General features: G+C 40.1%; 1 protein-coding gene across 1 annotated transcript; it reads right to left on the minus strand.

Annotated features, from left to right (window-relative positions):
- Nucleotides 1–37,939: 37,939 nt before the first annotated feature.
- Nucleotides 37,940–95,766, minus strand: TPPP (tubulin polymerization promoting protein). The gene is made up of 4 exons (XM_074575690.1): nt 95,614–95,766; nt 83,513–83,827; nt 52,548–52,701; nt 37,940–38,373 (listed from the first exon to the last, which is right to left on the minus strand). The coding sequence occupies exons 2-4, from the start codon at nt 83,821–83,823 to the stop codon at nt 38,179–38,181; spliced, it is 660 nt and encodes a 219-aa protein (XP_074431791.1). The 5' UTR covers nt 83,824–83,827; nt 95,614–95,766; the 3' UTR covers nt 37,940–38,178.
- Between the last annotated feature and the right edge of the window lie 33,585 nt (nt 95,767–129,351).

The raw sequence follows: 129,351 nt of genomic DNA on the forward strand, positions 1-129,351 counted from the left end.
TAAAGAAAAGAACACCATCTGCTGAGTAACCATCACTCCTTGCTAGAACATTTAAGGATATTTGGAGATTTCCTCACAACTTCATTATTCTGATAAACACCAGAAACACCATAAGGTCAAATACAATGGTATGAAATTATTTCATGTCATTTCATTTGAAAAACAAAAGACATTGAACACAGCATGCCCGTTAGTGTTCAGATTACAGATTTAATGATAGTTTATCTATACTTGTTATGAGTGACAATTCAAATGACATTACCGTAAAAAGCAGATCAGTTACTACTTTCCCCCCTTTTTGTTCAGTAAGTATGAAAAAAGTGGAGTGCAGTTTCTTATGTTTTCAAACAAAGTTGAAAATTAGCATGTTCACAAGTAATTATTTTAGGGCAGAACTATTACGTGATAAATATTAACAGGTAACCTCAAGGAAAAGTTAATTGCTATACAAAAGTTAATAATGTAATAGCTCCAAGAGTTGAGTTATGCATTATTACATGAACAAGTTTTAAAATAAATTCTGTTTCTTGTATATACGTATATGCATAGCAGTGTACCACATCTATGCATAACTACTTTGCTTATCAGCACTTTCTATAAAGAATAAATAGTAGATAAAAAAAATCAAATTGAGGTATTTGAAAATCAGTTTCTATACTGACTTTCCCTGACTGTACCAAAATATCAAAATACTGCAACTGAACTTTGATTTTGAAAGTATACTAGAGAAGATGCTCTAAAAATATAAGTTGACATTTTTCTTTATTTATTTTAATAACTAATTCTGTGAACATGATCTTCAGTTCTCTCAGCAAAAAGATCAGAGTAAAGGCTTCTTTCTTTACACGTGGCATAAAGGACTGGCATTTCTAAATTTCTCTCTCCAGTGAACTCTTCTGTGTATTTTGTGAGGATAATCATATACTACAACTTAGCATGTATCTTACCTGCATGCTCGACTGAAAATATATTAATAAATATGGAGGACTTTGTCTCCATACAAAGCAGTCTCATATGCCTTAAAATCATTCTATACAACCAGTTGTAATCTGGGCACTGCAGAGCACGCTATTTTTTCCAGTAAGCATTCCACATAATGGAGGGATATATAGAATGCTGCCTGTTCCTTGCAGGAGTTCCATAAGAATACTCACAGCAAAATTTTAGCATGCACAAGGAATCTGTTCCAAAAGAAAAATGACAAAAGTCAGACCACAACATCCCTTGACAAGATTCGTAGCTGTCAGTATTCAGGGTCCCTTACCGGTATTCCGCAGCTTCAGCTTTCACAGCTTCACCTTTCACAGCTTCACCTTCACAGAGTATCTTGCAGCCACCTGCTATTTCAGGGACTTCCTTTTAGAGAAAACTGAACATATGCTGGAGAAGGAAATTCCAATGGAGGTCCTTTAGTGGATTGTGGACAATGAGGTCTGAAATTCTAAACCGATTCTTTGCCGTACTGACACAGGCAGCTGAAGACAGGTGTTAATCAGCTTCTTCCTTTCTGTAACATTTTGAAAATGAAAGAAAAAGTAGTCGGGATTCTTTGGAGTCCCAAACCCTCACCTGCGTTACAGCCACTTTGCTGTGTTGTATTAGAAAGAGCAGCCTTAGCAGCTAAAATTACAAGATGATCACTGCTGGATCGTCCTAGCTTGAACAGTGCAGTCTGGAGCACTCTGTCTCACCGTAAACTACTTTCTTTTCCTGCAGCACTGGGCTAAAATGCATGAATATAAATGGACATGAATTAGAGATGACAGCACTGTAACTTCCCTGAATGTAGACAGTGTTATCATGGGGCAACTGCTCCCACCATACCTAAATGATTCAAAACCCTGAAGATTATCTTTTCTGCGGGTTGAGAAATGTATCATGTACCTGATGGAATTAGTTCCTAATCTGAGTTTCTGCTAAAAAATTATCATAATATCATTGACCTAGAAACTAAAAGTGTATTGCAGCCAAAATCAACAGTAATACACTTGATTTGTATGTGCTATATTTGTTTTTCTAAAAAGTCTTAAGTAAAATACATATTTCTCTTTTAGTGCACATATATTTTAGACTCGATCATTCTTAGATTTCATAACAACATACATGTGAAGAAGCATATCAGAGTCCATTAAAACATCCTTTTAAAAACCATGTTTTTAATTACTAATCGATAAAGAAACATACCCAAATCACAAAAAAAATAATTATGTCATACCCTGCTGTTTGCTGAGGATGCGTTCCTGAAAAGTACAATGGTTAACAGTTTGTCATTTTTCCCACTAGTTTGAATGTAAGGGGGATGTGTACATTTCTTAATTTTCTATACAATGTAAATACACAGGGACAGTGCATGACATGGAGGATGGACCACTAGGAGCATCAACTGGAGAAGATGCTGAATTTCAGCAGCTGGCTTTTTGGAACAGGCTGGTATTCGAAAAGAACTCACCCGCTTCATCTACAAAACTGAACACTTGTAAAACATTTAGTTCTTGCTGATTAATTAAAGCCAATCAAGTCAATAAAAGGTCAAGGGCAGAAAAACATGGTAATGATGACAGTCGCTGGAGCATGGTATTAAATGATTGATGATGGAACTCTAAAATGATAACCAAAAAAACTATAGATAGCAAAGCTGTATATTTGTATTTCATTTTACTGTGACAATAATTTAAATAAATTTCATCTAGATAGCTGTTGGACACAAGAAAAGTTCTAATTGCTTACATTTCTGCAAAATTATAATGAAAATCAATGTATTTTCATTAGTTCTTAGAGAAAAACTCTGCTATTAACGGGAAATCTCTTTGCTGCAGAACAAAACTGGATTAATTCAAATGAGATACAGTAAACTTCATCTGGTGATTCTAATTCTCAGGAAATTGAGATTTTAACAGTGATCAGAACAAATTCATCAGTATCTTCAAGAGTCACACGCTGAATTTTGAAAAGTAAAAAAATGGAAAAACGGAAAAATATATTATTTCAACAACCAGTTTAGGATCAATTTTCAATTCAGTTTCAAAGATGTTTTCTGGTGCTGTAATAATTTTATTTTCTCGTTAGCCTGTAATGAAGCATAACATCCTTAACATTAAAAGGCACACTTCTCAATCTCTGAACTGGCATGTCATTCAACACATTCAGCTCATCAGGTTAATTTTGCTGGCTGCTGTGCATCAGCAAACCACTTGCCACGTTCCAAACAAAAAATCCTCAGGAAAGCTTGTATCTCAGAATGGTATTTGAAGAAACAAGTCAGAACAGCCTACATGAAGCTCATTTTTGTATGGCAAACAGTTGGTTACTTCCCTTTTATTACATTATGCTTTAGAGAAGTTCAGGAACCAAGCACACCACGCTCATTATCACTCCAAAGAGGTCCATTATTATTATGCGTAGGCAAGAAACAGCAGATTACACAGATCTGTCACATGTAGATGTTTCCACTGGGTTTGCTTCTACACAGGCATTGTAACGGAATATAAAATCCAGTGTAGAGCACACTTCACCATGAAAGACGCACAATGAGTCATGGAGAGAAAAGGAGTTGTTCACTGGCTACTCAAGTACAAGAGAGAACACCAGGACTAGCAAAAAGATACTTGCTCATTTTGATTAGACAGTCATGTCGTGGAAACAGAGGAAAAGCAAGTTTTCAATTCAGGAGAAGATTAAATCTTGAACTCTAGGAGTATTTTAAAGAAAAAACTGAGTATAAGGGTTAACATGTTGCACTCAGAATCTGGACATCCCTTGACTAAGGTGCCACACGTTAATGTAGGGAAAACTGGACGTCAGGCAAGTGCAAAGGCAGAAACCCGTGACAGTTCATGGATGAAAGAGAAAGAAAGAGACTCTTTCCATTTTAATCTTACGCTTTGGCTTATCTGGATGAAATACAGAGGTCTAATTCCTCATTCTCCTCCTACACAGTCACACACACATTTATGTACTACCTGTTGTCAGCACCGGGGCTCATCTGACTTCTTGGAGAGCCGATTCAGTTTACTACACTTGCAGAAATATGATACATTTCTGAGAAGATAGATTATTCTAAAATGCGTAAATTGATATCATGCCAAATATGCAACAACTGACTCAAACAATGTTTCACACAGGCTACAAATAATCTTTCAATGTCATAAGAAAGTATATTTGAAATACCAAATAAGCACCTAATGGCTCGCTTACCCAGCCGAGATCCAAGAGCCACTAGGATCCAGAAAGAAATGAGATGGGGTACGTGAACATCGTATCAACTGAGAGCAAGTATGTTTAATTTGTGTTTAATATTACCTCTGTTACTTCTGTTTCATGCCTCTGGCAATTTAACCTTGTCTTGGAATGCTTCAAACCCCATAACTGAAGTGCTGAGGGGAAAATGCCTTCATTTATTTCCCCAGACTGCACAAAAGTAAGGCCGGCAGCACAGATGGCAGAGTTTAAACTTCCTTGCCTTTGTGGTCAACAATTCTGCTATAGATGTCTTTGACTTGATTTTGGACTTTACTTCCCAGTTATCCTTGTTCTGCCCAATAATAAGCTTTTGCTCAATATGACTAAACTTTACTTTCAGTTATCTTGATCCCGCCTTTAAAAAAAAAAACAAACAAACATTCTGCTTTTAAAAATTAAATTTAGATATTTGATATTTAGAGTTATGGACTGTTTCTTTGGCTGAACTGGACTGTTTTTTTTTTTTTCTCTAAATTCCTTAACAGTCTAGCCCCAAGTTTTTGTTTCTTGATGCAGTGCTGGAAGTAAGAATTTTAACCCAGACTTATTCTACTCTTTTTTCTTACCACTGGGTTTTTACCTCCTTTGAGGAGAGAGAGATGCCTTTTTTTATATGTCAATTTATCAGAATGGGAGGGGTTTACTTACATCTATCACTATATCCCATTACAGTATCTTATCTGCAAATAGTTATGATTAAAATACTTCCTCTTACGCATAAACCTTTTGACACGAATTAAGTAGGAAAGATAAATTATAATAACCTATTGTTGTTCACAATAATTTTAATGCCATAACATTTCAGGGACTGATACAATCAGAAACTTGCTACAGAATTTGTCCACGTTAGAATTATCCAATATTGAATTTTGTATTCTATGAAAAATATAAAAGTAAATAAGAATTATTCAATATACCCTATTCTCAGACCTATCCAAATGACATTATGGGTTCTTCTTCCTTATCTTCTATACATTAATAATTATTTACTACACTGGTAAAGCTAGGAGTCACCCATGAAACTATAACATTAAAGTTGTGTTTTGTCCCAGAACATCACTCAGTAGGGACCCTAGTGAGGAGCTGTGAGACAAAAAAAAGACATTTTGCATCACGACATAGTAAATGTGGCAGAACCACACTGATCCACACACCACACCATCTATTCGTTTGCAAAATAGTGTACTGAGAATGCAGTCCTTGTCCCAGGCGACTGAATCCAGGACAAAGATTTATGTGGCTACAGTACTGAAATGATCTCGTCATCTACCTTTGCACAGCCACAGTGGTCTAGAAAAAAAAATGTCCTCAGACTGAACTCACACAAGACAAACTCAGGAGACTGAGATCTAAAGGCTTACCACCGGTGAACAGCTGTCTTGCTCCTGCCGTACATTCAGCAGTACTTAGGTCACCCTAGCTCTAGACAGCCTTGTGCTACATTAGTAAGTTGAATCAATCACAGAAAGGTCCAGCAAACAATAAAGCTGGTACAAAGGAGTGCGTGGAAATGTGTAGATGGAAGCAGAACAAGGAGGAAGGAAACCCCTTTCCAGAAGTTACTGTTACTAGGTTGTCTTTTAACTTCTCCATAACAGATTGATCTGAATTTTAAAAAACTATATTTTTTTTCTCCATACTTATTCTGAAAATACATTAATGAAGCAGTCACTGACATTTATAGAAACAAGTAAACAATAAATGCAATTCCTTCCCCTCTGGTGTCTTTGGTTCTATGCCAATCAAGAATTTTATCAATTAAATATTTTTTTCTGGCCTTTGGATGATTTATTAGGAGCTCATTTTACACAGGCAAATCAGTCACCAGCTGGTGACTGATCAGTCACCAACAGGATGACCATGAGGCAGCAATGTGCCCTTGTGGCCAAAAAGGCCAATGGCAACCTGGGATGCATGAAGTTCATAATTCAGTCTTGCTTCTGTTTTAACTTTATACTCATCTAAAGTAAAATATTATTCTTTTGTAAAGTATGTAAAGGTAGGCTTTGTTCACCAAATACCTTTATTAGGACAACAGATATCCAGTCAGGTCGGTTTCTCTTCTCACAATTCTCCTCACCTTCTAAAGAAACAGCACCCTCCCCAAGCCATTTTATATGAAGATCTAAACCTTACACAGTAGGAAGATTGAGCATGTTGGTTCTGTCTTTTAATATAGACTAATAGTTGTCAGAGATTTTGTTTATATGTTTTGCAGGAGGAGATTTAACTCAGTGTGTCCATCAGAACATGGACAATATTAGCATCCATTTTACCTAGAAGATGCTACTGACTCATGCCATGTGGCAAAAACTTTCAGTTTCTAGCTTCCTGGTTTATTGAAGCCGTGTACAAGTGTTAACTTGGTTTGTTTTCTGTCTATTAAGATGGTATTCAGCATCCATGTTCTTTAGAAAACTCAGTCTCTACTACAACCACATTTCATATCTATCAGAGGTGTTTAGACTTCATAGCTTACTGCACTCCAAGGTCTGGACCTGCATTTGAATTAACATGTAAAAAAAATCTGATTATTGCATTTTCATACTGCTCATGCTTCCAAGCCTTCGACAAGGCTGTTAAGGGCATTGTAATAGAATCATAGAATAGTTAGAGTTGGAAGGGTCCTTAAAGATCATCTAGTTCCAGCCCCTCTGCCATGAGAAGGGACACCTCCTACTTAACCAGGCTGCTCAAAGCCCCGTCCAACCTGGTCCTGAATACTTCCAAGGATGGGCCATCCACAGCTTCTCTGGACAGCCTGTTCCAGTGTCTCACCACCCTCACAGTAAAGAATTTCCTCTTAATACCTAATCTGAATCTCCCCTCTTTCGGTTTAAAACCATTACCCCTCATCCTATCACTACATGTCCTTGGAAAAAGTCCCTCCCCATCTTTCCTGTATGCCCCGTCTAGGTGCTGGAAGACCACTATACTGTCTCCCTGTAGCCTTCTCTTCTCCAGGCTGAACAGCCCCAACTCTCTCAGCCTGTCTTCATAGCAGAGGTGTTCCAGCCCTCTGATCATCTTTGTGGCCCTCCTCTGGACTCACTCCGACAGGTCCATGTCCTTCTGGTGTTGGGGGCTCCAGACATGGATGCAATACTCCAGGTGGGTCTCACAGGAGCAGAGTAGAGGGGTAGAATCACCTCCCTTGACCTGCTGGCCACACTTCTTTTGATGCAACCCAGGATGCAGGTGGCTTTCTGGGCTGCGAGCGCACATTGCTGGCTCACGTTGAGCTTCTCCTCCACCAACTCCCTCAAGTCCTTCTCCTCAGGGCTGCTCTCAATCCATTCTCCACCCAACCTGTATTTGTGTCTGGGGTTGCTGTGACCCAGATGCAGGACCTTGCACTTGGCCTTGCTGAACTGCATGAGGTTTGCATGGGCCCACCTCTCAGGACTGTCAGGGTCCCTCTGGATGTCATCCCTTTCCTCCAGCGTGTCAACTGCACCACACAGCTTGGTGTCATCATCAAACTTGCTGAGGGTGCACTCAATCCCACTGTCCATGTTGCCAACAAGGATGTTAAACAGCACTGGTCCCAGTACTGACCCCTGAGGAACACCACTCGTCACTGGTTTCCATGTGGACATTGAGCCATTGACTGCAACTCTTGAGTGCTACCATCCAGGCAATTCCTTATCCACTGAATTGTCCATCATTCAAATCCATGTCTCTCCAATTTTGAGAAAAGGATGTCGTGCGGGACAGTGTGAAATGCTTTGCACAAGTCCAGGTAGATGACATCAGTTGCTCTTCCCTTATTCACTAGTTCTGTAATGCTGTTGTAGGTCACCAAAATTTGTCAGGTGTGATTTGCCCTTAGTTTCCAGCCAGCAGGAACTTCACCAGACTGCCACAGCTTCTCAAATATGATGGATAGAGGCTTGGCAACTTCATCCGCTGGTTCCCTCAGGACCTGCAGATGAAACTCATCAGGTCCCATGGACTTGAGCACCTTCAGATTCCTTAGATGGTCTGGAAACTGGTCTTCTCCTACAGTGGGCGGTTCCTCATTCTCCTTATCCCTGCCTTTTCCTTCTGTGACTTGGGCAGTGTAACTAGAGCTCTTGCTAGTGAAGAATGAGGCAAAAAAATCGTTGCGTACCTCAGCTTTGTCCATATCCCAGGTGACCAGGTCTCCCATTTCCTTCCAGAGAGGGCTGACATTTTCCCTAGTCTTTCTTTTATCACTGACATACCTATAGAAGATTTTCTTGTTGCCCTTTATGCCCCCAGAGAGATTTAATCTTATCAGGGCTTTAGCTTTCCTAACCTGATCCCTGGCTGCTCAGACAATTTCTCTATATTCCTCCCAGGCTACCTGTCCTTGCTTCCATCCTTTTTAGGCTTCCTTTTTGAGTCTTGAGTTTCTTCTGGAGTTCCTTGTTCATCCATGCAGGCCATGCATTGTCCAAATGCCTCTCCAACACTGACAGGCTCTGAGCATCGACCACCTCTCTAGGAAGCCTGTTCCAGGGTGTGGCCACCCTGTCAGTAAAGAAATGTTGCCTCATGTCAATTCCGAACCTCCCCTGATGGATGCAGCTTCGAGCCATTCCCATGCGTCCTGGCACTGGATCCCAGGGAAAAGAGATCGGCACCTCCCTCTCCACCTCACCTCCGCAGGAAGCCGAGAGCAATGAGGTCACCCCTCAGCCTTCTTCTCTCCAAACTAGACAAACCCAGAGTCCTCAGTTGCTATTCCATTTATAACATGACTTCAAAGTCACATCTTTACAGGGATGCCTTTCAAGCAAAATCACTAGCATGGTGTGTATAAAGGAGTATGTCAGTCAGCGTTGTGGCTTGTTAGCTTACTGTAGCAGAAATGTAAATAATGAAAGCTGAAGAAAGCAATCGACAAACTCCCTTAATCTAATTATTTCAAGTACTTGCTACCACTTCTAAGTAAAATGAGATTGTTCAAAAAAACCCATCAATGGGTGACCTTGAAGTTGCAAGGATGTATACTTTCAAGGTTAGATTATAAATGTGTTCAGCTTTGGTATAAATCCCGTTCTTGTTTTGGGGAGACTACACTGGCTTCTCTAAAACATCAGATTCCATTAATTCTGTCAGTTTGGACTGTATTTTGGAAATACAAAATTAGTTCAGAATAAAGTTGTTTTGAAACATGGATTGAGGTAAAACCCAGGGAATACAAAACAATACTATATTTTGCGCTTAAGCTTTTATATTACTGTCCTATGAGGATATGACTTTATTAAATTCACGGGTGTGTACACACTTCATTTACAGATTTATTGTACCTACAAATGTTTTGATAAGATAGATTATTTCCTTTTTCTTTGCATTTGTCCCTTTGAAATGTCTTGATCTCGTGCTTATGGCTTATCTTGTGCTCACAGTAACACAAGGGAAGACAACTAGATTCTGTTTTCCTCTGGGAAGCTGTGCTGTTTTTTCTTTTCTGTGGAGCTACAAAACAAATTGCTATATTATTTCTTTGTGAATTTTGATCTTCCACCCATATTGTAGTTTATTGCTTTCTCATTGATATCAAAGGCCACAGAAAGTGAAGATAGCTACTTCTGTTAGTAGTTACTAGTACAACTAGTACTACTGACTCACTAAACACTATAGCAAATGTATATTTTTAAGTGGATGTTAACTGTGAGGCCTTCCTATGTTTTCTGTGACTTTCTTAGAGTTCCTTCTGTACTATTTTTTGCATGTGAAGGCTGTTTGTTCAATTTTTCCTTCCTACCAAATTTCAAGAGCTCCACAGCAGACAGTTTGCATATTTACCTTTGTATGAATAAAATCACATTATTTCAGGTGTAAGACTAAGTTAAAGTATAATCATGCTCAAATGAAGCATTCAGAAGCTTTCCGATTTCCATATGAAGCCCCAATGCTACTGACATTAGTCATCACTTTTGGCCACTGATTCTATTGCCAAAAATTCTGATTGTACAGTGCCAGCCTAAATTTTCTACATGCCTATCTCTCGCCAAAGTTCGATATTTGTCACATCCCCTTTGTATTCCTCAGTAACATAAAAGTATCATTAACATAAAGTCAGCAAGTTTGTTCCTATTGCTTCCTTTATAGCTCTAACACGTGCTATCAATGGGAGATGAATTGCAGCAACTGCTGTAATATAATGGATTTTTTTGAAATGACAGTCAAGAAGTAACCTTTTCCTGACATCTGAATTTAAAAAATAATAAAAAAAAAAATCCCTTTTTCTCTGTCGAATGGTTTGTTTTACAAGATTTATCAAGATTTTGTCTACAGTTGCTACGTTAGTATGGATTTCATGTCCTATATGGTGGTCTTGAGTGTACTTTTTTTTTTCCTATTAACATTTTTTACTTACCTCAGTATTGACACACAACGTTAGATTGGTAAACTGTCTTTTAATTCAATAATCTCGAACATTTAGTGGTAATGCTCTAACAACCTGGCTTAAACACTTGTGAAAATCCTAACATAATCAATTCCTTTTTGGTAACTTTAGATGATTGTCCAGTGAGTGATAGTGAATGAGGTGCATCTTGCATTTTACTACAGATCATTCATTTAAATTAAGTCTTCCTCAGCAACAGAATAAAATAGATGAAAATAAATGTACAAAAGCACCAAAACAGTGATATTGAAATGCAGTCTCATAAGTTAGAGCTTCATTCAAAAAAGTGAATAGTATAATTAGGTGAGGTCAGAAAAATCACAGTGAAGTCTGGAAACGCTTAGAAAATCTGCAAGACTTTACTCACCAATTGAATTTTTCTCAAGTATTTTGCAAAGAGAATTACACGTAACTATAGCACTACTGCCTCGGTGTGGTGAACTGGTTTACACACAGCTTCATGTGTCAGTGGCTGGAATGTTTCTGGTACATCACGTGTCTCATTTAAAAATAGCTGTCTGGTAGTACGCTCAGCAGCATAGATATGACCACAGATACATCTAATAAGTCTTGTCAGTTTCTTGTGCATTAATTTACTTTTGGTGGCGCCTTTTCTGTTGGCATCATGTGTCTCCATGTGGTCTCTTGATATTTATTTATCATTTGTGAACTTATTAAAACATTAATTTTCAACACCAGCCCCCTACGTTCATGCTAGCTTGTTTCTAAACCTGGAATTGGTTTGTAAGCATTTTGGGAAACGAATACCACTGGTTAGCATAGGGGAGAAAGGATTTCTGATGTATTCAGAATGGTTTTGATGTTTTGAAATACCTGGTTTGAGTGTAGTTCAGTTGCATTTAAATTTCCATTGTGTTGGCTCTTCGTATTTACGTAACTGTATATTGTGCCTTCAGGCACCCCTCTGGCAATAAAAACAATTTTATATTATGTTTTGAATGTCGGCTTTGGTGCTATCATTTTGTTATATCAAGATACAGGACTAGATTATAGCAATTACAATTTTTATAACTATATGTGTGCTCACATAAAAACAAGCATACTGCAATTGTTAACTTGCCTGGTGTTTTTCAGTTTAGCAGTGTTTCATTGTCTCCTTCTTACCTAACATGTTGTTGCAGCTTTCAGAGCTGTTCTCAGGTGGACTATCCTGCCATTAATAGCCTAAATTAGTAGACTTATTTTAGCCATCTGATTTTAATTGTGGAGGTGGCTAACTTATCAGGTTTTTAGTCTTACATTTTTAAAGTTGTCTCACAATGAATTGTAAATAAAATAAAGGCTTTGTGTTTCCTTTCTACCAGTCCGGTGACTGTCTGAAAGACTTTCATCAGGCTCCATTTTTTAAAGCTACGGGGAGCATATAGAAAGTTTAGTAACATAACCCTTCCAAAAAGAAGTTCTGTTGTCTAGTTTCTGTTCAGCTGAAATTACTCTTCAGCATGTGTTCTATGTAGAACTCGCTCACGTAGAGAATCCATAGAGACCCTAATATGTCTGCTCTTCTTGCTCCTCTTAAGATCTTGTTTTTCTGGACAGGCAGTCAGAAAACTGTGGAAGAAGAAAAAATCATTTAAGATTACTGTCATTTAGTGTGCATTTACTTCAATTCCTCAGCATGTTCAAACTTAGGTATCTAAAGCAGACCTAAGTCTGTTTAGGGCTTTCACCTTCATTTGTAACTGCTTTTTCACTTGCTCATGTGATTCTATAGATATCTTTAAAAAGGTGAGTTAACGAAGCAAGTTATTCTGAATAAATGTATTCTGGGTAAACTTACATTACTTTTCCTATTCCCATCCCAAAGCAACAAAATAATTTCTAGATAACAAGTAATCGGTATTTACAACTGGATAGGAAAGAACAGACTGCACTTGGTTGGCTGACATCATTAAGTTATACGATCACAGAATCACAGAATGGTTTCGGTTGGAAGGGACCTCAGAAAGGGACCTCAAAGATCATCTAGTTCCAACCCCCCCCTGCCACAGGCAGGGACACCTCCCACTTGACCAGGTTGCTTCAAGCCCCATCCAACCTGGCCTTCAGTACTTCAAGCGATGGGGCCTCAACAGCTTCTCTGGGCAGCCTGTTCCAGTGTCTCACCACCCTCATAGTGAAAAATTTCCTCCTAATATCTAATCTAAATCAAGCCTCTTCCAGTTTGAAGCCATTATCCCTCATCCTATCACTACATGCCCTTGTAAAAAGTCCCTCTCCAGCTTTCTTGTAGGCCCTCTTCAGATACTAGAAGGCTGCCGTAATGTCTCCCTGGAGCCTTCTCTTCTCCAGGCTGAACAGCCCCAACTCTCTCAGCCTGTCCTCATAGCAGAGGTGTTCCAGCCCTCTGATCATCTTCGTGGCCTTCCTCTGGACCTGCTCCAACAGGTCCATGTCCATCTCAGCAAAGACAAATGCAAAGTCCTGTACCTTGGGCAGAATAACCCCCTGCAACAAGTACTGAACCTGGCTGGTGAGGTACCAGCTCTGCAGATGTCCTAGCTTGGGGCAGAGCAGAGCCAACCTTCTGTTCAGTAAGAGAGACTCTACCTCTTACTTCTTGTTGTGGCAACCAGGGTCAGCTGACTTGGCTGTTTACCCTGTGGAGGGGTTGCGCCTGTGGGGAGGAGTGGACAGGTCAGGTGACCCAAACTGACCAATTGGGTATTCCATCCCATCTGCCACGCTCAGTATAAAAGCTGAGGGACCAAAGTGTCACCTGTTTCTCAATGGCTGGTTTCTTCAGCGGCTCCTTTTCTGCAATGAGTGAGGTTTGAGGAAGACCCTGTCTGCTTTTGATCCCAATCAGTGTGTTCTGGAATCTAGTTCCTGTTTGTCCTTCAGTCCAGACTGGAACTTCCCCGGTGCCTGCTGGTGACAACTCCCTGGGAGCTTGATACAGTTTTGTATACATTGTATCTGTTTCATTATTTCCTTTTTTTATTTTATTATTAATATTTCATGAAAGTAGTTTAGTTTTTTTTAAACTCATAAATCTCTTTATCTCGGTTCCTCTCCTTACAGCGAGAGGTGGGGAGAGCATCTGTTGTCTCGTCATGGGTCAACCCAGCCCAAACTGCGACAGCAGAAAATTTGGGCTCTTGTTGGATGATGAGCTGAATATGAGTGCAATACTTGTTTGGCTTCATTAACAAGAGCAGATTGAGGGAGGCAATTATTCCCCTCTACTCAGCAGTTACGAGACAACATCTGGAACGGTGTGTTCCGCTTTGGGATTCCCCAGTAAAAGACAGGTTGTACAACTGGAGAGAGTCCAGAAGAGGGCCTCTACTTTGGTATGGGTCTGGAACATATGACATACAAGGAATAGGCTGAGGCATCTGAGTTCGTTTACCCTGGAGAAGAGTTGGGGGAAGGGAAAGGAGGAGAATCTAATTGCTGTATTCCACTACTTAACGGGGACATACAGAGAAGCTGAAACCAGACTTTTCACAAATATATGCAGTAAAAGGGCAAGAGGCAGCTAGCGTTTCCGTGGCAATAAAAGACAGTTCCAGCTTGGTGTAAGGGAAGGATTTTTTCCACTGGTCAAGCACCCAGGGAGGACTTTCAAAATATGACTGAACAGAACACTGTGCAGCTTTGTCTGATGTTGAAGTTAGAGCTTGCTCGAGCAGAAGCTTGGAGAGTGGAGAACATGCAGAGGTCCCTTATAGCCTGAGTTATTTTATGATTATAATTAAGGTACAAGCTAGTTACATAAAACTTAGTATTCTAATATTGATTTTTCCTCTCAAAATGGTGTTGGAAAATTTTGGAATACGTTATTGCCTTTCATTTAAACCCTCTTCTAAAGTTGTAATGTGGATTAGTGGAGTCACATGCAGAACTGTGGTGAAAAATGACACAGACAATAAGTAGGAGAGGACAATTATTGACCTCCCCATTTTATAAAACGGGAGTTGGAACACAGGGGAGGTAAATAGACCAAGAACACACAAAGAAATTTCTGACAGACCTCTAATTAAAACTAAATTGTTCCTGACATAAATGCAAGAATATCCTACTGCAATCCAGTGAACAAAGCTTGTGTGGCACACCCTTTGCTAGAAGCTTGGAAAAATCCTGTGAAGTAACCAAAACCATAAAGGCCCTGCTGCAAAAGTATGTATATAGATATTTTAATATTTTCCTCTAAACTTCTATTAGAATCTGAAGGATAGCCATAATGCAAACTTAGGCCTAGCCTTACATGTCAGACAGGAAACTACTTTTCCTTTGAATTTTTTCCTTTGAATTTTTGTTTTGATACAAATTGGGTTTGGACCCAGTAGAAGTACAGGAATTTGCTGGTATTTCAGGTTCCAAGGACGCCACCGCTTTCTCATTGCTGCTGCAACTGCCTTTCCCCTTGTTGGTTACAGCAGGGTTCTTCTGTGCTTTAAGAGAGCAGTGTTCCGGCTGCTGCGTTCTAGCGAGAGACCCTTGCAGAGAAAAAGGGGAATGAGCTCTAGTGACGTGGTCATCAGGTTGCCAGCAAAAATCTCGTTGATCTGACGGAGATCAGCAGTCTTTCATGTTAATTCTGCCTTGTGTAACCTGATCTTTGCACTCGGGAAGGTGAAATATAATTAGCTGTGGTAAAAATATTTTGTGAAATCTCCAGGAAGAAACCCAAAAGCTTGGTAAATAAAGTTGTGGATAAGGAGAAGATAGTATCAGTTCTCTGGCTTTTGTGAGACTCAGATTCATGCAGATCTTAAAGTCCTGTATAGGGGTTAACATGTCAGTTAAGTTTGGGATTTGTATAGTTTTACTTTCAAGTGATGAAGGCAGCTGCTGATTATACAGTTGAGACATAATTTTAAGACATGCGTGTTTGGTTCTTGTCAATTTATTTTTATGTTTTTTAATTTTAAAATGGTATTTCCTTGGTATCTTTAAGTTGATGGCATAAACGTTAAAGAACAAGAAGTCTGAGACTCAACCCACCTCTCAAGTATGGAAGCAACATGGTAATAAATAAGTAAGCTTCTATTGCCAATAACTGTTTGGTACCCGTAGCTGTTTTGTTACCACAGATTTCATGAAAAACACCTGCACGTGTATAGGTATAGGCTTATAGAAATGGTTATAGATGAAATGACCTTAAATGTCTGAATTTCTTTCTGGGATGTTCACCTTTGTTCTGTTGTCAGCCTGGCATTTGCTCAAAAGTGGGAGCATTTCAGGTTACAACTGAGGTACATTGTGCTATTGTTGGAATAATCTTGCCTTGGGTTATTCATTTTGCTTTGTCCACACCTTTTTTATCTCTTTCCTTATTGCCTTGGTTTTATTTTTGGTGTCTGGGCATAAAGGTTATCCCACTGCTAATGGTAGCTACAATGGTATTGACAAAGCTGGGCTCTGCTGAATTGATGACGTCTCTCCTGGCTTTTGCAAGTTTAGCTTGTAACTTAAGGCATAATTGAAATGAACAGCCTGACACTAACTGCTTTGCCAAAACTAATCCCCAAAATAGACACTTCTTTCAAATGCTTCTTTCGAGGTGAACCTTTCTTTTACTTGTCAAACCCGTATAGGATTTTTTTGGTATTGCTTGAAAGTCAGCAGCTTCATATTATTTGGGATCAAAGTGTTTCTACCACAAGTTCTTTCTGTAACATTTTAGATAGCAGGACTGACATTTCCATTGTTAATAAATGAAGTAGAATTGCATGGAAAAGGAGACTAGTGCAGGAAGTGCTTCACAGTTGGCATAACACGGTCTTCTTATATATCTGCTTTACCAGCTAACTGTAAGTTCAAGATGATGGAGTCCTGAATTTTTAGCAGTTCTCATGATTTTTTCCCAATAGAGTCGTCATATCTCTGTAAGGAGAGAGATCGAGGTTTCATTGCAAGAGGTGACGGACCTGAAGACTGTGCTGCTCTCTGTGCTTTTTTGGGTAGAGATAGAGTAAGTTTGTATACTGGCTTTGGAGAGCAAAAAGCAAAAGTCTGAGAGAAAAAAGTCTTTGAAAGCAAAAGTCTGAGAGAAGAGATTGCAAGAGCACTTAAAGGTTCTTATTAGTCTGTGATAAATATCAAAGATAGAGTGAAAATATCTGTGGTCTTGAGGAAACTTTCTTATAGAATTTATTTCCTAACATTTTATATCACTTCATCAGCAAAAGGGTAGCCTGCTGAACACGTGTCCTGATAGTTACAGTATCTAAGATGGAGTACTGCAAAAATGCTGGTGTCTTCAGAATTTTATAATTTTCCTTTGAAAAAAAAAAAAAGGGGGGGAGAGGGGATGAGAGAAGAATCATTAGCAAGCATGTTTTTAACAAGCATGTTTTGAAATACAGTTTGCTAGATATACCTAGATACCTTTGTAATAGGAAGTTCAGGTAATGCTAGGAAAAGATCAATTCTCATAACGCTTCCTATGCAAGTGTAAATACTAGGATCTTGATTCCTTAAAGAATGTAAGTGTTTAGCTTCAGGCGAGTAAAATGATATACCTTATAAAAATAAAGATGGCATAAGCATTTGTGTTATATTTAATCACCTATATTTGGAACTTGTTTGAAATTTTTCATTAAATCCCTATGCCTAGAGTATGACATTTCAGTGTAGTGGAAATTGCTGAAGATGATATTCGGGTTTTGCGGGCAACCATGGGTTTGGTGCACTTACGCTTTGAATCAACAGAAAGCAGTAGTGCTTTAGTGCAGCAGTGCTAACACTACATCCTATAAGAAAATAGTGCAGCATACTGTGCCATCAATCTATGGACAAAGCAAAAATACAGTGTAGCATAAAATCAGAAAAATATCCATCTTTTATCACCTAGTTTTCTTATAATACCAAACAGTAAGTGTGGAGCACCTGGTCAGTGGCTCAATTTTGAAAAGCTGTATTTCAATTCTGTTCAAAAAAGCACCACATTGTATTTTGTCGTGCTTGGAAAATGAGGATTGTCTAGGGGATCCATTAGCACTCTTTTCTCTTGCATGTTCTGGTGTATATCCATATATTAAATTATCTGTAGTTATTTGATAGCAAACCTAAATTTCTTTTATTTCTTTGCTACAGTATAAATATTTGTGTAATGATTCACCAGCTAAACATGCCAACAGTACACAAGGACCTGAAAAAGAACTAGCAAAGTTACATTTTCAGAAAGTAACACTAAGGATTTGTCTAAAAAAGGCCCAAATCTAAACCTTCAAGATGAAGTTTATGATAAAATTATAGTCTGGGCTAACTTTACAACCCATCCAGGTATCAATTTTAGCACTTAAATTCTTTTTCTTGCTTTGTTCAAGGTGTTGATTACCATGGTGCAAATTATTACTATATCTTCTCTATAAGAAGTATGTGTCTATGGCTGTTTGTGGTTGCTTTCTACTTGTTAAGATTGCTAAATCTCTTCTACCCCACAATCCTCAGAGACATAATGGACACACATCTTGGGGTAGAAATGACACAGAACCGATGCGCAAGTCCCTGTGCTTCCTTCCTCCTGTGTGATAGGAGAAATGGATGTGACCTTTGGATTTCAGCTCAATGTCATACGTTAGATGTTTGGAAGTTCATGCTCTCCCTGTTCTTCTCTAGCAACAACATATAGTGTAGGCTTTAGGAGGAAAATCTTTGTCTATTTAGCAGCTTCTTTTTTCCTACAGATGTAGTCAGTGAATGTGCATATAAGTGAACTTGCATTGCCAAAGTGAGGTGAAATTTGCTTGTACCCTGGACTTTTCACTGAGGTTTGCCATCAATAATCTTAACCTTAGATTACGGGGTTTCTTTTAGTTCTTTGTGATGACTGTTTTAAAAATTGAAAACAATTTCTAGGTGGGAGGTAAGTCTCCAGACTGTTGCCTGTCTCCTCTATGCCTTGTGCACCACCTAGTGGGTTCTTTTAATTTCCCTCCAAAGATCCATCCTTTTACAGGTCCACGAAATGCAGTATTTGCTTGTTTCCACAAAGATAACTCACACACCAGTTACTTCGTCTAGTAACAAAATACGTCTTAATTCATACCTTTCTGTTTAACTTCCAGTTGTGTTTAGCAACATGATAAAGAGTTCTTAGTTTAACATATGGAATCAATAATTATTAGTGGCAATCTAGTTTAACTTTAGCCTTCACCAATTTAGAGTGCTTTCAAAAGTCCTAAGTCCAGTTTGCATGAAACCATGTGAAAAGAACCCACTAGGACTTGGCAGTGAAGGTGTTTTTCTTAGTTTCAACTAAGTCATGATGGCGGCAATGTGCTGGACCCCTGAGGCCTTCCCTTTCTCCTGAAGCCGTAGTGCTGGCAGCGTCCTCCTTCTCCCCCCAACTTTATATGCTGAGCATGACATCACATGGCATGGAATATCCCTTTGGTATGTTGGGGTCAGCTGTCCTGGCTGTGTCTCCGCACTCCCAGCCTACTCGCTGGCAGGGTGGTGTGAGGAGAAGAAAAGGCCTTGATTGCTTAGCAACAACCAAATACACCAGTGTCCTGTCAACACCACTCCCATCCATCCCATCCATTATTAATGTATTAGAAACCATGCCTCTATCTTCCCTTGTTCCTTAATTAGTGAGCTGTAAAAGCAAGTCTTCTGGACTTCATAAACCGCTGGTAGTCAATTCCGTAAGTGAAAATAAGTCAGCATATAGACATGCTGACAAGAAGACCTTCTCTGCTGGGTAAGAAATAAAGAATTTGTATTATTAAAAGTACTATTTTTTATCATTTTATAATTAATTGCTTCTATTTAATATACTTATTTGCATATAATAATATATAATTCAGGTAAGATTTTATTTATACCTATTATTTCTATATTGTTAATTAAAAATGAAATATTTAAATATTATAAATTAAATACGATTTTGAACAAATGTTTTTATAAAGTGAAAGTAGTTGGAAATACCACTTAGTATTTAATGAATGAAAATACATGCGATTCCCTGTAATGGCTGCTGAAGCTCACTGGGTTTACATCACTGCTGCAAAACATGAAACAACGAAGCAGCGGTCTTTAAGAGTGCGTGCCTGTGTGGGTTTTATACAAAATCATTCACACAGCTGCAGATGAAGAAGAAAATGATCACATTTACTTACATGGTATAGTTCTGTGATTCAGTGGGGATGCTGAACTCTGTTGGAAACACTCACTAACTTTAATTATTTTGCTTAATTTATTTCTAAATATCCTCAGACCGCTTTAAAAATAGCAGCTGGATCAATTTCTGGAAGAGAATACCAGTTTGAAGTCTTTTAAATATGAAAGTGAGCACAGATATTTATAGCTTAACAGCAAGTTTTAAAGATCCTTCCTCAGTAGTATTATCTGAAGCAAATCTCAAACATTTTATGGTAGGTGTAATTCATATAGGGTGGCCCGACTGTGATGCTTTTATTCCCATCGTAACTGTAGACAGCAGTCAAAATGTATTTAACTGTTGACCGTGACCTCTCACCCAAGTAAGCATATTTAAATACGCTAGCTTTTACCTGATGCTTGCTTATTTAGTGAAGTTTTGTACATAAGTAATTTAGATTTGCTCAGTACCAATTGAGGGTATTAGAATGAGAAAACACAAATCTGCTGACTGTAAATTTAGGAATAAATTGTGTGGAGAAGTAAGCTGTGTATCATACTGTGCTTTTTTAAGCCTGGCGATCTAGGTAACTGAGTAAAACAAGCAATAAGTTTAGTTTACCTGACTGCATCTATCCACTTCCCTATTTGTCTCGTGTCATTGTATCATGAAAATGGGGAAAGCCTGGAATGTCTGCATAAATAGTACATTTTGCTATGATAGTTTCATCCCTGTCTGTATTCTGGAGTCAAGCTAGGATCACAGTAAATCCATACCAGCTGCTGAGGCATTATTCTATAATGGTAATGGCTAATACATCTCATCAGACATTGGAAACAAGAGATGCACTTGCTAATGAGTGTGTACAAGGGGAACTCTTGTGTAAACTCAAAGTGCCTGTTTAGTATCCAGTCAATCTGCTTTCATTCTTCTATTTTTCTCAGAAAAATCGGGTTTCTCCTTCTCTTGTGGATATAAAAATAAAAAATTGTGAACAAATGTTGTTATAAAGTAAATTAAAGGACTTGGAAATACCACTTAATATTTAATTAAGCACTGTTTGCTAACTCAATTATAACCTTGTGACATGAAAAATGCCTTAAGCAATTGTGTACGCTACTGCTAATGTCATTATAAACATCAGTGATGGGAATCACGCTCATTTTTTAATCTCCTAATTTTGGATATAGAAAAAATTTGAATTTGCTATCTTGTATAAGTATTTTCCAACAAAGGTAGTAACTGTTGTACTTTGGATACTTTTACTCTAGTTGGCTTTTGTATTAAAGAATAGGATACATGCCTTTGGTTTTTCCTATGAAATAGTGTTTAGATTGTTTTCACACGGCGGAAGGCTTCAGTGCAGTCCACCTAATAAAAATGTCTGAATGGAAATTCTAATGACACTTTTTCCTTCAGGAAGACTCCTTTTTTGGATTGTGGCTAATGGTTTTCAATGTTTGGAACAACCAGTAGTGGAATATCAAGCGTTCTTCAAAAATCTAACTACTTTTTACCTCAGAAAAGACTGAGCTTTTGGGGAAGAAGTTGAAGAAATATAAATTTATCTTATATTCTAGCCTCCCCCTTGGACAAGACTTTGACTTTTTTGGAAAACAAAGTTGTGCAATAAATTATCATCCTCACATCTAGATGCAAGTGTGATGTGACATAGTTCTCTCTGTGTGTGTGATATATGGTCTGTGTATTGTTCTAGTCAAGCCTGTGCCTCCAAATCAGAAGACAGTTTATGAAACTGATTGGTTAAAAGAAGTTATACAGATTCCAGTCTATAGGGCCTTGAAGTGTTTTACAAACTAAGCTAAATACTTCTCAGATGCATCACTTCAGTAAATGGCAACTGCCCATTCTAGCAACAGAGCTGCGATAAGAAAATAGCTTTAAAATAGAAAAATTGAATTTGATTGACAATTAGTATTGCCAGGAGAAGACTGAAGATAAGAGTACGTTTTACTATATTGAAATTTAATTTAAATACTCTATAGTTGTATGGTTGGTGGAAATGTATGAAGTATTTGGTTATGATCAAGAAAAATGTTACAGAATCTTTTGGCATGAAATTCCAAGAATTTCTCTATGATTCATCCAGAAAATGGATGTTTGAATATCGTAGGAAATGATCTAGTTCTTTCAGAACTGCGAAATCACCAACAGATAACAAATGAAAATATTAGCTTGAAGGAATGGCTTCAACGCTGTGATAAACTTGAGGAGCCTTTAAAAACATGGCAGTCACAGGTACACTTTAAGTTTTAAGCATAAATGAAACAGACAAATAAGAAGCATACTTTTTCTTCTCAGCAGCCATGTTTGACTGTTTGAAAAATTTAAGTTTGTCCGGTGTTGTGACACAGCGGTGACTTACTTTCTCTTCCAGTTCTATTCAGTACTATGAAGCTGTGTGTCGCTCTGCATCTCTCGGTGTGTATTCACGTTGCTGACAAGACCCCTGCAGTGTTAGAATGACTTGGGGACAAAAGGCATACTTGTTTACTCTGGCTAAAGATGTGCCTAATGTTGTGAAAACCAATTTGTTCTATCTCTCAGTAGGTAGGTAAGTGGTAGAATGATTAGAGACAGCCAGGGCTGTCGTATGAAAAGTTGGAAATATTGAGGTGAGAGAGTGGGACAGAGAGGCTTTGGGGAGGAAGAGGACAGATTTTTAGCAAAGCTTTAGCAAAGCTGTTGGCTTTAAAAGGGACAAGAATGCACACTCAGCATTCAGAAAGATGTGCTATCAGTGTTGTTACCAACATTTTTCTCTGCTTTATTCTGCAAATAAGTGACAAGGAAGCATGGGTGGGATTCTGGGGAAGAATAGCTCGCCCCAGAAGCTGGCACTGGAGCCTGGGGTAGGCATTTAGGCACGGCAGCTGTCAGAAGCGGGCAGCGGACTGTATTTTGGGACTGTGGCTGGAGACCCAGAGACGCACCAGCTCTTGGCATCTTTACAGAGGTTCTAAAAAGGATATCCAACAGGTGATTCATCCGTCAGATCTTTCAAAGTGTCGGCTTTGAAACAGAAGGTTTGCTTCCTCCATAACTTTCTTACATCCCTGCTACACCTTTGTTCACTGAGTTGATTACGGGGCTTTTCTTGGCTAGCTGGAATCTTACTCAACATCTGTCTCTGCAGGTGTTCTGCTGTTGGTTTGTGCATGGTGAAACCGTCCTCTGCTCTGGTAGGATGAGGAGAGGGGACACGGGGGCAGAAACTTCCTGCTCTGCTTCATGGCCTCTCCTTAGGCCAGAAGGTGGGAATAAAGTAAGCTGTAACAACCAGAGGAGACCACAGCCTTGTTTACTGCAGCATTGTTTCTAGATTTAAACCTGTGTAAAGACAGTATTTTAAGGCCAAGTATAATCCCTGTAGTTCTGGGATAGATCAAATCTAAAGAAACAGGATTTTTCCATGGAAGGTAGGTACTTTCTAAACTCATGTGAAGTGATTCTTGGAGGGTTTTTCCCAATAGAGACTTCTGTCAAGGAGATTGTAGATCGTGTTTTGCAAAACAAATCAGCACAAATTCTTACTGTGTTTCGTATTTCAGCTGGAAATAGGTTCTCCTTTTGTATCCGCCTGTTGACGATCAACAGGCCAACTAGAATTGGGCTGTGTGCTGCAGCAGTATAGCTAATCAGGTGCTGCGTATGCCTGTCAACAACATGAGATTGATGTCCTCATTGAGATGTGAATGATCCAGACCTATGCATTTATTTTGAAAGCAGTGGTTAGAGGGGACAGTGTTGTACTGCTCAGTAGAAACACATCCTGCAGTAGAGGATTTGTATAAACCTCTCCCCCTCCCCCATATTTTTGTTTAGCAGTAGCAGATAAGGACATGGGGGCTGCCGCTGGGTCCTGCAGCGGGGAGGGAGGCCAGGCCAGGCCGAGCAGGTGGGCTGCCAAGCAAAGTGTGCGGAGGAGGTGTCTGATGCTGCTGACTGACTTGTTGACGTTGTGAAAGAGTATGGATGTACTCCAAAATACTCAAATAAGTATAAAGTCAGTTTTTTCTCAGATTTTAAAAGAAAGCTGGTTCAATCAGAGCAAAATCTTTTCAGTACTCCGATTACCTACATAAAAAGTAGAGATAACCTGGTAGCGTGCGTAGGCAAAGCTTCCACTGACATTTTGTAACAGCTCTCACAGGACTGTGCAGCTAATTTGATAAAGTAAATACCATTCTCCCATGTGCCAGCACATCTGTCCTTGTGATTTAAAAAAAAACAAACCCCTTAACTCTCTAATTGTTTGTACATTTCCATTCTCACTGATGCATCCAGCAGTAGTTACAAATTATCCAATTCTTGTGTTGCAGGAGTTCTGTCTTTTCAGAAAAACTAGTGTGTTTTGTATGTTAGACAAGCTCTTAAGCCTCTTACGCTTTCTAGCCTTTCAGCAACTTTATGCTGATTCAAACCAGTAACAGACACTTTTTGTGACAAGTTTGTAAGTTCTTATTGAAACATCTCACTTTATTCCATCAAAAGGTTAACTTCAGGCACCTACAGATGGTCTTTCTCTGTTAAGTTCATAGTCCTCAGACTGCTTCTTTTCTAACTTCACTGTGAGTGTCTTTTTCTGCTCCCCTTTTCTCTGAAGTTTCCACTACTTGGCATATTTTTGTTTTGGTTCTTGTCCTCCTACCCCTTATTTACTCCATTCAAACTAATCACAACTTTCTATAAGTACATCACATTTACCAATCCAGGAGTAAAGCACAATAGGAATATAGCATTTAGCTTTTGGCATCTGCCTTAGTCTCACCAGGAGTGAAAATGTGATGATTGAATGAATGGTCCGCTGCAGTCAATAAATATCACAGCTTTACATTGGAATAGCTTTGGATGAGGCTTTAGCAAAGCTCTACAGAACGCATCTAGCCTTCTCTCTCATTGATGGTAGTTACACAGAATCTGTTTAAGTCAGGTCAATACTTACCTCTCAGCTTCTGGGATAAAAAAGCCCCAAACACCCAAAACCTAAGCCAGTTAACCCATACAAGCATTAGGCCTCTTTCAACACTTCAGTAACTTGGCTTCTCCAAATGCCACAGGAATCTGCCCCTCAAAACTGTGGTTCTAGGACAGGGACCTTGCACAAAGCCAAGCAGTTCTTCTGCATCTGTGCAGTACTCGATACTGCAAAATACTGCTTATTATCTGACAACACAAACATTGCTTCCTATCTTGCCTCTTAAAGGCTGTTAGTCCCTGCTCATACCCTGCTCTAGCCACTTGTGAAACCAGAAGGAACTCCAGGCTTATCTTCACTGTAAAGGCTTGTAGTCAGCATCTCCTGCAGGAGTAATGACAATTTGTTCAACTTCTAATGGCAAGGCTGGTATACGATGAGCTTTGATAGGTACCTACCAAGATCTGTGACGCTCATCTAGCATTTAGAAGGGTGTAGCATTCTTGTAACTACTCTGCAGAGCTGAGGCTAATTCACTACAAAGAGGTAGTGAAGCTATGTAGGGAAAAAATCAGGAGGGCCAAAGCCCAGCTAGAACTAAACCTGGCTTCTGTTGTCAAGGACAACAAAAAAAGTTTCTATAAATATATTAGCAATAAGAAGAGGACTAATCTCTGTCCTCTAGTAGATGGGGCCGGCAACATAGTGACCAAGGATGAGGAAAAGGCTGAGGTACTTAATGCCGTCTTTGCCTCAGTCTTCAGCAGTAGGACCAATTGTTCCCTGAGCACCCAGACCCCTGAACTAGAAGACAGGGATGGGGAGCAGAATGAAGCCCCCGTAATCCAAAGGGAAACGGTGAGGGACCTGCTTCAGCACCTGGAGGTGCACAGATCTATGGGGCCGGATGGGATCCATCCAAGGGTATTGAAAGAGCTGGCGGAGGTGCTCGCCAGGCCACTTGGTATCATTTATGAGCAGTCCTGGACAACTGGGGAGGTCCCAGATGACTGGAGGTTAGCAAATGTGACACCCATCCACAAGAAGGGCCGGAAGGAGGATCCAGGGAACTACAGGCCAGTCAGTCTGACCTCGGTGCCTGGGAAGGTCATGGAACAGATCCTCCTCAGTGCCATTACATGGCACATGCAGGAGAACAGGGTGATCAGGCCCAGTCAGCATGGGTTCGTGAAGGGCAGGTCATGCCTATCAAACCTAATATCCTTCTATGATAAGGTGACCCACTTAGTGGATGAGGGAAAAGCTGTGGATGTTATCTACTTGGATTTTTGCAAAGCTTTCGACACTGTTTCCCACAGCATTCTCCTGGAGAAACTGGCTGCTCTTGGCCTGGACAGGTGTACTCTTTGCTGGGTAAAAAACTGGCTGGATGGCCGTGCCCAGAGAGTGGTGGTGAATGGAGTTAAGTCCAGTTGGTGTCCGGTCACAAGTGGTGTCCCCCAGGGCTCAGTGCTAGGGCTGGTTCTCTTTAATGTCTTTATCAATGATCTGGATGAAGGGATCGAATGCACCCTCAGTAAGTTCGCAGATGACACTAAGCTGGGCGGGCGTGTTGATCTGCTTGAGGGTAGGTTGGCTCTGCAGAGGGATCTGGACAGGCTGGACCGATGGGCTGAGACCAATGGTATGAGGTTCAACAAGGCCAAGTGCCGGATCCTGCACTTGGGTCACAACAACCCCATGCAGCGCTACAGGATTGGGGCAGAGTGGCTGGAAAGCTGCCCAGCAGAAATGGACCTGGGGGTGCTGGTCGACAGCCGGCTGAATATGAGCCAGCAGCGTGCCCAGGTGGCCAAGAAGGCCAACAGCGTCCTGGCCTGTATCAGGAATAGTGTGGCCAGCAGGAGTAGGGAAGTGATCATCCCCCTGTACTCGGCACTGGTGAGGCCCCACCTCGAGTACTGCGTTCAGTTTTGGGCCCCTCGCTACAAGAGGGACATTGAGGTGTTGGAGCGTGTTCAGAGAAGGGCTACAAAGCTGGTGAGGGGTCTGGAGGACAAACCTTATGAAGAACGACTGAGGGAGCTGGGGTTGTTTAGCCTGGAGAAGAGGAGGCTGAGGGGGAACCTTATCACCCTCTACAGCTACCTGAAAGGAGGTTGTAGAGAGATGGGGGCTGACCTCTTCTCCCTGGTGACAAGTGATAGGACGAGAGGGAACGGGTTCAAGTTACGTCAGGGGAGGTTTAGATTGGATATTAGGAAACATTTTTTCACTGAAAGGGTTATTAAACATTGGAATAGGCTGCCCAGGGAGGTGGTGGATTCACCATCCCTGGAGGTGTTTAAAAAAAGGGTAGATGGGGCACTTAGGGACATGGTTTAGAAGTGGCTTTTGTCAGGGTAGGTTAAAGGTTGGACTCAATGATCTTAAAGGTCCCTTCCAACCTCAGCAATTCTATGATTCTATGATTCTGTGTTCAAAGTTCAAGTTCCTTTGCTGTTTCTTCAATATTCCCTCTGTAGGGAGGTGCAAGACAAATAGCAAAAGATTCTGCAGGCAGCCATGTCACTAATCCATATGGCCTAAAAATCTCCGCTGTGCCAGAAAAGAGACTGCACAGTTTAGTATGTTCAGTACTTAATACTTGTCTAATTCTACTGCTGCACATGAAATCCAACAGAGGGGATATTAACCTGCATTACAAAGATTCTTGGCAATGACTTGGGATATCTCCCTGAACTTCTTTGTACAATTCATTATGCAAGTAGTGGAAAAACAACCTTTATGTCTCATCTAATTTCTAAGGTAAATAAAAATAAAATCAATGTAAAATTCTCTGTGAAACCTGCTCCTAAAATAAGGATCTGTGCCCATCTATGTACTTTGCATTTTCCTTCTGGTTGCAAAAGAGAACGAAGAGGCCCTACTTCTGATTGCCCCATGAACTAAGAACAGAAGGGAAGTGAAGGAGGAATCACAGACATCTGGGATGACAATGGCTGATCTTTCTTGAAAAGACAGAACAATTCCCTTCATGCAATAGAAGAATTCTTCAAAATGTCAAAAACTGTTGTACATTTACTCCTTTATAAGCCTATCCTGAAGGCTCTGGATTATGACTTCCAAGATGAAATTCTTGTTCTGTAATGAAGGAAAAGGTTACTTTTCAGATGCGTGTCTGAAAACAAATGCTTCTCTTCTAACATGTGCTGTTCCCCTTCATATCTCCATTAAGGAAGAAGAGATCTAGGTTTTCTGCAGGAACTAAAAATTCTTCATATACCTTTCAGGCTGATGTATCAGGGATTGTCACAGAGAAAACTGTCTTGTTGCCATAGTAATGATATAACAGATGGTGACGACATTTTTTTGCTATCATTCCAATGAGGGTGTAAAACCGATGCTTCAGTTGACTAGCTTACCCGCTTTGAAGCGGGAAGACACTCTTGCACTAGCTGGTAGCAAGGTCTTTAGCCCCAGTTGGCTATTTTTTCCTACTATCGCTGCCACTCCTTATATTCCTGCATTCACTCCTGAAAAACCCTGCAGGCCTTGAGCCCTTAAGTGACCCATGGGTGGTTGTGTAATCTTTTGAATTCACAGCTTTGGAAATAAAGTGATGTAGACCTGGAATGAACTTCTGGTTGGAATATGAACCAGAGCAGCAATTTTCAATGAGCCTGGGCTAGTTTACATTATTAATAAGCAGTGGCAGTGAGTTAAATAGGAACTGAAAAAAGGCTAACTAGATGACCAGGGTTTATGAGTCCCCTGAAGATTAGATTTGGCAGAGGTAGCTTTTTTTTTGGAATTTCCCTCCACCCCACCTTTCTCCATGCAGTCCTTGGTGTGGTAGAACACCTGGTAGAACAGGGAGAGATCAGCATTTGGTATATGGACATGACGGCAGGAGACCTGACGCTGATGTGAGTGGTCAGTTCTGAAAGCTTGGAACAGAAAGCCGGCAAGGGTTAGGTGGCACTCTGTCAGTCCCATCTCAATAGGACTACCTCTACGAGTACAATCCGCGTGTAGTTATTGCAACAGTAGCTACACATAGAGAAAAGCTAGCCCAAATAATTATATTCATGGAATAAACAGAACACATTCTGGCAGATGTTTTTGTTATTTTTTATTTTATGCATAAGTGCAGTGTAGGGTTGAGTGGGCATTTCTAAGACTCTACAGGAAAACAATAAAAAATCCTCAACTCTTTTGAAAATACAGATCTTAGTGTCTTCTATTCTCATAGGGCAGAAGGGTACTATCTCCCCTTCCTTAAGGGCTTTTTGAATGGAAAAAAATGTTGATTTTTCCTTTAGTAATCCCTAAAGGTCTTGCTTCATTAGGTTTTTTTACAGTTTCGGTAACCATACATGCTCAGAGATAAAGGGAGCTTTATCTGGCAGTCACACTACAAACAGTATATGGTCCCTATGCAGGAAGAAAAGTTATCTTGGGATACAACTGTAGTAGATTTCACTTAAAAGGCATTTCTAAAGAAGGTTGTCCAGTGTGTGAACACAGAGACCACCATGTCCAGTTCGAGAGCATCTGGAGAAGACACAGTGTCGCTGTAAACTGTTTAGTTATGTTTCCTTGTAGCTGCTAATCCAGTACCTCTACATTTCTAGAGCAGCACTGTGCCCGGGTTATTGTCACATTATTCATTATGTTATTATGATGTTAGTTGGATTAAATAACTTCAGTCTTCTGTTTCTTGAATAATCGTGGTATTATTGCTACTGGAAACTGAAGAATATTGTTATTTATAAATAAAAGGTCCATATTTGCTTTTGAATGTAACGTCCTTCGAACAGTGTTCGGTGTAGCAAATGACTTTCCTTGCAAGTATAAAACATTTGCAACACCACTCAGAAAAGGTGAGAGAAGTAACGTAGGCTTTTGAGACTGAGGACCTATCCACGTTAAGTAGCTAGTTAGGAAGAAATCGTTTCATCCCTGACAGATCTCATTTGGTGGATCACACTAGAGTTCGCAAAATGTTAATTGTCAGGTTTAATTATTATTAAAACTAGGAAAATAAATGGTAAAGAAGAAATATATTCTGCCCAGAACCAGAGAGCTTGTTGTTTAGAGAGTATTTTGACATAATTTATACGTTCACTAGTAATTTGCTTAACATCTAAATGGTAAAATAACGGTTGGTAACAAAGTTTATCAGCAAATACCATTTACTTCAAGAAATCCAGGAACTGATGTAGTAACACATTTATTGATCACTTTACCAACTAAAGATACAATTTTATACAGTCAGTCAACAGCAGAAACGTACTTTATGAGAAGCTATCCTTTAAAAAATGGTGTTTACAATATGGATTTCACTACAACTTTTCAAGCCAAGCTTTTACAGTGCTAATCAAACAACTGCTGTACTTGAACTTTTTCCCTAAAACATCAACAATAATGTTGTAGACAAAGTAGCTTTTCCATTGTTACTGTGGGTTTAGAATTTAACAAGACAACTTTAAAAGGTTTAAAATATCCATAACATTGTCATTACTTTAACATTCACACTGATAAAGTGATACATTTAATACTTTCTAGCATTAATAAACAGTGTAAAAATATATTGCATATATATATATATATAAATTTGTTTCCTTTTCCTGAAAAAACCTAGTACAAACTAGTAGTATATGATCCCCCCTTCAAGTTTCTTTACTTATTTTAAAGATTGAATAGTAGTAGTTTTAAATTAACAGAAATAAAGATATGGAAATAGAGAATCACTGTTGTGCTCCCCCATAACCTCTTCACATGGTTACTAAGCATATTAACCCCTTAGTAATGGTGATTTCATTTTTGCGAACATCAGTTAGAATTTTGGCACTGACTGCAGTGGGGATAAGATTTTGCCAAGTGTGCTTTGCACTAGATGGTGCCTGTCCCCCTTCATCAAGTGGTTAAAAATCTTTGCTTAGGATATGTTTATCTATTATAGCTAAGATTAAGAAACGCTATGCTCAAGTTGTTCATTTGCAATAATGAAAAAAAATGTTCAGTGTTAAATTAGTGAGGAAAAAAAGTAAACTTGTAAGGTTAAATGATCATGTAAAATTTTTACCATGTTGAAAATTTCACAGTGAACACAGTAGGCTAGTACAGCTGAACGTTAAAGTTTGCAATGCCCGCAATTATAAATATTGCAGGTAATTATTAGCACACAGCAGCTTCCTGGTTTTCTGGACCAAGACGAAAGACAAATGAAAATAAGAACAAGAAACAGTAAGATTCACTGAAAGTTTTTATCATGCTGTACAGTGCTCCAAGGAAGACTATGTCAAGACCTATCTCCATGTCATAACTATTTAATGATTAAATTTTTATTAGTGCTCTAGGTAACCAAAGACAAAATAGTTTTGCCTCTACACTTTCCGATCAGGTCCTGACAGCGTGCACATCCAGATTTGTGCAAATAAAGAATCAAAGCATCTAAACCAAATTAGAAATGGATGTCGGAACAGCATGGACAGATAAATAAGCTAACAAAGGAATAAAGCATAATGTGGATAAATAAATGGTTCATGACTGAAGAAAATCAACCTCAAACATTCAAAAATTATACTTCTGTATAAATATATATTTCTCCCGTAATATTTAAATATGCGAAACTCAAAACCTTGCTAAGAATAAACTTCAATATACTTATCCAATATTGACCATTTCTTTGCTTTACAGAATGTAAAGACAAATTACTTTGTATTATAAGCATTATACAAAACATTTTCCCTGCTGCAATAGTTTGCCAAAGCGGATATATTCTGAACCCAGCACAAAGATAAACACAAACACACTTTTGTTGCATCCTATAACTTGTTTTGTCTATGGCCTTGCCCTTTCGTATACTACAGTGCTAATAAAAGCAGTTTTCCAACAGGATTTTATATGGGACATCAGAGTTTGTAGGGTAACTGACCTCATACAAAGCCTTTGTAAAGAGCTAGTATGTATTTAGCATGACTATTACAGACATACAGCATTTCCGTTGCGGTACTATAACCCTATTTAACAGAGCCCAGGCTGCATTATTTCACATTATTTGATTACTTTGTTTAAAAATAGCATTTGAGCAAATGCAAGCATACAGAAACTCATCTGATGTAAACTGGAGCTTAAAATAATCACCACTGTGGGGATACAGATCGCCATCTTTTTTCTAATTTTGTTGGCCATCTATAATATAGCTCCTGATCAAAATGTAAAGATAGATGAAGTATGAATGTATTTTTAGGGCTATATTTTTAATGAACCTGAATGTAACTTTATTCACGTTTGTGATCTGTTCTGAAAAATGTGCAAATAATAGAAAAATCTTTAATAAGGTAGCTGAAGGTAAGGGCAAATTATTATGAGCATTATCTTTAAGACCTTTACAAATGTTTAAAACAAAACTTGCTTTGTACAGTTCCATAAGCTTTTCAGTAACTCACAAAAAGAGATGCTATATAACTGTATTTGAAAATTAATTTATTGGCTGTTTACCTGCAATGGAATATGGTAGGTGCTTAACATTTTTCCAAATCACGTTAGCCAGTTGGGCATTTCAATGTCAATTTCCAAATGTAAGGTATTAAAAAAAAAAAAAGGTCGCTTCTATAGTCTTGCCACTCATATATATCTATCTGCTCCAAAGTAGTGGGCATATATGCCCCAAGGTAATATACTGAAAAACATGAAAAAGTACCAAATATATTACAGTTATTTCTCCCTGCAAAAACAAATTACTTGGACAATTAAGATGCGGAGGTTCTATCTGCAATATTCTTTAGCTTCCTGAAGCACCATTCTTAGGTGGAACATCTTTCAAAGCATTGTGTTTGATTTTAATGAGCCAGCATGAATGCAATTAAAGGTCTCTCACTGGTTTTATGATTCTGAAGATTTAAAACAAACATCCCAGTCCACCATTTTCAGCTTATACTAGGTAAGCCAAATGGGCACTTGGGTGCACAAAATGCGTAACTGAATGTCTAAATGCTATTTTATGGGCAAATACTCCCAATACAGGACATACACATGTATCAAGTTGAGGCACTCCAGACTGTGAGAATTTCACACAAGTTTGTCATTGTGCTGCAGGTATTTAATTTTATAAAGGTCTATGCACGACTCAAGTCCATGGGCACTGTACGACAGTCCTATTTCCTGTTCCCACCTCAATATATCATGACTTTGTACTTACTAACTGATGACGAAAACTGCATGTATACATAGTGAGTGTCAACTTGCTTCACAAAGTTGGGGCAAAGAAAAATGCAGGAATATAGAAAATTATGCCCATGCAGGGCATAATTTTAAATGGTCTCTTGAGAGCACTCAGAGGAAATCTTGCTTTCACCTTGACCCTCTCTCTGCTACTTCCTCACTACAGAGAAACTCTTCTTGTCACACCAAGTCTACGTTAGAATCACTGAAGAGTGATTTCCCCCAGAAACAGGAAAAGGATAGTTGTGTAAAAACATAAAAGCCTCCTTAGATCTTTACCCTCATGCTATGGAGGGAGAATGGCAGTGTCACCAACTGGCCAAGCTGAACAGCATTGGCTGCAGGACTAGAGTTTGTCCCTAATAAGATTGAAGGTTTGGATTAACATTTATATGGTTTAATTACTTAGCTGGATCCAAAGAGTATGTATACGCACACACAAACCTGTACAAGTCTTGTGTATTACATTACTTATTACCAACTAATAGCCAAGAACATAATATTCACACTACAAACAATGTACACAAAGGTGTAGCTATTCTGGCACACACGCAAGGCTAACAGTCAGTTAGGAGGACACACACTAGTGCAACACATTACATTTGCTCTATCATGAAGGTAAAAGGTTTGTTTCTTGGCCAGTGCAAACAGAGAATTCTCATCATGGATGACAGGCACATGCCTCCAGAATACATGCATCACTGAACGGCAGGGTTATGTTTTGAATATCATACATGCAGCCACAAAGAATTAAAATTTATTTTATAACTATGACAAGCCTTAAGGAAAAAACCTATCAATTACAAGTTTAAACTCTTGGTTTTGGAAAAAGGTACACAAGGATTTTCTCTACAGATGGCTGGGATACCTATCACTTGCAAGCCAAACCCAGAGCAGTCATTTGCCTTTTAACTCTGGCTATTTCCAGCTACCATAAAAAGTATTAATTGAGCCAACCAAGGGAAAATATGGGAGACCGAAATGCTACTTCATGAGCAAAGTTTTCTATAATGCAAAAAGTTGTCAGAAGAATTTTTAATTTAGGGAAGGTCAGTAAAATACATGGAAAATATTGTACTTCAATCCAAAATATCTTTGAAGGACAATCTCTATGCTGATGAAGAACACAAGTTGTGACATGTGAGTAGTTCTGAAATCTCCCTTTCCCTTCCCTAAAGTGAAAAAGAGATAAGAAATATTGTAGGTTTAAAAAAAGGAAAAAGTGGCTAGATCTTGGCCATTTCCTTTGGGATTCCAAATATTTGATTACAATTACTGACAACTGTTCACATAGGACTGTTGAAAGAATGTATGTTTTTTAATGTCTGCTTCTCAGTAACACTATTGTGATAGCTTTGATAGCCGCAAAAAGCAGGACAATAATTTTTTGTTTCTGATATTTCCATATTGATAAGATTGTTGCAAAATTCTCAACAAGTAACTGAAGCACAGGGAGTGACTAGAGGGAATTAGTAAGCAATCACTAATAAGAAAACCCATTTGACTTCTGGGTATTTTATTTAAAAACTAGGTTACCTTTAGAAAATTAGTTGTAAAGACTACTCTTTTGCCTCAGTGAGGATTTTTATTTCTTGTCCTCAATCTTGCAAAGCCTTTGATGGTCAGGTTAAGCCTCAGTGGAGATACAGGTAAGACTGTGTACTGCCATAGTATTTAAGGATTTAATTGTAAATGAACAGTGTAATTTGCGTTTGTTCTTTAAGGTTTTTATTGCTAAAAGCTACCTAAACTTTCTGATCACATTTCTTTTGGTAGCATGTTCAGTAGTTATGAAAGCGAAGATAATTAGGAACAACAGGTTATTATAGAAGACGTCACACAGAAGAGTGCTGCATGGTATAGGATGCTGAAAATTAGACGGGAAAGTTAGATGGAATGAGTTGAGATGCCCCAGAAAAGGAGATGAGTGTAAACCCTATTAGGTACCCATGTACTTACTTCAGACGTGACATTTAGTTACAGTCAGGAGTATGGTACACAGGAAAAACATATGTTCTACAACACTTCAAGAGCTGAAAATGGGTCACATCCTGCACCTCCTGAGCTACCTCTTCCCCTCATCTCTGAGGTATCAGCTGTACGTGCTGTCCTGAGAGTTGAGGGAATGGCAGATGAATGAGAAAATGTACTTTGCCTCATTCCTAAGCAGGCCTGGAACTTATGGCTAACATTCAAGCTAGTATTTAGGCTTTTGACTTCCTACATATATTAGTGGAAAAGTAAGAGCTTAAGGAGGTGTCTGAACCCCTAATACAAAGCTGGATGTGGTGGTTTTATTCCTCTTATAGCTCTTATCTTCCACATTAAGTGCAGTAAAAGGGAAAAATCTTTCCAAAGTACTATCTTTCCAGCTACAACTTCCCTTTGTCACTATGATATCAGAGTGACTTCTTTTCATGCATCTGTTTGATTGAATTTTAAAACTATCCAACTGTAGAAATGAAGAATAAACAAAGTGTGTTCCTCAAAATAAAATACTGCTATCTGAAGCATCTCCTCAGGTCCTGATCCAAAGCTTACCATGCAACTGAAAGTATTTAAAAAAACTTTCCATCAGGTCCATATAAAGTGGTTTGGTTCGTGATAAGGATTTTATAATGTACAAGTAATGCAAAGTAAACTCTGTCAGAATCCCAGCTATTTCCATCAGCCTCTTCTAAGCAGAGAGAGTAGCTCAATTTCTAGCCAGCGTCAGCTTGGATCTGTCACATTCTCCATTCCTTTGCATGCCTTCTATCTTATGAGCATGCTGGTCTCTCTCACACTGTAAACTAACAACTTAAAACCTAGTTATACCTTAAAATCTTCCTAACCAATCACTCCTCCTGCGTAGCAACAGCCTGGCATTACTGACACTCAGTATTTGGGTACTTCAGAAAACCTGGCACTTACGCACCTCAGGTTAAGTACCACCTGATGTGCCAGACAAGGCAGCCAGCTAGTGACAAACAGCCACATCAATAGTGTGCTGAAAGGGTTCTGCAGTTGACTGGACTTCATCCTTCATTCGGGCTGATCCAGACCTTTTCAGTTACCAGTGAGTTATGAGTCAAGTCTTAAAGTCAATGGGAAGAAGAGGGACGCTGGTTTTGTCTGTAACTTAACTGAAGGACTTACCAAGGGTTAGAGGCTTAACCTTTTTATTCATAAAAACCAGGACTATCTTGGAGCTTTCTTCAGGTGCACAGGTACCAGTGATGTAGAATAAGGTTCTCTACATTTAGTTCACTACTATGCTGGAATAATTTAGCCATTGTTGGTATCACAGTATGCTCTTTTCTGCCTCAGAGTGCGACAGGTCACCAGTGCAACACAGGAGTGGGTAATCCTTCATTCCATGGAAATTTTTCTTCAAGAACAATGGGTAACTCTTGGAAAGGCTTTACAAAGCTGGATGCTTCTCATCCTGAGCATCCTTACATACATCAAAAATCTTCCCAGGTAACCAGAGCCAACCATTTAAGTCTTTACAAGAACACGTGCTGAGTTTTGGCAAAATTCCCTCCCTCTTCAAAACAAAAGACAAAATAAATTATAAACAAAGAAAAAAACCTCTGAGTCCACAAGGAAGTCCTTGCCTTTGTTTGCTATTGTTTTGGTTTCAGGCTGATGTATGGGCTCAAAGGGTCATTGGTGGCAAAGTTACAAGAAAGGCTTGTATTCAATGTTAGAAAGAGAAAACATCAACAGTTTAAGGGCTGAAAACTAGTGCTCTGTTACCGGACATTGGACTAATACAGACTGTTGACCTGCATGGCACATGACGGCACACACTGCTCATTAAATTTTGTGTACTCTGAGGGGGGTGCTGATATGGGTTGGGTGAGAGCAATACATTTATTAACCTTTATTCAGAGTTGAACATGAAAATCAGTGCATGAGCTCTTTTTGAAAGCAAGCAAAGGAAAACTGCTAGGGGCTGGTTTTGAATCCTGAAAATCTTATTTTTCAAAATTTTAGAGAAGCAGAGTAATACATTAGGTTACTTCTTCAGTTCTTGTGGAAAATTGGACCAGCCTTTTCTCTGCCTTTTAACCAATATAAAAAATGGGTTATTTTTATTCCTATTAAGCTGTTTTGGCACTCTGGGTCCCAGGCAGGTCACACTCAGCTGCCTGTACCTTAAGCCTGTGGAATTGGTTCTCCTTCTACAGCAAGGAAAGCCATGCCCAACAATACTATTGCTCCCAAGTTGGGCAGCAAAAGCGAACAGAGAATCAAATCCCTTGGCTTCAACCAAATCTAACATAAAATGTAGCCCAGCTATAATAGTATATTTTTGTGGGCAAATTGCACCTAATTACATGGATATTAATTGTAAATGTCCTTATTCCGAGGGGTCATAAACTTTCCTGACATATGTTATAGCTTAAAAAGAGTATGTGCCAATGTACGTGCATAATAACATTCACTTCATAGCAATCTGATTGGCAGTGTTTAGTCGTAACATTTTAAAGCATTATTAGCTTAATGCCCCCTTCATTTCAAATGTGAGGCAGTGCAAACTTGAAAACAGACTGCAAAAAGCTTTAATAGACTTAGTAATGACTTGTTCCTCACCTCTCAGGTTAGTACAATAGCTCCATCCAAATCTAGCCAGTAAGAACCATGCTACAGTACACACAGTAACAAGCACAAAGTTTAGACAGGAGGAAAGTAAGGGCTGGTATTTTCCACCTCTTTCTGTTGGTGTAAAATAGTTTAGAACCTATATTGTCCTAGAAATAGCTTTTTTTCAGTTTTTCATGAGTGGTGCGTGACATTTACAGGCTAGCACCTTGTATATTACAACCACTTACTCCCCAATAGTATATTGTTGAATGTTTTGAGTGCCAGATCCTGTATAAGACATTTTAAAAAAGCCCCAAAATAGTAGTCCAATCAGGCTGTGTAAATAATGGGATATTCTTCAGAAAGACTGCTATGAAAGACCCTCTTTTAAAGAGGTTCTCTTCAACATCCTCAGGGCAACTGGACATTTAGGAATGTTTGAGACCTTTTGCTTGAATTGACAAAGTGTAGTATAACTGCTCTTGACTTTGTTGGTTTGGGTTTTTTTTGTCGAAAGCTCAACAAAATGATGTAATTTTTGTACCAATATATTTATTTTTGCCAATATACGCATGAGGAATGTAACGAAGTGGTGTTGTGCTGCAGGTAGCTCAGCAGATGTTGAAATCAGTTCCAGTTCCTGAAAACAACTTCTTGACAACATAGTCTTAGCGTTCACAATGACCAAAACCTGTGGGATTCATCTACATCATTCTGACAAAATATACTCTCTTTCCCCCTCTCTTTCTCCCTCTATGTTGTAAACTCTCAGCCTTACTTGCTTCCTTGTACTTTATGATCGTATGTGCCTGCATGCTTATAGCCAGATACATATCCTGAAGCATCCACCAGATCTTCTCGGCCAGCTTTGCCTTTTCCTTTCCCACTGGGATCAAACCTCTCTTTGTGAGAACCCGTGAATTTTGATGTATCTGTAAGGCGTGATACAGTTGGAGATGAAATGGCTTTCTATTGGAAGAGAGAAAAACAAAAAAAACACATCAGAAATAAATTACTCTTAATACAGATATTTGTACTTGCTGTCAACATCTAAATCTTTACTAATGATGGAGACTATGTAAATATCTACTCCCAGCAAAATGACGCAAAAAATGTTTGTTTCCTGCCATTACATACAATGACAACAATCATAGCCAAGAAGAAAATCGTGCAAGTTATGTCAAAAACTTCTGGAACAGTCTTTCAATATGAGGATACTTCTGAGTAATAATCAAGTTCTAAGCACCAAAGATATGAAGAAGTCATAGGGAACAGCCATGTTCAAAATCCATTACATCAAAATCCATGCATAAAAGTCTGGTTCTACCAATACAGAAAAAACAAACCAATACAGATAGGATTAACTGCTTCAAGAGACAAATTTATTCTAAACTCTAGGATTCATGACAAAAGTAACAAACTAGAAGGACTGAAAGTTATTTTCAATGTTGGCAAATTAGCAGTCTATGAAATGGGATTGAGCAAAGACTTTCCTCTACATTGCTTCCACTGAGTCGTATCAGGCTATTTAACAATCAAAGTTTTGCTGTCAATGAGACTAAGAAAATTTGCCTACACTAACAGAAAGAAAAAGAGATTTTGCAGAACAATACAGGCACATGCTAACCTGTGTGCTTGGACTGGGAGCAGTCCCTTTGATCCTTAAGTTTACATTTTAAAACCAGAAGAGAAAGGGCACTAAAGGTGAAGGGAAAACACAAAAGATTTTTGCGGAGTAGTGGAAATGGAGCTAAGATAAACAAAGACTGATAAAATTTGTGTATCTTTCTTGTGTGCACTACCCTGTTAGGGTGCATTTTAGAGACAAAAGTGACATGGGCTTTACTGCAGTGAAGTAAATGCTCTGGGAAACTTAGATTTCATCAAAAACCTCATTCTCCCTCTACCCATCCTCAGCCCAAATAAATGCTCATTAATGAGAACTAACAAACAGGCTCTTCCATAGGATGACATATGTCGAGTATCTTTTAATGCTGAACATTAAAAGATCAGAGACTTGTAAAAGATGCTCAAATCTGTACCAATAGGAACAGGATACTTGGATTCAGTTAGACTGGGAATGAATGCTAATAACGTGTACAGCATGGAAGCCACACATCCTCCACACCATTTAAATAAAAACTGTTTTGAGGGAATTTGTCCGCATACATAACTACTTAATGAGAATCTCAGGTTGCAAACTTACTGCTTTTCTCCCTCCAAACATACCCGATATGTGAGACGCACAATATCGCACTGCTCTACAGTGTTACTTTCACATAAGGCCCTGAGGGGAAAGATGGTGTGGAGGTGTGAGTTCTGTCACTATCTGAAAGAAAATGACAACTGGAGCATTCATTTCTCAACACAGTATTGCTGAATGACATCTAGGGACTTTTGCCTTGCAGTCTCAGAGTATTAATTGCAGAAGTGCTTATTTTTCTACATTGAAAAACGGAAATTAAGACATCGCTTAGGAAGAAGTATTGCTTCTTAATACATACAGTTTTCTTGTCCACATTGGCCTGCTAGCACCTTATAACCAGGAAACCTGCATTCACAGTAGAGCTAATTAAAAAAAACAAACCCTGTGATCAGTAATTGTATTAGCAGCCCAGCTAGACAAAATGAAAATGCAATAGAAATGTATAAGCTGAGACATCAAAAGCAGCAAAAAAAAAAACTCCTGGCCTGGTGTCCATTTGAGAATTTATTCTTTCTGTTCCTCAGGGTGTTTGTGTACAACCTGTTCGATTTACTGAATAACGCAACAGAACCAAAGGACTGTCTGCTCACCGGAAATTACTCTGACAACTCAGGGAAAACACAGAAACACACTTCTGTAAGATTGTACAACCTGCTAGCTTCACCCTGGCCAGAGGCACTAGGAATTCTGTGCTATTTTAAGCCTTATACTTGCGAACCACTGTTTTGTTTGGTAAGTGAAGGGAAACACAGGGGCTTGTACCTTGAACAAAAATCCTGGCACAAACCATCAGGAATAAGCTTTTATATGGTGCAGTGTTTCCTGTTATGCAGTGTTCACGAGTAAGGACCCAGCCACCACTTGAAGACAAACTGACAGACTGCTTGACTGAATAAAGTCTTCCACCAACCACCATTTTGAACCGTGAAGCATCTAGATTAGGGGGCAGTACCTGTGTCTCGCCTAACTCGTATAAATACTTGGGGTCCCCATTTCATTTTAAACCCCTCACAGGTCATAACAGCTGCAGAAGCAAACTAATAAAGACTGACTGTAGGATAGAATACATGTGGGCAAGTTTCTTATGCATGTTTAAGTTATTACTAGATCATTCTCCCTCCAAAAGAACATATGATGCTTCTTACTAAAGTCATTTTCTTAACTATTAACACACTTCTTGTGTGCTCTTAACAAACTTACTAAAAAAATGAAGAAAAATCTGTGACTCTCCCCATGTAAGCCAGCAAGGAAAAAAGTTAGGGCACGATTCTTGCCAAAGGATCTTTCATCGTTCCTAACACCAGAAGAAGTTGTTGTAGAAGATGCAAGACAGTTTATCATATAATCAAAGGACTAAACTTTGCTCTGTGTTTACTTATATAACACTATTGCTAAACGCCACAGGATGGTATCAGTGATAAACGTGTTTGTACTGTAAATATGGCAACACTCTAAATGCAAGACAGGGGCAATATTCAGTATAAAGTTAATCCAACTTAACATGTATTTACTTTCCTTGTATCTAATCACCACTGCTTTACAGAAAAGCAGTGTTCTCTAAATGTGCATACACTCCACATTCTCACATGAAGTCTCAGAAACTTGAGGAACGTGTTGTTTACATCAAGACAGTATGCACTCTGATAAGACCACAACACAGATGACTTACCAGAAAAAAAATCAGGTGCATCCTAACAAGATGGTAGAAACAAGGTTGCAGTGTGATACATGAACCTTTTGTTTTCCTGTTAGTCTACTGGGAAAACAGCGACACATTTCACAGAATCACAGAATCATAGAATCGAAGTTGGAAGGGATCTTAAAGATCATCTAGTTCCAACCCCCTGCCACGGGCAGGGACACATCCCACATTTCAAACCAACAAAGAAAACAGAGGATGAGCAACATTGCAGGAAGCTTTCTTATCCATCCTGGGTTGAAAGAGCACAGGATGTTGGATCACTGTTGTTCTTGCTCTGGATTTGTGATGTTCATTGTGCTGGGGCTTTAGGTTGGGCTGAACTGTTTTTCAGGACAAAAAGACTGGATGGCCTACAATTCATGGAGGCTGAAGTAAGATCCTGAAGCAAAGGACCAGTCTGTAATTACTATTGTCTCTTAAAGGTCATGAAACATCTATCCAAAACCTAGTTTGTCATTGTCAATCATGAAGAACCCAGGAGACATACTGATATCTCAGCAGTGAGCATCCCTTGTCCTCTGTGTCCCACACACACAGGGGACGCAACGTGTGTGCCAAAACGTGACTGATTTGGCGCATGCATCTTTGTGCTTGACTGTGAGAGTGTGAGTGAATGAAAACTATTAGAAAATAGGTATATATGAATGAGAACCAGCTTAGTAGAGACTTTGCAAATAAATTTTACTTTCACCTTCTGTAGGATTTTGCACTGAGTGGAGTTTTTGGGTTTTGTTTGTTTTTCCCCATTAATTTCCCTTGATACTTCTCTATTTGGAGCTTACCAGTCATCTGTCTACAGATTTCCCATCCCCTACTTCCAGCTGGTGTCTCTTTCATAACGCTGTTACGTCCTCTGGTGAAGATTTGTACTAGGACTAACATGAAAACTTTCTTTTATAACTCATTCTTCATCTGCTAGAGCCAAGTGTGTTCCAAGTGCAATGGCAATATAGCAAATGGTTGAAATACAAAAAATAGCTCTATGTTTTAGCACCCTTTTCACATTTCTCGAAAAAAAATAAATATCACACTTATTTAGTAAATGACTTGGGACAGTGATTCAGACCTTTGGTTTTCCTATCTATTAATTGAAAGTTGATACGTGTATGTTCAGGGAGAAAGAAACATCAACATTCAAAGTAAAGGTAAGTTAACACCAGAGATTAAAAAACCAGTCTTTTTGTCCTGAAAAACAGTTCAGCCCAACCTAAAGCCCCAGCACAATGAACATCACAAATCCAGAGCAAGAACAACAGTGATCCAACATCCTGTGCTCTTTCAACCCAGGATGGATAAGAAAGCTTCCTGCATCGCAGGAGTCACAGTATGTAAAATGACCATAAAGGCAGTAGCTGCAAGGCAAACATTCTTTCTCCGAAGTTTTTTTAACTGAACAAGAACTGCAGTCTTATCCTAAGTTGCATGTGAAGTCACTGGTGCACCCCTTCCGACATGTGACAGAACATTACAATTGAAAGATGGCAACCCCTGTTAGTTTCCTGCTGGCACAATTTCTATGAAATGGGAGGCTCAACAGTACAAAATTCAAGCAATTTTAATTCCTTGTATATTATGCTCTCACTCCCTGAACTGATTCATCCACATAAAAGACCAGAGATAATGAGATGCCTGATAATGTTTGGTTATGCAGAACACCCCATTTCTCCTTTTATGTTTCTTATGACAAATGCATATCCATTAAAAAGAAAATACTACTTCCTCTTTAAGGTCACGTGAACATTACATAGAAGGGCTGGGGCAATTTAAGCATCCTGCTAAGATGCCTTCTTTTAAAAAAGCCTTTGTAAATACAGACTAGAATACACAAGGTCTTCACATTTGTCTTGGACTCCTCCTCAACCAGAAGCCGCTAGTGGTACTATATATCATAGAATCATATAAAGGTTGAGGTTGGAAGAGACCTCTGGAGGTCAACTGCTCCAAACACCCACTCCTTCATCTACAGCCAGTTCCCCAGGATCATGTCCAGATGGTTTCTGAATATCTCCAAGGATGGAGCCACAACAACCTGCCTAGGTAACCATGACAGTGTTTGGTCACCCTCACAGTGAAAAAGTGTTTCCTGATGTTCAGAGGAAACCTCACACGTTTCATTTTGTGCCCGCTGCCTTTTGTCCTATCACTGGGCACCACTGAAAAGAGCCTGGCTCCATCTTCTTTCATCCTCCCTTCCGGTATGAGATTCCCCCTTGAGCCTTCTCTTCTCCAGAATAAACAGTCCCAGCTCTCTCAGCCTTTCTGCATAGGAGAGATGCTACAGTCCCTTAATCATCTTCATGGCTCTTCACTGGACTCTGTCCAGTAGCTCTATATCAGTCTTCTACTGGGGAGCCCAGAGGTGAGCGCAGCACTCCAGATGTGACCTCACCAGTGCTGAGCAGAGGGGAAGGAGCACCTCCCTTGGTCCGCTTGGCAATACCTTGCCTAATGTGGCCCAGGATACCAGCAGCCTTCCATGTGGCAAGGGCATGTTGCATGCTCATGTTCAACTTGGTGTCCACCAGGATCCCCAGGTCCTTTTCTGACAAACTCCCTTCCAGCTGGGTGGCCCCCAACATAAACAGGTGCACGGGGCTGTTCCTAGCCAGGTGCAGGACTTTGCACTTCTCCTTTGCTGAACTTCCTGAGGTTCCTGTCAGCCCATTTCTCCAGTCTATGAAGGTCCCTCTGGATGGCAGCATCTGGATGATGTACCAGCCATTCCTCCCAACTTTGTGTCATGAGCAAAGTTGCTGACAGGACACTCTGCCCCACCGTGCAGATCACTAATGAAGATGTTAAACAGGACTAGACCAAGTACGCCCCCTCCGAGGTACACCACTAGTTACTGGTCTCCAACCAAGCATGTCCCTTCCGAGGTACACTGCTAGTTACTGGCCTCCAAATAGACTTTGTACCATGAATCACCACTCTCAGAGCCAGGCCATTCAGCCAGTTTTCCATCCACCTCGCTGAATTGAAACTCCACACCACTGTCTGCTCATCCAGCCCCTACAGCAACAGCTTGAGGGGCTACGAGACTCTTATGAAAGACCATGTCAAAGGCCTGACTGAAGACCAGGTAGACACTATCCACTGCTCTTCCCCCATCTACCAGGCCAGTCACTTCATCGTATAAGTTTATCAAGTTGGTCAAGCATGACTTCGCCTTGGTGACGCCACGATGACTACTACTGATAACTTTCGTGTGTCTGGAAATGATTTCTAGGATTAGCTGTTCCATCACTTTCAGCGTCCTAAGGTGACAAGTTTATTCCTAAAAGATTCCTTTATGTGCTGAAGCCTTATTTTTAGTGAACTGCCTTTATGAACCAAATGTGCACCCAACTTGTTTACATCAAAATGCTGTTTCTGGTTATGAACAACAAAACCAATTATGGAGACTAAATTGCAATTGAGCAAAGGGCAAGAATAATTAACAGGGTAGTTGGGAGCTCATCCTTCCGTGCAACCCAGCTGTTCATTACTAATTGCATGTAAGCAGTGGGAGGCAAATAAAAAAAAGGGAGGGCTGGGGGAGCTGACCATCCCTCATCAGTGAGGGAAAATGTAGGAAGAAATATAGTGAACAGCACAAAGGGCTAGATGAGGACAATTTTCATCTTGGCAAGTCAACACTCTCCCTTCTTTTTCACAATGAATCACAGACAAATGATTCTGTCTTGTCATATAGCAATTCTGCTTGAACTGTTACTACCTACATTAAGTTATATAATTTCTCTAGTTCCATTTTTTTAAAGGCAATAAACTACTGGGGGTCAACCTCCTCGTTTCCTTTCTGTGAGCCCACAGAAGCCTCCATTTTCCTTCTCTTACTTGCATATACAGTTAAGCACATAGTTTGCATATCACAGAAGATACACATAACATTTTTGGTTTTTTTAAAAAAACTTTCTCTTTCAGAGAAAAGTTTTACTTAGCACAACAGAATCAAACATAATCCATGTATAAACTCATTTTGGAACACCAAAGGTACTTTCCAAAAATATCAAGACTTCTGCTCTCCAAGACTGACCATTCTTCCCTTCACTCACTTGTTTCCATTAACACACGCCAGCAGCTATAATTTCAGCGTCTTTGCCTCTACCAAAAGAAGAGATCACTGACAAAGACCTGTTCAAGCTTGTATTTTTGCTGATATTTTGCTGGACCATCGTGCTCCCCCTAATGATAAAAAAAATCTTTTAAGAATGGCTGTTGCTCCTTCACTGTCAGTTTCCAACCAAAGATGTGGTTACATGACCTCCAAGTTCAAGGGAACATCTCAGATGAGGCAGGAAAGGTATGTATGCCTCCCGCCTCTTTCAACTGAAACTCCTCTCACACCAAAACCTCACTGAGAAGACCAGAACAGGCCACAGTCTCAGAAGCAGTTAGGGGAAATAAAAAGAATTTTTATTTAGAACAGTAGATTTGCTAATTTAAAGCAATCGTGCATTTTTTGTTAGCAATTCAGTATTTTTCCCCGCTTTGCACAGAAGCTTCTCCAGTCAAGTCCTGAACCCTCCAAACATGGAGGGCTCCACAGCGTCTTTGGGCAACTTGTTGCAGTGTTTGATCACACCCGGGGTAAAAAACAAAACGTAACAAAAAAATCCAACATCTCATTCAAATTACAAATTACCCATGTTCCAACTTCTATCTGTCTGAAACAGCCCTCGTACCACAGACAGGAAAATGAAAGCTGTAGAGTCTTTTTAAACCCTGACACCCTTAACAACAGTGCCACATGCCTTCCTGCTCCTTTCTTATAAAAATACCTCTGCAAACTCGGGCAGATTTTGCCCTCTGTTTCAAGATAAATCAAAGAGCAGTTTGCAGAGCAACTGAAACATTCCATTTCATCAGTTTTGAGAATAAGTTTCAGAAATGTACTATCAATCTTTAGGGATCCTACAGTAAAAAGGAAATGCGAGCACAGAAATCTAGCTAGTACATTCTGTCAACACTACTGCAGAAGAATATAGCAGTTTGCTGAAGAAAAATACATCCACTGAAAGCTACGCTGTTGCACTGGCTTACCCTGTTTGCAGCAGAGAAACTGCACCGATGCAGTTCAGTCAGCATAAATTTTATTAACTCAACAGGACTTCTATCGGAACTTTGGCATCAAAGGCTTAGAAGCATGCTATGAAGCTTGTGCCATAACCCTGAAAATAGGGCAACAGTGTAAGACTAAAAGATTACCCACGCTTTCAGGACGCTTCCTTCCAGAACAAAGCTGAGGCAAAGAAGAAGGAAGACAATTCAATGCTGCTAGGGCTGTGTTCTTCATTTTCTGCCAGCACTCATTACCATCCTTTTCACAAAGCGCTCAGGTTAAAACACCAAGCCAATGCCAGGAAAGCTGGCGCATTCGCCTGGCACGATGCGAGAGGCTGGACAACGCGGTGAGTGCAGCAGCACACAGCTGCGGCTGCACCGCTTCCACTTCTGCAGCGAGCACAGCCTGTGGCAAGCTCCCCTTAGCTGGGCGCCACGCGGCTTTGCACAGGACGTGGCACCATTCCCAAGAAGGATCTCCAGAGCCAATTAGCGGGAAGTCAACGCAGCAAGAAAAGCTGCTGGACTTCAGGAGTATCAGACATTCAAAACAGACGTGAAGCGCAGAGGTTTTCACCACGCACTCCTCTCTCCACTGAAACAGCTTGCCTGAAGATGTTGTCCGCTGCTTGCCATCACTGAGAAAGACTCACGTTTGACTTAAAGCTGTTCTACAGCTTAAGCAGAAACTTCCTGGCTTGACACAAAACACTGCAGTAAGGTTTTCTGGGTTGTTTTTGCCTGAATTACCAATGTCCAGATAGTGCAGAAACATTCCCTTCCTGCCTTAGGTACTGTGTCTTTTTAGTAACCGGTGGATCAAAGGAAGTCTTGGAGGCAAACACCACCTGACAAAATGGCAGGCTGCAAGCATTTCCCAACTCACACGCTACATCATTAAATCAACGATATTAACACTCTGACGGGAGCGCTGCAAAAATTGGTGCCGGCCGTTCAGGACACAACGCTGCTCTTCAAAACAAGCAGCAGCCCAGTAACAGTACTTGCGCGCAGCAAAGCAGCGGGGCGCTGGGAGCGCCTGCACTGCCGAAAATGCTGGCAACGGGCAGCAGGTGAGGTGTCAATATTACTCCTTACCAGAACGGTACATGTTTTAGCCGTGCTCTTCCTGGCTACACTCTGTGAACTGCAATCATCCTTCTGAGTTCCTCACTGAAACTGGGTGGCTTTCTGTATTTGCTCCTTCAACCATAAAATTTCAGTATCTAATCTTGCATTTCTTCCTAGCAAAGGCTGCCACAGAGATCTGTTTATGTAATTAACATGTTCAGGGAGCCTTCAGAATCAGCACCAACATTAGCAATCTTATCAAGGTTTTCAAAATTATGTATTACCTGGTAACACCCAGACCCTTTGTAAAGGGCGAGAACCTAAAACTGTCTACAAAATGTGAAAAAAAAAAAATTCTAAAGGAAAGTTTTTCAACTTTCAAGTGATCAAGTTTCAAAGAACAATTTGGAATTCATTTGTATACCCACTGCTTATGACACCTAGTACAGCAATGTTGCCAGGGCTTGTTGACACCCATTATGGAACAGGGAAGCATAACTGCACGTGAGATATTCTGGATGGCAAAAGCTGTGATCCCCTGGTGGTCAGGGATGCCTCCTGTGACTGTTCACTCAAGTCTTGCTCCTATTTTGGCTAACATGCAGCCCATGCCAACCGCGGCCTGATCTACGCTGGGTGCGGCACCATTAGGTCAAAGCAAGGGCAAGACATCCGAGGAACACAATGGACAGGAGGAGATAAAGATCATTATGCAGCCATTATCACCTGCAGCTTGCTGTCTCCTGCAGCTAGAATCCCTGCATACTGATTGTCTGGTAGTCTCTTCATAATCCACTAATTTATGGAAATTGTATAGGCCAAGCCCCCAAACTGAGAGGTATAAATAGATCAGTTTATGCGAAAGATTTTTAATCTGATCCATGAGCAGAAAGACTTCAAGGCTTTCAGGCTTCCTGGTGTGATATAGGGGACACTTTCACCGTTAACAGAAGAGAAAAGGAGGAGCACCCTCACTGTAGACTAGAGTACCGTGACACCCCCTCCATCGTTATTATTCTTCCGAGCATTCAGTGAATGATTCATGTACCTTTTAAAGTCAGAGTCCAGATTACGATTATTTTATTGCGCGATGATTATTAAGAATTTGACCTGATCTGCAGAGGGTCCAGGTGACTGAAAAATATAGGTAACTGCAATTTCCGGTAATAGGAAAGCTATCCTAATTGATAGGAATTCAGTGTAACAGTAAGCTACACTAATTGCTAAAATCTTTCTATAATAATAAAGCTCTAATTATAACTACAAACCTGTGGCTTGTTCTCATTCTACCAAGGATCCTTAAAAGAACCTGCATGTCCCCATAGCATCAAGGTAGTGTTGGGTGACATTATCAATGACTTTTTCCCTTTTGTGTGGACATGAAGTTCAGGTTTAGCTGATTCTGATGGGTCTTGTTGATCCTCACCAGCACCCAGAGTACGATATCTATTCTGAAATTGGAGATCTGTAGGTGGAACACATCTGTGACTTCTTGTTGCTAGAAGTCACAAGCTCCCAGCCTTCTCCATCTTCATAGTCTCCATCCACTTGGTCTCCAGCCATTGCCCCTTCCTCACCTTGTGTATCTTGCGTTTTCCACAAATATCATGTCAGTCTCCTCTTCATCTTCCCCCTTAATCTGGAATCTCAGGGCCTTGAGCACAGCACATGTCCCACAGGAAAGGCCACCACTGCCCAGACCTCCAGGGAGAGACAGGAGCACTCTGCAGCATAGGACCTGGATAGAGGGCTCCTCCCTCTGGAGCCAAGGACTCTGATGTGCTAATGGTAGTCCTGTGGACTACTACTACTACATCTTAATAGATGTCCATGTGCTGGACAGTATGTCTTCCAGCATGTTGAGACCACCACTGTACAGTCTTCAAGCAGACTCACATAGTCTTTAGTGGAATTTCTGGGTCTCTTCTCCCAAGTAACAGGCGACAGGACAAGAGGAAACAGCCTCAAGTTGCACCAGGGGAGGTTTAGACTGGGTATTAGGAAACATTTTTACACTGAAAGGGTTATTAAGCATCGGAACAGGATGCCCAGAGAAGCGGTTGAGGCACCATCCCTGGAGGTATTTAAAAGATGGGTAGACATAGGGCTTCGACATACGGCTAATGATGGCTTTTGTCAAGTTAGGTTGATGGTTGGACTAGATGACCTGAAAGGTCCCTTCCAATGCAGGCAATTCCATGATTCTAACTGCTATGTCTCATTTGCTGCGCTCTGTGGGCCGCACTCTGGCTTCCTTGCTCTTTCCCTCACAGGTCCCTTTTTGTGAGAATACAATCCTGTCCCACATCACCATCACCCTGAGCACCCATCATCCAGTTGTTAAAGTGTTGTTGTTGCTGTGCTGCCCCGCCACCCACACCACCCTCACAGCAAATTTGACTGGACTGGGCCCTGAGCCACCTGATCTAGCTTTGAAGTTAACCCTCCTGTGGGCAGAAGATTGAATGAGATCATCCCATTGGGAATTTCATTCCCAATTGAAATTATTCTACAGGGGCAGGTCAGGGACTCTCTTGAATATACACTGAGGTTGAACTGGTTTCATTTTAAGAGCCAGCAACGATCAAAACAAGTATCTGTTCCACAGATGTAGAAATGCATTCAACATAAGCTACAGCACACAGCTTTTGGCACAAAAGAAAGAACCTCAGTCTTGCTCTTTTATAGGAGTGAGGGCAACTAAAAGGCCCTAGACTTCATTTACATGTCTGATTGTAAACTGTCAAAGATATATGATATGCACTGTATATTCTATTGCCGAATCACTACCAAGCGAGCTAATAAAGCTATGGCCTAATTAACCCCTATCACTTGCCTGTTGGTTTTCTTCCTGTGTGACCAAGCCAACCATACACCTTCCATTGCAGTTTAGAAAGCGGCCCAAAATTTCACTCAGTTTCACTGTCTGTCTGCTGAGCTTTCTCAAGCACAAGCAGGGATTTTCGTAATTCTACAACATTCTGAAGGAGAAGAAAAAATAAACAGAAAAAGAAAAAAAAATCTTCTATCACAACATACACCAAAATCCTTATTGTCTGATGTGAAAGTGAACTTCCCAGCCATCCTGTTGAAGCAGTGGTTTCCCCACGCTGCCATTCAGTACAGACATATTTGCCGTGCTGCCCACCCCCTCCAAACAGAGGGCACAAACCATGAGAAGTTAAGACACAAAAATCTCCTCCTGAAGTATATTTATCCACATGCCTCACTCAATCATGCTTTCAACTCCCTCCCTAATACGTTTAGACTAATGTGCCCACAGTCACACTAAAGTTTTCTGTCTGAAACCTGAAACAAATCTACGTGACCTACGGCAAAGCTGACCAGAGCAGGGCACACACTACATGGCATGACTGAGTTACGCTACAACAGTTTAAGAAAAGCTTCATACAACTCTGTCTAACCACACAGCAAGCAGTCCAACATAAAATTTCCAGAACATGGGCTTCCCAAAGTAAACAAAGCATTACAATGCTTGTATATAGATTTCAGACCTGCGTTCCCAGGTTGCTGGGTGGGAGAGTGGCTGTGTGTTTATTTATTTTAATACCTTTAATATCCAAGTGCCTGGGTCATTTTTACCACCTGGGAACTAAATTTGCATGACACAACAAACGTAAAATTTGGGGGTTTTCCCCCCACACACACTCCCAGCCTGTAACGTCCCTCCCTCCCTTTAAACTCTGCTTCCCGTTCCTTACTTTGCCAGCAAGCGAGAGAGAATATTGTGATATCCCCGCTCTCCCGTTATTTCTTCACTTCTTCTGCAACCCTCCCCAGGACCGCAGATACAACAGCAGTACAGGCAAGCCTCACACTGCTGGCTCATGCTCCCCCTCCATTCCTGTCCCCCTGCTGCTGGCACATTCATGCAGCTCTGCAGCACCTCCGTGACACTGCCCTGCATCTGCAAAGCTCTCTCGTCACCCTGTCGTCCACGGGGAAAGAGGCTGTCCCCTTATTAGCAGCCGCTGATCATTTTAATATCTGACTGCTGAAGTATTGAAAAAAGAATCAGGAGTGAGGCCTAGAAGAACGTGCATAATTCCAAGGGAGAATCCCTGGATAGATGAACAGGTTATTCCAACTCACTAAAATGAGCGGAGGACGAAATAAAAGTTCATTATTTTAAGTCTGTATCAAAACTACCACTTGTTTCAAATGAGAGTACAAGAGTAATAAAATAAAATCTTGTAAAAATCTGATAAATTGTACAACTCAAAAGAGATCTCTCCACTTGACATTTCCACTGTTCATTTGTGCAGAACCATTTTCCAGAAAGATTATTTACAATTAGATTTTCATTCACAGCTCTACAGCCAAAATTCAGGAGGATCACGAATTTTAATCACATGAACTAAATTGACTGAATTTTCCTACTCAAGTTGATGGTAAACACTCCAGTATCTCTGATACTCCAAGGTAAAAGCTTGCCTAAAAACTTGAACATTTAAAAGGACAGACAAACTTATGTAACACTAGGCTTTATAAGTTCCTTTATCATATTTAAAGCTTAACGCCAATATTTAAAAAAGAAAAAAAAAAAAAGAAAAAGAAAGAACACTATAGTTCTGACAGACTTGGAACAAACAAAAACCAAAGTCCAGATCACATGATAATTATTCCCAGATTCACGTGGTGTATTAAATGTATTTTAAGACGTCTTTGCTTTAGGTTTTTTGGTATTTCACACAGCGCCCAATAACTGTTTAATGAGGTTCTAAATTGATTCCCCTTCTACTCTCTTTGATTCGGATACACCACTCTTCATGAATGCCTCTACGTTCTAACCACACGCGGGAGCTCTTCCTGGATGTTCCTGACCACGCTGCTAGCTGGTACTGCAATTCCTAGCAGAAGCAATGACAGTGCCCCACAAGAACACACAGCAGTCAACTGCTGCCTCTCAGCTGTCACAGGATCTTTGCTCCCACTCCGCTCAGCACAGTCGTCGCCTCCAGGCCCACAGAGGCATGCTTTTTGGATTTGGGGATCGTAAAGGGAAGCAGGTGAATATAACAAGACTGCAGCAGAACAAAGGACGGCTAGAGCAGTCCATCCATTAGATCAGTAACATACCGTTACTCCAGATATAATCGGGGCTTTTCCTTCAATTAGTTTATATATTTCTTGAACTGCTTCCTCATCACTCTTGTCTTTAAATCGCTTCTTGGAGAGTTCTTGAAGAGCTTCCTTAAACTGCTCAAAAGTGATAGTTCTGGAAGACTTTCCCCTGTTGAAACACACAAGAATTGGAAGAAATTACAAAAGAGTACAACAGGCATTCCAAGAATAGCAGGACGGTTTCAGTTTACCACAATGAACAACAGAAAACTGCAAGAACAGGAAGAGCCATGCAGCCCATCTATGGTGACAAATAAAATATATCCCAGGAACTTCACTTTCTTTTTTTTGTGTACATTGGTAAGATAGCACTTTAGAAACTTCCCTGGATGAATGTTCAGAAATTCAGAAATAAAGAGGAAACAAAGGGACCTGGCCTGCTGTCAGAACGCCTGCAGCTCATCAAATCAAATATAGTCTCTTTTGGTGATCACATGTAAAGCTTGCATGCACAAAAGACAAGAACTGAAGCATTTTAGGTGAGTTTTGCTTTCTAATATTTTTTATTCCTCTTTGAATAACTGGTTATGACATATTATTCATAGGTCACTATTCATATACTCACAAGTAAATTAAGAGTGATACTTTGTGTAACGCAAACTATTGAAAAGCATTTAAAAACTTGAAATTCCTCCTCTATTAAAGACTGACAAATGTTCAAGTGATGAATGTGAATTCAATACCTGTTTTCCTGCTTCATAAAACATTCACAAGTTCATGGAAAACACAATATAGTAGTCTGATGAACTCATAAACCCGCCAGAAATTCAGAGCTGAAGACTTGCTGTTGTTTTCACTAAGAGGAAGATCGTATTTCCACACTGGTAAGTTACTTGCTTAGGCTTACTTTAAGTAGAGACAACCTTGCTATCGCAGTGTACAGTGCAATATCTGACAAGTAGAGTGGAAAATTCATGCTTTACAAACATCTACTTATACAGTCACTCCTGCAGATCTTTTACAGGCCAAAGAGTTCAATTGATAAAACTCTCAGAAAGAAACACAGCATTCACTACAGAGCTGTGTTTAACCAAAAGGCGATTCATGCAAGTCTGTTTTCTAGCATTTTAAAACATTCGGTTTAGGCAGGAGATAATGTAGTGGAGTACGCGCTGTTCCTCTCTTTTCCCTAATATGAAACTATTTTTAGCGTTCCTCATTTTAAAATTCAGTAGCGTTCCTCATTTTAGAATTCCTCATTTTAAAAATGGTACGAGGCCACAGCATTAAAACACAAATAAAATTTTTCTCTGCTATGAATTCTACCACACAAAAAAGCACACCTTTTGCTGCATTAATAAGTTACAGATTCCCTGATCTTTAGAACAAGAATTTACACACCACAGTTTAGCCATACGTTTTAAGCTAAAACATAACAGATCAAATAGAAATATTTTCAAAAAGATGTTATAATTCTGACGGTGATGTAACCTTAAATAGTACCATCTTTAATAGAAGACGATATTTTCAATTGCTTACAACATTATGAAACCCTCAAAGTCAAAGAAATATTTGAGAGTCCATGTTGCTGGGAAACATGCTACTACACGAGTTTTGCTTCCACTTAAGCCACTTCTTTTAATACTTCTTTTAGAGAGCATTTCAAGCAAATCAGAAAAGAAACAAAGCAAAAAACCCAACAAAAACCACACCACACAACCCAGACCAGTCCTTTCAACAGTGACAGCTGTTTATACAGGAATAAATGATCGATGCAAGGATAGAGAAAGGGTACACTGGCAATCGAAATCTCAGGCTAGAAAAACTATGCATAGAAATCTAATTTTAATTCAAATGCCACAAAGAGCCACTGCAAAGAGCAATTAATCTATCTCTTTATCATTGATTTGTCTTTGATATTCTCTCAGACACCTTCAGAGGTCAAATCCCCCTCAGTTGGAGGGTGCCTGCACTAATGAAAGGGAGAAGTGAGATTTCTCAGTTTTAGATACCAACAGTTAGGAATTGACTGCTACTTAAATTAAACACAAAATGAAATTTTACTCCAGGCTTTTAAAACAAGGAGAAACTCGTTATTCACAACAAAATTCAACTCTAATGCAACCCTTTAACATACCACTCATTACTAGTATCCTTTATTTCCTGTATTTATCCTTTATTTCCTTTAATCCCTACATCCTTCACACTCCCTATTTTAGCCAGAAATAAACTTTACATGTTTTTTGACCAGACTTTGCTGTTTGCAACTACTCGTCTGCTTTAGATGAAGCATATGCTTGAGTACCTCATGGAATTAGCTAGTAAAAGAACATCATGACAGTGGAAACGAAGACTATAATCCAGTATTTCATTAATCAGAAAGACACATTGAATAAACTGCAATTCACTACTTGGAATTTGTCCAGGATTCTCATTAATAGGATTAACGGCTCTCTTCTGACAAAACATGCCCAAGAACTTTTAACTACCTCAAGAGGTCAGGACTTCATTTTGGTTTGCTTCTCATTTAGAAAAACATGGCATTGGCAATCAGTACACAGCTTCAGCATAACACCATATGAGAAGGCCTGTGTTTATTACAGATTCACAGCCAAGTCTAACATACAGACCTTTCAAATGCAATCTTCTGTAGCACATACATTACCTGGAAGTCTCCAATCAGGACTGCCACAGTTTAGCCAGGATCATCACAACGGGAATGACCACTTTCAGCAAAAGCTGTTGAAGTTCATGTTGACTTCTTTTATTTTTATTAACACATGCAAATTTTTGGTTCTGCACTTATCAAATAGGAGAGGAAGACTTTTCTTTTTTTGGTATTAAAAGGAAAAATACATAAATAAGAGTGCCGAAAGGAACAAGACATGGTCAAGTCAATGGTAGCCATTCCTACCTTTCACATTTGGTCTTTTCCCTGTCTCACTAACATGGGGAAAGGAAATGAGGTTTTTTTCCCCTCCAATTTAAGGTGTCACCAGTAATTGGATACGTACATGAGCAATGTAGTATTGCTGCTGGACCCAAAAGAAAAAGGAATGTGCATTATGACAGATATTCTTTACCAGCAAAAAATATTAAATTGGAGTGACACTAAAAATGGGACTGGGAGTAAAGGAATTTTTGGAACTATATCCCAAGTAAAAGTTTCCTAAATAAAACAGCTTTCATTTTGAAATTCGTTATCTTTTCTACACTCCAAAAACATACTCTCTCCCTCTCACATCTATTACAGTATTATCAAATCAATTTGAAAAGCATCATAATTGACTGAAAAATTCTACAGTTGCAAGGTACGCCAAGTCTGGTGGAAAACCCTAAGAACATAACTCTTGATTAACTCACAATATGTGGCACTTTTGGTACGCTATGTACCATAGCATCTAAATTACCAAGTAGCAATGCTACAAGCCCTCCTGTCTCTAGACGCAGGTCTCAAAGAACTCTGAGCAGCTGCTGTCATCGTTACTCAGCAGAACAGCATGCTCCTACCCTCTCTTCTATCTGTACAGTCATGGGTTGAATGCAGAGGAGAAAACAAACTGAGCAGGTAGAAATGACAGAGGCAAAGTCTCTCAACAAACCTACGTAGCTCTTGACTTACAAAACTCTGAAGCCACAGGACCAGCCCGCTCCAGGTCCACAAAAACACCCTGTGAAAAAGGACTTGGGGGTACTAGTGGATGAAAAATTGGACATGAGCCAACAATGTGCGCTCGCAGCCCAAAAAGCCAACTGCATCCTCCTGGGCTGCAGCAGCAGAAGTGTGTCCAGCAGGTCGAGAGAGGTGACTCTGCGAGACCTCACCTCTAGTCCAGCTCTGGGGCCCTTGGCACAACAAGGATGTGGACCTGTTGGAGCCAAGTCCAGAGGAGGGCCACGAAGATGATCAGAGGGCTGGAGCACCTCTGCTATGAAGACAGGCTGAGAGAGTTGGGGGTTGTTCAGCTTGGAGAAGAAAAGGCTCCAGGGAGAACTTATAGCAGCCTTCCAGTACTTAAAGGGGGCTTAAAAGAAAGATGGGGACAAACTTTTTAACAGGACCTGTAGCAATAGGACAAGGGGTAATGGTTGTAAACTAAAAGAGTGTAGATTTAGACTAGATATAAGGAAGAAATTTTTTTATGATGAGGGTGGTGAGACACTGGAACAGGTTGCCCAGAGAGGCAGGAGATGCTCCATCCCTGGAAACATTCCAGGTCAGGTTGGACGGGGGTCTCAGCAACCTGATCTAGTTGAAGATGTCCCTGCTCTTTGCCGGGGGGGAGTGGGGGGAGGCGGCGGGCAGGTTTGACCAGATGACCTTTAAAGGTCCCTTCCAACCCAAACCATTCTATGATTCTATGAAAAATGATAATACTATGATCACTGCATGACACACAAGGCACTCTTACCCTCAGTTTATTTCCACCATTTTTAGTGCTCTGTTCACATTCAGGAAGCTGCTTCCTGACACCAGCTTTCCAGAGGTCATGAAGTTAAACTGAAAAAAAACAACTAAAAAACCACAAACAAACCAGTTTGTTTCTATTAAGCAATTGCTACAAAGAATCAGCTTCTTTGTGTATATTTGTAACTTGTTTTTAGAAGCTCATTATAAATATCTCGTTTCCATGGGAGTAGCAAAACAAATAGATTAACTTTCATTTTCCAAGTGTTACAAGTTCAAACAATTTGCCTACAATTAAGTATGCCAAGGGTGAGCTCTCAGCTATTAACACTCTTCTCTTAGGTTTAGCACTCTGTAGAGTTAATAGAGACGTAGAAAAACGACAAAATACTGTACATTAAAAAAGGGGAAAAAAAGATTAACGGAATAGAAGGAATGTGTGAATACCTACGGAAATATGATATAATCAGACACTAGAAATGCAAATTAAAATTATTGACCAGAAAATGAGACAAAATGGAAAACAGTAACGATAGAGGGAAGGTGGGGAAAAAAGGGCTTTTACGAAAACAGATGTCGTAAGTTTGGCCACATTCATGAAAAGAACAAAATATATATGAGAGACATTAATAATGTAAAATTTTTTAATCCCTGTACTTTATTATGGCACAAATAAACCTTTATATTTAGGAAGGACACGTTCTTTCATGCTATTCTATTTTAAGCTCTGCTTCTTACAAAAAAACTTCTCCAATGTCCTTCAGTGGAGGAAACAGTGTATTTATGGTACACTCATGAAAGTTGCTTGTATCTATGCCCACAGACTGAACATAGTCAGAAGAAGTTTAGGAAGCTTCTCATCACTTCCCCTTCCTTGATGGGTCTCTTCACATGTAACTACTACAAACAGGGAGATTCCGAACTAAAGCTTGAATTCCTCCGTTTGCTCTTGGGAGCCTAAATTCATACACGTAAAAGCATCGGTTCTGAGCCTGGGTATCAGCATAGTGAACATCAAGTGTAAAAGCCTAAACATTGGCTCAAAGTAGATTTCAAGAGCAAGTGTTGCAGTTTTCATTTGTAAATATTACTACTAACAGTGTCCCGTGTTCATAAGATTAGAACAATACAGTGTGAAAACGTAATGTTGCAAATTAATACTTCTGTGTTATCTGGATTTGAATACTCTTTGGATTAACAGTTGTCTACAATTTTAGCTGAAAAGACCCCACATATCCAATACACAAAATTCTTGACCGATATTAGAAATCTTTAACTTCATAGTACCATTATAGTTCAGCATTAATACAGCCAAGTCTTCAATTTAATAGCGCTCTGTCTTAATCTCTTGAGCTACTGAAAGTAATCCCATACCCCCATCCCAAAACGTCACTTTAACTTTCAATTTGCTTAGACTGAAGAGGGTAAAGAAGATGTAAAAATACTCAGAGAAGCTTCTATTCTTGCTAGACTGCCAGAGAGGATTACAGCAGGTTACACTAACCAGGGCTGCTTTGCTGTGGAAGTTGTCATCTACCCACAAAGGTCTAAGGAGCAAAGAAAGTCTGACAAGGGCCTGAAGACAGCGTAACTAGAGGTGGGAGCCCAACAAATGTTTTTGCATAAACAAGGACTTTTGTCTGTAAGGTTTATTTAGCTTAAATTCACCATGGACTTGGGTGTCTCAGTCAACCGAGCGGTCAAGTAAAACTCAGCAAGTTTAATCTCTTGTAAATCAGAACAAACAGGATTTTGGCCACTCCCTATATTTACTCCCTTCCCAAGGCAGTCTCATTCATTCAGAAGGCAGAATGAAGGATTGCACTGGCAACAGAATGCCCGAGTGGCTTACTTGTCACAGTTTCTGACTCTCTGGCACAATAGGTTTAATCAGGCAATTTCTGATTTGCCACGACTACTCCCACATCCATGTAGGTAACTGCTAACTAAGTAATAATAAACACTTTTCAATTATCAGAATCAATAATTTAAATTATTCAATTTAATCATATAAAGGTGCGATGATAACATTTAGATCAGAACATAAGACAGATTTTTAATCCCAAATCCTAACAAAGGCATATTTCCTAATGACGTTCAGACCAGACTTTGAACTTTAAGCCATTTCTACTTTACCCGAACAAACAAACAAAAAAAGGGAAATGAGAAAGTGTTTCTTCTAAAAGATGTTTGATTTTTTCTTTTTTTTTTTTTTAAGTTAGGAGAAATAATAGGTGGATCTTGCTCAACTTGTCCAGAATTTTTTACTTTTTTTTCAAGAGCAGTCTGCAATACTAAAAACTCAGTACAGCTGAAACTCCCTGATTTTCATACAAATAGATTTTTCTAATTTACCATTTTACAGCAGCAACTTTATGATTATTGCTGTGGTATTTCCCAAAGCATTCACTCCTGTTTGCTTAGCAGACCTGACATTTATTTTTTTTTTCTTGCTACTTGTGATAACACACCAACCTTTTTGATGTAGTCTGTAAACATAATGTACATTAATATCAATGGTTAGTAGTACTTGTACTGTATGCGTTGACAGTAAAAAGGTATCACAGACAAACTCCTTGAAGCAAAAAAAGATTTGTACTGGTCTCTGCAAAATACATCACTCATCTAAAATATGTATTCTTTTTTCCAAGAATGTCACCAGCAAAAAGTCCAAAGCTAATCTGTTTAACCAAGAAGCAGATTACGCTATAGGGCTGGTAGTTTCTTGTTTTCCTTTTGTAGTTTACGATGTTCACTTTCTGCTCTCTTTGGGCTATAAGGCTCATAATTTTTACTGACTATCAGCCCCACAATTCGCAGCCAAAAAACCCCAACCCAAACCAAAGATAGGTCCCTAGGCAGGCTAACCAGGCTGCTAGAACAGTACAATCTAATGGAGTATTTAACACACCCTGTGAAGATCTGTTTCTCGCTACATATCAGTCAAGAACAAAAATTACAAAATTTAGATATACAATGCAAAAAATTTACAAATGAAAAAGAGAACACAGTTTCTTGGATAAAACTGAACAGTGTGTATGACTAACCCAGGCTTGTGTAAAAACTTGACAAATATAGCTGAATGGAGAAGGAGGGGGGGAAGAAGGAAAGATACTGTAATACAATTCTATCAGGTTCTTTGAGCTGCACTACCTAATAGATCTAAAGAAAGGCAGTTGTAAAAGAGACAAATAAGAAAACAAAACCTGAGGTATCATCTTGCATCAGAGACTTCTGCCCAATTAATGGGTAAAACTGTGAGACTGAAATTAGGCATCTGGATGTTGATGCAAGCAAGTGCAAATTGGCAAATTGTTAGGAAAGAAGATACCCTTCCAGAAAATATCCTCAGAAAAATGTTCCTAGGAAGAAGATAGAACAGAGATCTTCAGCTAAGGCAGTGGTCAATTCTGGAATGCAGGCATCTTTGAGTGCATGGCTATTTACCAGAAGTGGATTCTCTTGAGGAAAAGATTAGGACTGACAAAGAACACGTCCAGGTGACCTTCACAATTACTGTATAGATATAACTTCTAGCATCTTGGCAGATATAAGGAGTTTAACTGAATGACTTTGTATACCCCACAATCAAAAGGTGATCCCATCATCAGTCGTCTTCTCATCGTTCCAGTAGAGCAAAGCAACAAGACAGGCACAATGCAAAGTACAGTGCAAAATGCCCTCTCTATATCACAGCAATAGTCATGAACTGCAGAAACCTCTCTGGAGGCAGGGAGTGGGAAGCAAGGGCAGAAGAACACACATCATTCGCTCAGGAAATAAACCTGGAAGCGCCACGTGCTTTTTGTCTCATCACTGAACAAAAGTAAAGCAGAGTGCATCTAGTTCGTTCTAAGTATCTGAAACTGTGACGGCTTGTGAACTGCCATGAAGTTGCATCTGAAGCAAGAGGACGTCCGCAGCTCACTAAACCAGCAGTTGATACCTTTATCAGGCTTCATTTTAACCTAAACATTTAGGCTTCTCTCATGAAAACTCTCTTCTTCTATATTTGAAGTTAACCTTTTCCTCCTGTTAGCTTTATTTTTGTTGCACTTCCTTCCCATGCGCTATACTCACAGTGAAAATTTGTTTTCATTAAAATAAAATCTGAAGTTTAAAAAAAAGGGGGGGGGACCCAAAAGCTATAAGCCTATCAGATAAACCAGTATTAGGAAGGGAATGAAGGGGGGAACTAGAGAAAGAAAATGACTTGGCAAAAACATGCAGTAGGTAAAAGCTTCCAAAGGAAAGCAAATCCCAGAGTTAAAGGGGTTAAAGAGATTAACAGGACTTAAGGAGGATGAGGAAAAGAAAAAGTCCAAGCAGAAAATAGGTCTGAGGGTTATATAGGGTTTAGAGGAATAGATCAAATGAGCTTAAAAGAATAGCAGAATCCGATTGTTTGGGGTTTGTTTGTTGGGTTTTTTTCAGTTTAAGGGAACAAAAATAATATTGTATCTGGACATTTAAGAATAAAGATCCATGTAGTGGTTAGCTACTGATAAAAAGCTGCAAAGGAAGTATCTGCAAAACTATAGATGTTTCACGCTGAGGTGGTAACTTTACTTGTGCACTTGATCAACAGCAGCTAAAGCTTATTTTCCTGTAGCTATTCAAAGTATGCTTTAGAAAGCATGTACGGATTTAGGCTACTTCAAAATGAGCAGCCACAGCAAGCAAACCTTTGGCAGTAGTTTGAGTGAAACAGATGTAGAGCTTGGGTAAGCGTTTCAAACTTTGAAGTTTGTCTTTCACAAAGACTATATTGCACTGGTGGCTGAGTATGCAGAAGAACATATTCCCTCTGCATGTTGAATTGACAACACGTGGAGGAACTTCTTGTTAACAGCGACTGATTTCACAACAACCCCTCAAACGTTGCAAATCACAGAACTCTCAGTAGCATGTGGGGATCCCAGGTGCTTATGGGGATCTTAAGTAGCTGCTTGTGTTTTGGAGTTATCTAAGTTACTTGAGAATTTTTATTGAAAAATGGCATCAGTATATTCAGCAATTATTACTTTTAAGGTTTTTCTGACTCCAGTGAGATAGCAATTAAGTCCATGAATTGATATTGAGCAGTAGTATTGCTAAAACAAATGTCTGTTCTGCTTCCTGCCCCTGCCACAGGCACCAATGGCTCAGTGCTGAAATAAATCTAAAAAAAAGAAATACTAGAACACCAAAAAATACCCCAGGTATCTTTCAACTGGATCAGCTTTCCAGTTTGATTTACTGTGGTGGTGCAACATCTGACCTAATGAAGAAACATTGCTAATTTTCATTCTACTTTTTACGGCTTTTTCCACTAGTAATGCAAAAATAAAATCACTATTTTTTTCCTAGTTTGTAACAATCAAGTTATTTTCAAGAAAAAACAGAGTGAAAGGAATAGCTCGTTCCTGTATCTTCCTTCTCTGTTCCCTTCTTGTACCTCAGGGTCCTCGCTCCCTCATCCATGGCTCCTGGCCATATAGTCCTGCACATTCCCTTGCCTTCTCTCTGGCACTCATCAGACAATTCTGTGAGTCAGTTCAATTCATTAACCTAGCAGAGAAGACAGTCCTCTTTTTCCTGGTAGAGTTGTTTTCTGGCAAATTGACATGTTGCATGAGCTCACAGAGGAATCCAGAGAACACAAGAGTTTGTGCAAGGTAAAAAGTACACGCAACTTCTGACTGGAAGCATGGAGAGTGGAAAACAGGGGAAAAGTATCGTCAGCTTCCTCTCTTTCAGGGTCTGAGCTGCCAACACCCCCAAGTCCTTCTCCTCGGGGCAGCTTTCAATCCATTCTCTGCCCAGCCTGCATTTGTGCTTGGGATTGCTGTGACCCAGGTGCAGGACCCTGCACCTGGCCTGGTTGAACTTCATGAGGTTTGCATGGGCACACCTCTCAAGCCTGTCAAGGTCCCTCTGGATGGTATCTCTCCCCTCCGGTGTGTTGACTGTGCCACACAGCTTGGTGTTGTCGGCGAACTTGCTGAGGGTGCACTCAATCCCACGGTCCATCTTGCCAACAAAGATGTTAAACAGCATGGTCACAATAGTGACCCCTGAGAAATGCCACTCGTCATCAGTTTACACACTTGGACATCAGGCTGACGACCGCAACTCTTTGAGTGTGACCATCCAGCCAGTTCCTTATCCACTGAATTGTCCATCCATCAAATCCATGTCTCTCCAATTTAGAGACAAGGATGGAGTGTAGGACAGCGTCAAGTGCTTTGACAGGTAGATGACTGGACTTGTGTAGTTTGATTCACTGTCCCCAGCAGTGTGAAAATATTTGTTCACAAAGGAGACCAGTCTACATACAATGAAATAGTGTCCAACACAAACACTGTTGAAAGGGAGCTAGAATACTGTCACAAGCTGTAACCACAGGCAAGTCCAATGCTGCACGGCCAAAGGTCCTTTAAGCAAAAGCGAATGTGTTTGATCCCAAGTAGTTAATCTTTAGAAGCTATACAAAATGGTTCATAAGCATGAAAAAAAAAAAAAAAAAAAAGATTCTCAAGGGCAGCTTTCAGATTATTAGCTATTTTTCAGGACTTCTGTTATATTATTAACCTGAATTTGTATAAACAAATGACAATCAGAGATAGGAAGAGAGGCGTAACCCAATGAACTTTCATGTTAGCACCAAGTCCCCACAGGCTTTTGATAGCCAGTAAGCTTCCTTACTGCTTTCTCTCCACATGCAGTAACTGTTTTGATGGTTTTGACATTCAGGGAGGACAAGTTACCTCTTTCGATGAGATCAGTCAACCAAGAAAAGGATGTGGACGTGGCATGGGATAGAGGAAAGAAAAATGAAATCCTCACAATAGAAATCAGTTATACTAGATAGTGCTATTTTTATTAATGAGATTCAGAACAACAAATGCTCAATGCTCAGTATCTCACTAACGACTAGATTTTGTATGATTATATGATATGACATCTTGATTCAGACAAAATTCAAACAGAACTACAAGAGCTCAAAGAATAAGGGCATTATTAAATAGGACTTGACATAGTATGATCTTAACTCATTAAGCCTCAAGATATTAGAGCTTAAATTATGCTTTCATTAAGAACTGAATTGGGTGTTGAAAGTGAACCACTGCACAAGGAGCAGAATAAGAATTGAATTAAACTCATTAGGTAACAATAGTAAAGGATCCAACCTTCTTTCTAGCAACACATCATCCAGAAGTTTTTTCTCCTCTCAGTTTTTCCTTAAAATTGCACGGAAGAAAATCCAAGCAACTTTGATGTGCTGCTAGCTTTCCTAGAATTTCTTTCTTGCTTTCCTCTTGGGATTTTGTGATGTTCCAGCACGAAGCCTAGCTCCATATCTAATGTCTAATATTATGCAAGTTTTTTAATTTGCAGGCAGGATCTTTACAGCTACGAAAATGGCCATTTCACCTACGCTGGGCCAATCCACATCAGAGCATCATGAAAAGAACAACGCAAGATGGTGGCAAGGCGAAGGGTGTGTATTGCAGGGACATGGTTTTAAATCACAATGAAGCTCAAATAAAACCACAAGTGCAATTTGAACATTTTATTGCTTGTTCTGATAGGGAAAGATGTCTGTTTCTCGCTCTATTTCAGTGAGGTCTCTGACAAAACGCCCATCCTAATTCAGAAGTTACACTGTTCAGTAGAAAGAAAAAAAAGTCACCAACTGAAGAAAAGAAAAAAGAAGGGAAAGGGATAGAAAAAGCAACCTTTAATTCACATAGAACATATTCACTCATGGGCCGAGGCCAATGGTATGAGGTTCAACAAGGCCAAGTGCTGGGTCCTGCACTTAGGTCACAATGACCCCATGCAGCGCTACAGGATTGGGGCAGAGTGGCTGGAAAGCTGCCCGGCAGAAATGGACCTGGGGGTGCTGGTCGACAGCCGGCTGAATATGAGCCAGCAGTGTGCCCAGGTGGCCAAGAAGGCCAACAGCATCCTAGCCTGTATCAGGAATAATGTGGTGAGCTGGACTAGGGAAGTGATCATCCCCCTGTACTCAGCACTGGTGAGGCCACAACTCAAATACTGTGTTCAGTTTTGGGCCCCTCACTACAGGAAAGACATTGAGATGCTGGAGTGTGTCCAGAGAAGGGCAACAAAGCTGGTGAGGGGTCTGGAGAACAAGTTTTATGAGGAGCAGCTGAGGCAACTGGGTTCATTTAGCCTGGAGAAAAGGAAGCTGAGGGGAGACCTTATCACTCTCTACAACTACCTGAAAGGAGGCTGCAGCAAGATGCGGGTTGGTCTCTTCTCTCAAGTAACAAGTGATAGGACAAGAAGAAACAGTGCTACGTTAACATTGGACTCAATGATCTTAAAGCTCCCTTCCAACCTAAACGATTCTATGATTCTAAGAGAACTGTACTATTTAAAAAAGAAGAAAAAAAATAAAAACAAAAAAAACCCCAGGAAATCTATACTTGTTTGTTGTGCAAAATAGTCCTCCTAATCTTTGCCTACAATTTAAAAAAGCACATACACAAAAAAATTTGCGTATACTTGAGATGTATACAATTGACATTTCAACACTTTAAATCATATTCTTGCTTTGTGTACAGCATTGTTGAATCAGCTACAAACCTGCAGAAACATCATTACTTCAACCTGGAACAAAGCCAGTTAGTTCACTCAAAAACTGAATGCACACAAAAATTTGGGGAAAAAGTATTTTCCTATCATTCAGAAAAAAACAGGGGGGGAAAAAAAGAAAACAGGAGGTGGGAAACAAACAGGAAATCTATGAGTCCAAGCTAATTCTTGCTGATATGAAAAATTAGGAAGTAAGCTGAACTTAAACAAGTATTATAAGAATTTTTTTTAAAAATGTCCAGTCTTGCATTTTTTTAAACCTTCTTCACATCACAAAACAAACTAAAGGCCAAAGATAATCCAGCTACCAAATCCAAGTTTTCAGATATATCTCTAAATCTGCATTTGTTCTCATTTGGTAGACATCATGCTTTCTAGTTCAGATTATATACAAGTAATCTAGAACGCTGTGCATGTAAATGAAGGTTTTTAAGCAACAAAGAGTTTTAATTGGTGGACACGGTATTTTTGAAAAGCACATATGCAGAACTGTAACCTGCTCAGAAATCATGTTGAAAATTAATTCTCTAAAGTGAGGTGTTCAAAAGAATGTCAGAAGACAAACTCTATGTCAAGAGCACAGTATTGCTCGGTTCACCTTTCGCAATAGCTTTGATATGTCTTTACCACAGTGAATGAATAGGGGAACACCAAACACGTTGAATTCTTCTCATAGACATAATAAAATGCTTTCAAGTTAACCTGAAACTGAAGCATAGTGAAAAACATCCCAAAAAAAATCAAATAGGCCAACATTTTTCAGACAGCTGATCCTGCAATCAGGTGAGAAGAAACCAAAAAACCCAGCAAATCAAAAACATAAATAACTATAAACTGAGGCTGTTTCCGTTCAGACCAAAGAATAAATGTAAGACAACTGTCATGTCAACAGGATCCTTATTTGAGCACATATTTCATTTTTTGTATGGATCCAAAGAAGCTCATTTGGCACTGAGTGGTCAGACATCATATATATCCTGCATTCTTGGAAAAAGCTCTGTTGCAACATTACCATAAAGCAACAATGCACCTATCTATTTATTACCTATCTATTACAGTAGTTACTTCTCTTTGCTCACTCAAACATCAATGTCATTTCCAGAAAAATCTTACTGTTCTTTGGCAGAACAGGCACTGAAACAACCTCCATGAGAACGTATAGAGTGATGAGCAGTTTCTAACTACTGGACTTTTCACATTGAAGCTGAAAAGGCTCATGTTCTGATAACACTTATAGCTGGTCTCAAAACATTATTGCTCATGTGTGCCATAGAGATATACACAAATGCAGAAGTAAATACTTGCTTTTCTGTTTTCCGTGCCTTCTAATCAAGTACCGGTTCTGGACTGTTTCCCTCCTTATTAATTTCTCCAGTAGGAAATTTCTCTTTCTTACAGAAAGAAAATTGGGGCTAGGCGTAGCTGTCAATGCAGATGGGAAGTCTTCAAGCTAAATTATACAGCAGCAAAAGCTGTATAACACTTGCATATAAGAAAGGCAGCACCACATTTCTTCTACAGATCCACAAGTCTAAAGACAATTCCATATATATGCTATATATATGGAATTCCATATATATATATTCCAATGCACAAAATATTCTTTGATAAGTTCCTCTGCTATGCTTCTATCATTTCTCCTTAACCGTATCTTGTGGAGATAGGTATCTTTGCACCACTTAGGGAAAAATAGCTAACGCATCTGCCTACTTACTTATTTTGTATATCTCAAGAGCCACCTCTATGCAGTTACCATCCCAACACAAAGTTGCAGTAATTGACAAAGCAACCATCAATCTGAATTAAGATTCCCCTACTAAACATAACAAGGAACATCTGCAGGAAGTGCAAAGTACCTTGCAAGTTATAAGTGTAGGCCCTTGTGAGGCCTAAACAATTCAACGTAGGCAAAGCAGAGACTGAATAGAAAAAAAAAAAAAGAGAGCGTTTGCAAACCAGAGCTCTATAAATTTCCTGATAAAAATCCTAAAAATCCCAAGATAACTCTACCACAGAAAGTCTGCCAAACAAAAAGTTACGATAAAGCTACATCCAGCTTCAGAAATAAGCCATTCTGATTCTGAGGCAGTACTCCTTGGGGTGAGAGAGATCGGTCCTCTCTGAGTTCAGAGAGGGAAACATTTTTTTTTACCAATGGAAGTCTCAGTTGCACCACAGAATCTGCAGAACAGTCCATGCCAACGTCTTGGCACTTTGTAAAAGCTATAAACAGACAGTGACCAAATTATCTATGGGAATCTATGTCCTCCCCTGGATTAAAGGTTTGTTTATCAGTCTTCACATTGCTGACTCATGTGCACCTGAAACCAATCCAAAAGAAATGCAGAAAATTCTGAGAGTTAACACCAATACAGATACTCTCTCATTTACATCGTGCTTCTCTCAATTCAAAGCGCTAGCTCTATTTGAAAGATCCAAAAGCTTACAATAAATGGAGGCTTACCCACATGGTTTTCTATCTTGCAGACATCGTCATCACAAACCAAAATGACAAGGAACAATTAGGAAGCCTCCAAGATGTTGGAATGAATTGTGAAGGCAGAGAGGAGACCATGAAAGAACAAGCATATATTCTTCTAGAAATCTGTGACTTACTTAGATCAACAGCTACTGAAGGAAGGTATCAAACCAGTGCTGCGAAAGATTCCAACAATTTTGAAAACGTTTAACATAACTTCAGTGACTGAACTAAGGAAGCAGCTAGAGTTACTGAACTATTAGGGGAAATTTCTGCCAAATTTAGCCTCTCTCTTACATCTCCTGCAAAAATCTATCAGGGCAGAGGACCTCCCTGCATGCCAGGATGAAATTAAGCTCTCCTTAGACGCGTCCAGTCAAACAACATTGCTGTGATCAGATACCACCAAATAGTTAATAGTGTTTAATAAGCTCAAAATACCTTAGAAGCTTTTCCTTCCAAAAAACACCCCTCACAATGCAACCAGCTATACCCAACACCAGAAACCTTCTTGAAAGGGAGTAAGAACTCCCTTTCAATGCATCTCTTTGTTTTCTGTCTGGTCACAACTCCCCAGCCTTCGAATACAAACTGCTAAATATGTGCTGCCCGCTTGACTTTTGCTTTGTACAAAGGGCACCTTCTGCTTCATTTCCAAACAGGAATCGTTGCATAATTACATTAGCAATACCTAGCAGCTCTTAGTTACTTATATTCAGGAAATAAGGCTTCACATAGCAATTCAGGAAAAACAATTCAGAAGCTGACATTTTCTTCAAAGACACTGATTTTACGAGCTAAAGCAAGAAAGTCAAGTACTGTTTCAAACTGTCATTTGCTGACAATATGGTATTTTGGTGCAAGGAGGATTTTCAATGTAGTACTATCCATTCCCGCAATGTTTGGTACAGGAGAGTAAGTTTTCTAAATTGTGGCCAGTTAACGGTGCAATTCGTATTGGAATTCTGTGCTCTTATTCCGGTGCATGTCAGGAGACTGGCTTCCCCCACCAGATTCTTATATATCTGTTTATTTGCAATTTAATATCTTCTGAATGAGGACTGCTGATGATTTTCCATGGGAGCTAATCCAACACCTGGTCTCACGCTCCACCAGCATTGCCTGTAGGGTAGACTGCTGTTCATAAGCAAGTCAGGTATATCCTCATCGCCTAGAAAGCAAAACTGCAAACTGACTCTTGCAGGAAAACAGGATGACATAAAAACAATATACTAAGACAATGCCATGTACATACACAGTGTTAAACTCTATGTGCCGGACAGCATATACCAGCCGGTGCAGGCCTATTGTGGACCCCCCCCTCCCCCTCCCCCCATAACAAGCAACAGACAAACACCTTTGCAGGGTTATGTGCTGGTAATTTTTATCACAGAGCCTCTATATTAGGTCTGTTTATGCAAGTAGTTAATTTAAAACTAGCTTAAGTACTTGATGCCTTTATTTACAGTTGAGTTAACTTGTCACAGTAAGGACAGCAAAACCAAAAGGAGCTCAGCAGTAACTGGTCCAGGCCAACACTCTGCTTCAATTACTGAAAGTCTGATAGGGTAGAATATAACCAAAGTAAGCTTTGTGCATTTGCTAAACATCTTATTCTACACAGGTCAACAAAGCCCCGTTGAGACCACAGCTACAAAAACTAGTGTCTTTGTGCCTTTCTACCCTGCAGCAGAGGTAGGGTGTCCACCCCTTTAGAGGTATCAGAAGTCAAATCCTCTCACTCTTCAAAGCTCCAAAAAGCCTCACAGATTTTCAATGGAGCTCAATGAAGATGACAAGCAGAAATGTTGGCCATAATTCTTCTGAGTACAGGCAAAACGGGCACACTTTGTGTGCTTTATTTTCTTAAACATCAGCACACAACAATTAACTCAATAATGCTGTTGAGAGGTTAGTCAATACTATAACTCCTTTAAAAATCACTATGTACGTACGTTAGAGAAGCTGTGCTGTTCAGCAAATGACTTCTTCCAAGATTAAGAGATTACACTTGCAGCAAGCACGTAGAGGAATCCAATCAACACTTGGCATAAATTATTTGGATAACTGTCTCCAGAAAGTACATCTTGCTATCTTCTCTGTCTCAAGGCTTTGACAAATGGAGTTGAAACACTTCCAAAAAGGGCAAATGCCATGGTAGATAACATGAAGTCCCTGTCCCCAACATTAAAGACATCCAGTTCTCTATGGGTAGCCCTTAGTCTGATAGCTCTTATGTACCTTTACTGTTTACCTCAGGTGACAGACACTTCACTGTCCGCCTGGACTATGCCTTTCACAGATTAGTACCTTAAAGACGTAGAACTAGAATGACTGGGTAACACAGTGTAGCAATTAAGAGGGGAATAAAAGGAACAGTCTCCCAAGTATTCATGCATTCATTGATTGGTCACAGAACACAGGACTAAATCAGAAAATTACTAAAATCAGACAAACTGTTCAAAACCGCCCATGTTGATTGAAGCCGCAGTCAGATAGATTTGCAGGTCAAACTCAAAACCAGACTGTTAAATCGGCAACCAGAGTTCATCTTATCAGTACAGCAGGAGGAAAACCAAACAGCTTCTTTAATTGATTGCTTGGTATCCTTTCTGTAGCTTTCATTTCATCTGGCTAGTGGAGACCCAAGCTGTCACATACTGTTGTCTTGACAAAAAAGATCAAGCTAGTTCTGTGCATTTTAGTTCAACAGCTTTCCCAGCTATGCCACCCACTTCATGTAAAGCCGCCCATAATGAAAAGCTCTCCCAATACTCTCATCTGAGGTGAAGCAATGCAAGAAAAGCAGCCTGCCTGGAAGAGGAACTACAGTTCCAGCTTTTCTGTAAAAGTAGGGAAACAATTTCTATTTATTTTTACTATAAAAGCTTAGAAAACCAGTCATGCTATTTGTGCTACCTTAATAAAGAATGAGCTGCTGGAGCACATGGCAAATATATCGGTCCTCTCAAGGAATTACTAAACTGCATACTCTTCACTGTTCATTTTAAACTAATACCAGGATTTACTGGGAGCAAAAAACATTTAATCAGATTATAGTCATTACTCTCAGATTTGCATTCACACCACTCATTATCTTTAATTACTAGAATTTAAAATGTCCTAAACTCAAATCATAGACAGTTCACCACCATTTTCATCCAACACCTATTTTCAATACAATGCTTGAAAAGTATCAAAATTCTTTCTTTTTGGATATACACAAGAATATCATCCAATAGAGTGGCTATCAGCTACCATATGGGGTATACATTTTCTTTCATCATGGCTACCTTTCAGTACCTTCTCCTATTGTTTTCTTATGTTTGAAACTTATCTCTCATCTTACGAAGTACTTCAGATAAAAAAATGTAAGACCCTATAAATGACAAGTTACTCCCTGTTTCTTCCTTCGTCTATCTACAGATTTTTTTTAGAATACTCATTCCTTTTGCTAAAACAAAAACCAAAACAAAACCCACCAAAAATACCAACTTAAAACCTTCTCCCTAGACACCCTCTTACAGAGCTGTAAACGGTAATCAACACATACTGCTCGCAAACCTGCAAAACCTTCCATTGATATCAAGCTAAATGAGAATAGCATGACACACGCTATTTTACCTGCAAGAGCACGCTGATCTCCACTTGGATTTAAGTGCCCCAGGCAGCTGTTTCCACACAGCATCCACCACAGGAAGAAAATGGAAATGTTTCAAATTGAGACACAGGAAGACTGAGCATGAGGAGTACCAAAAGAGGGCTCATTATGTTCCCCTAGAGCCACAAAGTAGCTTGGCATGCAGTAGTAGTAGCTGCCATACAGGGGGAAGTGACTGGACAAGACGGTAAACAGCGCAGTCACCATTTTCCATCTATCCCATACCCCAGAGCCGCGTTCTTGCGGAAGTGAACACACAACACCTTTTTGTGAAATACAGGCCGCACATGATGATGAGCAAGAGCTGCCTGCCCTCTCCTCTCTGATCCTCTCCTCAGTAGCCTCTTGTATTACTCCCACACTGCTCCGGGTGAGATAAACTCTCCATTCCCAGCACTACCAGTTCCGTTCAGAAGCTTAACCAACACCACCCCACGCTGAACAACAAAACACCTCAAATACCATGAAGCAGATAAATCCAGGGTTAATTGGCACTGAACTGGGAATTATAATGAGTGTATCTGCAGATCTTGTACAACTGAGTTAGATTCCAAACAATAAGCACAAACCTATCTTGTTTTTTCATACTGATTTTTCAGTTGTGGTGTAATGAACTACGATCACGTTACAATATCACTGTATATCGGTTGTTAGCTGAAAGAAAAACAACTTATCTTTGTACGCACTTTTATGATGATATACAAGCTATCAGCTGCATCTTTTACACAGTATAAAAAATACAGCCACTGACAGCACAACAACTGCTCCACTCATTAGCTTACTTTCTTTTTTTAAACAATATTTGCAACTGAAGGGCACAGAATGAAGACCCAAGACATCTGGGCAATGAATTCATGTGTCATGAGAGTCACAGCCTGGTGCCAAAGATCATCACTGTTCTGCAGCTGCTGGTGCCCATGATCACAAATGGCACTAAGTGGTACAACGCTCTGCTGTATCAGCAGAGACAAAGAGATGCACTAACTCCTTCATGCCAGATGACAGTGGCTTATCCTTTTCCTTAAGAGTCTTATACTTTCATGTCTGCTTCAAGGAGCGCGCCAGAAAGCAGAAACATTCCCTTCCTGCCTTAGGTACTGTGTCTTTTTAGTAACCGGTGGATCAAAGGAAGTCTTGGAGGCAAACACCACCTGACAAAATGGCAGGCTGCAAGCATTTCCCAACTCACACGCTACATCATTAAATCAACGATATTAACACTCTGATGGGAGCGCTGCAAAAATCGGTGCCGGCCGTTCAGGACACAACACTGCTCTTCAAAACAAGCAGCAGCCCAGTAACAGTACTTGCGCGCAGCAAAGCAGCGGGGCGCTGGGAGCGCCTGCACTGCCGAAAATGCTGGCAACGGGCAGCAGGTGAGGTGTCAATATTACTCCTTACCAGAATGGTGCACGTTTTAGCCATGCTCTTCCTGGCTACACTCTGTGAACTGCAATCATCCTTCTGAGTTCCTCACTGAAACTGGGTGGCTTTCTGTATTTGCTCCTTCAACCATAAAATTTCAGTATCTAATCTTGCATTTCTTCCTAGCAAAGGCTGCCACAGAGATCTGTTTATGTAATTAACATGTTCAGGGAGCCTTCAGAATCAGCACCAACATTAGCAATCTTATCAAGGTTTTCAAAATTATGTATTACCTGGTAACACCCAGACCCTTTGTAAAGAATGAGAACCTAAAACTGACTACAAAATTGGGAAAAAAATTCTCAAAGGGCAAGTATTTCCCTTTTTGGTGATTATACCAGGATTCCATATCAAAATGCTTGGGTTTTTTGTTTGTTTGTTTTTTGGGGTTTTGGGTTTTGTTTGTTTGTTTTAAATTCATGGGAATACATGCATATGCATTAAAAAAAAAAAATAATGCAGAAAGTCATGAACGGAGATCAAGTTTCAAAGAAAAATTTGGATTTCATTTGTGTTTCCACACACAAACAGAAGTGATAAGAAACTGCACTTCAATAAAGCCAGAAAATAGTCAGTAACACCATTCTAATTAATCAGGGTGATAACTTTCAAAGAACTGTTTCCCAGTAACACCACTTGGGTGTTTTAACACTGCAAGTTCTAACTCTATATATAACACCTAAAAATTCTCACCAACTAGTAGTCTGGCTAGAGCAAGAGCAAAATACATTAAGAAGGTGCATGTAACATCACTTCCAGGAACAATTTCAAATTAATAAGTTAAACCTGCCTGGCCCAGATCTAACTCCATCAAGATGAGACCATGCAGTGCCCAACCTGAAGGGGCAGATCAGGTGATACACACTTAGCATTTACAAACGACCCTTTCTTTTCCTCCTCTGTAATATTAGCCCCAAACTCCAGCTCCCAAGCATTTCAAGACTCCAAGCAACTCCAAATCAGGGGATCTAGTAGCCTGATTAACACAGCCTTCCACAAAGTTGAAAACAATGTGCCAACACTTCTCCAAGGAATAGTTTTACGTTGGTGGGGAGGATGAAACAGAATAGGAAAGATAGTACATACTCACATTTTTTTTTAAGCTGGGGTGTTGGTGAATCCTTCTTCAACTTAATGTTAGTTACAACTGGTCTTTAACGAGATTTGCTCCGATTCAGTTGTAAAATAGTCCTCTTAAACTTCTAAATAATGGGAAGAACACAAGAAATGGGGTCTCCCAAGTCAGCCCATTGTGTTTTGGGTTTTTTTTTTTTTTTTTTTTTAAAGTTGGAGGAAGATGAAAAACTACATCGAATGCACTATGCTTCCATTTACCAGCATCACATCCTAAGCAGACCACATCTTAATTCTTTTAGTAGCTTTATACACATAGACAGATTAAAAATAGCTTAATTACAACTTTTATGGTATATTAGTCTTCTTTACGAGACGGATGATTTCTAGCGCATGTCCCTATTTTAGGAGTCAAACAACACATACACATACTCACGTGCTTTATTCCTATAAAATTTCCCCTCTAACTTCAGAATGGGAAGTTAACTCCTATTGTTTACACAGGAACATAAAGAAACTTTTTTTTTTTCCCTGCCACAGTCATCATATACCGTAACCAGCCCCTGACCGTCTTGGTGGCCCCACACTGGGCTTGTTCCAGTGTATCAATCTTTCTTGCACAAGGGAGCCCCAGACTGGGCACAGCACTCCATATACAGTCTCACAAGCACCAAACAGAAGGGAAGGGTCACTTCCCTGTACCCGCTGGCCACACGTTTACTCATGTAGCCCAGGATGCAGCTGCCCTTGCTTGCTGCCAAAAGTCACTCACTGCAAGGACTGCTGACTCACGTTCGACTTATTGTCCATCACCATCTCCAGAGCTGCTTCCTAGACTATCAGCCTGCTATCCAGCCCATACCTCACCAATTTAGCGATGATGCAACTGGGGCCAAGGCCTCGCCATAATCAAGGTATAGTACACATCTTTGCCCACAGTGTTAGTCATTTCATCATAGAAAGCAATGAGGTTGATCAGGTATGACTTGGCAAATCCATGCTGTCTGCTCCAAATCAACTTGTCCTTTGTGTGCTAAGAAAGGGCTTACAAGACGATTTGCTTCACAACCTCCACAGGGACTGAGGTTACGCTGACTGGCCTGTAGTCACCTGCATCCTCCTTCTGGCGGATGTGTGCACTGTTTGCCTTTTTCCAGTCACTGGGAACCTCCTCCAGCTGCCAGGGCCTTTTGAAGGTGCTAGGCAGCAGCTTTGCAATGACATTGCCCAGCTCCTTCAGCGCCCTTGGATGCATCCCACCTGGTCCCATCAACTTGTCTAATTGGCTCAAGTGATTCTTAACTCTGTCTTCCTTTACTGTGGGTACTGCTTCATGCCCACAGGCTCAGGGACCTGGGAATCCTGAGGGAAAGCCCTACCAGTTGAAAAGGGAATCCAAAAAAAGCGTTGAGTATCTCTTCCTTCTCCATGTCCCTTGTCACTAGCTCCCCTGCCACACCGAGCAGTCAGCTCACACTTTTGCTACCAGTGTACTTACAGAAACCTCTCGTGTCGTCCTTCACCTCCCTGGCTAGTCTCAAGTCCCGCCGAACTTTTGCTCTCCTCACTCTGTTCCTTCATGCATGGGCTATATTCCTCCCGCATAGCCTCTCTCTACTTCCTTTTTGCGTTTGAGCTCAGTCAGAAGCTCCACGTTCACCCATGCTGGCCTGTTGCCATGCTTGCCCAACTTCCTGTGCATGGGAATGGACCCTTGTTGTGCTCTGAGGACTCCGTCTGGAAGATCAACCAGCTCTCCTGGGCCCCCCTGCCCTCCAGGGCATTTTCCTGCAGGAAACCAAACAGGCCAAGATCTGCCCTTCTGAAGTCCAGGTCTGTAATTCTGTTATTCACCTGGCCCACTCCTCTCAGGATCCTAAACTTTACAGTCACCCGCTTGCTGCAGACAGTGCTGCCTCATCCTTTTACATCTTAATTATAAACTTCAATCCATGGAAAACAAAAGACAAAGTCTATGCTGATGTTTAACAGTCTAGAAAATACTTGTTTGTTAATCAGTAAAATGTTACTTACGTGTTACCTACTTAAGTAACAGTTACTTACTTATATAACTAACACAGATTTCACACAGCCGCTTTTATAAATGAAAAACAGGGAATTTTAAATGATGGTGCAGTATGATGAAATTAGGCTGACTTAAAAAAGGCAAAAAGGGCAAAAAACCCTCCAAAACCCCAGGAAGCAAGATCTCCTATCAGACCCCTACTTCTACTCTAAACCAGTAGAAGTCCCCATAGTCCACAAGCGGCATAGGCCACAAAGTGTAGCAAATACCAAGCAAGCTGCTATATAGTACCATGTATGATATCATGCGGCATTCTGTATCAGCTGGGAAATGAATCACCCACCACTGTTATCTGTAAGTTTTCACGTGATGTCTAATCACACAAAAAGGTGTTTTTAAAAGCATAATCAGCATCCATCATTAGGGGTACAGAACTTACCCATTTTGCATGCACAAAACAAGCCCGCATAACAGCAAGTGAATCTAAATCCATCTTTCTTCTCATAAGTGATCACTGTTTCACTTTTAGAATTTATGCCTCTTGGCAGAAGGGGGAGAAGAGCTGATTTTTTTTTTTTTTTTAAATGAAAAGCTTTTCAAGGATAAAGTGCAAAAGACAACATTACATTTGGCATCTTGGACAAGAAAGGACTGGATCTTAATTTCAATTAAAATAAAATATAGATGATGTGGTAAAGAACACTTTCTGTTGTAACTTACCTACATTTCTACATATAACTGCACTTCTTCACAATTTGCCTGGAAGAGTTAGATTTATTAGCATAGATTATGCTCTGCATACCATTTTATATCCACTTAAAACTTATTTCCTGATACAGACATATTAAAGTACACAAGTTAACTGTTATGCCTATTTCATGCATAAAGTAGGATTACATAAATCAGATTCTATGTCACTTTTAAAAGAATCTCTCCAGTAAGGAAGTAAAACACAACTTACAGCTACTATGTGCTTAATTTATATATAAAGACCACTTCATATCTACTTACGTATTTTAAAAATTTAAGAGGGGCTTCAGTAAGATCTCCGTTAAATACAAATTACTTCAGCGAAACCTCAGGGAGAGAAAGTTATTTTGAATGAGTGTGGGCGTCAAAGTAATACTCCTTTCAACTATATTAAGAAAGCAAGATGCATCGTAATTGTTCAATACAAAGAAAAGGCAACAATTCTATTACAGTTGACAAAGGGTGAAAGCATGTACTCATTCTTGCCAAGAGTTATCTTGCCAGCTAATTAGAGCAAACATTATCTATTTTAATTCTTCCACAGTGCCGCAGTGGTGGTGAACTACTGCTGAATTAAGACCCAGCTGGTCCCAGGTACAAGCACTCCTGTAGGGACTTGACTGATCCGGACTGTGGGAACTCAGCGAAACAGCTGACTGGGCAAGATGTACTAAGGATAGAGTATGGGTGGGACTGCTCAAAAGTAAGGGCACAATAAAGCGTGTTGTGAAGATTCTCCATGGGAACAAAACCTTCCTTTCTCAAAAAGATGGAGGAGAGTTTTCTGGCCTTTAGAACACATGGCTTCCTCAGCAACAAGAAAACATGTTAAAGCAACATAAGAAACTATTAATGGAATGTGAGAGGACAATTATGCTTTCACTTGATCTTTTACCAAAAATATTTTAGAGGGAGGGGAGTAAGATATATTTACAAAGCTTCTGTAGATTAACTAGCCTTCAATAACAATCCAGTATAGAACCACAAAAATTTGTTTAAAATTTAACACATAGTAACATCAAAACAAACAAATGTTTCCATGGAGACAACTACCTAAATAAATGCTCACAATGGATCCAAGACGTGACGTCACTCAGGCCTGCCTGCAACCATAGTAACATGCCAGTGTAAACAGAAATATTTTTATTTTTCTACCTAATAATGTCATAGAATTAGCAGTTTTATGGCAGTACTTAAACCATATTCTTGCAGTGCTGAGTGGGAACACTTCTAAAATAAGAGCAGCGGTATTTATATCAGGGCTATTACTATTACCATATTAACTACATACAACAAGTGAAGTAATGTGTATGGCATACCTAACATATCAAATTTGACAGAGCAGTTGTTGACCCCAATAAACAAAGAAATTTAAGTTCCTAAGGCAACATGCCAGAATGCTGGTCAGAGATCAGTAACATCTATTCTTCTTGGGTACTGTGCTTTCCTTGATACAAAAACCCTGAAGTTCTTAGACTGTTGTGTCTCACTGTCTTGCTGGATTAAGAAGAAGAATGTAGCCACATGTTGCTTTTGATACCAAATGCAGAACTTCTGTGCCCTTCTCCTGTGTCACCAATGAGCTTGCTTTCTCCAAGGCAACAAGATTCACTAAACCCATATTTGCACTCTGCAAGCACAACAAAAGACACACAGCCTACAGACTTTTGCAACTCTGGAAGAGTAACATAAAAGAAATAGTCGGTTAACGAGGATAAATTCCAAGAAGGAAGACAATTGCTTCGGTTACTAAAAAGACACACATGGAATTTCCATTTTCATGAAAACCATCCATTTTCAAATGCTGTTGTATGTCTGCAAGTTGTATGTCTCTAAATTCAATAGACCCAGATTGCATTATCCCTCTTACTTTGCAAAATATAAAAGAAAGATGTCTATATAATGTTCAGACAGTATGTGAAAAAGGAGTGCTTGAAATGATCTAATATTACTAAGATATTTATACTAAACCCTACATTTTAGCAGAAGCCTGACCTACAGGGAAATTGAAGTTATTATCATTACAAAAATGGTGAAATACTATTTTTGGTCCTGTTACTAAAATTTCACATACAGTAATTTATTAAAACTTTCCTTGTCATAGAATAAGATTGTTACTTATCCTTGCCTTCAAGTATGGCAGTGAATTTAGGGACCTGTTAAAAAAAAATTACTTCCTAAAAAAAGAAGGCTTAAAATATTTAAAACAATGATATGAGCAGGTTTTTCATAAAAGGGGTTGCTTCATTTTTGCCAAGAGACAAAGCCATCCTGATACCAATTAGCAAAAGAGATTTTTACATTAACTTTAAGCTATCTTTGAAATGAAAGTTCACCCTGCAATCATAGCGTTACAGTTGTATGCAGTCCAATGAACATATGAAGAAGAGTCCAACATCTCAAGTTTTGACTGTGAAACTGTAAAATACAGTAAGGAAAGCTCACTACGTAATTGCATTTACAGTTATATACACTTTTGTTGGTTTTGCTGCATTTTTAAAAGATTTCATCCCACAAGATATTGTAAAACTCTGTAATTCATTCTTCACAGTTTCTTTTGCTTTAGCAGGTGCAACATGCACAGAAAGATAACAGTATCATATGAGATGTCTTTATTGTACGTTCTTATAACCTAAAAATAAAAAAAATAAAAATACTTTTTTACTTATTATAGAAATGGCAGCTTATCTCAACTGCAATCCAAGTACTTGTCATAAATGTAGGTGGTTTTCCTCGGATCTCTAGGGATGCAACTTTTAAATATTCACATGCATGGCTACTCCCACAAGTAGGCCTTGGCTTTTCATTTCAAGTAATTCTATTACAAAATTCATTGCTGATTAATTTCTTGTGTTTTCTGAACTGACAATAGAAAGTTTTTAAGATAGAAATGGAAAAAAAAGACAGAAAAAGACATCTCTTAAATCAATTTTTAACACACAACTTATATTACAATCCACCACATTGGAAGGATTTGTAAGACCCTTAAGGACCTACAAATTACTATTAAACAAAAATACTTGGAGGGGAGGGTGGGTAGGGGGTGGGGGAGGGCGGAGATCACCCAGTTTACATCTTTACAAACAATGCAATTCTAGCAATTCTTATTTCACGTCTCCTATTGTGCATTCTTTGCATTAGACCGTTCCTCCTTCTCATCCTAAATTACATACAAATGTTGTCCTTACATGAAGGCCTTCAGCAGACCTTTTACGCAAGATAAATAGACAGATTACACTTCAGTCTGACCTGCCATCCTCATGCAGAAGGAAACCAGCTTTCTGCACTTATTTTCTTATTTGTAACAAAGGTTTACCAGAATTTTCTCAACCTTCATAACAACATAAACTTAACCTTAATTGACCTCATCTCTGAAAGACAGACATATAGTCCCAGTTTTGAAAAAGTACCATGGATATTCAAAACTTTCAGAAGCTTGTTCACCTGATTTGGCGAAGGTGGGGAAGGCGGTGTTGAGTCTACAAAAATGTTCATTACTTCTCAGGACTGAACTGATAAAATCTCTCCTGCAGCAGAGGAAGTTACCGACCAGTGAATAAAACACTATCTTTCAGTAGCTCTTAGGTAAACCTATCTGTTACGAATTTCCCTGTTACTTTACCCTGACTATCAGCAATGTGTATAGTTCCTACCTATTTTGGCAATATCTGTAGCAGAACAATAAATGAAGCCTGGGAGAGCTAGCAAGATGACAAACATGGGCTTTATACACAGACATAGTAATTCATAAATCCAAAGAACAATTCTACTAGATTAATTATTTTCTAGTGTTTGAACAACATTTGACGTTGTCATAAACTGTAAGTATAGCTGGCTAGAAAACAAACCCTGCTAAACACAGTGGTTTCCCAGTAATAAACCCAACAGAAAACCTGTTTAGAAGTTCTATCACAATGCTAGATGGCAATTGCAGTTGGGTATGACAAAGATATCTTCTTATATTTGGGTGTGTTCCCTGGACAGACTACAACTGCCAAGATCCACCAGCTTACCATAAGAATCCCAGGCCAAAGTCCATCTTGGGAGACACAGTCTAGCTGAAGAACTTAGGAACAACAGTGAAGTACAGAACCTTCTGACACCCATAAGCATAACGCTTATTGAGGCATGGAAGCAGTACTCTGCACTTTCTGGGGAGCCGGAAATTCTTTTATAGTGTTTAATGTTTTTCATTCAACACAGATGGGGAAACACTTGGGCTGTCAAAAAACCCTAGTGCTCTGCTGGGAAAAATGCTTGTAAAATGGAAACGAGCACGAGTTTGTTTTGCAAGTATGCCTGTTTTGATGCATCACCAAATCTATCATTATCCTTTAGCTTAGGGTTAAACGTGAAGCAAAAAGAGAAAGCAAGGAGACGTAATTGTCTAAACATGCTCAAGAAACCCTCTATACTCAGCCCATGCATAAGCCTCCTAAGTTACAGCACATTACTAACACCTGAGTAACTACAGCCATTAAATCTTCCCTTGTTAAAACTTAAAAACACTATAATAAATGTAATCTAGACTAAAAAGAATTGCTGACATCTTGCTCTCAAGAACAAAAATGTAAAAAAACCTCCACCCAACACTTAAGAAAATGTGAAGTATACCTACTGAAAGCATGCACGTGAAAAAACAGACCTCCTCAGTAAAGACAGCAAATCTCAGCTATCGTAAATTTCCCCATCTGCCATTTAAGCAATATTAATTTAAAAAAAAAGTTTAAAAGAGAAGAATATACAAAATACATGTTATACGTATGTATACAGGTGAGGAACGAGCAAGTAATTAATACGCAATTAAGATAAAAAAAGCTTTTGCATTCGATGCAGTTACCTTCTAAACTATTAAATGCTAGACATAAGAGCGTTCTTCTTCCAAGAGAAATGACAACGCTTAGCAGCAGTCACAGGAGAAACTGCTGAACAGGCACCTCCCACGGAGGCAGAGACAAGAACCCCCAAGCTGAGCTGAGACTGAACATGTGCTGACATTCCCCCTGAGCCTCAGGTCCCTGCCACCTCATACTCACTCCTGCAGAACAGGATCGGATTCCTTCTAGCCCAGCAGGCACCAAAACTCACACTTCTTTATATCCGCTAATGTTGCACAACTGTTTATGGCCTATCATGGGGCTGTCCTGTCACTAACTTGCTGACGTGAGAAAGTGGCGCTAAGATTTATTATTTCCTGTGATGATAGGTACAAGAGGAATTTTTAAGTTGATGAAAGCCAAAGAAAATTTGAAAATGAAGGCAGCATTGTCTATCATAGATCAAGAAAGAAACAAACAGCCCTACAGCCTAAATGTCTGTTTCAAATAAGTATACCAAACTCTGGAAACACAACTTCCAAAAAATTCATGTAGGGCCTAAAAGAAAAAGTAGACTAATACAAGAACAAGAGGGTTGGAGTGTGCATATTTCAACTGCCTAGATAAGATCCCTGAAGAGAAAAGAAACAAATACAGAAAGAAATAAGTAATGTAATTCTATCGGTGCATGTTAGACTAGACAACCTTTCAAGATCAAGGGCCTTTTCTTCTCTGCCCTTCTGTGCTTTGATGCACTCTAAAGGGTCAGTGCTTGTAGCAAGTTTTCCCAACTATCCTCGTAAGCAACACAGTTTGCATGTCCACCCCAGCATTACACCACAGTAGTTGAGAGCACAAGCCAAACAAATATTCCTACAAGCTGCAAGTACAATTAAGGGACCTCCCTTAAAGCATGTTCCTCAACACAATGAAGTGTGAGACAATTTAAACCGTTACTGTGATTATAAAAAGCAGAAAAGACAAGACTACCACTTCAGACACCAGGGGGAGGGGGAAGGTGAAAATAATCCAATTCTACACATAAAGTGGGAACAAAAAAATTATTTGGGGCTTCATACGGAATATGCTGGAACAGCTGAATGTCTTCCCTTGGATTTGATGAGTTTCTGGATCAAGCCTGCTTAGGTTTTCAAATTAGGGAGAAATTTCACTAAAGTTCCAATCTGCTCACAAGAATACGACAGGACTAATGAGATAATCCTAACCAATTAATGAAAGACATGGGTCTGCATCACAAATTCACAATCAGTGTGGTGTGGCCCTACACTTTAAACTTGAGTAGGTGTTGTGCTGGACATCAGGACTGTTGTTAGAACATATCCCACCTTAGCCTTTGTCCTCTGAGGCTGAGTTTTGGCAAGATGCAAAACTACATCCTGACTTCAGTCAGATATCCTTCAGGAAACATTCGCATCATTTACTGCAGTCAAAAACCAATATGTTTCTTGGAACAGCCTGCATTTGCCCTGATCACATCATACCTCTTTGTACGGTGTAACACCTGTGATGCTGAAGTCAGTTTAAGATAGCAGGACAGAAGCTGAAAGCTGTATCTTCAGACAAAGGAACAGTTTCATAAAGGAACAAGAAAGATCAATTGTGACAGAGACATACAGTGCCTCACAACATCTGTAAGCAACAGAAGATAAATTTAGATGGTATCTATGAAACACATTGAGGAGACAAGGAACTGATGGCAGAAAGGAACTTACTTGATTTTACTGAAGACAATGTCAACATCTGTAACTGTCACGTTCTTCCCATCTATCACATGACAGTCCTTACATAGCTTTGACCAGTTCTTCCCATGCATTTCTTTTCCTGTGGCTCTTGTATCACCATGGATGGCAAATTTTCTAAAGGCCTCTTCCAGAGCACTTATTTCTCCTGCCACAGCTCCCTCATGGGAGCTGTTTGAATCATAGGATAACCGTTTTGCTGCTCGGTCCTTTGCTGGATCTGAAGGAGACTTTGGAGGAGTCTTATTCACAGGTTTGGTTGACTTCGCTTTATTGTCAGCCATTGTGCTACAAAGAAGAGGAGGGTAAACTCATTACATTAATTCGCACTACTTTACTTTCTGTTAAGCTACATGTCACAACGTATGAAGAATAAGTGGTCTGTAAAGCTGGCAAGAACTCAGTGCCCTCCACCACCAAACAACAGCCTATAAATAGAACTATGTAACTCTCTGCCCATCTAGAAAAAAATTATAGCACATAAAAAAAAGGGCATGGAAAGAACATTCCAAAACAGGGCACAAACCTAATTTCACCACCATTACATCAGCCAACGAGAGAACACTCATTGTTTGTTTCTTTTCTTTTTTTTTTGAAAATTACAATCACCACAGTCACTCTACTGATTTGAATAAAAGTATGCTCTTTACACTGTAGGCATCTCTACCTACTTTTATTTCTGAAGGAAAAATAAGCAGCCCTTCATTTTCTGGACTGTGGCTCTTAAATTATTTTTTATTGCAAAAAGAAATATTTTGAAAGTGCAGCAAAAATATTGCTGTTAATAACCCTTATATTATATAATGAAAGGGCTAACAAGTAAGGAAGCCTCAGAAATGCTTAGAAAAGTTTGTTAACAAAACCATTCATTTCTCAAGTTCATGCCCAAAGACCTGTAGCTGTGGAATTCATTTGAAATGAACACATCCATGATGCAGGAGCACTGAGAAGGGACATCATTACTACAGAGAACAACTTTCAAACTACCACAGTAACTTTCAGATTATCATAGCTCATGGAGGATAGGTTTGCCTTTTTTAAAAGAAACCTTAAACTGAGCAACAGAACACTACAATTATTTTCAGGGGCCTTCATAAAGAAGAAACCCCTAACACACCAGAAGCACGCCACAGAAGCCTTTGCCTTCTGCCCATCCGCTCTCAGCGTCGCAGAAATAAAAATCCTAGGGACAGGGTGCACTGTTGGCCTGTTCCAACAGCCACACGCAGACTGTTGCCCAGACTCACATCTGTGGTGCTGCTACAAATTTTAACCCATAAAGAGGTGCTTCAGGTATCAGAATTTTGGCTAATACTGGATAAGGGCAAACACTTACCTCTCCCATTCCCTCCCATTACCTCTCTTCTGAAGTCACAGCTGTACATGGTATGTGACTAACATGTGCAAAGATTGGTATGTTTTTCTAGTTAAGGTTTTATTTCTGCAGCAGATAGAAAGTTCTTTTGGCTATATACTGCACTTCAACACAAACTCCGCCAATGGAAACAATTCTAAAATTCTCCCTCTTGTGATATTGCTTAACATCGGTCACTTAACAACCAAGGCATACCCCTTTCCTGCAGCTGCAACAGAACTAACCATAACTACCTGCTAAGCAGCAGTTACTGTTAAGCTTCATGATCAGAAACAACCTTTTAATAACCAAAAGCAGCCATATAAGACATTGAGAAAGCGGTATAAGCAGACGCTAGAGTTCAGAAGGCTTTGTGAAAGAACAGAAATGTCCGCAAAAAAACGCAGTTCCAGAAGTCCACAGAATATTTAGACAAATAGGTGTTGTGTTATGAACCGCTGTAGTCTGTATCATGTAATACTCCTTTAGTATCATGAAACAACAGGTCTTGTCCCTTCTCTCACTCTACAATAGGTAAATAATACAGCACGTTATACAGACAGAGATATCTATACAGACAGAGATTAAGCTAGGGATCAATCTGACTGAGGTCATGACTAACTCATGCTAAAATAGACTGAAAATGCAGATCTGTGTTCTTAGCACATGCCTAACCCGTTAGAAAAAGTTTTCTCATAGCATCAAACTTCCTTTCAGCCAGAGACTACAACACATACTCATCTGCAGACAGACAGCTGGGAGAACTCCCCTAGATAGAGTCACATATTAATCTGTATTCTTTCAAAAACGAGGGGACAAGCAGCTATTGTTCCTGTGAATGCCAGCTGCCAATGCTGTGTAGCTGCACGAATACCAGGTACCTATAAATAAGCCCGAAGCCTCAATACTGGCCAACTGTCAGCTCTTCTGGAAGTTTTATATTAATTTACACTCTTTCACTTATCCACATCCGCTCCAGGCGTCAGCATATTGCAGGAATTCTGGTATGGCCTTGATTTAGATTTGGGGGAATTCCTGTTAGAAGTAGACCACCTCCTGGCACCAACAAGAAAGACCCGAAGACTTCCTAAAACACAGAGTATTTTTGCCAACAATTTCACCGATTTACGCAACTCTACAGAATATGCGTATATCCTACCTGGTAAGGATTCACTGTGGCACCTTCCCTGCCCGGTCCCTGAGAACTAACGTGTGGCTAATCTGCTGAGGAAGTGCAGGCAGGTTAGTATTTGTAACAGGAGTTAGCATCACTGCCGTGTCACAGACAGGGAAACCAAAGCAAAGGGATGAAGAAGCATGACTCTTCCGCTGCCAGAGTCAGAACTTAATGAGGACTCTGGGACCCATACTCTACACTGCTTTAATTATTAGGCCACGTAAAGCGAGTACATTATTGCATGGAGTGCTCTGAAGTGCTATGAAGTTCTCTGATTCTGCGGAGGAAATACAAACATAGTCTCACTAGCTGCAAATGTATTAACCCAGTTTATGATCTCCATACCTAAAAATGCTTCAAAAAAAAAAAATCAACAGGAAACTATCAAAAGTGTGAATGTCTAGCTTTTGGGGCTATACCATATACTTTCTCATCTACTTCATCTAGCTTGCCTCTAGCATGCTAGGGAATATTCTGTCCCAATATAAGTTGAATTGCTTTCATTTGCAGCAAGTATTACAAAACCAGTTTTTAATGGAAGTCTTCTTGCAGCATTTACTGTCACAGACATGAATAAGAACATATTTGTCTAAGACAGCATAAAAGACTACAACACTACAGTAGATACTTATTACAGCCTCAGATACAATCCAGTTAATAGAAAAGGCAGCTTATTGTAAAACCATTTGTTTTTTAGAATATTTACTAACCAAGAATTGGCTAAAATGAGGTGAAAAGTCCTGTGAACTAAGGATAACTTTCAGTTCAAACTTTCTAACGGCAGAAGACATTCAAGCATCAAGCAGACCTCTGTTGAGAAGACTGCTGAGATTGATGAATTTGGAGAAAAGATTAAATAGCACAATGGCACAGCTGCAATGCAATAATGGCATTCCTAACATCTACTCCCTTCCTGTAATGCTTGCCTATGCATATGCCAACCTTATTTCTCACGTGCAACACCGAGTTGCATTGCAACTTGCAACATAACTCCACAAGATCCCAAAGTTAGGTTTACGCTGCGCATCAGGGTCATCCTCTAGCTAAAATCCAAAGTCCACAGTGTAAATTCCTCATCTTGAGCCCAAAGGCAGTAACTTGGATAAAATAGCCCTAAAATGGAATCTCTGCTCAAGTTTTCAATCTTAGCCCTGATCTCTCCATAAGTTCTTAACCCCTTCTACCATATGCCCCAGACAACTAAGCAACAAAAATCTACAAATTCTGTCCTTGATTTAGTCCTTTTTTGCAGTTCCTTTTGCTGTTGTTTTTATGCAAAGTCCAAGGTTCTGCTTTGTTTACAGTCATACCGTAGAGTTTTGGCCACAAGGTAGAGTGGAGAAGGTACCCTAACTGTATTCTAAATATTCACCAAGACGTAAGTTAATTCCCGAGACAGTATTTCTGCAACCTTCTTGCCTGTCAGCAATTCTCTTGCACTTTTTGTCTCCCTGATTTGTCAAGTGAGAAGGGCAAGTAGGTAATCCACAGCACAAACTCTAGACTCATAAGCAAAGATACTGTTTTACTACCTGCAAAATGTTACTAGCAGGTTAAAAAAAAAAAAAAAAAACAACAAAAAAAAAGAAAAAGAAAAAAAAAAATCTTACAAGCACTCTATTCCATTTTTGCCAGTACTTAAGCTAAGTATGCAGGCTTTCCACCACTTTTGCTTCTTGTAATGGGCATTCAGACCAAAAAATTCCCTAGCTCATGGGCAAATTTCATCTAGCTGATCTTCCTTGCATCCTCACGTTCTAAAGCGGAGAAAATAAAACAGATTAACCTCAAAAGCATCTATACATCTATTTAGTTGGCCAAGAAAAACAGGATTCTTACATGCAGTCAGATAGCATCTCTCATGCATGTGATCGCATCAGACATTTGAATGAATGCTCAAGAAAACGGTAGCTAGGAATCTACTGATTTTATTGAAAACTAGAAATAGAGTAGGGGGAAAGGAGAGAGACGGTAGACCCCTTGCAATGCAGTTAACATAGCCAGCAAGGTGAGGTAAGTCTGGTACTGCAAAAAGATTTGAAGAACCATATGTTTTTAACATTAACAATTTCACTTCTGTTTTAACCTCAGAATAAGCTTCCTATTTCTGCACTGTTCTCTTATAAATGCATCAGCCTCAAACTCTCCACACCTACATTCTCAGCTCCTCAGACCAGCCGAACTACCAAATAGAGGTATTTCTTAGATGGTCTTAAACCTGAAAGATAGAAAACAGGCATACTAGAAAGAATTCTGACCACAGGCACACACCCTAGTAGTTTTATGTTAATTGTAACCTGGCTTCATCTTCCATTCTCCTGATAATCCTTCCTGCACATCAAGTGTTGGTAAGCATGCAAGTGCTTAATGTGTAATTTTTATCAGAATCTGTTTCTGCACTGTTGGTAAAACTTATCTACTGCACCACAAACAGTTGCCATCCAAAATTTCTAAAGATCTCCCAGCCAACCCAAGCAAAAAAGAAAGCAAGTTTTCAATGAGCATGAGAGGTGCTATTTTTATGAGTGAATTGGATTCATTATCAAGCTGTTCAAGGCATTTGAATTTGTCTGACTGCATCTGTTTTATTTTAGTACTTGATCTATCTTCCTCATGTTTTAAAAACATTACAGAATTGCAGTTAAAGGGAATTCTCATTTATTTTCTGTCTGTAATTATTTATGCCAAATAAAAATAGCAGAGACAAAGTACAGCAGATGGAATCTTTTTCCCACATTCGTGCATAAACATTCAAGCTGAGAGAAGGGATAAACAGCTGGAGAAATGCAACATCCTCCTAATAAAATGCAATGCTTTAGACAATGCTCTTGAAGCTTTCCTTAAGCTTCCTTCACAGCTATCAGTAGGAGCAAGAGTTAAAGCATTTCTCTTCCGAGTTCTGCTCTGGGCATATTTCTCCACATGTGATGCTCAAGTGAATGAGAGCCATCCATTTTCCCTAGCGTGTAACAGAAGGAAAATGAGCAAAGAACACTGCAGACCAAGCAAAGCTAACACAACTCTATCTACATTTAAACCCATCTTTACTTAAAGAAAATTAAATCCTTTCATAAGGCTTTTTGAGAAACTGAACCTCAAGGTCTCTTAAAAATATACAGGTACCTGGCACTATGGACAAGGGCACGGCTGGCTAGATCACACCGCTACGTGAAGATCTTTAGTAGGACACACACAGAGTAACAAAAAAGGTGGTTACTCAAGGTGCGCAGTGTTCCTCCTTAGCGAAACAGTATTTCAGACCGTGATAGGCCATCAAAGGAGCAACCTTAGAAAACACACTATCAAGCACCGAGATCATTTTGACTGCTGACAAATGTCTTACTATTCTATTTCTAAAAGCTATTGCTATCCACCCGCAAAGTGACTGCTACAACATCACTTACATACAAAACTGAGTTTAGTTCTTTGTAATTTACACTCCTTCGCTCCAAAGAACCACTTCATAAAATATCACCTCTTTATATATGCATAAATGAAACACCTATACACAGACACACACACCTTTATCAGCAATAGTTCTATTAGAAGGTTTTTCTCTTAAAAGACACGCGTTCACCTGACAACACTTAAAACTACACAAAAACTCTTTACCTAACTAAATAACTCTTAACTAGCTCTACAATATACTGTAATACCACTGTGTAACTTACACAAGGTTTCAACTATGAAGGCAGAAGCACAAATACAGGTATCCACCACTCATTTATACACTGGTGAATTCTTATTGTGCATTTTTTTCCATTATGCGACTACCACTTTTGAGGATTCCACTTACTAAGTATTCATCCTGAGCTCAGCTGGGCTGCTGTCTAGCTTTGGTAGATGAAGAAATAATCTGGACACAAATATTCTGCAGTTCCACACAAGGATACAAACCAGCGTCTAGAACGGCCTTCACAGAAGGAAGCGGATACAACAGTTTTGAAAAGGAAGAAAAAGATATTCACAAGGATTAAAGCACAACAGAAGAGGAGCCTCAACTGTTCAGATGAGGTATTTTATCAAGGTGGATCAAAAAAAGACTTGGGAAACACAGATCCAAAAGAGACGGGAAGACAACAGCTGCTCTTCACAGTAGTTAGTCATATAATTAATTTAAAGCTCCAAAGAACATGCTGAGCATATCATCATTTTAGGATTAGTTGAGTACAGGTTCCCAACTTGTAACATTACAATTGCAGAGTTTGCTTAGCTTAATTTCCTCATACACTATACATTGTCCCCTCCTACCTTCCCCATCCAGAGCAGACTACCAATCTGAACTTCCATAGAACCCTTTCAAAATATTTCTGCAAAAGCCGTGAGTAATCAAGATCCACTCCATGAAGGAGATCAGAAATTGCATAGCAAGGAAATTACTTCAAACACCAGTAAGACGGGGGCTTTGTGTACCACCTATAGTTAAAAACCAACTGATGCTATTGACAAGGATAGAATTAGATCCAACAAAAACTGAGCTAACAGAGACTTACAGGCCTTGAAAACACTGTAAGATTTAATAGCCACAAAACATCACCTCTGATCGAAGAACTGGAGATTGTATTAGAGCTACAAAATCATGAGACATGATGATTTACCACGAGAGACAAAGAATTCCACCAATGTAATTTGTCAGGCGACTGAAGTCACTTTGGTGAGGTATCCAACTATCTTCGTAGAGAAAGTGCATCACATACTAAATGGCTCTTTACTATCAAAGAAACCCAACAGCTGAAAATTCAGGCTACACCAATTCAAGTTAGAAATAAGACTTCCTTAGGGAGAAATAATCAGCCATTGGATATACTAAAGGTAAACTGCAAGAATAGCTGCAAATACTTCACATCCTGACATCTGCACATTACACTCCATTTAATACAGAAGATACACTTGGTCAAGCATCTCTGAAAGACAGACTGATCAACTGTATGTTATTGGTCTCAGATAACTAACTGAAAATAACTAATGCACGAAGTCAGATTAGGTAGTCTAAAGATTGCTTATGTTCTTGAAGTCTGCTGTTTCAGTTTTGTCTGAATACAAAAAAATAAACTAACTTTTAAGTACAGATTTTCTTCAACTACCTACAGCTTGGTACAATATTGGAGGGCAATACTTGCCTTGCTAAATCACCAGTAAGTTCTTTCACATCTATAAGCTGTTCGAGTACTGGTCCTTCTGACAGTGAAATCAGATGAGACAGGCAGATGCAGATTTGTTTTTAATTTAAAAATGAGCAGAGTCACCAACAACTAAAGAGTACTTTTGCAAGCAAGGCCTCAGCATTTGAATTTCCATTGCAAAAATTTGCTTAGCACTGAACACCATTCCTCAACGGTGCATTTAAGAACTTGTTTGAATTGGGACTGCATCCCTCAGAGATTCAAGCAAAAACTGTTACGTCCTTGATTTTTTTTTTTTTTAAGTTTCTCTGTCCTCATTTTGCCAAATGCTCCAATATTTGAACCCTATCACACAAGTATATTCTTAAGATTAGTCAAACTGGGCAAGAATTAACTTCATAAGATTATTTAAGACAGTTGTACTGCAGATCCATTTCTTCCTTTTCATTCTTCTTCACTTCTCATCTTCCACGTAACGCTACAAAGCTTTGGTCTGTATACTCTCAGTTTTCTACCCAGGACAAGGGAAGTTCTTATCAAACACTCAGGACACTATGAGGCAGGGGAAAGATGAGGAAGAAAAGAAAAGGAAGAGGGAATCTCAAGACAACAGGCAAGACTAAGAAAGAACCCAGGTTTCTTGCCATCTGCCAAGTCCTAACACAGTTAAGATTCCCTCTTAGCAGGAGCAAACTGAATTGCCCACCTGCTCCACATAATAACTAACAATAGATTAAAAACTTCCCATCTGTTTTGATGGACATACCACTGCGAGCCACGAAAACTGACCAACACAAAATCAGTCTGTTCTGCTCCATCAGCACTTGAGATAAACACCCAGTCAGAAAAAGCGTCCTGAAACCTGAACAGGCTATGTGTACTTGTCCTGTACTACATGTACGGGCCCTATGTACTAAAAGGCCATATTTATATCAGGGTATTTTACCAATAACATCCTCTCAATCTACAGTTACTTTCACTACTATTTCAAAGTATTCCAATAGCCAGACTACACTGCAATGGGAAATTCTTGCAGTGCTTCTATGTATGGGCAATTTAGGATGGGCAGGATCGATGCATTCACTAAGAAATTTCTTTCTGCTGAAGGCGTATTTGTTACTATGTCTTTTTTATGGATTTGGGCACATGAGGGAGACGAGAAGAAGAGCTAGCTAGAACTGCTTATTGAAAGCACTGGGGGAAAGGCAGAGCAATGTGATTTTTCCTGTATAATGTTTTGATTTTGAAATGAAAACGCCATTTCGAAATTCTAAGAAGTGACCCTAAATTTAAAGAATAGTAAAAACCAAGTAGCCTTAAGATAAAAATTTTCATATTGGGTCGATGTAGGTTTTTATTTTATTTTATTTCAACTTTCAGCATTTCCTCAAGTTAAATACATTTAAAAGTGCCCCCAAATCAAGACATTATTCACATGTCCCAAGAATGCCCTTTGATACCAGAACTTCCCTCACAGAACTGTGCAAGTCTGACATTAAGGTCTACAATTCCATTTGCCCTAACATATGAGAAAGAAAATACATAGCTGGATAATGCACACACATGTATCAATGTATCCTTTCCTAACAACACCCACATTCCCTTTTTCGTACCAGTGTCATGTTCTGTATTTTGGATCATAATATTTTGTTCCATGGTCATATTGCACCTAACACGTTAGTCAAGGTCCCTGATCACAGCTGCCAGACACTATGGCAATACAAACAGTAAGCAAAATATTTCTTTTCGACTAACTGGCAGAGGCACCTAAAAGCACTTATGCCCATAGCAGTCATGCCAGTATAGCAGAGAAACACTAGGGATGAAAATTACATACCTGCATTTAATTTCAATTACTATGCCCAGCACAAAAATGGTTTTTGGATGGAGAAAAAAACCCCTCTGTTGCTTGCTGAAAAGAGTTCATTTAATTTATGCAAGAGCAACAAGCAATATGCATGTAAATAGAAAGGACATGACATCATGGAGTGACTACACCACAGGAAAAACTGTTCTTGTTTTAAGTTGTTCTTCATACAGTGATATAGGCTTGTGAATACAGTCACATTCTCACACTGAAGGCTTACGTAATCAAAGTATGCAAAGCAAGGAAAATATCCGGTATTATTTTAATTTGCATCTTAGCTTATCATCTGAGAGCAAGGTATTAAGTTTAAACACTGTATGGCTTATTCTCTAAAACATTCTGAGATACATTAAGTACAATTAATTGCCTCTAACAATAATCAGAATACACTAATCTTAACATAAATTGACATAACTGCCTGCCTGCATCCCTCCTTCCTCCTTAAAAGATATGTCCTTTTTTTCTTTCCTTTTTCAAATTAAGCTCAAAGAAGCTCAAGAAGTAAAAATAACTTCTGTCATATAGCTGCCTACAGAAAATAATTTGAATGAATATATCTACTATAAAAATTAAATAAAAAGACATTATTTTTCACCACTGTCAATCCACAGTTTAAACTGGGCACAGAAAACACTACTTGCTGTATGTATATTTCCATTTATAAAGGCCTTTTCTTACATTTACAAGGGCCAAGTGCAAGCACCGCAGGAGATTCCTATGTGAATTTTATCTGCAATTTGATCCTTGCATGGCATGCTGTCTAAGCATTACACTGTACTATGATTTAATACTGGACATATACTTTGGCAGTTACAAATGATGGACTATTTAAAGGCATACGACTGTGATCCAGAGAGGTACAAAAGCAGTCAAAATAGCACTTTATTCTGGTTTTGGGAGGGGTGAGTTTGAGTTAGGAGAGGGCCTGTAAAAAACCTAATTTGAAAAAGAAGTGGCTCATCACTAAATGATTAAAAAAATGGCCATCGACATTTAAAAAATAGATTGTATACATTTCATACACAGTCATGCTATTTTAAGCCTGAGACCATGAAAGTGTATAGCTGTCTCTCCACTTTCGCTGCAAGCTTTCAGAGCACTATAGAAAAAACAACCCCAAACCTGTTTCGTTAATGTTTCATTATCACGCTAATGCTTCTAAAGCATGCTATTTAATGACACCAGTTGAGAAAACAGTATGAAGGCTCAGGAGAAGTCAGTGAAAACAGCCTCCTATCGTGTGTTTCATTTCAGGCTGGGGGTTGGGTTTGCCCCTCCTTTTCTTTTCAAATAAACATAAGCAGTTATGCAATCCTCCGTAAAATCTGAAAGAATTTCTCCTCCCACCCCCCCGCCAAACCTGCTCATGTAGACCCTACAAAACACGAACAGGGAAATGGCTCGTCAGCAGCATCTACTGCGAGGTTCAAAGCTGCCAGCGTTTAGGACACACGCTTTTCACCTGGGCGTTCGGCACCTTGTAGCATCTTCCCCGTGGAAGAATTTCGCCCAGGAACGCGAGATTTTACCCAGGACTGAAGAAACGCTTGCAACCGCTGCTGATTTGGGGAGGGGGGGGGTGGAAGGGTGCGGGTATGCGTCTTCGTTTTCAAACTAGCCAGCCGGGTGGCAGATTAATTCACATGATTTCGCCTCGTCCTGTTTTCCACCCTAGACTACCGTACTTGTCTCTATACCTCCGCGTGTCACACCGCAGCATCTAAAAAGCCTCCCACACCTGATGCCGGTTTCCATGGAGGAGCGGTTCTCAGAGACAAAGCCCCTTCGGCTAACACTTGGGCATTTAAACAAAAAAAAGGCAAATCGGCTTTACCCATCGACCCCCTTTAAAAGGGGGACCACTTGCTCTGCGCAACAACACGACGCAGCAGCTGAGGCTTCGCCGCCGGCTCCAGATAATGGCCAACAGCGCAGCATTTGATGCGTGCGCAAGGTGGATCTTCCCCCCAGCTCCTCCGGGCGACGCCCGCAGGCAGAGCCGGGCTTGCCAGCCGCCGGCGTCGCCCACCCAGTGCCGCCGGCAGACAGCCCCCCCCGCCCCGGCCCTGCCGCGATGGCGGTGGGAGATGCGGCTGCCGGAGCCCATCCCGACGGGCTGGCGAAGGAGAGCAGCGCTGCACCCAGCGCCGCTCCCCCGCCCCTGGCTCTGTCGGGAGGGACGCAGCAGCGGGAGGGGGGACAGCGAGGGGTTAATCCTGCGGAGGAACGCTCCGCTGCGGCGCCCGCTGCCGCCTCGCCCGCAGCCCCCCGCGGACGTTACATAACGGGGCAGGGCAGGGCGCCGCGCGCCCCTCCGCTGGGGGCGGGCCGCCGGTGGCACCGCGGTAGCGGGGGCCTCCAGCCTGGGGCAGCTCCGCCGACGCGCCCGCCCCCTCCCCTCGCGTCGCGTCTTCGTTAACCGAACACGAATTAGGTAGCCAGCGCCCTAATTTGTTAGGTTTGGGGGGTGGGGGGGGAAAGACACGCACACCACCACCCAGCCCCAAAACAGAGGGGCTTGTCTCGCCCGCCCCGCAAGAGGTGCCAACTCACCGCCGGCTCTCGAGGGGCGGCAGAGTCCCGCCAGCCCAACCTGACACTCGCCCGGCTCCGGCGCTATCGGCAGCCCGTGTCAAGCCGGCGCGGCGGCTCCAGCAGGCACCGCCCTCGCTGCCCGGGCATTGGCGAGCGCCCGGCGCCGCCTGCCCGCCCCTCCGCTGCTCGCCCCCATAGGCCGGGCGGGCTGTCCGGCGGCGGCCGCTCCCGCCCCCCGCGGAGCCTGAGGTAATGAATTAGCGCAGGGGCAGCCGCTGCTTTTGCTGCCTTAAATGGCTGGTTAAGGCTGGCGGCGCCTCCGTCCGCTCCTCCCTGCTCGCTGCCCGGTGCGTGGCAGCAGGTGGGCAGGGGCAGGTGGAGGGGCGGCCGGGAGGCGGTGGCTGCCTCACCGCTCCCCTCACCGGGGGCGACGCGGGGTGGGCCGGGCCGGTGAGTCCCAGCAGCTTCCGCCATCTCGAACATCGTATTCCCCCTTCCCGAGGGAGAAGCGGGGACCGAGGGGCACCTCTGCGTCCTGAGCCCGGCGGGTTTGGATCCGGATTGCTGCTCGGCTATGTTTTAAGCTGTGGCTGGTGACGTAAAGTAAATAAAAATCACGTAAAAGACAGGGCTGTGCAATGCAGTAGGCGTTCCGTAAAACCTCACGTTCCCTCAGCTTGCTGCCTGCCTAGGAGCAGGCCTAGGGTTGGCACAGCAGAGAGGTGCAGACACAAACCCAGTCTGCAGCGATCCCATCCAAAGCCTTAGAGCACTGAGACAGTTCAGGAGTCAGCAGAAATGTAATGATTTAACTGTCGTGTAGCCTCATTCATGAATTTATAACCAGACTCCGATGACCTGGCAGAGACTGGTGGACCGTAACTTGATAGCTGCTGTGCTGAAATCAAGTTGAAACAATCTACCTGCGGAGGTTAGGGAAAAAAGCAAAATGATCCAGTTAATGTGCAGTGGAGTCTCAGTTTTTCAAATGCAGGGATAGACACATAGCTAACTTTTAAAAGTAGTCATATACCTCTACTTGCCTTAAGATGCACAATAAAAGTGTATAAAATATTATAAAACTAGTTTATAAACTCTTACTTCAGTATTATTGAAATGACCCAGAATGTCATTTAAGGCCCCCTTGTATTAGCATTGAGTTTGGCTGCACTACTGATTAAGGTTTTGTGATAGATTATGTCAAATGCATTTGTGATATTTCGTGGAAGCACAAACCAAAATCATGTTGTATTTTTTTCCCAGGTTTTCTCTTTCACCATGTGGATACAGAAAACCTACCCTCTATGAAGCCTGGGCCGGCTTAAGGCCCAAGAAGAGTCCTTACCATAGAGCTGAGAAACAGATTAAGACAGGTACATCTTTAAATCAGAACCTAGTTTTGAAGGCAAAGAGGAATGCAATATACATTAACATGAAATAAGGTATGGTAGATAGCCCAGTGGAGACTATTCTCCTAACGTTTAATATGGGGCTCATCCTATATATTATTTTCAATTATTTCCCCCATCCCACACAGCTCAGAATATAATTTTCTGTTACGCTAACAGAATTTTGTGTCATAAACCATGCCATCAATCTTAGAAAGTGTACAGAGTAAGAATTGCCCAATTTTGATTTTGTGACAGAATTCAGACAAATTTCACAATTTATTTGTGCTTCATTAAAAAAAAAAATAGAAAGAAGCAAACTTCATAGAATCATAGACTGGTTTGGTTAGGAAGGGACCTTTAAAGGTCATGGAGTAGTGAGACTAAACATGTATTCCCAATAGGCACATACATACAAACACATTTCTGCAACACATACATAACATACACACATGTACAACTACACAGATCTGTACAGATGGAAACACTTAGCACTCACACAAACACTAACAGCACTAATGGCCTCATCTTGTTCCCCTTTGGCTCATCAGGATGAAGGTGCATTAGTACAAAATATATACATATACATTATGTGGATTCCTCTGGTAGGTGAGCTTAGATACTCAAGCTACCCCTGGATCCCTGATCCCCCCCACTGCTGTACCCTGGACATATGAGCCCCCAAGACCTGCAATCCCACTCCAGCTGTTGGTACAGACCTCATTCACAGATACACACACTATGGATCTGCTGGTACCTGGATCCCCGATCTCCCCTGATGCTGTACCCTAGAGGCATGAGCCTCCAAGGCCTGCAACCCAACTCCAATTGCTGGTACAGACCTCGTCACTCGCAAACACATGCACTATGGACCTCTCAGGAGCTAGGCTTAGACACACAGTCCATCCAGTAACTGGCTGTGGATACCAGGTTTCCCCAGTTGCTGACACCTGGGCACGCTAGTCTCCAGACCCACCAGTCCCACTCCACCAGTACAGATTTCCTTGCACACAGTAGCACATAAACATGCACACTGTGGATCCCTCCAGTAACTGGGCACACACTAGCCAATAGCTTAGACATAGAGTCCATGCAGCCTGGATCCCTGTTCTCCCCAGTTACTTCTTGCACAGGAACACACACACATGTGGTGTCTCAGTTGACCTTCAGATCTTACGGCTTCTCCATCAGTTGGCATAAATCTCCTGATCCCTTTGGAAGCCAGCTTCTCCAATTGCCTCAATCCTAGAGACACACCTTGTTCCAAGGCCTCTTAACCTCCTTTCCACCTAGTATGGCTTGATATTTGTACTCTCGCTTGCACCGCAGACACGTATGACCTCTGATCCACAGTGCAGTTGTTAGCGATTGTTTTTACACTGCTGATATGCAGGCCCTATAATCCATGGTCTGACTCCAGTTGCTGACACGTCGACCTCCACATGGAACAGAGAGTCCCCTATGCAGGAAAACAGAAATGGAATTTAAGAAGGTGGCAGGACAGCTGGTGATGACCAGCTGGTGATGACCAGGGCGCGGACAGACAAGCATACTGACTAGCAACCTGTTTACACGTGTGACCCCTTTTGTCCTCTTAGCCCTCTATTTACCCATACTTGTTCCTCTCCAAGCCACCATGATCCCTCCCTTTCTCTGCCTTTGGTTTGTCCCCTAAACGTGCCATAAGAAGTCTTGTGCAATCCCAAGATTCCCTGAATGTCAGGTGAGGTTCGAACTTGATATTAGGAAACATTTCTTTACCGAGAGGGTGGTCAAACCCTGGAATAGGCTTCCTAGAGTGGTGGTCAGTGCCCCAGGCCTGTCAGTGTTTAAGAGACTTTTGGTCAGCCCTGTAGTGGTCAGGCAGTTGGACTAGATGATTGTTGTAGGTCCCTTCCAACTATTCTATTCTATTCTATTCCTATTCTATTCTATTCTATTCTATTCTATTCTATTCTATTCTATTCTATTCTATTCTATTCTATTCTATTCTTCTAGTCTATTCCATTCCATTCCATTCCATTCCATTCCATTCCATTCCATTCCATTCCATTCCATTCCATTCCATTCCATTCCATTCCATTCCCCTGCATTTCCAGAGCCTTTCCAGACTCATCTGGTGGGTTCCAGACCTGGATGATGGGTGTCAGTTCTCTTTTGTGACAGTCCTGATGGGCAATGGGCAGGGGATCTGTTTGAGTTCCCCATAAGTATGGAGGTTCCCCTGCTTGTCATTGTTGCTCTGTGCTACATTTAGTGTATGGAGATGGGATTTATTTGATGTTTATCAAATAACCCAAGAACACTTAATTTCTGGTGGCACTTTGAAGACTCCCTTCCAAACTAATTTTTATGAAAATGTAGTACAAAATCACAAAAGCCCATTTTAGGGTTATCTATATTTGGTTTATGTGGCAAATTTTTGGGGAGGCTACAGCGGTAGCTTTTGTGAGAAGCTGCCAGAAGCTGCCCCCCATGTTGGACAGAGCCAGTTCCAGTTGGCTCCAAGACAGACCCACCACCGCCCAAGATTAGTCTGGTAGTAGCGTGCTGTGATAGCATTTTTAAGGAGGGATAAAAAATGGTGCACAACAGCAGCAGCTGGAGGAGAGGAGGGAGAATAAATGAGAGACACTACTATTCAGACACCAAGGTCAGTGAAGAAAGAGGGGGAGCAGGTACTCCAGGTGCCAGAGCAGAGATTCCCCTGTGGCCTGTGTGGACGACCATGGTGATGCAAATTGACCCCTGCAGCCCATGGAGATCCATGGTGGAGGAGATATCCACCCCGCAGCCTGTGGGCGACCCCACACTGGAGCAGGTGGATGCACCCTGAAGGAGGCTGAGACCCCGTGAAGTACCTGTGCTGGAGCAGGCTCCTGGCAGGACCTGCAGCCCTGTGGAGAGGAGCCCGTGCTGGAGCAGGTTTTCTGTCGGGACCCCACTGGGGGACCCATGCTGTCTGTTCCTGAAGGACTGCACCCTGTGGAATGGAACCACAGTGGAGCAGTTTGTGAAGAACTGCAGCCCGTGGGAAGGATCCACACTGGAGAAGTTTGTGAAGGACTGTCTCCCATGGGAGGGACTCCATGCTGGAGCAGGGGAAGAGTGTGAGGAGGAAGGAGTGGCAGAGACAAAGCGTTACGAACTGACTGCAACCCCCATTCCCCGTTCCCCCGCACCGCTTCGAGGACTGAGGTTGAGAAGTTGTGAGTGAAGTTGAGCCTGGGAAGAAGGAAGGGGTGGAGGGAAGGTGTTTTTAGGTTCGTTCTTATTTCTCACTACCCAACTCTGTTTAATTGGTAATAAATTCATTTCCCCTAGTCGAGCCTGTTTTGCCCATGACGGTAATTGCTGAGTGATCTCCCTGTCCTTATCTTGACACATGAACCTTTCGTTCTACCTCTTGTCGAGGAAGCGGAGTGATAGAGCGGCTTGGTGGGCATCTTGCAGCTAGCTAAGGTCAACCCACCGTATTACTACACTACCTTAATAAAGTAATGTAACTTTGGATTCATTTTAATCCTGTGTGCAAATCAAAACCTTCTGTATTTTAAAGTGGGGGATGGGGCAGTTCTTCTTTGTTTGCATGTATTTTCATTTTTAACTCAAGAATGCTGTCTTCAAGTGTTATGTGTCCCTTGGACATTTATTCAAAAAAATAATGTGAATGCCAACACGCATCTATGTTGTGTATTTCTGCAGCACTTGGTACACTTGCTTTACATGATACTACTACACTGTTACAATGAATTCCCTAGAGCTCCCAGAAGCCTCCTTTCATCCCCACACAAAGAATTATTTTTCTCAGTACAGAAAATAATCTATTCAATTTTACGCTGATAAGACACTAGTGCTCTGCCACAGAACAGGGCCTCACAACAAATCCTGAGAGTAGTCCAACCCTTGATTAGCTTGATCTCCTCTGGAAGTCCATTCCCTCACAAGAAAAGAAGACCCTGGACCGTGACCTTGAGGTCTCACTGTCTTATCCCAAGATTAGCTTCATTTCCCCAAGAGGTTAGTACAGCTGTGTTTGTAGGCTGTAGCTGTGGCTGAAAGATACCATCTTTTCTTCTAAGCACTGTGTAAGTTCGCATACGACCTGACCTGATTTGTCAGTGTGACCCAGCAGTTTAAATTCTCTTTTGGTCTTCTAAATAAACATTTGAAAATATGATTGATCAAGTGTCATTGTCTCTGACATACTCTTGTCAGACACCTCCAAGCCACTGCAGTAGGAGTATGTTTCCTTAGAATCCAGGAATGGAGCAGAGTGCAGGCACTAGCTGTACCCTACGTCCTGCAGGGTCTTTCAGAATGCAAAATTCCTACAGGCCAGTTTAAGGATGAACTTTCTTGCCTCTGGGCTGATGGCAACAAAGATTACGAAAACTGGCCCTACAGTTTCCATTTTCAGAGCTTCACAATAAGAAAACCACAGCCAGACTTCACATTGAATTCCAAAATATTACTGATTTTAATTAACACTACAAGAAGTACACAGACTTGTTCAAAATGAAACTGTATGTATTCCCCTACTTCATGCTCTCCATCAGCTAGCATGCTGGTTTCTTCTTTCGCTTCAAGGCAAAGTCATCTGGGAAGGACTTAGATCTGCTTCCTGTAGTTGACACAGCTGATTTTCAAGTTGCTCTACTTACTGCCCATCCCTGTTATTTCTATGATGTTTATCCTCATATGAATTTTATTCACAAGTTTTGCAATTTTAAATATTTTTTTGCTTTTTCCTTCTTTCTTCCCTAGTTCTCTACAAGGCCGAGAATTCTTTACTGCTTAGGCAGCTCCTTTGCTAACATATTAAGCCAGATCCACCAGGGTTGGAAAACTCTGTGGCCAACATTATTTCCCGGACCAAGAGAAATGAGATGCAACACTGACAAAATGATAGATTACATAAGCTCTGGGTGTTCAGTGAACCAGCAGTTACACCGTATCTTGAGCCAGAACTATTAAACAGTAAATAAAAAGATTTTTCAAGTCAGCAGGCCTGCGTAGGAAAATGTATCACCAAGAGCGCCTTATTATGATTAAAGGTCACTTTAGTTTGCTTGGAATTTTCAAACAGTAATCAGAATATTTGTGTGAATCAAAGAGTATTAATTTGGTTGAAACTTCCATCAAAATAATCACTTTAAAATGCCAAGTCATCACTCCACTTAGAAAAACAGGGGTTTTTTTATGTTGTTGTTGCTTTTTTTTAACCACTTCTTAGAATAGTTACAGAAACTAAAAATCAATCAAGCCTACGCCAGCCTTTCATCTGGTGAAAATCATGTACAATTTTCCAAGTTATACAAATAGTCAGAAATATATTGCCACAACATTACACATAGTCAATTTATATACAGCTATGTGTGTAGTCTCGGTCTTTTACAGGAGGGCTAGCTACCTGCCAGGCCCCCACCAGCAGTACAACTGCATTTTTTGTATATAAAATTGCAGGGAATATTTAATTGTATAAACAATGTGGCAGAATTTCAAGCATAAAAGGCCATTCTCATTTCACAGGAAGTTTGATTTAGGACATTCTGTATTTTGCAATGCGCTGTCCTGTAACTTTGTGTACAAACTAATCCAATTATGTTTATGGAATCAGTGCTGCTCATCAATTTTACTGACTTATAAATTAATAATAAAATCATGCCAATATAGAAGCCATAGTTCAGATGTGCACTTGTATTCATGAAATAACTTCATCACGCTAACAGTACAGGGCACAGTCCTGTAAATGTCTGACCATGATAGAATTCCTTATTTATTTTTATTTGCCAAAGCTGCCAACAAAAATCATTCATGAAAAGGTGAGCTTCAGTCAAAGCACGTAGAGCTCCAGAAGCTGTAAAGTTAAAACCAGCCTCTCTCACTCACTCTTCTCCGTTGCACGCAGACCCTTTGGCGAGTACCTTATCACATGCTCTTTCTTTCAGATGGAATGCTATCCTAACCCATATTCTCTTGCCCAATCTCCTAACAAAAAGTGAAAAGGAACAAAGCAGGACAATGCAGAGCAGCTCCAGAAAAGGATAAGCCTCTGCAGCAGATCCAATAATTTGGATCAATTTTAAGAAACCTGGATTCCAGTAGTGTATTTTGTACAGGCGTTGCATGGAGCAGTTAGCAACACGCTCAGTCTCGCTCTGCATCTGTTTTGCAGACATAAATTGGAGTTAATCCATTTTACAGTAAGGATATCTGAGAGACATAAAGATATTGTAGCACAAAGACATTACTTTAAAGGAAAAAAAAAGCCTTTATTATGGAAGCACTCAGTGATGCGAAGGTTGTGACAAGAGGCAGTTCTTTAAAAAAAGCTTTTTAAGGCAGTCCTTCATTCAGTGAGTATTTTAGCTCTATGTGAATGACTTTGTAGTTGAAGATGGCACATTGAAAAGCCCACAGCACCTACACACTTCTAAATATCTATATTCTATATCATTTCATACAATGGACAACAACTACAGTAGTTGCTGCAGCCTTATTCATTTTCTGATTTCTTTTTCCCTCAGTTAACTGTTGAAAAACATTTTCTTGTCCCTTTTTGGTAGTTTATTCAACTCCTCACATGTAGTCCCAACTTCACTCTATCTTTGTTAGCTCAGCATTTATCCAGAGCCGTAAAATACTCTCAGGAGGAAATATAAATCACAAATTTTCTTTTGGACAGGAGGGGAAATGGCCAGGAAGTGAATTGCAGAACTGCAGAGCATCAGTGAAGTCTAACACCAAAGATTCAGCATTGCTGTTAAGACGGTAAACAGAACCTGATGGCATTTATATGGAAATGGCCACACCAAGCTATTTCCTTAGTGCAAGAATTTTTCAGCACCGTTCTGCCTCTGGTGACCTACACTCTCAAATGCTTCAGGGAGAGGTGGAGAAGTCAAAATGAAAGATAGAAACGTTACCAAGACTGCCCACAGAACAGAAGCAGTCCTTCAGGTACTCGCAGCAATTTGCCACTAGAATCTGAGGAGCTGGGTACTTTTTTGTTCAGTTTAGCTTAATTTACTTTGTGGCAGGTTATGAATGTTATGAAACATTTCTTAAGCTCACCTGTTTGTTCATCTCAAATGTCGCTGACTGCCCCTGGCACTAAATTCCACAACTATTTTCTTTGTGTAAAAGTAAGAATTCTTTTACTGTGACATTTTATAACAGAATGCTGTTAACAAGTGTTCATTGATTAGGAAATGAAGTGATAAGAGATGTAGATTTGTGTTAAAACTAGGTGATTGTTATCTAAGCAGCTACCACATGTCCACTTTTTTCTTGGCTAGAGACAATAATATAAGCCTATCCATCAGTCTTAGCTGTGATACTTTCTTTTTCTAGTGGCTTTATGACAAAGAGAGCTTTGTCAGAGCTCATCCCGTCAGTGTGAATATACACTGGTACCGTATGTGGACTTTACTGTAATCCACCCTAGAATCAACACATGAAGTTTTAGCCCCACTAAAACTAAGAGTTTTTTTACCATTAACATAAAAGGAGTTAGCATTTCATTTTCAACTCCCTTACTTTCTCACATACTTTTACTAAATAAAGCCAGAGAAAAATCTGTTTAAAAACAAAATCAAATAAGACAAAACTGAATCTGTTCTGTACTGCTTAGGGAGCATGTGGTTCAACATGACAAGAAGCAAAGGGCCAAATGCAATAAAAGTTCTCATATTCTGTGTGGTTATTTGATTTAGGTCTAGTGTCACGTTTTGCCACTTAGTGCTTATTCCTTAGAAGAATTTGAACAGCTGAGTCCCACTCTTAATTTAGATCTGCATCTATTACAAACAAAAGCCACGCAACTACAAAATACAAAGCAAACAGTCAACTAGAGTAAAATCAGGGTATTTTCTGGTCAACAATGAGAGCTAATACGTGAATCCTTTTTGCTGCCCAATGGAGGTGAATACTGTTCTTTTCACACACCAAAAGGCACAGACGTGCTCTCTGTGAACTTTTGCTGAAGCCGATCAAGATATCCTTGTCTCAAGGTGTTTAGATTAGCCTTCCATTTTTATTACCACTGTAACGAGATGTCTGAGTGCGGTATTTGTCCCTGTGTCAAGCATTTAATTTCATAGTGTCATGTATCAAAGTGCTGCTACAGGTAGGTCACTTTGTGTCAGACTATGAGTGGAAGTACCTGGGATGTGGAAACATGCTCTGTTGCTTCCGCTCTAGAAATGGGAAATTCCTGCAGCGAGCAAGAGCAGATAGGTGTAAGGAGGAAAAGAATTCAGGCATTACACTCAGGTTTAATCAGGCATGAATTGCTAGAGGACATTGAAAGCCTCAAAACTGGAGGTTCACTATGTACTTGCTCTTTCTGTCCCTTTTTTGTTTTGGTTTGGTTTTTTTGTTGTTGCACATGAAGCCGCCATGCAAGTCATGTCTGACAAACAACAACGCTACGCTGTTTTGCATGACCAGACCCCGGCATGGGATCAGGCTTTTGCTACAATAGTCTCTGATCACATTTAAATGCTCATGGTTAAATGATCACTGAAACCACGTCAGTTGAGTTACCCAGAGCGAACAGTACATAGTTGGTCAGCTTTATGCTTTTATGTTGGATATATATTCTGTTTATGAGAAGAACAGTAATTAGTGCTCTGATTGCATCACAGAGATGCAGAGGCTGGGGGGGGAAAAAAACCAAAACAAACAGAAAAAAACCCCAACCAACCCCCCCAGACACTAGTACTAAATTATCAATCAAAAAAAAAAAGTTTCAACATTGGAAATTTATTTTATATGCTCCCACATTCTTTTATTACAGCAGCAGAACTTCTAATGTGAGCCAGAAAAATGAATTTGTCTCATAAAGCAGAGAGATGTGAGAATAACTGGAATCAGAGCAACAACTCCTTTAGGTTTCTAAGGAAACCAAAGACCTTAAGGCAGTTGACTGAAATGTACTCAAAGATGTGATTTAGCAGCTACCATCTCAACTGAGCTACAGAGCTCAGTTTCAAAAGCTCTGTCTTTGTGAATTGTTACATTCCCCTGTAAGCCAATGATTCATAAATAATTGGAATAAGTCAGCAATAAAGCCCCTAAATTTTGCACTGGTATTGTTTATATATTGAACTACACCCAGAAGCATCAACAAAAATTCAGGTTAACCAATCACTGTCTCAGAACGCTTTCAACAATTATTCAAGTTCAGAATAGTTTTTTGTGTAGTGAACAAGAGCACTGTGTTTCATGGCCACCAGTCTGATGATCCACTCTTGTGCTTCTTCTGATGGCAGCGGGGAAAGATGGGGTGCCAATGAAAAGAGAGGAAGGAGAACTGAAAAGTCTCCATATGCTGGCAATTAGTACAAGAGGATGCCAAACCATCAGAGAGGCTAGTTCATCCCCTGTAACCCATTAACATGTTCCAGTATTAAGTTTCAAGCTTTGGCAAGTCTTCTGAAACAGATGTCTTGTCTTATCAGTGGGCAAATGCCTTCTAGCATGAACAAAATGTATTACTCTAGGATCTGGAAACTTCCCTTACTTCCCCGTTTCCCCAAACAGCAAAGTACTGATGAGTGTGGTCTTCAAAATGAAAAAAAACTATAAAACAGGTAACATGGGCAAGTGATCCTCTTTCCTTTAAACTGTGGAAGAGCCAAACTCTTTTTGCTAGGTTCACCCTATGAAGGATTTTTAATAGTGGCTGAAACGTGTGTTGTGCAAGATTTCAGTCCAAATTCTTTTGAAGTTACAGCCACTGAAAACTTAATCTTGCTATGAAAAGCGCTGTGCAGTTTGTGGTTGCTGCCTATTACTGCTAAGGCATGTGTAACTTCTTCACAATCATAAAATGGAATGAGAAATAGACCCCATATCTTCTGGGCACAGTGCCATAAGAGGAAAGGTAAGAATGTGGTCAAAATAAGATTTTCTAATTAGCAATACAAGATTAGCTAATTCTCCCCTTTTGATTTCCTTAGCTGTCAACACATGTGCAGTACGTTACATTTTTCTTCATATCACATAAATGCAGGCCCTTCCATTGGATATTTACAGTGAACGTAGGACAAGTTGGAGGGTGGTCTGCCTCTAAGTGTTTGCATCTCAATTCACTCCTGCGAGGCAAAGACCCTACACAGGAAGTTAAAAACCTTTACCCAGCAAAGCCTAGCACGGAATGCTAGCACTGAATAGCACATAACAAAGCCTAACATCAAATAGCACATAACTTTTTCCAAACAAAGAATACCAAGCAAATAAGGAAATAAAAAAAAAAAAAAAAGTGAAGAAATGATGAAATGTTAAATTGCACTATTCGAGAAATAATCTTACATTACATTCTGTTTGTAGCAGACAAAAAGGAGACATATCCTGACAATCCTGGAAATAAGCTAAGGAAGTGGCTGTTTCGCATGTGTCTAGAACAGACCTGTTGGTGCAGTTGTCTTTAATGTGACTTGTTCTTCCTTGTGTAAGCCACTATAAGCGAGATCCTCAAAAGCTTTTTGGTCATTTTGCCACAGAGAATTTCATACGCATATCCTATATGTCTCTGGCCACCCAGATAACCATTACAGAATAAAAACAATCACTGATACAAAATGGCCAAAGGCTACAGAAAAATTCTCAGATTTAGATCAGCCAGATCTGAGCATACAGAACAGCAATACTTTGTACACTGTCCAGGAAATTCAGTTGCTTGGAAGAAACCCTGAACTATTGCATTTTCCCCCTTTCTAGTTTTGTGTGCCTATCCTTCAAATTCTTCAACAGAGTGGTACAAATTAAAAGTGGTACAAAGTTTTGAGTTTTGACATTCTTTATCTAGTTCTTTTGATTGGTTGTTACAGCCTTTGTTAAAATAGTCCAGCTTTCCAGAGGACTAAATGCTAAAACTGTAGAATGTTAGGTTAAGGAAAGCTTTAAAATAAAAGTAATTTTATTTAAATTATAATTGATTTTAAAGAGTTAAAATTAAAATCTATTCTGCTTGCATTTTTTTCAATAAATACCAAACAACAAGGCAATTATAAATACTGGCAGCAAAACCCACCGCATCTAGAACACAATGCAGAATATCAAAACCTGTACCTAGAAGATGGACTTTAAAATCTGAAACAAACTCATGCATAAATGGTAAGGTGGATGAATGTGTTTGGATATGTTGTTTAAAGGCTCTGGACAGAAAATCTGTGCTCAGTTTTGATACGTATTACATTTCATTCAAGAATATCACTGACAGCAAACTAATAGATCATAAGTATTGTCAAATAGTTCCAACCACTAAGTAATTGTTTGGATACATGCCTTTTCACTTGTATCCTCTCAGTATTACATTACATTACATCACATAACTTGTTCTTCTCCTCAGATTATATAGTATTCACACACAAAAGCCAAAATGTTTTATACACGTTTGCAGGAACATAGTTAACAAAAGCTATGCCGTTCAAAGAAGACAGATTAAACTTCTCCACCTATATTCTCTACACACACACGTAAAATTGTTAACATATAAAAGGAATGGAAAACCTTTTTTCAGGTGCATGCACATTTCAGGTGTTATTAAAGACTAAAAGAAAGGCAACCATTCACAATAAGCTTTCCTATGGTGAAGCATGCGTTTTCCATGACATGGGTCCTTACCATCTCTACACGTAACTTTATTAAGCAACAGAAAACATGCACTGGAATACAGCCATAAGGATAATATTTGAAATAAAATCTCCCCAAGTATAGCTTTCATTACCATGAAGGCTACTTAAAACATATACCTTATCAGAATGTTCAAAAGATATAAAATAGGATATCGAAATATTGCACAAGATCAAATGGAGCAGATAACAGGCACAAGAGTGATAAGAATTCCCACTAATTACCAAATGGAATTCTTAAGAATATAAAATTCCAATATTCCATTTCATATACCCAAGCTCATTAAAACAGATAGGAAAATGAAAAAAGTTTAAAATAAATTCGATCTGATCCTTTGCTCTCTTCCATACTAACAAACATTTTGAAAATGAAAAAAAGACTTCTGAGCAGTGGTAAAATAAATTCAGTTTCACCACTGGCTCACTTCGCAATCAATACTAGCCTGCTCATTTCAATTCTTTGCATCTTTAAATGGTAACTTTCTCAGAGGTCAATTGAGAAGTCTACTAAAAAATTGTTACCAATAATACAAATTAAATTTCCCTTGAGAAACATTGTAGGCTGTATTCAGATCAGTCATAAAATAACTTAGGCTGGAAGGGACTTCCTGGGGTCGTTCCAGACTTACGGCAAACGCAGGGCAAGGCTCAGCGCTCAGGGTTTTATTCAGTCAAGTTCTCCGCTATCTCCAAAGACAGACCTCCCTGTACAAACTGTTGCAGGGCTTAGTTACTCTCACTGTAACGATGCAGTGACTAACTAATTTCTCTGGGAAACCATTCAGTTTGGAAGGTTGTCTCTACAGGACCTGGAACGCAAAATTGCACGTTTCTAGAACTTAAACAAACCTAACCACAAACACGGGAAGTCAAAACATTCTTAAAGCTTTGTTATTCAGACTGGGAGTCCACAAGATAGGTTACTGAAATTAAAAACGACCCTTATAAAGTGAAATATAATTACAACTAGTAGTTTATCAAACAATGACAAACTTTAAAGGAAGGTCAGGATGAAATTTCACTTATGGGGAACCCTAAATAGCGATCAAAAACCAGCAGTGATGCCTACACCATTCCCTGCTGGCCAGGAATACATGCCTGGAAATTCTAGTGAGCAAGACTGTATGGGAAATCCCAGGCAATTCTTGCATGGTATCACCTACAGCGCTTTCACAGTTCTGTTTGAACAAGGAACCGAAATGTCTTACTTGAGCCATTTCAAATGTACTTATCTTTTAAATGCATAAAAAACCCCATGATAGCAATAAGGAAGAACTGCATTTACACGAGGGCAGAGCCTGCCTGGTGTGTATGACCAAATTCACTCTCTCATCTCATGTACTAATGAATTTCATTCCTGCTGTAGCCAGTCAGACTCCCCACCACCTCCCACCAGTTCCCTCCTTTGGATCAAATAGGAATACAGTACAGTACAAAACAATGCCATAGCTTCCAGTTGAACTTCAGAGGGAAATCAAAGCTGCAATCAGCACACCAAGGCCATGGAGTATCGGAAATCATGGCCTGAAATAAGAATGGAAAATGTCACGGACATTAGCACTTCTCCAAGAGCTTTTTAGCTTCCTGTGAGAACACAGAATGGCTGAGCTCTGTTCTTTAAAACACTGCTTCCCAATGCAATATTATCTGCCTTTAGAAAAATCTATGATACTTTCTCATAGCAGGTTATATTTAGTGAGTCAAACAAAAGGTTAAAATATACAGCCAAAGCTTAGCAATAAAATTGAAAGCTCTTTTACTGAAGAATCAGCAAAATGCAAAGCACCACCTGGGCATTTCTCATAGGAGCTTGATTTCCACCACTGTTTCACTTTTAAAATCACAAGGAATCCATTTATGAGTATTATGTTAATAGCTGTTGCATGATTTGCAGAGGAATTAAATAATTTCTAGCACAGTTTCTCAGTTGCTTGTTCACGCAAAAATTATTCACAAGACTAAGCTTATAAATAAAGCAAAATGGAGTTTTAGGTGAGAACAGACAGGGTTACAGGGCCTGTCCTAGAACCGGTGCCAAAGGGCACTTCAAATTGGAAGTGGAACACTCTCTTGAAATGTTTTTGTACTAAGTGGAAAGAAAAAGCCATGGTCCCACTCATACTGGGTGTCCAGGCCAGAGCCCCTCAGCAGCCTGACAGGCAGGCAAATCCTTTCTCTCAAAGGAATGCTGTAGTCATTCCTTCGTTTTTTTCCTTTGACTCAACTTCGAAGTGATTCGAAAGCACATGATGTCATACTGTAAAGCTGCTGTTCCAACAAACTGTTTGGCTGCCAGTCTGTGACAGCCTGAGTCCTTCCCAAATGCAACAAAGCAGAGAGTACAGCCTACTTCATGACGCCCTCAGCATACTAATGATCAGTAATAAATTATACATACAAATACATGTTTATTACTTCCCCACAAAACTCATTTTAAGCTAAAATATGGGAAAAAAACCCCAAACCCACAATGACAACACTGACTGCAAAATTAAGGCAACACGTTTCTGCCACAAATTGATTTGAAGAGGTTTGACAGACATCACCTAAGCTTTTCTGTCATTTCTAAGAAAAAGAGTGCGTGGAGAAGCACAGATTCATGACACTCCTGTCAAAGGCAGTGTGAGCACAGATTCTAAGTAAGAAGGGGAGCTGGGGAAGGGAAGAAGTGTCTCATGCGGAAAAAAAGGAGTGTGCTTTTGCGCAAATGTATTTCTTCAGTTAATCCCACTTCAGGGCTTCAGAAGCTTGTACATGATTTATACAGTTCCTTATAGAGCATCCCTTTATCAGTGGACATTAATAATGAAGTACTTCTTACAGAAGTCTGCGTGCTCTTCTCAACTAGTCCTAGATAGATGGCCATGAACGTGTCTGCAAAATCCTTCAAAAAAAAAGGTGGCAGGTGGGGGGTAGGAGAAAAGAAAGTGAATTTCCATTTTTAAGGACTGCGAGATTTTTACTTCAAGAAAACAGCAAAATTAATTCGATACGCTCACTTTTCATGCTGGTACAAATTCTCACCTTGTTTAGTTGGATAAATGTTGGTGTCAAATAAGTCCCAATTCTTCCTCTTTAAAATACAGATAGCTAAAGCTTTGGACATCGTTTCAAGAAAAAGGTCTTGCTTTTTTACATGCTATTTTAGAGTTGTGAATTTGTTCCAAGATGTTCAGGCCCTGTTTTATCATTCTCTTTCTAGAAGTTAGGAAAAATATCAGGACAAGCTTCCCCTAGGAGGAGTTGTGTAGCCCTGGAAGAGGTTGCCAGAGAGGTTTGATATCTCCAGCCCTGGAAGTTTTCGAGACTCAGGTAGGCAAAGCTCCAGCTTACCAAGGTGGTCATACTAGCTAATCTCCAGAGATCCAGTATTTCTATGACCCTTTGTAAGCAGAAAAATGTTACAAACAACAAGCCAGTGGATTTACAGCCCGGAATAACTGCAGTTTGATTTCTTTGGGAGTTTAAAGCCCTGTGAGCTGTTCTGGTCCTGACTGCTGGTAGAAAAAGAAAGAACAGTATGTCAAATGCAACTAAGCAGCCACAAAGGTCTATTCCAACCTAAACGATTCTATGGTTATCTATAGCTTAGAATATAGCCAACTGCTAGACTAATAACGTCAGGAGAGTGTTGATTTAGATCATGAACAAACAGCCATTGAAGACATGGGATCATAATTACTAAGTAGAGAAAAATAAAAGCCCCAAAGAGTATTTTGCTAACTTGTGAACGCTAATAAATTTTTGTCATCTTCTCCAACCTCTGCTTTCTTTTCCTCCAGTCACAGGTGTTAGTGTGTTGCCTTCTTCCTTTTAGTTGTTGCTTTGTTTTAGTCTTATTTCAAGTACAGAGCATAGGGATTTTTCAAGAAAAAACTCTTGCTTGCTTTCTTTGTGCAGCTCCTAGGACGTATTTTGACACTGGCTAATCAGTACCAAAGAGATGTTTGAGTTAACTGGGAAGGGGCAGTCTTCTACAGTCTACAAGCACAGATGAGGGCAGCGAGGTGTATTAACTGCTTGTCCAGTGACTACCTGGTTAAATGGCTGTTTCTTTTAATGCAATAAGCAAGCAGCCAGCCTTATTCTAAAGAGTAAAATTTTCCCTTTCCTGCAAAGACGTTGTGCTTACAGCAGCAAGCTATCACATTGAAGGACACATTTCCCTTAATTAGAGCCAATAAAATGAATGCAAGCAAGGCAGGTTTTCATGTCCACCCCTCCAATGAGTCATTCACAGGTTTAACAGTTCATTAATGAAATCCAACATCCTGATGGTTACATGGGCTGCATGAGATTTTTTTTCTCCTAGCATTAATTTTCTGAGCCAGTTCTAATCAGATAAGTGATGAGGGTATAGTCTTTAACCTCGTTGCCAAGAAAAGCAAAGATATGCAAACCGTAACCACGGGACAAGGTTATACTCTGTGATTTCAAGCACCCTAGCAACTGGGATCTACAAACAGCAGCTGAAAAACACATTCTCCTTATTATTTCACTAAATTATTGTTTTTACACTGAGACTACTGCATTCATTTATAAGGATTTTTTTTCTTCCTTCCACGATGTAAACAAGTCTCATTACAAAGCTCAAAAGACAAATATTTCAAATAAAGATGAACAATTTGGACTTGGAGAGCTGCCTTGTAACGATGCAACAAAACACAAGGCCTTATCTCTGTTGGATAAGGAATGATGTCAACAGTAGCTATGTTAACAAAGAGGTCAATAATGACTACCAAACATAACCCAAACAATTGAGTAAGTGAAGGGTAAGCCATCAGCGGTTGGTGCAGAAGAGAGGCTAATGCTTTTACAAGGCGTTTAAAAAAATTAAAAATTCCTCACTGTTTTGTATTGGGAACACATAAAGCAGAAACAGTTATCTGGACTCTTTTTTTTCAATCGTCATAGAGAAATAATCATTCCCTTTACATACATTCCACCGCAATCCACATCCAGACACTGCTAACCCCAACCACTCAGCAGAAAAGATGGTCAGACTGGAGTACTGCATCCAGCTCTGGAGCCCCAATGTAAGAAGGACATGGACCTTTTTGGAATGAGTTCAGAGGAGGCCTGCGAAGATCAGATCAGAGGGCTGGAGCAGCTTTGCTATGCAGACAGGCTGAGAGAGTTGGGGGTTGTTCAGCCTGGAGAAGAGAGGGCTCCAGGGAGACCTTATAGCAGCCTTCCAGTATCTGAAGGGGGCCTGCAGAAAGGATGGGGAGGGACTTTTTACAAGGGCATGTAGTGATAGGATGAGGCGTAATGGCTTAAAACTGGAAAAGGGGAAGTTTAGATTAGATATTAGGAATAAATTCTTTACTGTGAGGGTGGTGAGACACTGGAACAGGTTACCCAGAGAAGCTGTTGAGGCTCCATCCCTGGAGGTGTTCAAGGCCAGGCTGGATGGGGCTTTGAGCAGCCTGGTCTAGTGGGAGGTGTCCCTGCCCATGGCAGGGGGGTTGGAACTAGATGATCTTTGAAGTCCCTTCCAAACTAAACCATTGTAAGATTATATGATTCTATCCATTTATTGATGTATAGGGCAACACCATGAATAGCCACACTCCAGTCATGGAACTCATCCCACCAAGTTTCAGTAACAGCAACTAGGTCATAGTTTTCTAGCAGCATGGTGGCTTCAAGCTCCTCCTGTTTGTTGCCTGTGCTGTGTGCATTGGTGTAGAGGCACTTCAGCTGGGCGGTCGGCCATGTCATCTTCTTAGAAGAACACCCCTTAGTTCCTTTGAGGTAATTCACTGGCATTTTCCTCTTGGCTCCTATTACCTCAAGACACCCTGGCTCTTCTCCATAACACTTCAGGTGTGCTGCAGTGTAGCCAGCATGTTTCAGGGCAACAGGCTGAGGGCCCTCACTAGTACCTTGTCCCTCTAACCTTGGCGTGTCATCCCATGGCTTGTCACAGGCAAGCCTGATGTTATCCCCCTTGAAGTCTAGTTTAAAGGTCTGTTAGTCAGCCCCGCTAGCTCATGAGCAAAGACCCTCTTCCCCCTTTGAGAAAGGTGAATCCCATCTAACACCAGCAAGCCTGGTGCAGTGTAGGCCATCCCATTATCAAAAAAATCCAAAATTCTGCTGGTGACACCAGCCATGGAGCCACGTATTGAGGGACTGGGCCCACCTGTTTCTTCCAAGGTCGCTGCCCGAAACTGGAAGGAAAGAGGAAAAAATAACCTGTGCTCCAGATCCCCTTTTCAGCCATCCAAAGACTCTGAAGTCTCTTTTGATCGTACTTGGACTACACATTGTGGCTTCATCACCACCCACATTGAAAAGCAGTAATTGGTAGTAGTCTGATGTCCATACCAGGCTAGGAAGTTTCCTAGTGATGTCCTTAACCAGGCCCCCATGGAGGCAGCAGACTTCCCTAAGAGGAGCCTCTGGCCAGCATATTGGACCCTCTGTTCCCTTCAGAAGGGAGTCGCCTACAACTATAACCTGTCTTTTCTTCCGAACGGTGGTGGTCATGATACAGGGCGCCTTTCTGACCTTGGCAGCACCTCTGCTGAAGATGGATCATCATCCACATCATCCATTGACTGGCCTTTAACATCCAGAGCCTCGTACCTGTTGTACAGAGGCACCTGGCTACGCAGGGTGGGCAAGGAAGGGGTTTGTCTGCCATTTCAAGCATGGTCTTGCCTCCATTCACTCCTGTCATTTAAGTTACAAATTTAATGCTATAAGATCATTTCATGCAAACAGTTGGACAGTCAAAGGAGGACAGTGACCACTAACAACTCATTAGCGAAATTAACACCGCAAACTCAACTGTCCCTTTGGTGATGGTCTGGCTGCAGGCAACAGCCTTTAATGTGGGGGACCGAGGTGCAAATCCATTCCCTCATTCCCACAGCAGTTATTTCCCACGTTAAAGATGCTGGAATGGATCACACGTAGTTCCCTATTAAAAACAAGCAAACAAGCAAACAAAACCATCTACCTCTAGTCCCATCAACTTTTTATCAGCATGGAAAGAACGTCTCCCTTCATATCCATATTAAGGCAATGAAAAGCCACTTGATCACTCTCTTTGTTTTACATGAGGTTTTAATGAAGCTCACACGAGACTGAAATGGCTCTTCTGGTACTTAAAGTCAGGCAGAGAAACAGTATGTATCCTCGTAACACAGAAAATTGATTGCCTTGGTTCCATCGCCATACATATGTGGAGTAGAAAAAGTAGCAGGAAAAAAGGCAGATTGAACACCAAGATGCTCTCAAAGGTGCCTGATGCCTCCATAAGAATTTCGTATTTGCAAGTTTTCAGTACTTTAAAAACCATTCTTCTGAAGTTTACATTTACTCTGATTAAACTCTTCATTTATGGTCAAGACTGTGATCTAAAGAACAGCAAAGTTTATGGTTCTTGTTCATCAGCAGATCAGGAAGTAACAGCCAGTCTTAAGGTATAGGAAAGTGGACTAGTTGCTCCTTAGCCAGACAGGCCTTCCTACTATTCAAATTATTAATTAATTAAATTAATTAATTTAAAAGTGCATTTGTACTTGCTCAAAGCTCTTACTTATTAGGCATATCAGTGCTCAAAGTTTACTCTCATTTTAGTGTGGGCTAAAATACATTCATTTTAGGTGTGTGTGCACAAATACACACCCACAGTATACCACAATACCCTCCAGCCAGAAATGGAGAAGGACAAGACAGTTTTTATCTTTTGCAGCAACACAGGTTGCAGAAACAAGTTTGGCCGCTTCTTTACGTAGGCGTCGGTAATCTGCTGGGGGAGCAGTGTCCCCCTCTCCCCAAGCCACATGGAATTTCTGGGTGAACAAAACAATACTGAACCAGAGTGAAGGCTGTAAGAGGAAGCTATAACTACCTTTCCTCACAGAATTTTGTTAGCACTCCAGAAAATACCTATAAAAGCACTGACTGCAGTTTCAAATTTAAAAGAACATATCCTGAATAAAAGAGCATTTACAAAATGTTATGTTTGCGATTTCCAGAATTAATAATTTTTCCCACATGAAGATTTTAATCTTGAATCAAAGATCTGGAGAGTAGCCTGTTGATAATTGTCTCCTGCCTTTTTAACATGAGCGACTGCTTTAAATATGTCAAAACCATTTCCTCACTTACTTTCTCTGTTGTAAAACTGAAAGTAGTTTCAGTGGGTTAAAAGATTTGTATACTTTCCCCCAAATACACTTACCTGCTCCCTCACCCTTAGACAAGAAGCTGAAGCATTCTAGGCACTAGAACAAGGAAAGGTTGCTAATTTACTAAGACACAAATGCTGAATGATAACGATCCAGGACGACATGTCCAATCTGTAGGAGGCTTTTGTTCTCATTTTTGGATTGCTTCCATGGCAGGAAGTTGCTTCAGTTGTTGCTTTAGTTTTCTCAGAATCACGATAGCAACGGGAAAAAAAAAAACAACTTAGAGCAATTAAGGTTTCTGGTCTCATTAAAAATATTCATTGCTTTATTGTTTTGTGCAATGACCACAAAGTTATTACGAGATCATGCACATGTTTCCTACTAAGGTAATTTCAAAATACTGAATCAGTTTAAGGAAAGAAAATACAGATTGCTTGTTTCTCTATGCTGTGTAAGTTTTTCCTGTAGCACATAGTTTAAAGCTGAAAAAAAAAAAAGCTAAGCTTCATAATTTTTGTCAAGCATTGAAAATAATTATTTTCTTCCTCAAACCTGCTGTAAGTCTTATTTACAAAAGCAGAGTGCTAGATTGTAGAAATGATAAAAGTCATCACTTCAAAAAAATTCTACCATTACTATGAGGAAAAACAATATTTTTCCCATTTCTGGCTTCAGACAAATTCCAGGTTGTCTCCAAGTTAAAATTTGGAAAATCTGAGAATTTGAGGGGATGATTTGATTTTAAGAGTGAAATTTCATTCATTCTATTTAAAGGAAAAGGGAGTACTAGAACAATTCCTAGAATCTGAACTTTGCTTTAAATTTACATTTCTATTTAAACACCAACAGCAGACCTCCATGCTATCTAAATCAAAGCTAAGTATTTTTGGTTTAAGTCAAATAGCATAGCAAGGTTGATCTGCACTTATGGTTGACCTCAGATCCTGCGTTTCCCTTTCCAGAGAAAACTTAAAATAAAAACTCCCATGGTTTTAAGAGTTTTTAAAACTTCCTCTTTCCCTTTAATTTTGAAATTTCAAAATTTCTCCTTCATTTACGGATTAGTGAAACACTGAATTAACATAGTAAAAATAATCCTATGCTAACCTATTACCAGCTATATCTCTTTTTTTAAAAAAAATGCTATTTATAAATACACATTTATGTGCTATTTTAGCCACTCATTTATATGAAATTCTTAGCTTCCATCTTGACTTTTGCTACTGAGTTTGATTGTTAAGTTTTAGTGTTTTGCTATACTGCAGCTGAGGATTTTCCTGAGAATCTGTCTTTATCAGCCCCAGCTATAACTAGAAGTTCAGCATGGAAGCCTTGAAGAGCCTTCTATGCTCCTGTACCTCAAAATCAAGAAAATTAAAATGTGCTGATGATCTCCATCAGTTCTATGAGCACTCAGGAGCTCTAAAACTCTGATTTCTAGAAGGAAATGCAAATTGACAAGGCATTTTTTTGGTAGTATTATTCTTTAATGACACAAAAATCTAGAACTGACGACAGGAAATTCTTACAACACAGAGAAGATTTTAACAAGCAGATTGAAAAAGGTCATTTTGATATCAATAAGTTAAACATGGAAAACAAATTCTTATCATTAAAAAAATTCATGTCTTTACAGTTTCATGATTTGTTTTCTTCATGTCCTCAACTGAATATTTTACTACAAAAAGTTCTTGTTAGTTCTGATTTAGTTTAGAAATGTAACAAAACATGCCGAATATGTTATTTTATATCTTCCCCTTCATGCTCTCTCTCCACCCCCGCCCCAGCGTTCATGTTAACATGGTCTAAACTGAAGCTTTTTCTTCATGTTCATAGATCAGGAATCAAACCAATTCAATTAATTTGATTCTGTTTGCGATCAAACAGAAGTTGATGTCAACTCATAGAATCTAATAATCAGCCAGTGAAACTCTCCATTTTGGGGAAGTATTAGCAATGCTTAGTCAGTTTCAAATGTCCCCATTTCCCACGTCTAAAATACATTTTCTTGCATATTTTCAAATAGAGTATTTTTCCTAATTTGGAACATACAAAACCATTGGAATTCAGACTTCATTAAGAAGTTTTAAAAGTAAACAAAAATCAGCTAAAAATTTAAAAGAAACTAATAAAGACAGTAAATTGCTCAGAACAGATCACAAACAAAACCAAAAGAGATCTGGCAGAAGAACAGCAAAATGACATGGGAAAGGAGGCCAATGTATGACAGCCTGCAGCTGCAACTTTCAAGATATATATCTGTAGGTTGAAGAATCTTATTTCACTTGAATCTTAATGAAAATTAACTTATCTGTCTTCAAGTCCTAACATTTTATACAATGGATGACTCTTCCTCCTTACTACTTAGTTACTCTGATCTTGAACCACTGTAACCGACCAACAAACACCCACAATGGAAGAAGGCTCAGAGGAGATGACCAAATGTATAATTATCTGAGGGAAAATATAAAGAATGACCACCAATTATTGTAAAAAAATCTGAACTTATCTCAACATAAGGTGGACTGGAGGGTAATCCTTCTTGTAGATACATGAGTGTACCAATGGGTCATTGGGTTGTATAAACAGTCTTCCTTGAGAAGACTAGTGGAAAGTAACGTTTTCCTGAGGTAGCCAGAACAGCATGGGGGAAGGGGAGTATCAAAACTAAGAAACCAATAAAACATGTTTTTAATCTCTGCTTATTTTCTCTTACCTTGTCAGTAGGCACTACTGAGAAGAATCTGCCTCCCTCTTCTTAACTCCCTCCTATCAAGTATTTCTACACGTTGATGAGATTGCTCCTGAGCCTCCTGTTCGCCAGCTCTCTCAGCCTCTCCTTGTATGAGAGATGCTCCAATGCTCTCATCATCGTTGTCAGCCTGCGCTAGAATTGCTCCGGTAAGTCCATATCTCACTCGTACTGGGGAGCCCAGAACTGGACACAGCACTCCAGATGTGTCTCACCAGTACTGATGAGAGACGAAGGATCACCTCCTTCGACCTGCTGGCAAAGCTATTTGAATGCAGCCCAGAACACAGATGGCTGCCTTAAATGTGATGGTGCATTGTTGGGTCCTGAACAACTTTTAGTCCACCAAGGATGCCAGTGTCTTTCTCTGCGGAGCTGCTTTCCAGCCAGTAGTCTCCCAGCATGCATTGGTGCATGGTGTCATTCCTCACCAGGTGCAGGACTTTGCATTTCCCCTTGTTGAACTTTATGAGGCTCCTTTCTGCTCAGTTCTCCAGCCTGTGAGGTCCCTATGAATGGCAGCACATCCATCTGGTCCATCACTCACTCCTCACAGTATTGTATCATCTGCAACATTGCTGAGCTTCTCTCTCTGCCTCATAATCTGGATCATTAGTGAAGATGTTAAACAGGACTGGACCCAGTATCAACCCCTGGGGTACACTGGTAGCGACTTGCCTCCAGCTGGACTTCGTGCCACTGACCTCTGTGACTCTGTACGGGCCTGGCCCTTCAGCCATTTCTCAATCCACCTTGCTGTCCACTTATTTTGTCTGTACTTTGTGAGCTTGCCAACAAGGATGTTATGGGAGACAATGTCAAAAGACTTCCTAAAATGGAAGTAAATAACATCCACTTCTCTCCCCTCATCCACCAAGCTGGTCGCCTCATTGTAAAAGGCTATCAGGTTAGTTAAACATGATTTCCCCTTTGTAAATCCATATTGACTACTCTTGATCATCTTCTTGTCCTTAAGTAGTTTGGAAATGTTTTTCAGGAGGATTTTCTCCACTGCTTTCCCAGGGATTGAGGTGAGGCTGACCAGCCTGTAATGCCTTCTTGAAGAAAGGAATGGCATTTGCCTTCTTAGAGTCTTCAGGAACCTCTCCTGGTTGCCGTAATCATTCATACATTATCAAGAGTGTCCTCACAACAATACTGGCCAGCTCCCTCTGGTCTCATGGACCTGGGATTCCTGAAGGCTAGTCTTACCAGTTGAGGCAAAGAATGCAGTGGGTACCTCAGCCTTTTCTGTCATTTCTCACCAGGCCCCCTGCTACTTTCAGCACCAGGCCCAAATTTCCTCTAGTCTTTCTTTTGCTGTCCATGTACTTGTAGAACAGTTTCTTGTTGCTTTTCACACTCCTTTCCCAGATTCAGACTCAAATAGATCCCTGCATGATCAGCCAGCATCCCTATGCTCCTCCTGGGTCACCTGCCCCGGCTTTCACCTCCTGTACGTTTCCTTTTATCTGAGTTTGGTCAGGAGATCCTTGTTCATCCATGCAGGCCTTCTGCTACCTTTACTTGATTTCATACTTGTCAGGGTGGGCCATTCTTGAGTTTGGAGGAGGTAATCCTTGAATATCAACCAGTTTTCTTGGACCCCGCCTTTTCTCTAGGGCCATATCCCATGGGATTCTTCCGAGGTGATCTCTGAAGAGGCCTGTTCTCCTGAAATCCACGTCTGTTGTTCCTGCTATTTGCCCTGCTACCCCCTCTTACTGTCTTGAACTCCACCATCCCATCTTCACTGTGTCCAAAGCTCACAGGAACTAAGGAAGTGAGGAAGAACTGGTTGGGGTATGCAAGCATCACATTAAAAGGACTGTAGTTTTGATATTTGTCTGTCAGAGTCCCAGAACTTTTGCTGATTTACTACCAGGGTCCCAGCAAAGGATTTTCACTGAGTCAGATTCACAAGTAATCGAAATTAGTCTAGCAAAAATAATAACAGTTCCAATATTTGTCTGTCAGAGTCCTAGCAAAAGTACTTTCACTGAATGAGATTCACAAATAATCAAAATTTGTTAGTGTATTGAGAGCAACAGAACAGATTCGAGATTGCCGTTGATAAATTCACTAACTCCAATAGCGCTAATTAACTAAGGTTAATATTGCTAGCAAATATAATGATGATATAACAACTCGGGGTAACGTTCACCAGAGGGTGAAAGGTGCAGTGCCTATGCAGAAAGGAGTGCCTGTCTGGGGCGGAGGAACAGAAAGCAGCCCGTCGACTGGTCCGTCAGGTATCTAGTTTCTTCTCTCCCAATTTAACAGTCATTTTCTCCATCCTTTTATCCCCAAAATTATGAGGTTTCCCTCCCCTAGGTGACGTGTAGTATGATTTGCGTGGAGAGACAAGTGCTATAGTCATATATGTTTAGCATGATCTCTAAAATCTTCATTAGCATATACAGGGGTGTCAACTTTAATATGCATTTCACAGTTAATGAGGCAAACATCAATTATCTGGCATGGTAGCCTCTCAAGGAAACAAAGAACTACACAAAGTCTCTGTTATCTTGATTTTAATGTCTTTGCTGACGAAAAGCAGGGCTGTCCTGGCTCCCCAAGACCACTCCTGTTATATATATATATATCCTGTAATAGCCAGAGAAGCCTTCACTCCCCTGGGTTGCACAAGAGATAGCAAAGCCAGTCTTAATTGCTCTTTGAGCACAGAGACTTCACCTCATTATCTAAATTCCACAGGAAGTACCAGGTCCAGCAGAGCACCTTTCCTTGTTAGCCTCTCCACCACCTATGTCAGGAAGTTGCTGTCAATGCACTCCAGAAATCTAGACACCTTGTGCCCTGCTGTGTTGTTCCTCTAACTCACTATAAGTGATGAAAATAAACTGTAGCATCTCTCTGACAATTTGCGACGTTTTCATTCTCAGATCCAAAACTATTCACTGTAATCACAAAAAATTATGAGATGCCCTTTGAACATACAAATGGATTTATTTATTTTTTTGCTGTTTAGCTACCAGAAATACACCTTAGCAATAAATGTCATACACAAGGAGGTATTAAATAGGTGCATGTCTCCGGTAGTACTTGCTACTCCATCTCGTATTGCCTAATCCAAAGATAGAACTGTGGCAGCTCCTTCTTTTGAGACAGCAATAACGAACCTGTACTGAAAGTTAAATTCTGAAGAAAATAATGTTATGCACACAAAGGAATTGTGTCAACACAGATATTCAAGCTTGGCAAAATCCTTAATGAAGTGAGTACAAATCCAGTGAAGTCAGAAATGCATGAGAATTTAACATGGCCTTTCAAAACTTCATTCTAAAACCAGTTTGGATATGTTATTTCCAGCCCTCCCTCCTCACAATGTCAGAATATTTTGAAGTTTCTTAAAAGTAAAGTTAAATAGCAAAGCTTTGGGGTTTGGGGTTTTTTTGTTGTTTTTTTTTTTCATAAAAAGGGCAAAAATTCCTTGCACACAGTAAGATCTGCCTACCATCTCAGTGGAGGCAGAGGACAGCGATCCACGTGGCAGCAAAGACACGAGGGTTATTGATGTGTTAGAAACCACGGAAGTACCTGAGAACAGTTACATAGGAATTAGGGCTTCTCCCCCTAAAAAGGTGGTGGGATCAATAGCCCAACTGAAGTGCATCTACACTAAGGCATGCAGCATAGGCAACAAACAGGAGGAACTGGAAACCATTGTGTATCTGGAAAACGATGATATAGTTGCAATCACGGAAACGTGGTGGGATGACTCACACAACTGGAGTGCTGCAATGAATGGTTATAAACTCTTCAGAAGTGATAAGGAAGGAAGGAGAGGTGATGGGGCAGCGCTGTATGTTAGGGAGTGTTTTGACTGTCCAGAGCTTGATGATGATGATGGAAGGGTTGAGTGTTTATGGGTAAGAATAAGGGGGAAGGCCAACAAGGCAGACCTCATGGTGGGAGTCTGTTACAGACCACCCAACCAGGATGAGGATACAGATGAAATGTTCTATAAGCAGCTGGGAGAAGTCTCACAATTGCTAGCCCTTGCTCTTGTGACGCACTTCAACTTACCAGATATTTACTGGAAATAAAACACAGCAGAGAGAAAACAGTCTAGGAGGTTCCTGGAGTGTGTGTAAGATAACTTGCACAGCTGCTTAAGAGCTGCTGAGTGAGCCAACTAAATCTAACACTGCCAAGTCTACCACTAAATCATGTCCCTAAGTGCCACATCTACACATCTTTTAAATACCTCCAGGGATGGTCACTCAGGCCACTTCCCTGGGCAGCCTGTTCCAATGCTTGGTAACCCTTTCTGTGAAGACATTTTTCCTTATATCCAATCTGAACCACCCTTGGCACAACTTGAGGCCATTTCCTTTTGTCCTATCACCTGTTACTTGGGAGAAGAGACTGACACTCACCTTGCTACAACCTCCTTTCAGGTAGTTGTAGAGAGCAATAAGGTCTACCCTTGAGCCTCCCTTCCTCCAGGCTAAACAACCCCAGTTCCCTCAGCTGCTCCTCATAAGACTTGTTCTCTAGACCCCTCACCAGCTTTGTTGCCCTTCTCTGGACACACTCCAGAATCTCAATGTCTTTCCTGTAGTGAGGGGCCCAAAACTGAACACAGTATTTGAGATGGGGCCTCACTAAGTGCCAAGTACAGAGGTACAGTCACTTCCCTACTCCTGCTGGCCACACTATTCCTGATACAGGCCAGGATGCTGTTGGCCTTCTTGCCCACCTGGGCACGCTGCTGACTCATATTCAGCCAGCTGTCAACCAACACCCCCAGGTCCTTTTCTGCCGGGCAGCTCTCCAGCCACTCTGCCCCAATCCTGTAGTGCTGCATGGGGTTGTTGTGACCCAAGTGCAGGACCCAGCACTTGGCCTTGTTGAACCTCATACCATTGGCCTCAGCTCACCAATCTAGCCATCGATTTGTAGGGTCAGCAAACATTAGACATGCCTACAAGATAAAAAGTTGTCATACTTAACAGAACACTGATAGAGTTTCTAAATCTTAGCATAAAGCATGAATTGAAATGTAGTTAAGAACCTTCACTAGCCTTTTTGACTTTCAGATGTTCAGAATACCAGCAGTGCCAACTAAGGACAGTAACATGAGGCTGCCTGACAATTTGCAAAACCCCAAAGTAGCTGGACCTCCAGATATACCTAAATTAGACAGACAAGACTGAGTGATGTATAATTAAATACTACCAGGTGGAAAAAGGTCAGACACTCAGAAAATTTCCTTGTTTGCTAGTATTCCCATCCTTGTCTCCACTTTATAAATAGGTAGAGCAGTCAACATAATCAGTGCTAGAGCCTGACTACAGAAGTATCAACCCACTACTTGAGAGGAAGAAAAAAGTTTTCCTCCAAGCGTCGTATTAGTCGCAATTCTACCTCACTTACAATTCTACTATACTACTAGCCATAAGGGTGTTCTGCTGGCTTCCTGTCAGAATTATCCTAGCAACTCTTTACGAGAAAACTACAATCCATCATACCATTCAGAGAAAAAGATGATGCAGAATATCTGGCAGGACTGTATATTGCAAATGAGAGAAATTTCTCTGTTACCATAATAATATGTTTTTTCACATCTGTTGCAGTTTTTACAGCTCCTGCTGTTTTTTTTGAACGCGATAGAGATGATTGCTTGAGTGCATTACAGTGCAAAGCTATTTTGTTAGTACAGATGCTGTTTAATTTTTAAGGGGGATTCACAGCAAATACTCCAAGAAAACACAACTCAAGCTTATCAAGATACTGATATCTACTTCTGGGTATAGGAGGTTATTTATTAGAAAAATAAAAAAAAAATCATCCTGGGGTTTTTATTAGAAAATAAAATATGTTTCTCTGATCAATCTCTAAACCATATCAAGAAAGTATGCCTATATTTTTTCATCAATTAAAAAAGCATTAATGGAAACTATAGACATATATAGTTTCTTTAAAAAAATACAAAGAAAAGAAGCAAAAGAAGAACTTTAAAATGGAGAATTATTGCAACATATTTGCATTATTCTTTTTCTGAAGTACATGGATGTATTACAAATACTGACATAAGATACACACACACACAGGGCTTCAGGTAATAGCAAGTCCATGGTGATCTGCTAACTCAGACTGCTAGAAAATTATGCCTACAGCATTGTAATTTGTTACAATTATCAACAAGCATTTCTGTGTTCATCACAGCCACAATGTTATAACTTCATAAATTCAGTTAATTCTTAAATCAAGTTACAAGAACACCCTAAATTACATCAGGAATAGTACTGAAAAGGGTCATAAGTCACTCTAAGCCAGTTTGCTCAGTAGTAAACTTCAACAATGTTCTAGCCCCTGTACACCAGAAAGGGCTAGGAGATGATTTGTTCTGAAGCCTTTCCTTAGCATTTCTGGCAGCAAAGTAGCATGTAAGAACAGAATGCTAGAAATAACCTGCTATGTTATCTCAGTTGCTAAGCTATTGCTTGAGTCAGTTAACAATTCAAAGGCCAGTATAAATATTTATATTTTATTGATATTGGCCAAGCCCTAAGACAAAGGAAACACCTTAAAACAGAAGACCTAAAGGTGCAAATAATTAGAAACAGAAGTTACACATTACTGGTTAAGAAAGCCTGTGCACACAGATTAGACTCTTAATTAATTCATTGTCACGATCTAGAGGATTTTAACTTTGTTTTAAAAGAAGCAATGAAATGTTAATCCTCCAAAAATTATGCAGTAATTTCATTCATGAGGAATGACATTAAAAGGTTTCTGTGTGTCTTATGGCAGAAGCAGTTTAACCCATATTGCATGAGTTCAATGGTACAGGTTTCACCTTGTAGTTTAACAACCAGAAGAAAAGAAAACAAACCCCTCAGAACTCTGGCTCCAGAGGTGGCAGAAAAAGGACAACAAAGTAGAAAAGAACAACAAAACAAAACCTCAAAAAATATTACAAGCTTCGGATTGTTCTCAAAGCACAAAAGAAGAACCTTTGTTAGTACTTCGTTTAGTATATAATGGTATTAAAATGTATTAATTGGAAGATCTCTCACTACTTCCAAAATATAGAAGCTGTTTGGAGCTGACAAACAGAGTGCAGTGTTTTTTGTCCAGAGGTTTCAAAATGCAACCCTATGTATACCCACTTATGGGTGTGGGTATTTAACTCCAGAGCCATTCGCATGGATTAACAAAAGTGACAAAGCAAACAGGTGACCTAGAAATGGAACTTTCTCTAACCAGCTTTCTCTAGCACTGTGCAGTGCCAACTCAGTCTGGCTAAACGTACAATATGCAACAAAAGACACACTACCCAATGGGCAGATGTCCAAACATGTCCAAGGAAATATACAAATCCACAAGATCTCCAAGACTTTTGAGGAACTGCCATTTCACTTCCAAGTGTCAAAACAGAGGGATCTTGTAAACTGTAATGTTACGATTTTACAAACTCCAATTTTAGTTTCAGCTCTGCCTTTGCACAGCGTGGCAGAAAGGGGAGATGGTCAACTGCTATTTTACCAGAACATTTACTTTTTTTCTCCTCTCTCTCCCTCCTACGCTTTTTGTAGCACTATGAATCGCTTTCCACAGCCTTACTGATCTGCATGACTCATTGCTTGAATTTTTCAATGCATTAAATAATGGTCAACCTGCAGATTTTTAGTACTTTAGGCAACTGCTGCTCTCCTTAGATGGAGGCCAAGCAGTGAGGAAGAAAAGTCATCTGGTTGCTCACAAGAAAAATTAGTCAGACTTAATGTGAAGACCAAGGCCCGTCCTGCCCCATTATCCCCATTGCAGACTCCTAATACGACGTCTTGTCCCCCTCTCTCTCTTAGCCAGTTTCAAATTCTTTTGACCAGCTTCCTCCTACTGTTGATAGTTTGGCAGTAGATGATAGGACAGAAAAGAGAATGCTGAATATCTGCTAGAAATTTTGCCTCGGTTTAAGTCAAATCATCTTCACCGTGATCAGTATTTTGTCCAGTGTTAGCAGAAAAAAGGTCAAGCAACATACAGAATATGTAAGATACCAATTTCAACTCTTTTGCAATTCATACAAATCTTGCCAGTGGACATTTGACAGAATATTATATTTTTTCCTTTATTAAATTAGCATTCTTAAGTTGTGTGAAAAAAAGACAAACTCAGATCAAGAAAATACCTGCATAATAGACATAATAGATATTTCAGCAGGCTTAATATTTTAAAGAATGAGCCCTGTACATATAAATTTTTAGATATGATATCATGCACACTAACAGAATAGAATATAGAATATTTTCCAATTTTTCTTTATATAAACCAAATATACACGAAATTACAAGCAGTTGGTTTTAGCTTTGTTCTATTCCATACATTCGACACTTAGCTTACCTAAACTTAGAAGTTCAAACTTCCTATTTCTTCTGCAACCATGCTAAAGATAAGATCTAAACACATTTCAAAAAATTATACTTCAAGATTTGCACACCTCCTGTTATTTTTTTTCTTATATCTCCCAGCAAATGAGATGGAACAAATATTTATATAGTGCATGAAAAATGCTCAACTAGTGAAGGAGGTTGTCTGATTACTGTATTTCATACTGTGGTAAGGAAACCTCGCCATCTTTCTCACCAGGGTACGTACAGAACTGGAGTAGGACAACTGTGAACTCCTGGAATGCAAACCCGGCATAGGTTGTGCTAGTCCATGTATTTTCACAAGGGGCTGAGTTTTGTTTAGCAGGATAAACAGGCAACCATGTTAGGTTAGAAATACCAAGCCTATTCTCATTTGCAGGATGAGAGGGATCAGGGAAAAGACAAGGTTTTGAATTCAGAACTTACCTGAAGAGAAGCAATTCTATCAGATCACTTGTCTTGTGCTTCCAAATCAATTAAGTAGTCCCTGATTTTCAGAACAATTAACCCCAAAACCGGACAATGAGTTAGTGAGTTATTTATTTTAAAACAAGTAGAAATCAAAGCAGTTGGTGCCTAACTTCAAGATATTTACAGGTAGACTAGAAACAAACTGGAAGCACAGTAAGAGCTGGAAAATCCTACCATTTATGTGGAAGGGAAGTGAAAATTTCTAAGGTGATTTCTCTATCAACTACTGAAAAAAGGCTGATGGTATTGTTTGATTTGCAGTGGACGTGTTTAACCCTGACAAGAAGTGAGATATGATTCAGAAGACCACTGGAAAGAAAGACTGTAAAACACACACCAGTAAGTTCTGACTTCCGCACAGTTATTCAGTCACTTACAGTGGTCATCAAAGTTTGAAATACACTTATTACAAGTACTTGGCTTGCAAGTGCTTGGCTTTTGGCTGCCTGAAAAGGAATGAGGAAAAAAACCAACCCCACAGTTAAAATATTTTAATTGAATATACTAGGCAAACATCTCAGAGACTGAAAGGCTTGCTTACTGTGCATTATATTATCAATCAATCTCACAACAGTCTTAGAGTCCTGGACTGTTTCCCCTTCAGTTCCTCACCTACATTTCAATCAATATATATTGATCTGTTTCTCCTTACTGCCTGAGCAGCGAAGGGGAAGGCAAGCAGTAGGCACTCTCTTACTAAATCCTTATAACACTGACTAAATGAGGGAAGGAAGTTAGCAAAGATACGCGCGGTAACTGTAGGAAGGTGAAAAATATACCCAATGCAGGTAATATTTGGGAATTTGGCCTTAGTGTAATAAGCATGATAAAAACATGACTAAATTTGAGCAAGTTTCAAGGCAGACAGAAAAAGGTACATTCTTGATATTGCAATGGCCTAATTCTACACGTAAGACACAGTGTGACAGACTTAAAAAAAGAGTTTGT

This window comes from Larus michahellis, chromosome 2, assembly GCF_964199755.1.
Source record: "Larus michahellis chromosome 2, bLarMic1.1, whole genome shotgun sequence".
Classification (NCBI taxonomy): Eukaryota; Metazoa; Chordata; class Aves; order Charadriiformes; family Laridae; genus Larus; species Larus michahellis.

Excerpts from the sequence above, each read along its gene's own strand:
- TPPP (XM_074575690.1), bottom strand. The coding sequence starts at position 83,823 with ATGGCTGACAATAAAGCGAAGTCAACCAAACCTGTGAATAAGACTCCT. Across the intron at positions 52,702-83,512 it reads ATTGTCTTCAGTAAAATCAA|GGGAAAGTCTTCCAGAACTA; the intron begins GTAAGTTCCTTT and ends GTGTTTCAACAG. Across the intron at positions 38,374-52,547 it reads CGATTATATCTGGAGTAACG|AAAGCCATTTCATCTCCAAC; the intron begins GTATGTTACTGA and ends CTCTTCCAATAG.